The following is a 144,179-nucleotide window of genomic DNA, read 5'->3' on the forward strand; positions in this document are numbered from 1 at the left end:
TTGTAAATTTGCTTTACTTAGTTTTTTTAAATTAGTTTACTTAGTTACCCTGTGTCCATGGCTAATTTGTTTTACTTTCATTTATCTTTGTATTGTACAACCACAGCTTTATGTAGCTAGCAGTAGTAGTAAGTTATTCTAAGCAGAATGTGATATTTATGCCTGTAACATAATGATGAAATATAGAGAAATATTTGCCTCATAAGATAGTGGAACAATAATATATTTATTAAGGGCAATACATAAAAGACACAAGAGGCAGCAAATGTTGATGTAACACTTGAGCCGTAGACAAATTAAGAAAGACAAAGGTGTAAAAATGTGTTAGCAAACAGAAATGACCCCAAGTAGTTCCTAGAAGGAGGAAAACAAAATTATCAATGTGAACATCATATTCCTCCTGGCAAAGGACATCAGGTGCTGACAACTCATCGTAGCACCCAGCATATCCACCAGGATAAAACCACAGACAGCAGGACCCAGAGGAGCAGGGAATGGGTATGTAAAACAGGATATGAAAAAGAACAGCAATCACCACACCTCAGGAATGCTCCAGACAGGTATAGCAGGTTCATACAAAAAAAAATATAATCTCAAAGAGAAAGCCACAGTCAGCCTCTGAAGCTTTTTCCATGTTTAAATGAAACAAATAGACAAGAAATATGGGGAATATTCCTAATTAGCTAAGCTGACTCCTATGTTTTATGGTTTGGGACACATTTGCAAGAGTGGCTGTAGAAGTAAAAAGGCTCTGTAAGGTGTCAGTCTGGAGAGCAGCAAACACTCCTACTAAGAGACAAAATGGTTATAAGATAATTAAACTTTAGTTTCTTATTCCTACTATGGATAAAGTAGCTATAGGTTTAAAGACAAATTATATAAATAAATATTTGAACTGTTAAGTAGGTGCGAACAGAGATATTTACATCCATTGAAATTCCCTGGCAGAGAAATTGAAATACCAAAGCATAGGAAACTGCTTTCTTCAGTTCACTCTGCACAGACCTGTTTTAACAGGAAAGTTTTCCTCACTTCCCTTCACCTGCTGAGGGTATAAGATGTGATGAAGGAAGGGCTTCCCCTCCAAATATTATGAGCTTGATGTGAAGAAGAAAAAATTTATACCTATTTTTATCACAAGCAAAATGAAGGGGTCTTTTTAGGAAGAAAAACACTCTCTTGTTTATGCAATTCCCTATATATTCAATGCAGTTATCTCATAAAGTCAACCAAATTGGACAGAAATATCAGGTCATAGAATAACACAGACTGGGAGGGACTTCAGACTCTGAAGGTCATCTTATACAAGCTCTTATCAACACAGGATCAGCCAAACAATCCCCAAGGTATTCTCCAACCTGGTCTTTAGAACAGAAACAGGAACAGTACAGACAGACTGGAATGGATTAGTTCTGCTGCTCATAAAACAACCTGCTTCTATAGGGTTTGTTTTCTTCAGATACAAAATTAATTCAAACTCATTATGTAAGGTTTCTATTTGCTGTTACCCTTTGAGGATCTTGCTTCTGCATAAATGTTATATTTAATCACTGTTCACCTCTCTACTGTTAAAATGGAGCAGAGATCAGCTTGAACAATTTTACTCTCTGTTGTTCAACTCAAATAATCAGTATGTGACTTTCTCAGAATTATGATTGTTTTCCAGCTTTTGAGAATAAAAGTACCTTCTGCAAACTGAAAAGAGTTTATAAGAAAATGAAAACAGCTCCAGTTGTTTCCAGTGAAAGAATACACAGTAGTTATTTCTGGTAAATTACAATCCTGTGTATGGACATTTTACTTTCTGAGATTCCCTGAGGTGAGCTATATTTTTTTTAAAGAATATCATATCAAATAGAGAACAACTTAATTAGCAGCAGGATTTATATTCTAAGGAAACACAGAATGTACCTAAGGCAACAAAGGAGACAAATTTAATCAAATTGTTCTCTGCTTCCATATCTTGGTATCTGTCACACAAGAAAAACTGCACTTCAAGATGGAAGGATGGGATGCAAGACCCATGAATAGGTCTAAAAGGCTGCATTTTTTAGGGGAGTTTCCTAAGAAAACAAAGCTTATGCATTTCCATTTTGTAGTTGTCCCATCTACACATCTTCTATTAGAAGATTTGATTCTGTTGGCCAACTCCAGACAGGCTCAATAGGGGTGAATATCAAGAAGATGATCATGTTACTCAAATTCACAGGAGTGTGAGCGGCCACACCTGATCACAGCAGCCTACTTGGGAAGGGAAAGTGCAGAATTCAGCTTCCACACACCCCATTTGTCAACCCCTGACAAGATGCTAACGTTTAAATACATCATCCTCCTATCACCCTTTCAGATTTTTATAAGGACTTACTAATTATTTCAGTATTTTCTACTTCTCATGACATTTTACAGACATTATATCCTGCATTCAAATTTTTGAGAGCCCTTTCTTAACTGCTGCAAATCAGCTAATCTAGCTGCTGTAAATCACCTGTAAATCAGCCAATCGGTGGCATTCTGACATGCACCAACAGAGGAAAAAATCCCACAAAAAATAAACACTGCAGCTAAGGAGAAAATAATTACCTGATGCATTAAATAGTCTATCTGATATAGACAGACTATCTATCTTCTTTCTATATGGGGGCATACTAAATGTTTTTCTGATGAAGAAATAGGTCATCTAGATTTCATCCCTGAAAGTCCAGGTATAGACAGAGTACTTAGGGAATAAAAATGGAGTCATTTGCTGCATGTGAAATCATTGGAAGGAAACTGGTTTAGTGTCAGTCATTGTTAAGCACAAGGATTAAGAGTATTGCTGCATATCTCTAGTAAGCATTGTGTGGTATTGACTAAATACATAGAAACAGGGGGACATATTTAGTCTTAAAATCAAAAAACTCTTCAAAAGCATGACCAAGGGATTACCACAGAGGTTTCAGCAGCTTGTCAGGCTGCCCAAACCTGTGCCCAATCAAAACAGGCAACTGCCTAAGCCAGAGGGCAGACCCAGTAGACGCTCCAAAACTTGATGCAATTAAAATAATCAGTGGCATATTGAAAGAATAGGGCACAGACTCATACTAAAGAGACTTCTACACACTACAGAGAGCTTGTTTTCACATACATAAGTGCATTAGCCTTACTAATATTCACCCCAGGCTGCTGGTGTGAATCCCACACAGGTCAGCTCCTGTGGCCAGGAGCAGAGCTAATAAAAGCCTTGGCCACCCAGCAGAGTGGTGGCAACAGAGACAAATCAGAGAACAGAGGGATGGCAGAGGAAACAGTGGCTGGAGGCTGTAGAACCACACAGCATTTCTTGCTAGGTGGGCAGCTGGGGCACAGTGGACAAACAAAGCATTAAAGCCCCATAAACAGCTGCCAATGTTCTCTCTTTTTATTCTTCCACTTTTTTCTCACAAGTTCCACTTATCTCCTCCCTCCCTCCACTTCCCCTCTCCAGCACCTCTGTGCAATTAGCTTATTCTTAATTCTCCTTTCTCTTCTCTCTAGAGACTTTTACTGCTCTCCACTCTCCTGTACAGTCAGTATCACCAGACTCTTTTAATGCAATTTAATTTAATCTTATTTATGCCTTTTCCTGGATCCTTTTCATTGTAAAAACTCCTCCTCTTCTGTGCCTTTCCTTCTCCACACAAACCACTTTCAGTTTATCTGGAGACAGTTTACCTCAACCTGAAGCCAGCCAAAGCTCTGGAAGCAGTTGCCTGCCTCTGAAGGGGGATGAAAAGAGATGCTTCTATCTGCACCACACAGCTCCTTTTCCAAAGCAACTCCTTTGCAGCTCTGGTTGCTGCATCCAGAGGCGTTATCTCACATTTAATAGTCCTGAATGGATTTCTTTTCTTGGGATTTGTCGAACTGATCTTCAAGCTCAAGATTTCACATATAAAAATTCTTCAGGAAAAAATTCTACAACTAAACCAGGAGCTACAAATATTGTTCCCTTTGCTCTCTTTCAACCTGGACCTACATGACTTATTAGATGATGTTCAACTGCTGTCAGAAGAGACTGGCAACTATTACCTCACCTGATAGTTTAAACCTTTGTCAAATCCATCTTCATTTCTCTATTGTCATAGGTGAAAAGTCCTATCTGTGTATCCTACATAGTTTTATGTGGAAACAATACAGTTTACATAGAAACTAAACAGGGTATTACTTTTGCTGTGTCCAAATCTGGCCATATTTGAATAGATGGCTTAGATTCTTAAATTCATCTGAATTGAAGCATGCATGTACTGATTGGGAACTATGTAAAATTCTGTGGTAAAAAAAAAAGACATCTGCTCGAGGCTGTTCTGCTGAAAGCTTTTTTTAAAATGTGTGTTGAATTCAAATTAAGATAAACAGCAACCAAACTAGAAGTCTAAAATATTTTATGAACATTCAGCATACAAAAGTTTGGTAAAACACAGAAGGTTTGATACACAGGACTGACAAGCCATAATTTTTTCTAAAGGACTACTCATTATACAGCATATAAAGTAGCTGGAGAAAGAAACAGGCTTTAGGAAAGATTAAGTCCTTCTGCTGTGGCAAAACAAATGCTTTCTTCTGACAGTGAAAGCCAAGCTCTGCAAACGCCCCTCCCCTTACTCAGTGTTAATATAAACACAAGAAAATGAAAGTCTTAGATGCTCATTCTGAATGTGAGTCTAAATGGAGGCAACACCCCAGCAAATGGTACAGCAGAGAAACAGAAATCAGTACTCTAATCTCTAGTTACTTCCAGGGAGAAGTAGGGTGGAAATTTGTGGGGTGGGGAACCCCAAACATAAAACCAACACCCAAACCTTGATTGAAATAATTCTGCAAGAATTACCTATCTAATCTGCAAGAATGACCTAACCTTGTGAACAAACACAGTTGTGTTTAGAAGTTCTTCAACTAAATGTAAGAGCCTATTTAAATACAATGCCTACCGATGGAGCCTGTTTCACTTGCAATTTCAATTTTTCTTTAAAAGCACAAATTTCACTCTGAAACCAATGGTAACACAGACTCCCTGCATTCAGCCTGAACTGCACTGAAGAACTGAATAAAGTTCTGGGTTGCACATTGTCATAGGGCACAATGCCAGTGCCCCCATGAGAATACTCTCTCTTTGGTTTCTGCTGTGAGATGTGACCAGGAATAAGCAAAGCAGGCTCCCACTTAGAAATAAAGAAGAATTTATTAACTAAACTACAAGGGAAAGGAAAAAAAAAAAAAAAAAAGAAACACACAAGGAAAATGAAAACTTCACAAATACATCTCTTCTTCTTCTCCACCAAATTTCTAATACATCTATCTCTCAGATCACCAACTCTCAGTCCATCACCACTTTTTAGATAATCAATTCTCAGTTCATCAAGGAGTGAGGAGTCTCTCTTGTGCTATAAGCTTCTTCAGGAAACACAGTGGAGACTTCTTGTGTTTCCTGTCACAGGTGGCACCGCCTGGAGGTCATTTGCCATTGTGACATCTTCCTTCTGTGCTCAATGCTCTCACCACTGCTCATGGACTAGAGCTGCTTCTAGGGTTTTCCTTTTAAGGGTGCTTTGTCCAGTTCTAAAAGGAGCACAGTCCCTCACTTTCAGGACACCTGTCCCCCCCATATTTCACTTCCTGAGGGGCTGAGGGGTTTTAAGAACAAAGATCATCTCTTCTACGGAAGATCGAGGGCACCAACCACCCTCTTCACTTGTTGTCTCTGTTCATGCACTCCTATAGCATCACTGCACTCTCTTGGCTCTAAGCTATTGCCTCCCCCTAAATGCAGTCTCTGTGTTACAGGAAAAAAATGGTTCTGTCCATGGCTATACAAGAAAAGTCCAGCTAAAGGCCACTCGTGGCCCATTCTTCTCTTGTGGCCCATTTCCTCTTATCTCATCTCTATCTCTCTTCTCATTCAGCTCTAGGAGGATCAGCATTTGTAAGGTTTCCATTATCTAAGAAAAGGGTTAAAAATCTTAGTCTCTGCCTGTCCAGAACCCAGAACTCCCACACTGACCTGCTAGGCACCTTCTCGCTGCGTCTCCCCCCCCGGCCCTTCTTCTCAGCTGGCCTGCTATCAAATTTCAAGGTGGCATAGACACAGACAGTGTCTCTCTCTCTCTCTCTCCTGGCTGCTCGATGTCTCTTGGCGCTCCTCCACCCTTCCATCTTCAGGGCCCGGCCTACCTCACCCTGCCGCATGGCTGCCCCTGGGCCTACCTCACCCGGCCCCATGGCTGCCCCTGCCCCGCCCAGCCCGCAGCCGGGCAGGGGAGCTCTGAACCCTTCACTGACCAGAACCCAAGAGAGCCTCCCACGGGAGAGCCCTGCTTTAACCCCATGTGCTCAGAGGCAGATCCAATGTCCCAATGGCCACATTAAGAGCCAATATTAAAATCTGAGCACCCATTAGCCTGACCACAGCATCTCAAAAAACATATTTCCTGTCAAGCCACCACACACATCTTTGCTCTGTGTTACAAGTCTTACTCCTACTTATTCTTTCCCATGCACAGTTAGTGAATACAAACGTGTTTGCCAGGGTGATTGCTGATATTATGTTACTGAATAAAGATTTTGCTCTACTAATTCTAGTCTTAGAAGATTTCTTAATGGCAAATTAACCATTGAACTAAAGCTGGGTAACACAAGGAACTGTATTAGCTGAACACAAGTACCGGTTTTCACAAATTAAAGAATCCCCAAACTGGATGATGCCTGAAGCTATTTTCAAGAGTGTCTTTTATATCCATGCTGAGTATATTCTATTTTTAGCTGAAATTTTAAAGTTGAAGGGAGAGGGGGAAAAAAAAAAAAATCAACCTGAAACAGCCATTTCAGGCTAGCCAGAGAAAACCTGTCAGCGTCCCAGTTCCATTTCTAGGAGCACTTAGGAAAAAAGAGCCTCCCTCCTCTGCATGCTAAAACAATTAGGAGCTCATGCACCTGAGCTGGCTGTGTGTAATTAAGGGACTGAGAGAACCATAAGAAGGAAACAACAATTTAACCTCTGGAAGGGTTAAACATTTTTCTATTGGTACAGCTGCACAGCACAAATCAAGCATGGCCTTCCCAAGTACAGTTTTGATAGACAGAAAAACAACTACCTTGCTCAGACATCCATTACTGTTTAGAAGTAAAGTGTTCTGAGCCTTATCCGTATGAAGCAAAACAAAATTACCTTTAAAGCTACCCTGTGCCTCAGGAAAGGTTTTCCCATCATGACAGCACCACCTCCAAACCAGAGACTGTCGAGCTGCTGCTTTTGCGGTGGGAAATAAGAGTGATGCAAGAGCGCACCCTCCCTGTCACTGGAGCAAATTGAATTTAGCAAATCGCATTTTCCTGATTACCAGCAGCAAAATCTTGTAATACTCTGTAAGAAGATCAATTTTTTTAAAAAATCCTATGCTTGAGTCAATTTAAAGTCTTATTGCTAGATGAGCAACATTCAGTTCCCCAACTCCACAGGGACTTTTACTTAAACATAAGATAATAATAATAATAAAAAACAAACTCTGCAAAATGCACAGGAAAAGAAGCATTTTTCCCTCCAGATTCAATATTCACTTAGAAAGACACAAGGACAAACTAATTGTGAAGTATCTACTGACAGCAATCTGCTCAAACATTGTTGGAAAATTAATTTATGTTCACTACAATCCTTTTCATAAAACATCTTTGGAAAGATCCTGCTGAGCTTCTTTTTACCTCCTGTATCAAAAGGGTCTCTGAAATTTAAATGCATAATGAATGAATAGTGCATTTTGCCTTGGTAATTTAAATAGGATTCATGCTTGGAGTATTACAGTCCTCACAATCAGATGCCTCCCCACCTCTCCTCCCCCATGGTCCTCTTTCCTCTCAGGAGTTCACCAGAGCCAGAAACCACAGGTTTTTAGTTCCTGCAGAATATAAAGGCTTGCAGGGAAAAGTAGAAGGAAGCTGTGAGGCAGATGAACAGGTGGGTCATTTTGAGAAGTGTTTATAAACCTTTTCTGTCTTTAAAGTTTGGCTGCCATGACTTCTTACAGCCTCAGATACTCCAGACAGCATCCTGACTCTTGGGGTCTGCCCAGGCATTTCCAAGTCTTCCAACAAAATAGCTATCTCAGCACTGTCCTGCAGAATGCTGCTGTACACTTGGATGTTTCAGCATTTCCACAATGTTTGATGAAGACACACATAGACAACCCATCTGGCTGTTTTCAGCCCACTGGAGGTAGAGACATTGGTGGTAAGAACTGCCAGAAATTCTGCTTCAAAAAGCTGTAAGACCATGCTATAATCTAAGGGCACACTGATGACAGATTTTTCTTTTAAGCATCAAATTTAGAACTGCAGGGAATGTACAGAAGGGAAAAAAAGCCCTCAACCATATCCTGCATAAATCTGAGAATGTGGAACATTAAGGACAAGTCAGCCTAACAGAGTCATTGTCCCCTTTGGGACAATATAGACTATATTAGGACTACAGATTCCAAGTAAAAACAAATAGACTAAAACAGTGGAGAGGAAAATTCTCTCATGTCACTAAGACCAGACTGTACAAGTAGATGGGAGTGGCAGCAACATTTATTCTATTTAGACACAGCAGTCCTGGGGTAGACCTCTTCCTCCCCGAGGGAGGACCCTTCTCACTGATGAAGAATTAGCCATTTCCAAGCCATTGCAGACAGCCAGGTGCCACACAATGAGAATTTAAATACTTTTCATGCCTACAAGATTACATTCCTCAAAATGTCAGATGCACCCCACCCCTCCTCTCCTTTATTTTTGAGTTTGGGCCTATCTGTGCCAGTAGGCCAATGATCAGGAATGGGAAGCAAGGTCCATAAGGGACCAAACTAGAATGCCAAACAAGGTCAAATTGTGTCATGAAATTAACACCTAATTTTATCCACTAAAGTGATCAGGGTAATTGGAGCAGTCTGAAATGTTGCATTCCTTTGTATTCCAGATACCACAAAAGCATCTAACAGGAAACGCAGAATAAAACCACACGTATTTCTCCAACAAAATTGAGAAAGGAAGGCTGACTACCTCAGTCATACCATAGTCCCTAGACAGATTACATCCAGTCTGATCTTCTACTTGTCACCCGGAGATCTGAAGTGACAGCCAGCTAGCACGTTCAGCCATCCCCAGGAGGGAAGGCACTCCTACACCAAAGCCAAAGATCAAAAGTTTGTCAATACAAGACCAGTGCAAATGGGTGCAAAAAGCTGGGTGATGGTATCTGTCATCTCCAGTACTTCACAGCATTTTGACATGGCATCATAAAAGCTAGCTTGTGCTTTGATGAATCTCCAGCTGAAGTAGATTCTCAGGTGTCAGAAAATTCTTTAAACCTGTGTCTGTGGCAGCTACCATAAAGAAATATGAATAAAGAAAACAAGAGGATTATGATTATTTTCTTTTTTGTCTATTTCTTTTTTTCCCCCCTGAAATGAGGAAAGCCACAGGTAATTTAACCAGTAAAACTCTGGACTTGCAATAAAAGGAAATCATTAACGCTAATGGAAACATTGCATCTGTTTGGCTCAACACTTATCAACTCTGTGAGACAAGCTGGTGAATTTAATCATACTGTTAACTAATATGCCCAGGTGTCTCTCCTCTTCATAATTTCTAACCCATCAGCTTTCACTGTTTGGAAGTAGCTATAAATTCTCATTTTCCAGCCCTGTTCTTTATATTTCATCTCATATCTATTTACTCAGTACTACAAAACTCCGACTCTGTGTACAGGCCACGTGTCCCATATTTGTCACATTAGGACACACAGCCCATGCATGGCAGTTCTTGTGTCACAATCATTAGTAAACACAGATAAAATAATCTGTTTCTGAAGTTAATCTTCAACTAACTGCACCACTTTGGCCCAAAAATTTGCACTCAGCGCCATCTATTGATGCTATTGGGGTTCTAGCACTGAACCACACCATGGGCTTTACTAAACAATTTAAACATATAGATATTAATAGCAGCAATACTGGGTTAGGCATTAAAAACATTTGATAAATCAGTGTTACAATTTGCCTCTGTTTCTAATTAGCCCTAGTCTGTTACGTGACAGAAATAAAAAATACTGATACGAGTTTTCCAGATAAGGACTTTTGGCATGTCTTGCCCTTATTAGTAACTTATGCATCCTGGAGCTGTGCTTCATACATCATACTTCTAGTAGCAGCACTAACAGTAGTAGAGGGTGATTAAGTTCTTATTAATAGATCTGCATCTTGGCATGTCACAATTCCCATTCTGCTGAAATGTTTATTTTATATTTCAAGTAAAGATCATTAAGGTCTCAGATTCTGCTTCCTTTTTCTTGGTGGAAATTTTCTTTTCTACATATTCACTCTTAAAAAACATTGTTCAGTCTCAGACTTCTATGGTGCATTGTAAAGAACAACTCCCATCTAGTCAGATACAACCTTTTGTTATTTAGGTAAAACTTAGGCTAATAGCAGCTTCCAATCTTAAAAAAAGCCTTTTCATGATGCTTTCAGCTCCATCAGTACTGTTTTACAATTTTTCAGGGAGTGCAAGTAATCTACATACTCCTGAATTGCAGAATAAAGACAAACAAAAAAATTTTAATTTTCAGAAGTTTCCATGATGAATCCATGCAATTCCCTGGAAAAAAAGGTGGAGGACTTGGCAATTTGGAGTATTTTGCTGATATCCTACACAAACTACTACTCCTACACACCTGCATTATGTTACCATTGCAAATGCAAGTTGACTGAACTCAGAAAAGAAAAAATTGTTAACAGTAGTAATCATCATCATACAGAGAAGATAAAAAAAAATCATATTTCTTGGTCAGTAACTTATGACAGGGGACTATTCATTTCCAGGGATTATCAGCTTCAGAAACCACTAGGTTTTTACCTGTTTCAGTGTATTGGTCCTAGAATTCGCAGATATATTTTCACAAGTGCAGGACAAAGCAAAAAACCAAACAATACCGACCTATGTCCCCAATAAAAAAACTTCATAAGCCCAGCAGAGAGAAAGTAAAATTAAAAAAAAAAAATTGATTTTTTTAAAGCTCTACAGAGGTAAAGTGGTGCAGCAGGACTGACTGAAATTAGAATGGTTTACCTGGGCCTCATCCAGCCAGGTTTTTACAACTTCAAAGGACTGAAATCTTACTACCAGACTAGAGCACTTGTATCCCAGTGCCTAGCCACTCATAATTCCTAAAGCTCACACCCACACAGCACATTTCCCATAACCTTCCATTCCCTGACAATTCCTTTGTAACAGAGGAAAACAGCAAATAATTTTTCAACTGCTGTATAAGGAACAGATCAGAAAACTCTTGCACAGACCTGCTCTGTTACCCCCTAATCTGAGGGGCAAACACATCTGCTGGGCTGCCTTGCTTCCCCTCCAGGGCCCTTGTGAGGACAGAACAAATCCTGCACTTGCAGCTGGGAACCTCAACAGTGCTCTGCTCATCTACAGAAGACTGCATCCACGCGTATGAATGACTGATTAAATTATCTTGTTTTCTGTTCTTAAGTCTCCTAAGAAATCTCCCCAAGAGAACAGAGATGATTTGTTGATCTCACCCACAATTATACAGTAAGGGGTACCCAAGTGACTTTTACAACCTGGACATGCAAATCTTAACAAGGGTGAGATTGCATCTACTCATTTTGGCTCCTGAAATTAGCCAGATGTGTCCAATGGCAATCCTGAAGGAGTGGATGTAGCCCATCCGAAGATTCAGCTTTTCTCTTCTGGACAGGAAGAGCAGGAAGCAAGGAATTTTCTTACAAAGATTTTCTCAACAGAACATCCATCGAGGATCAGTGCCAAATTTTTCACTAATAAAAAGTGGCAACTCTAGCACAGAGGTTATGGACTTCCAGTTTAAATATCACTTTCATTCTGTCACATACAAAATCCTGTAATAGGAGCTCCTAAATCCTGTTTGGTTTAGGTCTGAATATGAATGAGTGAAGCATTTATCTGGAAGCCATGTTTTAGTAAATCCATAAATCTACCTACTGTTCAACTCTCCTAAATTACTGAAGCAGGAAGCAGCTTGCTGCTTCCTAAGAATTCACATCAGAAGAACATGTCACATTTTGGTGGATAAGGGTAAAAATAGTTGGTGTTGGATGAGATGCCCTTTGTCTTTCCTGACCTCACACACACAGATATGCATATCATCAGTATGTGCTGCACATGGGCCAGTCATAATTTCTTTTTATATTCAGGCAACAATCTGTCAATAGAAAATATTATAAATAAAGCAAATACTTTTTTGAGAATCCATAACTGATTTGAAACCAAAAAGGCTACTGTGCCATAGGCAGCTCTAAGCCAAAACTTTTGCAGTAGCACAACACTGAGAATTGTGAGCAGAGCTTTAGACAGGCACTATCAGTTAAGGTTCTGCGGCATCCTCTGATATTTTTCTTCACACGTTTTTTTGTTATCCAAGATACTTCTTTTCAGGCTTCTAAGGCTACTTCCAAAATCCTCCTTTTTTGGTACATCTGCTTTCCACAACACTTCAAGCCCCAATTGAAATAGTCTAAGTGCATAAGAGCAGCCACCCAATCAATAGCTCTGACATGTCTTTTAATTGAAGAATTAAAAGGTCATAACTTTGCTTTAGTCCAGGTATTACTAAATTTATAGCCAAACTGTACTGGCAGCAGTCAGCAAGTAGGCAGCTTCCTGTCTTTGAGAGCACAGAAGCTGACAGATTTACTTCCCCACTGTATACACCAAGTGATCAGTTCCCTGTTAGCTCGCAATTCAGGCTTTTCTTTTTACCCACAAAGGAGGAAGAGCTCACATTGCCTCAAGGCATGCTGTTTTCTAGTGCTGCTCTAACTATTGCTATGCCCATTCTCAAGAGGCTGCTCTCATGGAAAGAAACAGTGCTGAACCAGGAGCATGGTACCAGCTGTCACATTTCTGTCTTCTTACCCTGCCTCAGCACACAGGGATGGAGTTAGAGGGAAAAACCAACACAACACCAGCACTGATATCTCGTGTAAATAGGAGTAGATCACAAGTGAGCTCTTTCTGTGATGGACTCTGTGGGTCCCATCCCTCTATTCAATTTGCAGCCTCTTCCTTCCACTTTTCAAGCCCATGACTAGTTTTGCCTATGAACACTGTACAAAATAGTCACTAGGTGACTGGGATCAAGGGGATTTCTCATTTTTAATCACAGAACAGGGGTTCAAGGGAGAACCCTAATGCAGACTACTAACAAGGATAGACAGTTGAGCAGAATCCATAGGAGGAATAAAGCAAAATCATCATCTGGGACAGAAGGAAGAAAAAGGTGGAGTCTAGGAATTTACAAAACCAATGTTGCTGCACTTAATCTTTGTGTCTGCAGAGATTATATATCCCTCTGTCAGCCATGTCCCACTGGTTAACTGACTGACAGAAAAAATAATCGTTATTATCCAAGCTACAACTGAGTAGTTATTATTTTCCCTTCCCACTACTTCTCTGCTTCTCTCCAGCAGATACTCATTAAGATTGACCAAGTATCCTCCCTGATTGCCAATCCCTAGCCCTGCATTGCTGTCTATTAAAAACACTTCAGTTCCCTTTCTCAGTATTCACAGATATATATAAACATCCAGTCTCTGAGGAGGCTGAAACCTAGATTAAGAATTTGAAAGGAATTTAGAAACTACAGTAATTTAAAAACTACTAGGAAAAAAAAGTTAATTAAAAGTTATGGCATCCCAAAGAACTAGTCAGTTGATCTCCTCTTGAGAATACTGCAGGCACTGCCTCCAGCTCCTCTGCTTTCTCATTATCGAAGGATCAAATCCATAAGTACAAAAGAAACATGCATGCTCATTACTCCCTTCATAAAAACATCACCATCACTTGAGGGCACCCATCCACCTTCCAAGTTCATTCTGAAGGTGCTCAGCATGAGCAATTTAAAGCAGATGTTCAAAGTGTACATCAAAGAATGGGACAAGGTCGAGTGTCACTTCATCCATTAAGTATCCCATAAAAAAAAGCACAGAAGAGTGACTGGTCTCCAAAGTTTATTAAAAATCAAAGAATAGAAAACTTTACATAAAAATATGTCAATTTTAGCTTCCACATAGTTGTCCACACAAAAAATTTAAACATTTTTTAAACCTGTAGCACATAACCACAGTGATAGCCAGGCCAATTCATTTGGTTCACCATGACTGAAGTGTTACATGATACCACTTTTCAAATGAGTTTTGCTTTAAAATGGACACTAGTATAAGACACCAATTAAAGCCTCTGAAGGCTCTTTAATGTAGTTATGCTCAATATTGCTAGTGTGTGAAGACTAAGCAGTACAGGCTCATGTAACAGCCCTTAGATATTATTTATGAATCAGCTCACAATTTTTAGAACTTTGTTATTGTGATGAGTCTGGAGCATTAAGACAAACTTTCTGCAAACAGATATGCACTACTCTAGTTTGGAATGTTGCCCTCTCTCCCCTCAAGGACCTGTTGTGTTTGACAGATTCAGTAATAACATGAACTACTTCTGCTTCAAAGGCATACAGCATATTAAAAAGCTTCATGCTTGACACCTCATTTCAATATTCAGATACCAGTTTTAAAACCTTCTATATCTGTACACAGTATAGATGTCCTGTTAACAGGATTCTTCAGCTTTCTCTGCTAGTGGACTTATATAACTCACCGGTAGTTTTCTGTATAGCTTAAGAACTCTCACTTAAAAAAAGGGAAGTCAGAGGGCATGAGATGTGACCTACTCCCAGGACAACTGTGGTGCTTTAAAAACTCAGGGTTAGGCAGGATGTACATTTTTCAAAAAGTTAAAGACAGTGTTTGTCATGGCAATACACACTTGCATAGTATACCTGTATGCATCTGTAAATTAAGTGCCAGCCACTCATACTGTGTACAACACTGGGCTGTGCACTCCTGCAACACATTAAAAGATACTTCTTGTAATGCTTAGAGCAGCTGAAGTACTTTATATATTTGCTCTTAACAGAACTAATGCATACTACTATACAGATTCCTCAATGGAATCAACATATTTCCTTTCTCCACATTCCTTAAGCCGGGTACCTCTGTTTAATAGTGTTCTTTCAACCCAAACGTTAACAGGTTACATTACTAAAATGCATCAAAGCATGTAGTTCACAGCTTTTTAATTTCATATCAGGACTTGAACCAACCTTTTTCCATTCCTCTCAAAAGTTTTACTTCTGGTACTACAAACGTTCAATTTGTTGTCTAGTTAAAGAAAATTAAAACTCATTGGTCAGAGCAAGACGATTGATAGAGGCCAGACAATGAGCTAAAAAACACAGGGTCAAAATGCTTTGGAGCTTAGTAAATTCTTAAAACTGTAAGCCAAATCGCACTTTCATTGTGAATCAAGAAGCCTCAAATATTACCAAATGTCATGTTTATAACACTGTTCAGACAACCTGCCAAAACTATGACCCCAACTTAGATAATGCAACCTGGGAAAGGATCTGTAAATTAAAAAACCTCTTCCCCTTAAATATAACTTATGTGATAATATGAAATTAAATTAAAAATTCCAAGTTATTGCACAAATCATACTTCCAATATTTACAGAGAAAAAAAATTGAGCTTTGAAAAAAAAAAAAAAACCAGGAGAGCAGCAAATTCACTTTTATGATTTCCCAACTTGACTTGCTGCAAAGAAGAAAAAAAAAAAATTCCAAGGGGCTGAAGTTTCCTTCACTTCTAAAATAAAAGAAAAGGAACAGATATAGCCACAGCAAAAAAGCTACAGCATTTGTAAATGTCCTTGCAGTTCTATTGTCAGAGCTGCTTCGGCACTGAATGAACCATTGTGGGAAGGCAGAAAACAAACTTCCACATTGAATAAGGCTTCACAGATAAGCACAACTACTTCTTGAAGATGGACTGAACCACCACACAAAGAAACATGCAAAGAAGTCAGCTGCAGATATTTGGCAACACCAACAAAACGATGTGCTGGACGCTGGTCTCCATCCCTCAAGTGGAGTGGCACTCACTCAGTCTGTCTGAACAGGGAAGGTCATTTTGGCATTTGCCATTATCTGCTCAGACTAATAGGCAAGCTGTCTCTGTGTTTTTTCCTTCTCCATATGTTACGATTGTACTGGTGGTGTCCACGGTTACCAACCGGTTGCCTCATGCCTCCACTGCTCACAGGGCTGTAGCTGTTGCCTTGGCTATGAGTTCCTTTCATGGAAAACTTCATTCCACTGTGCTGCTAAAAAAAATAAAATAAGCATTTATTTAGGCATGAAAACAGCAAACAAAACATATATCACCAGTTGTATTTCCTCAACATATAAGTCACTTCCACAAAACACTGCTTGAAGCAACGGGTCTTTTCATGCTTGTTTATTTGTAGCTGTGCAAGTCCCAAGGCACTAACAGCTTACTAAGTGTTTTCTGAAGAAAATGTACTGCAAATGAAATGGTGTAGATTTCAAAGCATCCTTAACACCCTTGGAATCTCAGTATGAAATATACTCACTGTACAACTCCCTTATAAAACCATAAGAGAACTTCCACATTAAATACTAACTGTGACAGATGGGTATATTTTGGAGTATCTCAGCAAGAGCATGACCAGATGAGATACTTCATTTCTTCAGAAACATCATGAAGAAATGTCAGGGCATGATCACACAAGCTGATGCATGGGGAGTACAAGTCAGCTTTCCCCATAACCTCAAGTCAGTGACAGGCAAACTAAACTAAGTATTGTTTGTGAGAAGCTTGTGAATCCTACTGGTCTGATCATCAGCTTACACACCAAGGCAAAACAATTATGTGATCAGAAATATAGCAGAACACTTTTTGGGGGGGATCTCCTATAAATTGAAACAAAAACTGCCCAGAAGGTTTAGTAGCAGCCTGAGTAAACCTACCCCACCATAAGGTACTACAAAGGCATCTCTATCACTTAATGGTATACAGTAAGTAAGTTGGCTTAATGTGTACGTACTTAAATTAGGTACAAGAGTTTCAGAAGATGAAACTGAAAGATTTCCTAAATACTGGTAACACCAATGCAAGCAACCTTTCCTGAGTTTTTATTGTTATTGTCTGACAGCAATAACTCAACAGACAACTGACTGCCTGTAACAAGAGCTAATTCTAATCTTAAGGGGTTGCACAGGAACACAGAGCTAACATTTGGGACAATTGCTTAGAACACTGAAGTAGCAGCAGGTATTTCATATTCTGTATTTCCCAACGAGTGTGAAGTCAAAAGAAACAAGAACACCAAGCCACAATTGTGTGCACAATACAAAAAGAGTTATTGAAAGCATAGTTCCATAAGCAACATTTTACTGTCAAACTGTTACTACAGGAGACACTGAGCATCCAGAAAGACAAACTGGTGAAGACCAGTGTTGAGAACAATGACAGTTAACTGCAGGGTGGCAAAATAACCTTAAAATGATTTTTGATTTATACAATGTCCTACAGCAACCTGATCAACCTTCACCATGCAACTTCTAAACACCGAGTGTTGTTCTCAGACTACCAGTGGCAAAATAAGTCAAGGACAAACAGAAAAACAAAACTCAAGCGGAGAATTTTCCATATTTAAGAGATACTACTTCCCAAACATAACTTATTGATACATGTTTCATAAATAGCTTCTAGTAGATATTTTAGCAAGTAAACAACATGAGACTATAAAAAATTAGAATGCTTTCTATTTTGGGCAAGTCGTCCTTCAAGCAAACACACCATGTCACATCCTTGTGCAAAGTTCTCTAGTTCAGTAAGTATAGCTCTGACTCAATTATATACAAACATTTACTTGAAATGACATCAAAACACTAAAAATTACCCTGTAATAGTAAAGTACTAAGAGTAGCCAGTCATCACAGTGACCCTCAACTATGTGCTGAAGAAATACAGAGGAAAACTTTAGTATTGCTACTGAACAAGCAGAACAAAACTGATCAAGGATCATACAAACTTCCAGGAAGCCAATCTATTCCCTTCAGCTGAAAATGTGAAAAATCTGCGAATTTCTTCCTCCGTATCAGTAAAGATTCACCAAAAAAACCTTGGTGAATCCTCACTGATATTGAGGAAGATATACTCACTGATATACTCCTACTGGGAGCAGGATGGCAGGTGACCCCAAGATCAGACAAGCAGCACAGCAAGCATGACAAGTGCATCCACCTGTATCCTAAAAGATGTCATTCCCCTTGTTTGCTCAAAAGGTAAACAAACCTTCAAAGAATGATTAATAACCTAGGCCAGAACGTGAACTCGAGCTTGTGATGACGCATTCTGCATTGTTTTTAGGCCATCAAGATAAACACTGTCAATCTACTGGAGCAGGATCTGAATCCATCAGTCTTAGGACTCATCAGCTGAGAGAGGTGCTTAAGGAAGTTGACTCAGGGACCACTTCAGTAAGAGATGATACCTTTATCTTTACCAGTTCTCAACTACGTTTTGTTCACTTTTTTTTTAAAACCATCAGCTTTTAGCATCCTGCATCCTGTGCTATGGCATTTCACAGCTTAAATGAGCGTCACATTTAATTTGGCCTACTATGGGATGATCTGTCAGTTCTTGGAGGAAGAAATTTCTTGTCATTCTGTTCTCTAACTTTTTCATATACAGCTGATGACCACACAGACCTAGATCATATACCTCATCTTGTTGAGGTTAAACAATCATTCTTTCTTCACACAGAAGCAATTTCATGTGTTTGATCACTATTGATATCTTTCCCTATTCTCCTTCCATTTGTGTTTTGACTTCCCTCTGATGAGGAAAGATATGGCAAAATCATACTCACTGCTGGTGCTCTGCAAGATGGCATCTTTACAAGAAACTGTCTGCTCAGGGCCTACAACTCTCTACAAAGTTTAAATTATTTCTCTCCCTCCTGATGCATCACCTTGAAAGGTCCTTCTGCATCATTTCTCAAGTAGCCCTTAAGGTGCTTCACACCATCAGCAAACTTCACCAGGCTTCATCCACTTTTAGATATTAGGCAGCACAAACTTCTGCAAGGCTTTCCTGGTAAACTTTATCTTTTAGAAAAATTGTTCCTCATTTTCCAATTAGTTAATTGTTTAAAATGGGACACATATCATTCACTTAGCTTCCTTCAGGACTTTTGATAAAAGAACTTTACTTCATGTTTTTGGAAATCTCAAAAGGCTGCATCAAACGCCTTTCTCCTGTGCACAAACTTCTGGATGTTCCCATGCTCAGGACTCACACAATCACTGAGAGATGATATCTGCAGCAGATGATGTCTAGAGAGATCAAATAATCCAAAAAGAAAGCCCTTCCTCTGTGATATGACAGAAATCTTCTATTTAGAAATTTCAACTTCTTTGGATCTATTTCTCTAGATAGAACAAGCTCTCCCATCTTAAGGCTATTGATTCAACAAATAGAACAGATAGTATGGATTTGGTTTTTAGCTGCGTTGAATAATCTGCTACACCTGGAGGGTAAACTAATGAATTCACATTTAAGCCAGAGCTGGGGGTGGGGGTAAGATGGAATTCTTCATCACACCAGGTTAAAAAAGCTTCTAGAAGGAAAAAAAAAAAACCAACAAATAACAAACAAACAACCCCCCCCAGAATCTAACAAAAATGAAACAAAACAAGAACCAACAAACAAAAATAACTACAGAGGAAAATTTTAAAAAAATTAAAAGCCCCAGAAAAAAACTCAAGAAAACAAATCTGGTTGCAATAGAGATTCCAACTAATTATTTGCTAAGGAAACCAAATTTCTATTCTTAAATACTGGCAAATTTACTGTACAAAACTGCTGACATTTAAAGACTGCCATTATTCAAAAAGAAAATGTTTAGCCAAAAATCAATCCCCTACAATTTGAAATAACACAAGTAATATAACAGAGCTGAAGTCTAAACATAAAGAGGCTTCTGAATTGTTTTGGTCTTTTGCTAGGTATCTTTTTTTGCCTGATAGAATTTCTAAAGTAAGGAGAAAAGAAAGACAGAAAAATTATGGTAATAAAGTATCTGTGCTCAACTTAAAAATAGATTATACAGCGCTACAGTGCTCCAAAATGATTGGTATGTACTTACAGAGGTAAAGGAAAAGCTTAGAAAAGGCATAAGACATTTTGAAAGATCATTTATTTAATATTTTGTTGTTAACAGGATTAAATGCCATGACTGAATCTAGTCTGCAGCTGATCAGACTTGTAATCAAACTCACACACCTCAAAATCATTTAATGTGAAATACCAGAGAAGTATTCAGTGCTACCTTAATGCACCATTAACACTTTAAGTAAACCTTAAATAACATATTATGCATTCTCAAAATATTTCACAAAGTTTGCAAGCTATTTCCAAATTCTCTATTTTAGGCTTGTAGCACTCACTTACTGACTTTCTGATCATATAATCTGTAAATACACTATAAAATTTAACTTCTTCTTTATGAAATAATCTATTTCATAAATAGTATGAAATAATCTATTGTTTTGCAGAGAAATAATGGACAATGACCTAACCAACATTTTAGACACAACTACATAAGCAATAAGTCAATTATTAGGCAACCTAGCCTCATTATTTTAGATTAGTTAATAGGATTCTGCAAGATATTTGCATGTGCTACCTGGGGGTACTCTTAACCTGGTAAGATTTGTATGTGGTTTAGAATTCTAAGCTGAAGTAGAGACAAACCAAAGTAAGTTATTCCAAAAGTTGTTCAGTACTGGCAATCTAGGGAAATAAGGCTCAAAGCACACCAAACAAAGACACTTCTCTGTTTGGGACCTACAGGTCACTTTCAGCTACAACCGCTAAATCTTAAGTCCTGAATAGATTTTATAAAATGAGCCCAAATTCTTTTCTGCTGTTACTAAAAGGGGAAATTTATGGACCCAACCATAAGAACAGCAAAGAAAAGGAAAATCAAGATGGGAAAAAAGAGCTCAAAAGCAAGAAAGATTTTATATGTTTCTCACCTTCCAGCACAAAAGAACTAGGAAAAATAAAAGCTTCAAGAGAGCAATTATTTCAATATTTTATATCTTATTTCACTTCATTATAGATTATTGGCAGAGCTACCGCACAAAGTTCAAGGTTCTCTTCACCTTTCACAACTGATTAGGCAATATGAGTATGAGCAGCTCCAAGATAAATTAGTTTTCAAGAGAGCAGAGGGCCTAGTCCCCAAAATGAAGGACTGACAGCAGGTAGCACCATCAGCATCGCCACAAATACTGAACTATGTTATGGTAAAAAGAGCAGGATGACACACGAAATAAATACCCTTTTTGATCTTGTCAGTACTCAAGTTTCAAAACTGAGGGGCAAGAGTCAAAACAATGCTACCAGAAGAGAGAACTCATACTGCAACTTTGCTGCTGTTGTGACATGGGCCATGAAGTGTATCTGCATACTTGTCACTACAGAGAACAAGAGATAATAGCTTTTTTAGCACAAAGCTGACAGTTTCAGACCTTAAAGAGAAATCTTACCTCACTGAGAATTCTCACTTTTGATTTGGAACAGAAAAACTATTACTACAGTAAGAAAAACCCTTTCCAAATGATGAGGTGATACCAATACATGTGAAAAAGTCTGCAGAGGAAATACATATGTGATTATTCAAATCAATCTCAGTTTGTGAGCAAAAAGCTGACTACAATGACACTAGAAAATAAAGCAGTACTATGTTAACAAAAGGAAGGTATGACTTCTGCATTTCCATAAGTCTTTTATTTATGGTGGGTTTTTTTATGTTTCTAAGAAACTACTAGGTAGACTTCCCTGCAACTCAGGAAGCAACCAAAAATGTGGCCAGAGGATTTCATACAGTCCTTTAAACATCTAGACTAGATGTTTATAAGGAGCCCTCTGGAGACCACTTAATCCAACATTCTGTTGTAAGCAGCCACATTAGGTTAGCCAGGGTCTGGTCAGGCTAAGTCAGATTCCATACATGGAAGGATAACACCACATAAAGACTGTCTGTGTAAATACAGGGCAACCTAGACGAAAAATTCATCTAGGTTGCCCTGTATTTACACAGACAGTCTTTCATGTTTTCAGCTGAACAACCTCTGAAACTCAGATTCAGTTTTTCCTTCTCTTCTTTCCTTAGAAAAGGAAATTAAATATCATCTTCCCCTAAGTTCTGCATGTGTTAAAAACCAAACAATGCTCTGTCACACACAGAAGATGGGAGTCTGTCATTTAGAATCAAAACTGTTTCCAAAGTAGACAACCATAGCCTACTTCCTATGATGTTTCCAAAGTAGACAACCATAGCCTACGTCCTATGAAAACACATGGACAGTAAAAAAATTACTCCACCCTAAATGAGAGCATTCTCAATTAAAAAAAAAAAACCAAAAATGTCGTCTGGTTGAATGAAGAAGCCTTCAGTACCTAAACAGCTTAAAAATGCCATTGAACAAATCAGGTCATTTCTAAATTGAATTTGACATACTGAGAACAAGGAAGTATCTCAATATACAAAGGGAATTCAGCATACTTCTGCATTGACATGAACTAAAATGTCTTCACAAACTTATCCTTCATCCAAGTTGAGCTACGCTTTACTGTTTGTACTCATCTAAAAGAAATTAAGAAATTTTGACTCAAGTCCCTGACCAATTTCGTTTGCAATGCTGCTAACCTTCCAGCAATCATCTCAGAGATAGAAGCAGTATCAGCAGTACTAGTGACACAAAGCAACACCATTAACAACTGCTCTGGATAAAAGCAAACTCTGAAACAAAGTATGCTAACCACAGAAGTGCCTATAATACAATAAAAAAAAAAAAAAAAAGCAGTTTCTAAGTTTAAATGTTCTACCTTATTTGGCCAAACTCAAAAGAATCTGAAAAAAAAATCTACTCCTGCAAGTCCCTTTACAGGTTTTGACTGTGGTATTTCAGCACTGACATTAAGGTTTCACTTCCTAGTTGTCTCTATAGCAACAAACATATTCCCAATCAGACACCACTCATCTTTACTGGAGACTTCCTCAGACACACTAGAAGCCAGCCAGTGCAGCAGAGGGACTGGTGCTTGCTGGTTTTAGATACTTTGGAATCAAAACATAACCCTTTGGGGGGACAAAGAAAGCATCTTAAAAGTTAAATGAAAGAGTTCTTCTGACCCAAGAAAAAGGAAACTTCTTCTCTCTTCATTTTGGTAACCTAGTGAACAGTAATCCAGCATGAATTAAACTTATCCCAAAGCAGCAACAGGGAATGTAGTCCCTTCCTCTCCTTGGGAAGTTACCAAGCAATTTCTGCCCCCTCTACTCATCTGGACATGTGTCTCAGCATCTGTTTCTCTGCTTATTTCTAATGGGTAGCACTGCTTCGTAAACTTCCAAGTAAAATTTCAAACTGCTGTCAGCAGAGTAAAAGAATTATTACCTTGGAAAAATCATGGGTGATAATGATCCTGAAAAGCACACAGACCTGTGCCAGGAGCTTAATCAGTCCCTGAACTACCTGGAAATTCTCCAATTAATTTTGCAGTACATAAACAGAATTGGCAATCACACCAAACATATTTCAAAAATAAAAATACTAGGAAGCTTTAACAGCAGCAAACTTGCCTAGAAGGCAGTAATTTGTTCAAAATACAGTTAAATGCTCTTGGCACCTCCTGCTTTTGAGAGTTGTATTCAACACCCAGGTACAGCTTTCCAAGCTGAACTAAGGTGGAAAAAGCTGAAGACACCATGCAGACAAATGAGTTCCTTTCAAAAATTTTTAATAGGAAAGAAGATTTGCTTTTAAGAAAGCATTAAGAAATCATGTGCAAATCTATCAGGGCAGGAGTCCTCTAAGAGGGTAGAGTGCACCTATTAAGAGTTATAAGCTAGCTGAGTCTCATCAACTCAAAGAAAAGCCACCAGCCTAATCTAGCACAGTCATGCTCCAGAAAGTTGGAAGTGGAAAGGAGATATTTACAGTATTCTGGGTAAAATGATTTCATTTCCCCCTTCTGATTCAATCATGAACTTTATCAAAAAAACCCACTTCTACTTCACAAAATATAAGCTTTTGGTAAATTCAATGCAAATAGCCTATTATCCCATTTCTAAACTACAGGTAGCAAGAAATTCTTCTGATTTAATGTGCTTCTCAAAGGCATTAACATCTTTGTTAAGCAAAGCCACAAAAAAAATTCCTGCTTTTAAACATTTAAGTACTATAAAATTCTAACAGAACAGTTAACAATCACTTGAAAGGACAGCCAAGGAACAGAAAGCCAGAAAAAGTGCTACAAAGCAGCTGTTTTCCAGGATTCCAAATTCTAGCAGACATCCAAAATTCACACAACACATTCTCTTCACAACTGTGGGAAACACTCTGAATGCCAACTTGTTTTGTACTAACAACTGCATGCCTCCTAACTAGCTCCAGGGTACTTCAGAAAAGCAGAGTTGTAAAGGAAAGAATAACCTACACTAAGTTTGCATTTTAGATGAAGTTTAACTTAAAATAACTCTCCAGTTTTATTCTAAAAAACCTTCTGTAGTTTCAGACTGGACTGTACTCGCTAGCCAGTGAATACTCAACTGCAGACATTATAATAGAAATATATTATTCTATTAGCTTCTCACTAATACATTTCCTGTGCAGGTAAGCTGGTATTGCCTAGGTGGGACTGAGCAGTAGGGAAAGAAAGGAGGGGAAGAACCTCTGTAATCAGTTAGAAGCTTAAAACCAAAGGCAAGTCAAGGGAAGTGATTATTTCCCCTCTACTCAGCATAGGTGATGTCACATATGAAGTGCTGGGCCTAGGTCTGGGCTCCCCAGGAACAGAGATATGGACAAATAGGAGACTGTCCAGTGAAGATCCATGAAGTGCGTGCTGAATCAAATAAAAAAAAAAAGGCATTAAGTTGAAAATCTCCTGGCCCTTGATTCCCAAGAACTCTGATAGAAGGACTTGGAGAAGTAGGAAGAGAACCTGACCAAAACTAAGTTTCAAAGAAACCAGCTCACTGTTTTGTTACCACAGGCAACCTACAACCCACAATTTGCATTAAGCCTCATGTGAGGTATGTTTGACTAATAGCTGTAATTATCAAGACTGAGGGAGTGTTTTCCTGCAGGAAGAGGCACTGAGGTTGTACCAGAATGGATACATTAGCCAAAATACATTCAGGTCCCACAATTATGCACATATTTTATTTTTTGGTAAAAAACTTTGTGCATATGTCCATAATTAATCTTCTGGTTTCTACCTTTAAAATGTATTACAGAATATTACAAGTGTAACCAAATCTAATAATTCAAAAGCAAGACAACAAAATAAGCCTAGAAAGGTCAGTACTATTCCTTAAAATTAAAAAAAAAACTCTTACAGCTCCTCCACCTATATGGTGGTGGAAATTAAAGAGCCTAAAAATCTACAAATATCCCACCAGCTGGGCACCAGGATTCTCAACTACAACTCAAGGAGTCAGATACCTGACACTCCTCCTTTGACTTACTCCTTGGTGTCTGTGCTGCAGAGGGGCCTCCTTCTCCAAACCCTTTCCCACCCTTTGCTCTCCCCACAGCTGTGACACAGCAGGTAAGTACTTTGATGACCACATGAAGCTCAGCACATGCTCTATGAAGGCTATCCTCAGCCTGACAGCACAGATGAGCTGCAGCTGCAGTGTGACAGAGTTGCTGGCTCATACCTGATTACTGGCGGCCACTATCAGGGCTCTCGGAGGCGCAGATTGGGGTTTACCACTTGGCAGGGGCAATGCGGGTGCTAAACTGGCCATAAGCTGAGTCGGTGCTTGAAGACTGAACTGGTAAACATTAGGAGCTGTGCAAGGTGGTGTATCTGATTCCTTTTGGCAGAGAAAAAGGGGAAAAGAAAAGCAACTTTACAGAAAGTACAGTATATACAGGCTATGCACGTGAAAATGCACCCAAATATCAACTCAAGTGAATACTGTAAAACATAACGATTTTTGTTCAATAGTAAAAAAAAAAACGTAAAATAAAAGCCAGCACTACTTTTATTTTATACATCTAGCAAAAGTTTAACTGAACATCCATAACGAAGACAATGTCAACAGGTCTACGGCAATCACAGGTCAGTTCCAGTCAGCACAAATCTAAAGCCAAAGTTATGTCTCTAGCAAATTCAAACTAGAAGATAAGAACTAAAGCTGGGAAAAAACAGAACAAGAACAGTAACACTCTGGGTGATAGAAGAGCAAGAATTTTAGTTGTCATGACAGATTCTGTCCTCAGAACAGTGTTCTGGAGTATACTGATTTATATGGCAAAGTTACTCACTGTAATTGTCACAATCTTCTCCCACTCCACCCAGCAACAGCAAAGTTAGGGCTCCACCTCCCAAGAAACAAGTTGATGCTCTGCCCCTCAGGACCAGTATATACACACCAGTCACACATACCACTGCTCTTGGGGAGTTCTGCTCCCCTCGCTTTCCATCTGAAATCTGAGGGACAGTTCTTCAGGGAAAGCAAGATGAATGCAGGATAACAGAAAAGATGGAACTGATATCACTGATTACTATTCTTCCTCCTTCCAGCCTGGTCACCTGCAATCTCAGATGCATCCTAAGCAAACATATTGGTGATGCTAAAGTACTGTGTGTCTGGAGCACCTAACAGCAAGGAGGCAAGCACAGATCCAGGGCTTTGCAGGAAATTCTGAAGTCTGAAAATATCCAACTACCTGAGTTCTTAAATGATCAATTATTTTCTGAGTTGAGAAAGGTGGAAAGCAAGCTACAGCCTTTTAAAACAACTTTGAACACAAAAACTCTTTTAAAACTAATTTTTAAGCCATAACATAATGGCAGAAGTAGCTTTCCCTATGTTTCACTGCCGGTTTTTACCACATTCTGAACTCCAAAGCATTCTGAACTTAAAAAACAATGGAAAGACCTATTCTTTACCCCAAACCACTAGCATTTTTTCCACTGCCAGCTGTTAGGTTCAAAATATAGCAAGAGATGGGGGTTGGCCAATTAGTAGTTTAGAAGTTACCACATTAAAAGGCATTATTGGCTCAGGTCATCACGGATCTTTACTGTTCAAGTAATTACTGAAGCGTTCTATTGCTCTGTCTCTAAAGATTAATCGCCTGGAAGCAAAGACTCTTCACTTAAATCACATAAACTTTAAATAGATCTGCAGCACTACTACTTGCCCTCAAATGGCCTTGTTTTCTAAATTAGATTCTTCAGTTAGAGAATAGGCTGCTCAAGAACAGAAACAAGAGAATGTTTAAAAGCTTTTCTTGGGGAAGAAGATTACAGAAGTGAGACTGACAACTGTGAATACTGAGCAGCCTAAGCAATGAGCTACTACAAAGCAAAACTTGCATCTCAGCTGAATTGAATACTCATGGTAGAAAGAGTCCTCAATAAAACCAATTTGTTAGAACAACCAGTCTTTTATTGGTCTGTATTAAGTTGTGCTTACTAAAAAATAAGATCTAGAAAGAAAGGAGCTGCTCTCCTATTAGTTCAACTAGTGATAAAAGTTACAGTATGCCTCTGTGAAGCAGATAACCTCATCATGAATTCACTAGAGACACATCATACTTGTAAAAACAATCTGTGCAGAAAGTTCCTTATTTATGAGATCAGATATTTATTCTTTAATAAATATGCCCATCATAGAGGGAAACTACATGCTGTAGCATTGACGAAAAATTAAGCTTAGTTGATGCCTGGAATAGGTGGCATTTTTCTCCTTAGTCCAATCCTACACTATCAACACTGTGGGAACAGGCTAAGGTCTCCACAAAGATGAGTTCCCTTGGACACTTTTGGTCATGGAATTTATTTAAAAAGCTGATGAGAAGAGAGGGAAATGAAGAGACAAGTTCTAAGCATGCTCACAAGTACCAATAACCTAGCAAGTGGGATGGAGAAAGGAATCTTATTGTCTAACCAAATCAATGTGCAAATCTGCAATGCAACCTTCACAAACCTGACCAAAGAACAATTTTAGTGTCTCCATTCAAAGGATCTCTTTTCTCTTCTGCTTAGATACAATTAGATCCCTGAAGGTTCACATACCTAACTCAGATGGGACACTTCTCATTAACGAGATTTCTAAGGGGCTTTAAAGCAACAAAAAGTTGCTCAAAAGAAAAAGAGTAGCAGATGGAAGAGAGCATCACAACATTTCATTGAGATTAGAATTCACCACAAACTAAGCTTGTGTTGCTTTATTTTAATTTTTAAAAAGGTATGTTTTTCTGCCTCAAGCGTTATTTACTGAAACACATCTCATACAGGCAGATTGTATCCTTTTTCTAAGGCAATCCTGGATTGCCAGTAGCATTACTGTATGGAGTTGATATTGACTGACTTATATTACTGATATTTTGATGCTCTTGATTTAAGAGCATCAAAACACTTCCATAAAGAGCAGTATTACCCTTTTTAAACTGAAAGATTAAAATTCGATCAGAAAATTGAGCCCAATGTGAACAAATCTGATTTTCCATAAGCACAGCCTACACTGAAGGATTAAATGTTTCTTGGCCTTCTGGACCACATTCTTAAGTGTAACATGCAAACTTCAGACGTTACAGAAGTTCAGGTGACCTACAAGTAAATACATGGAGGTAACACTTTTAACACATTAGGTACACATCTGGAAGACAAGAGCTCTGACCACTCCTAGGGTGTGGGCTACAGAGGTCAAATTAAAAAAGATAAATGTTGACTAAAGGGGTATGATCCCTCAATTGAGTTTAGCATATAATATGGGGATAAAGCTACAAGACTGCACCTCATAGCAGTACCTCATCCTGCAAGGAAAATATCTTCTAAAGATATCCTTTTGGAAACCAAGAAAGACTAACAGATGCAGGTATATCCTCCTGGGAGGTTTCCATTTTAAAACATGCTCTTTAACCAGTTTCAACTTCCTGATTAACAACTTGGTATGTGGAAGGAAGAGTTCTACTGCTCACAGCCCTGATTACTGTAGACTGTAGTTTACTTTAATGCTGGAGGAAGGTATGGAAGATACCTAGAAACACTGATGAACTTCTGCCTAAACAGAAACAGTGAAACACTGCAGTCATATGAAAGATTAAGAACTTAAATCCAGGCTTCTCTTCTTGACACAGGATGAAAACAAAGCAAAATAATTTACTTTTCTGTAAAATGCATCTCCCATTATAAGAAGACTAAGGACCCTATGACCAAGAGAATATTTACTTGCCAAAACCTCATTACTGACTCGGTCTGTCCATAAGAGCTTATTTCAATTCCAATTAGTAACTCAAGGCTTAAGATACCTGGTAACTTCTCAGTTAACAACAGCTACCATTTTAGAGCTTTCCATTTTCAAGACAGTATGCTTTCCTAAGAGCTGAAGTCACCTAAGATTAATTCATGACCCCAGTGTGTTTAAGTTTGGCTCAATGCTAAAGGAGTCTAACTATCCTAAAGTCAGTACTCAGAAATAAAAACATAAAACAATAGAATGCAAGTTTCTTGATAGTGTGATGAGTTTGGGTTTTCACCCTCATCTCTAAGAATGAACTACAAAAGTCTTGGCAAAAAGATCCTTATTGTTTCCACCCTCAAAATTTCTTCCACTAATTAAACAATTTTTTTTCTCTTTCCCACAAAATTCAGGAGCTGGAAGCTGTGAGAGAACAATGACTATTTAAGTAAAAACTCTGTTCCATCTTTGAAAGCAAAGAACTGAAAAGTCTTGTTTATAGTTAACACTTTACACTGTACATTTTCAAGTGTTCCTCTCCTTGCTTACAATTACAGTGATTTAACAGATGAGTGCTGCCAGTCTTACTCCTTCTGCCTCTTTTCCCATTCCAGACTTTCTCCATTACACCTGTCTTAGCATCTGACATTATTATGTGCTAATTCACAGAGGTGAACCACAGAAACAGTAATCACCTTCTTACTAGTTTCACTTTCTGAATCAGCTCACCACAGGAGTAAGTGAACACCAGTGCAGAAAAGCAGGAGTAGCTAATGAAAGAAAATTTGGCTAGCAAATACATCATATTACTGAATTAGCTTAGTAATGTGCAAAACCACATTCCTTTGAACATAAAGCAACACCAGAGGACTTCAGACATTTCCTAGTTTGAAGCCATGCACAGCAGAACTTCAATGCATGCTCTCACTCGAATAGCTTAAGCTCCAGCCTACTGAACTGTGCTTGATAAACCACTGTGCTTGATAAACCACCATGCTTCCAAAGGTGACTGTATGATCACCCCCTGCCCTCATCCCATTTCTTCCACAGTGCGTCATTTCCTTTCTTGGTAGGTGGAGCCATAACTTCAACTATGGTGTAAATAAGTAGAATGGAGACAAACAAAATTTCTACTTTTATGGAAGGTCACAAGATAATTTGCATCAATATAGTTGCTCCACTTCCACTGGCCAGCCTATAAATAATGTAAGTCTTGAATTAAGGTGAAATTGGTTGATTTTTCTGCCTTTCATTGCAAAAAGAAAAGATCTTGGTCATTGTGATTACAGAAGGGGAGAAATGAAAGAATATAGGATACACAAGCAAACTGAAAAATATGCATACTCCAAAAGCATTAGTGTTTGCTTTACAGAAAGACAACTGAAAACATTATCTAATTAGCATGTACCAGATTAAACACAAGCCCTTCAACCATACCTCATTATACCCTGAGAGGCCTGACTGCAAGCTTATTCCATGTTCTGTCAATACTCACTGTATTTCAGATAAGCCATCTTAAATAAAAAAGGTCCCAAAAGTGCATAATTTAAAACTTCCTTTGTTGCCCCAATACTTTTATTTCACAGGCTTTCAACTGGTCTGTACTGCTAACAATATAAAAATATTTCCACTTCAATTTTCAAGTTATGCACTGAATTGCAGGACTCCTTATGCAAGGTGAACATGCACCATACTAGACTATAAATACTGAATTTAGGTTTTCTTCCATCCTAAAATGGCTTAGGTACCTCTGTGGGTTTTTTTTTTCCATGGGAGGGAATGTTTAGATATGCAAGATTACAGCTTAGACTTCAGCATCAGAAACTAGGCTGAAGTCGACTCTTAAAAAATTACATGCTCCTCTCCTTACTTCACTGACCTCACAGCAGTAAAATCCCACTTTACTTGCTGAATTACAGATTCTCTCTGCATCCTCTGCTGCTTAGAATAACTTATTAAATAAAATTACTTTACAATTTTGTATTCAAAACTGTGCCTCCTGCAGCTTTGCAGAAATTTACTCTTACTCCAAGTGGATATGGAGAAGAGACTGCTCAAGGAACTGATACAGAGGAACTGAAGAAAAGCATGAGACAGTCTAAAACTCCACACTGTCAGAGATACAGGTTAAAAACTTCAAAACCAAACATGGGGCCATACAGTGAAAGAGTAAAATAGCCAAAAGCAACACTGGAAAAATCTGTTCCCCTCTAATCCACAGGAAGTGTTCATAATCTGCATAGCAAGTATAAGAAAAAATATTATCCACTTCTAAGGATTTGGGGCCTAAACTCTTAAATGCCCCAAATCAAATGTCAATTAAATGCTTTTCCCCAGTTAACCCCAGGTTGTCTGCATCTCTGCACTCAGTGTTGCCCACTGCTTTATTTGAAGACAAGCTGTCTGCAAGTCAGCACTTACATCTCTCTGAAGGCTAAACATTAAGAGAGGCTTTTTAAAGAACTTGCCTCTATTTGTTCAGGAAGGGGAGAAGCCTAAGACAAAACCTGCATTATTCTACACAAAGATGATCAACTATTCATACATATTTGAACAGTTACTTTGGTTAGGACACAAGAATATACAGGCACGTAAAAAGAAGAGAGAAAAATCTGTGTAGCTCCTGCTCTCAAGGCTGAGAATTTTATTAGGCAACCTCCTTTTGTCCCCACTCCTTATACACACAATTTTAACTGCAACTCTATAAATTGATCTGTCATTACAGTGGATTTAACAAGACTTCAAGAAGAGCTGTTATATATTCTGAAGTGTCTGTCCCTCTGGTGAAGATAATCATGCCTCATGCCTGCAAATTTAACCACTTTTAAGAAGCACAACATTTATCCAGACAAGATATGTCATACACTCTATCACCTCTCTGTGAATATGGAAGCACAACAGCTCCTGCTAATAAGCTGACATTCAGTCTGGCTAATAGGAAGGAGGGTGCGATGGCTGATAATTTCATCAGGCATGTTGAGTTCAACTACTAAACCACCTGTAAAGCAAGTAACAGTTCCAAAAATCAGTGTGCATCTTGTATGCATTCAGCAGAACTGAAAGAACAATGAGTCTTATTCTTATCAGACACATTTTTATATTAGTCTCAGAATGTAACATCCAATCAAGGTACTGAACACAAAATACTTCAATACAGTGAAAAGACAGATTCACAGAACACTGAAGGTTCTGCTCAGCAGCATATTCTCGAGCTGATGGGGCTGAACCATGGGCAGATCAAGCACTGACATTCTGATGAAAGGGTTATAGTTAATTTCAAGAACCATCTGAAAGAAGCTATTGTAAATGTTAAAAAGCAAAAAGAGGGGAGGATTGTGTACTCTCCAAAGCTAGACTACAGGGGTACCTTGTTCACTGAAATTTTAACTACATTGGCATGACTGCAGAATTCAGAGGTCTTCATGAAATTATCTCATCACAGAAGCCCACACAACATGATCACCAGAAACACTGAGATAAGGTGTATGAAGTTTGGTAGAAACAAACTTCTAAGACAACTTGGAGTTTCTGTGATGGACTGGATATGACATTATAGATCCATAAGGTAACAGAAAAGGGCTTTAAGAATTTCCTATGAGCCATTTTATCTGCTACTGATATGCAGACACCACTGTCACAAAATCTTAAGCTTTATTTGGCATAACATTATCAGAACTGCAGAACATACTTAGCACCAGAAATCAAATCAGACCAAAATGAGACTGCAAAAACATACCTAGGATTATTTCTTACTTGGCAGAGACTGTTGATCAGGCAATAGATATTCTCTAGCACTACTCTAGGACTTCCTGAGCTAATGAAAAGCATTTTTCCACAATGCTTAGGCAACAAGAAATCCTGGTCACCAGTTACAGAGTGCAAGTCCAAAATGAAAAAAAATGCACACAGAAAAAAAACCCCAACCAACATAGCATTTTCAAGAGGAATTTGGTCACTGCTTGATTGTGAGACTGACATCTGTAACTACCCAAAACAAGTAGAGAGCTGGGGCTGAACATAGCTCATTTCATCTAGTTTCAGATTCTCATAGCAATCATTTAACTCAGTACCAAGGTGAGATTTTTTTAATGCCAGAGGCTTCTTTTCTGTTGTTAAACAGTTTCACTCTGGCTTCCATAAAGTAAAAAAAGGACACTTTGCACTGTCCTTGATGGCAAAGACATTTATAAAACATCTTCCATTATTCACTTCAACATTTGTTGGATCATGTAGGAATGCATCATACTGTACAACTTACCTGTTTGCAGGAGTGAAGAATATACCTGCTTTTTTCAGGGCAGCAGAGGGCATTTGAAATCAGAAGAAAGCTTCATTGAGAGAGACTTACTACATAGATCAGTTTGATAATTAACATAATTGAAAAAATATATGAATGGTCTGATATTTCTGATAACCAGATTCCTTGTATCCATAAGGTTTTTCAATACATGTTCTTTAGTTTGCTCCTGATCACTAATATTTACATTCTTCACAGAACCAAGGTAACATGGCAGAAATTTTAGTACTCAGTATTTTGCACAGAACTGTATTAGAACTGAGTCAGAGCTCTGTATTGACATGTACAGTAGGACAATCCCATAAACTGAACAGCTCTCCCACTAACAGTTACAGTGATACCCAAAGACAGACTTCTCTTCCACAACATCTTTGATCCAAAATTTACTGGCCCTTTGAAGAGCTGTCCTTTGTGATTAAGATTTTACAGTTGGCTAGAACACCTACTAAACATAGCATGACTAGAATTTCATTGGCCAGAGAGGGCTAGACTAGGGCATTTTGTAAATAGCTTTGCTACTTTGGGAAATTCATAAAAGAATACCTTTTGTTAAAATTATGATCTGGTCTCATTAGATCCAGTTTTTCATTTTGGGCTGTGTAGACACACAATGGCCTAGAAGCATGTTCTCCTGCAAGCTAGTCCTAGATGTGCAAAGATGAAAGTAAACATCCTCCTGAGTTTCAGATAGTATGCTGAGAAAAAGCACATGAATTTAAATTATATAGGGAAAGAGGAGACTGTCCTTTGAGAAGACAGTTCTCTTGTTCCTCAATGGTACTTAAGTTCTCATCTTTAAAAAGTTGCCACCAGTATGGAGAACTCAGGGTAGTAACTATAAGCTCTTTTCTTCCATTTTTCTGAGCATATACAGACATTGAGAGGCAGACTTCTAAATGTTAGATCTGGTTTATGACAATCCAGTCTTGAGAAAAACTTATTGTTCTGTTTTCCTGCTGCCTGAATAAATCTATAACCATTGCTTTAGCTGACAGACCTGTAAGTCCAAGACACCAGAAACAATTATCCATTCAGCTGCTGAGTCATATTTACAGATTATTAATGCAAAACCTGTAATGCTGTCAGAACTCCAAAGGAGCAAATCTTTAAAAACCAAACAGCATGCTGCATTGCAACCAACTATTAAACTATAGGGTTTAATAAAAATTCTAGGATCCCTATGAGCAGTACTGCACTGCTCTGATAATGCCTACACACTCAATATATACTGCTAATATTGCTTCCAGGACATGTTGACAAATATATGCAAGGCCTCCAGACTTATCACCAGCGAACAGTGATGCAATGACTTCAAAATACAACTACTTCAGTGGATGGCTGGAGAGGGGCAATGTGAGAAAGTAATGTCACAAGTTTTCAAGCCTATTTCCTCTTCCTCAACACAAGTAAGCTGACTTCTATTATACTGGTAGGTAGAACTCAGAAAGGACCACTTCATCACTATTACCCGTGCAACTTTAGCAGTAAATAGAAAAACAAATACGCTATCTAGTGTCTATGATTTAACAGATAGGATCCTGCATCTCACAAACAGCAAAAGATATTCTGCAGTCATGAAAAACACACCTCCTGAAACAATGTCTTATGGTAGAGTTTGTGCTTAAGGTTAACAGTGACATAGGAAATAATATCCTGCTATTAAAATAAAACCTTAATTATTGGGAAGAGTTCAGCAAGCTGTAACTCTGGGGTCTCCTCGGCTCCTGCACTTTCTTTATAACCAATACCTTGCTTTCACAGTCCTCCAGTACTGGAAAATTTCAGATTATTTAACTTTAAATAATTACAGAATCCTTCCTGAGGAACAATCCTTCCACAAGATCAGAGGTCACACTGCACGTAACTCTAAAGTGATGAGATGCACCATATTCATAATTACCTTCTTCTGAAGTTGAGAGAAAAGCTCATCACATCATGCCTATTAATAATGCATCAGAAGTTCTGGCACAAATACCAAATTGTCACACATGCCAGATGCTCCTCTGCTGCAACCTGGGCACAGCACTATGCCAGATCATGGCACAGATCACCTGAGTATGGCAGAATAGGCTTCTCTTCCTGAATCAGGTGCAGCTCAGGACTGCTCAGCCAGAACCTTCTCTTCTTCACAAGCCCAAGTAAGAGCAGGATGAACTCATCAGTCATTTTTTAGAAACTTGCCATTCCATTCCAAATTAAGTTAACATTCTATCAGTCTGCTAAGGACATGATGCCAATATATGACCTGGCCTTTCTCACAAGGACATGGACATGGTTTTTTATTTTGTTAGAAAACGTAGCATTTCATTTTACTTTGTGAATGCCCAAGTAGATTTCAGTTCTATCTTGTTGAGATCCTTTTCACTTTTCATTAATTTCTCTGGCATCGGGCAATGAAGTTTCACCTTCAACATCAAGCTAAACTGGACTAAGGGGAGTTCATAACAACTCACCACCCAATACTGTGCACTCCCAATGTAATAAGCAAATATTTGCATTTTTCATAAAATTTATTACAGCAAAATCTTTTCCACTGATATACTTAAACCAGGAGCATGGCTAATAGTATCACTGGCAAGTATCATGCTGTTCTTGGCTCATTAGCCAGATGGTACCAACTAAAACATTTGTCCTGTTTACTGAAGGTGGCATAAAAAGACAATTCAACACCAGAAGAACTGTAGCATGAAGTAATTACAGAAAGTAACCAGAACATATATAGGCAGTGCTTGTCCCTCAAAAATTATTATATGTTTATTGAATAAAATTCCCAATTTTTAATTCCATATTTGATTAGTTATTGAAAGCAGTCAAGAAACAGGTATTTGGACCTCCCTTAGTATTATCCAGTTATTCACTTCATAGTTGACTGCATATTACATCTCCTTCCATCAATGCCTTTACCTAAGACAGAATGCTTCAGAAGATTCACAATGAGCAGCTCATGCCTTACAGTGCTGTGCTCTAATCTGCACTGCCCAATTCTCCACTGATTTAACTTTACACCAAAACAAAACCACCTGGCAGAACCTTAAAAGAGTCTGGGAACATACTTCAAGAGACTGCAGACTCCTCTTCCAGGAACTTATAATAAAGCCCCGCAACTACTTAAAATAAGGAAGCTGACAAGAGTTTATGCAAATGCCCTGTTACCACCAAAACATGAACTGACTGCTTGGCTGAAAATAATGAGTATTATTCACCTTCACAACACAATATAATGTTCATGTTCAATTTCAGGTATGGGGAACAAGAATCAGAATTTGACAATGGAAGACTTGGCTTAATGGAAGGATATATGAAGACATTTCTCCTCTTCTACTTAATTAGCTACTGTTAAATTGGGTTGTTATATTTCATTACATCTAACTACTACCACAAAGGGTACCAAAGATTTAGGATGGAAATAAGACCCATTTAATTCAAAAACAAAAAAAATTGATTTCAGTAATGTTTCTGAGCAGAGGACATTACAGTTGCTGTAGCAGTTTAGGGACAGTATCCCATTAACTGTTATATATACTGCTGTATCAATTGAGGCTTTGAAGATAATCTCTGCTACTTACTAGATCAACCCATTAAAAGAAAAAGCTTACAATGTCACTGCTGGAGAGAGATGATACAGAAGAGGCAGATGAACCAGAGGATAACTGCTGTGTGCTGGCCAATGACAATGCCAAGTGCTGATTGTAAGATGGTTCAGAGTCTCTGTTCTGCTGCTGTTCTCCATTGCAGAGAGCTATTGGGTCTCTTATTTTCAACCTATTATCTGTTAACAGAAAACATAAGTATCATTTAAGAGCACAGAATACAAACACATGGGCCTTGAAGTCTAAGAAGAGCTGCAGTTTAACAAGCTAACTGAAAAACAGGCTCAGAAAAACTAATTTGGGTTAGAAAGTTACAGGTTCCTTTTATTTTTTTCCTGTATATCTGAATGATTAATTTCAAGGCAAGGGTATTTTGAATTACATCAAAGTCAAGAAAAAAATTTAAGTTGGTTTCCTGCTATACCTACCAAGTTCAGGTGATAAATTAATTTTGCTCCCCCACTTCTTTTTAATCCAGGCCCTGTAGTCAATCACTTCTTGGGTCACTTTGATGATTCTACCTAATGTGCTAAAAAAATTTTTCAATTAAGTATTAAACAAAGACTGTTGGTTACATATTTGCAAGCATTTTAACAAGCTACCAAATTACACTAAAAGTCAGTTTTAGATATCCCTAACCAAAAAATCTTTTTGAACCTTCTTTTTTTTAGCACACCATTTCATCCACTGAAGCACCACTTATATTCATATTATTTTTCTTTTACCATACTAACATGCAAGCAGTGACACACAGGTAAGATTTTTACTCTATATTTCTAAATGGTATGCATATTAACTATAAAGAATGCACATGCTGATAACAGTATATTTGATAAAAGCAATTTATGGTTCTTGCATTTCTCCATACAGAAAATTTTTCCACAGAATCTGGATTATAAATGGGATGTACAGAAGACAAAAAGCATCCCACTACCACAACTGGCTGTGTGGAGACAGAGACCTTCACTAATCCTTGCTTCTGGATTGACAAGACAAAAGGTGATAAGACCCCCACAATTATAAAGGAAGTACCATGGATCGTGAGGTAGAGGAACAAGAAACAGACTGGCTCCAAAATGAGGTAGGATTTCAATAAATTCATAACAGTGAGAGGCTCAGAGAAAAAGCTTACCTGGTCCTGCTGAACAGTGACCAGTTATCAACAAAGTAGTGTTTTCCCAACACTCAGCTATTTGAATCGTACTTCTTGAGTCTTCTTGTTTGAGAGATAAATTTTCAAGCTTTGTTTTCATTAGAGACTAGTCATTGAAACACTAACTATAAACTCCACACTCAAGATACATGAAGAAATTACTATTGTACAAAAATGGGCTGTACAAAGTTACCACTGTGGAGCAGATAATGTTATTTTTATTCATCTTCAATGATTACATTAAAGTTTATTTTGTATTTCACATCAGAAAAGTACCTTGTACCAGTATGGGATTTTGTTTTAGTTTAGGTGTACAATGGGAAGGCAGGACATACAAAACCCTAATATATTTAGACTACCTTACTAGTTTTTATAGTAACACTTTAGGTAGCAATAATTCTCCTACTATCCCAGCAATTACTATCTCATGCAAGACCAAATATCACATGTTCCATGTTAGTCTTCCAACTTTAAAGACATGTTACTGTTAGGATTGAAAAAGTCAGTCCAGCAAACATTGAATCAAATAATATCATCTAAATTACAAGTCCAAGTGCAGCTGCAGATGGGCCACCAGGACAGAATGCATGTCATCCACCATCCCACTTATGTAATGTGGATAAAATGATGCATGCTGGAAAATAAAATCTTGAATTTTACACGCAGAATTACAGGTGTGCTTGTCAGCACTCAGAAATTAAAGATCTGGGTTATAATTAAAGATCAACTTTGGGAACCACAGTTCAATAGCTAAGCAGAGCACACTAAGAAAAGAACAAATAAATCAGAGGATGACATTTTGTTAATGTATACTCCCATGACATAACAGCATTTTAAATACTCAATGCAGTTCTGGTTTCTCAGTCCCAAAGATTAAGCTGAGCAAGAGGAGACAGAATGAAGATGGGGATGACCAAAATTGCAGAGATTCAGCCGTGGCCCTAAAGCTGCAGTTACCAAAAGAGCAACACCACTATGGGACTCAAACATGCACCAGCTGGGTCTCATCAGCACCAGGACAGGGAAGGAAATCTTGCAGTTAACAAGTTTCATCTGAGAAGGCCTTCAGAAAGAGTAGAGCTTCTACTCTAGGATTACACATAAATTTCATGACTACCACCAGCTGTGGTCTTACAACCAGAAAGTGAACATGGGCTGAGTAACAAGCTTATTACATATAAGGAGTTTGTCAAACATGATGCTTCTTCAGAGTATTGTCCTGGAAGTGAAGTGAGAGTCATGATTTCACATAGCAGAAGCAAAATGAACAATAGAGGTTGGTATTTTTATCAGACTGGGTGACTGATATACTGAAGAACAGGCAAAATGGGTGAAGCGACTGCTACACCAACAATTGTGGCAGAGTTGCACACACAGAATGGGGGAATATGTTCTCTCACCAGAACCAGAATGGGGGAATATGCCCTCTCAAAGGGCACAGAGATCCCTCTTTTTTGGTATAAAGGTAGAAAAAGGAAATTCACTAAGTTATACGGTCAGGAGTCCAGAGGCAGATCCATGCTACATTGCTTGTGCAGCAAAATTAAAGACGTTCATTATGAGACATCAGAAGCTGAAAGGTGATTAAGGTTATACTGACATACACTTAAATAAAGTAGCAAAGAAAGAGGAAGCAAGTGTGATCAAACCAGGTACTGATCTCAAAAGAACATCATTTCCTATGTATGGGACTCAAGCACATCCATGGGTTCAAAGACCAATTTTTTAAAATAAGCATTTGAAAATTGTTCCTAAATTTATTTTCAACACTGAAAATGCTTAGGAACAAAAAAAGCCCCTATTAATCTATCCTGCCTTTATTGTGAAAAATGTCATGCTTTTGGGGCTTTTATTTCAACTGAGGCCAGAATTTCTACAGATGTCAGAGACAAACAGTTCTTCAAATATGCTTGTTTGGAAGACATAAAAAATACTGTTAACTGGTCAGTAAAATAAGACACATCTCCTGAGAAAGATGCCCCTTTAAGTTTTTTCCCTTAATATGATCATATAGTAAGACCATGAATAAACTATTTACCAAACTAGTTTATTTTATATATTTTATACATATATATTTCTATATTTATTTATATATTTATATATATTATTTATATATTTTATATAATATTTTATATATTTATAGTATATTTTATATAAGGAAGACACCCAACAACTTTCCAAGCACAGAGATGGAAAGATCACTTTCTACCTGGCTATGGTTGTTTTGAAGACTATCACCTGTAAATGACAACTCCAGACATGCAGTAGGACACTGACTAGGCTTTCTCAAACTCTGGCCTGTTGGCATGACAGGTCTTTCCCTTATCCAGCTGCACCACATCCGGCACAATACAGAGTCTAATTTATACTGAAGGGCATGCGACAGCAAACCAAGTCTTTCATTTCTCATTGCTTATGACCTCCTCAGCTTCCCAAATGTGGCTACAGAACTGTTTAGAGATGCAGTCTGAGCACACATTCCTAGCCAAACTATGTGACAGACCAGTGTGTGAGCCAATATCCCAATCTGCAAAACATAAATATTAACCTAAGGATGGATTTTTGTCACATCCAGAGCAGCAAAACTTAGGGCTGTGAAACGATACAGTACCACTCTCGACCTCTTGCCCCACACGTGAACTTCTGATGCTTCTGATCAACCCCGTCATCAGCTACAAGCTGGATCAACTTCTTGACATGACAGAAGTGTTGCGATACTTGTTTTCAGTCAGACCAAAAAGTCCATCTGACTCACCTTCTGACTGCAGGACTGCTAGATCTCATGCAAGGCAAGATTCAGACTGAGAGGGAAGGAACAGCACAGCTGACAGAAGACAGTACACAGGTACTTAGCCTGGGCAAGGTACAATATGAAATTACACCTTAATATAAAGGCCATGGACAGGGTGGTAACAGATAATCCACTATTTAAATGAACACTATTTAAATGAACAATAAGCAGAGCTTATTGAGAGCTTGCTGTCAAATATCTGCTAAGGTTTCCTGTGGTTCATCAAGAAACAGAACTGGAAAAATGGTCTCAAAACCAAGTCCAAAGAAGGGCAATGAAGCTGGTGAAGGGTCTGAGAAGATCAGGTTGCTTATCCTGGGAAAAAAAGAAGCTCAGGGTTGACTTTATCATTCTCTACACTACCTGAAAGGAGGCTGTACCAGGTGGGCATTGGTCTCTTCTCACCAATGATAAGTTAAAGCATAAGAGGCAATGACCTCAGGCTGCACTACAGAAGATTCAGATTAGATATTATAAAGAATTTCAACAACAAACAGGTTGTCAAGCACTGGAACAGGGTGTCCAGGGAAGCAACGAAGTTACTGTCCCTAGATGTACTTAAAAGCCACGTAACTGTGGCACTGAGGGACATGATTTAGTGGTGAACACAGTAGTGGCTGGGTTAATAGCTGAACCCAATGATCTTAGGGGTCTTTTCCAACCTAAATGATTCTGTGAAAATATCATTCCTCACAGACTGAAGAAATGAGCTCACTTGAGATGGCACACTCTCTTTCCCAGAGACAGGCTAGGGGAAAAGATCATATGAAAGCTGTTCAAAGCACATACCAACACCAGTCCTTAAGCAGGAGATATCCTGCCCATAACTGTATTTCACAGCTAGACTCATGTCTCTGTGGCCCTAAATATTAAGACATCAATCACAATTTTCAGTCACCTTGTCTGAAGACAACACCAAACTTTACCTTGTATACAAGCTGTACAAGTTCAAAATGGATCAGTCTCTTATTTTTCTAAGAGGAAACTGCTTTTTCCAAGATGACAGGAAGCTGCTTGCTCTAATAAAATCAACCAAACTGTCAATCAAGCTCTCCTAAGCCATTCTCAGGAGGGGATAGGTAAGATTGACTGAGGACAAAATAGCGTTAAGGTTATTTCTGTAGCTGTAAGAATTACCTTCAGGATTCAGCTGATTAGTGTTTCCGCTGAGAAGAAAGCTTTTCCACGATAGGAGATACCTTTTAATTCCCACTACATCTCAGATGTTCTATTTGGAAGCCTGAATGACAATGGTGGTAAGAGTGATGTGAATCTATCCCTTATTATTCTGTGAGACTTGCTACCACAGAAAATGATGAAGAAAAAGGCCTATGCTGCTGAAGGACTACTATCTGACTTTTTTTTTCCCCATTGAGACTATCAGAAGTAGCAACTCTTTAGAAAGCCCTCAATTAATGTAGACATATTTTTGTGTTGGACTGACGCTGAAAAAGAACTACAACAATCACCAAGAAAGATGTGAAATCTACTGAGTGTCATCTACAAGATAGAACTCTGTACACAGAAACCTTCCCTGGGAAGAGGAAATATGCATTCAAACCCATCAGATAATTCAAGAACCATCCCACTTAGGAAAAGCTAGCCCAAATTAGGATAAAACTGAATAAACTCAGCCTGGAGAGTTCAGCCTCCTGCAACTTCCTATCCTTTCAAGTAATCTTCATTTAGCCTTGATCCCTCTAGTAGAACATAATGTTCTACTAGAAGCCAGTCCCTGGTCTTAAATGGAGCCCATTGTTTATAGGTACAGTTATGTTATAGTTTAACCTACCTACTAACAAGTCTAGAAAAGGCAAAAAAATGGATCAGGAGAAAGGACCCCCAGATAGCCAGGCTTTAGGTCAGGCCACCAGAAAGGTCTTTATACAGAGCTTGGACCACTCTGCCTTACAGCAGGAAGAGGGATCCACAAACATACCTGGATCACCCAAGCACATCAGGCTTAACTGAGACCACACATGGACTGCTGACTTGGCAACAAATTTGTTACCAAACAGTTCATCATCCACTTACAAGTCCTTTGGCACTGACAAGACTGGTGCTAGGGGAACTATTTGTATACAGAAATTTGTTGAATGCTGTTCCCCTTGCAAGCCAGTGGCATGATGGGTTCTGAGATTCAGATGTCACTGGCACAGACAGCCCAGAACTCAGACAGGTCAGACATGACACCTGAACACTGCTGCTGGGACTGCTCCACAGGTTTGCAGTTGTGAACAAAATTCAAACATTTCCCAGCTACAGTAACAAGTGCAAGTCCATGCAAAGTGCACATACTGATGACACCTCAGGCTCCCATTAGATGCTATACAAATATACTTTTTGATGCCTGTAGTAAATACATACACCTCATAATGACTATATTCTTCAGAGAAAAACAGAGAAGTTAATGGAGACCAGGACCCAAGACAAGCAGAACTTCAGGAATCCCTAGGTTACTCTACCTGTACTTAGGTAAGACCAAAGTTTCATTCAGTACCAAGAACTGTCAGCCAATACACATTTAACAGTGACCTTTAGTATCTTAAGACAGCAGTCTCAAATGTCAGTGTGCAATACTCCATAGCCCCCTTCTGTGCCTCCATCACAGTGCAGTCTCAACCTTTGTAAATTTAATACCACTGAAAACCTAAAGAATTTACAGGCACTCCTAAAGTACTGTCAGTTTTAAACTCACAAGTGAAAGACTGCGTCCACTTTGATGTAAACTTATTAGAGGAAACTATTTCACATTCCAATGACATTGATGCTGAAAGTTTACATCATGACTAGAGTTTGCAGTTGTACTGAAATGGTTTATGTGACAACTTACAGCCATCCTTCCCTGTGATTAGCTGGGGAGCTCAAAGCCATTGAGATTTTAGGGAAGTCTCAGGGAAGAAACATCTTCTGATCTAGCCCAAATTCACACTAATGGTTAGAACAAAAGGTGCTAGAGCAGATACATGAATGGAAATACCACGCCTGGAATACCAGGCATGGCAGCCATGCCTTCATTATCTTTCTCCTCTCTCTTTCAAAAAACAGAAATTGCAAAGGTGAGAGCTCAAAGTACTGGTTGTGTCTCTATGAAAGACACTAAGAACTGCATTTAAAATGGCATGTCTAAAAGCATGCTATTTTTAATGGCAGTTCTGGCAATACAATCAAACTGGACCGATTCTATTAGGTTTTTTTTAATATAGTATTTTAAGTCTTTAATTCTTAAATACATATCAAGTCTTTTAAAACAGTTTATGGGGGCATTTATTAAAGAACCAGGTAAATTCTTAGCCTTGTGGTCTAGTTTTCTAACAGCCTAAACAAGTAATTTGATCACACACATTTCTTTCTGCCACAATACATACATGCATCATACTAAACATTAAACCAGCAAACCCTCCTTTGAAATACTTCAAGCAGGATGTTGGACTCATCCTGGATTTTATCATACTCTCTTCATTTAAGTGCTGCACATTGAGGCATTATACTCTCATATTCCTGGGCGGGTTAAATTTCTGTGCAGATTTCAATACGACCACAGTTAAACAATAATAACATTCCTTTTATGAATCTAGAACCAAACATTCCTAACTGATTACACAGACAAATGGATATTGAAAAAGTGAACTAATTACCTCTCAGAATCTCTATTTGGATATGATCTTGCAAGTGGTGATACTGCATGGCTAAGAACAATGTAGGCATAATCAAAAACTTGTTTCACTTGCATGGCACCGTAAGAACTTCTGCCAACGTCGTTTCCTGAAATAATGTGACAGTCATCAGATCATCTTTTTTTAATATCAGTTACCAAAACATTAGTCATACTTAAAGCTCAGAAGCCTCAACAATACAAGCTTAATTCTGTTTAAACCAGTTATCCCATCCTAGCCACATCAGGAACACCTAAGTGTGCCTATTTCAGCAAAAGAAGTTGACCTTATGAATGACACTTAACATTATGCACTCAGTTTACCACTTCTAAAATACTCGCATATAGTGCTTCAAAGAAACAGAGCACAGAGATCAGATTAAAGCTCTTAGAGCTGTCTTCCAGAGGGAACGTACCAAGCTTAAAGAACCATGTCTCACTTACCAGTAGAGTTCCTGCAGGCCAAATTCAGTTTAAAATTTCATTTGTGTAACCTTCATTATGTCAGACAGACTCACGGAAAACCCTATTTAACCTTATCAAAACTACAGATTAATAAACCATCACATACAGATATTTATCTCCACAGGACAAGCCAGTTTTTCAAAAATCTATCACAGAAGATTCCAGAAGCTTTTATAGTACTGTTTTTTGATCAAGTTTGTAGCACTCTCAACTGCCCTACTTTAGGAATGAGTGACATTTTAACTGGAACTCTTTCCAAATCTATTGCAATGTGAACTGCAGAAGTTAAGAATGTTGTATACCTTCTGTATCAGTGACATAGTACAAGAATAGATCACCCATCTGATACCTAGAACAATCTTGCTGTTACTAGCAGAAGGCATTTGGGAGCTTCATGTGGATGTATTTGGCACCAGACAACAAAATTGACTGTCAGCATTCAATTTAAGAAGCACAAATGGAACTCCTTTCAAATTGCATAAAATATGGACTAGGTCTTGAGTGGGTAGAAAACTGCTTACAGTGCAAGGTTCCCTCCTTCAGAATGATGGGTGAAATGCTGTGAGAACACTAGAAAGGTATGAACCACCAAATATGAAAATCAGATCAGAGCCCATGAATAAATGAAATTAATGAAAAATCTAAATTAATGAAAAATCTGCTTTGAAAAATTGATGGGTAAAGGACAGAATCCATCCTTTGGAGGACAGAATCCAACAAGGCTGAGATTGATTTTAGAGGAACGCTTCACTCCCCTGAGTGTTTTGTCCAGCTACTATAGACAAACCTGCTGAGCTTTGCCATCCAGGGGAAGAAAACAGATTCCTTTCAAAATTCTCCAACCATAATGCCATTCTAGCAGGAAAGTATAATCAGTGAAAGCTAACTGAAAACATAAATGCATTTTGGGAAAACAATTTTTCCAGTAATTCACATGGTCAAATGAAAACCGATCAAGAAACACCTCCTGCTCACTGACATAACTGAGTATTTTGCTCTGAGGGCATCACTGTGGTATACAGCAGCCACTAATTACAGAAGCCTCTCCAAATGGTTTATTTGCTATTGGACTCTATCCTGAAGTAAAAAAGAAATCAGTGTGGGCCTAGGACAGTGAATCTAGGAGGAAACACATGGTAATGTTCTTCACAGAGGATTTCACAAAGGACTTACTACAAAGGTGGCTGAAAAGTGACCAAAATATTTTAGTAGTCATAAAATCAGAAGACAATGTTAATTATACTAAAAAGTAATGATTAATTCAGTAAGGGCTTTTCAGAGCCCTTACTGTGTGTCCAGCCACATAATGATATTCTAAACCTAGATATGTAAGATAATTAAATTCAGAAGCAAAACAGAAATGGAATACATACTAAAAACACATAATCACACCTACCACTAAATTAAAGTCCATCTGTGGCTGGAGTTGAGGTTAGGGCTCTTTTCCAACCTAAATGAGCCAATAAATTCACATAACACTAATTAAGAATACACACTCAACGTGCACTCAAAGAATCTTTATTAGTTTTGTCTAACCCAATGCTAGGCAGGTACATTTGGCATGTATCCTGCCAAAGTTGTACCAAAATGAAGACAGGGTTGCCACAAAATATTGGCTACTTCTTTCATCAGTTGTCACTACCTCCTCTGTTGTGCCAGCAAAAGAAATCATAAACCTTCCCTAAACCAATTAGAGTAAACTTGGGCAATTTAGTTTTAATCAATGAAGTTGTGTTTGAGTCTTGATTGAAGCAGATTTGATGGAGAGGCAGAATAGCTAATGCCATACCTTGCTTGGGTTCCTGGATTGCCTCATTCTGCACCTGTAACTCATTCATAAAACTGTCTGAATTAACGGGTCTTAATCAATTATCCAGTCTGCAGAGCTTTTACTTGGGCTGCAGCTGGAGCTACTGTGAACTGATCTGTCAAGTCTGTATAAAGATGACCCTAGCCAATCCACAAAACAACATATTAAAAGAAGCCAGAAGATCACACATTTGCATTTGCTGCCCTGAATAGATTTTCTTTTGAGAGATCACTCTCATTAGAGAAGCATGTCTTACATAACTGAGCATCCTTCTTTGGTCACAATCTAGACTGATCAGTTAAAGCACACAACCCAAATGCTGTCACTCTTTAAAAAAATCATACATACTTCAATCCTCAGATGTACATTAGCAGATTACAATGGTGTGTGATTTCATGTATAATTCAATTCTTATTCTTTCTTACAAAGCCTTCATCCCTAAAGGAGCATGTCCAAAATTTCCATCACTTGCTATCAGTATTACCACTCCATCAGGTAGCCTTCCTTTACCTGAAGCGGTTATAAGAACACGGCCTGAAAAGGTAAAGGTAAGACCATGAGCTAGAACTGCAGCAGACCCATTCATGTTAAGCTATTAGCTAGTAAACAGCTTTTTGCAACATTCAGCATTAAAGAGGTTCTTTCAAATGCTAACTTCAATGAACCTGGGTATTTTTATAAGCACTTATGTTTTATACACACACACAAACATATATATTTGCAGGTTCTAATGATAAATAGCTGATACTGAAAAGCTGCAATGAATCATTCTGGGCAGCCACTAAGGCTAGAAGAGATAATCTCATAGATGTTGCCAATCTCAAATCTATTTACTTCCCATACTGGTGACCTATCAAGATGCAGAAGCAAGCAACATGAAGCATAATAAACCCTGCAAGTTAAATATTCTCTTTTCCAAGGAAACACATTTAAGGTTTAGAACTTTCATTACTGCCCACAGCAATTAAGAATGAGGAACAAACTTCTCACAAATGGAGCTGCACAGGTGGGACTCCAAGTTTTAAACTTGGTGTTAAAGAGTAGCAATTTAGCTACTCTAGCTACTGCCAGCCTGAAACTAGACCAAAAATTATTCCTGTTCTGAGCATCAGAAATGACTGGAAAACCTTGATAACCACCTGATTCACAAAGGTATAAAATAACAAGCTCCCCTCAACAGTCTACTGGGTAAGTGCCAAGCTTGTTTTACAACCACAGATTAAAAGATTTGTCAACTGCCAACAGTTATGTCTTGCAAGACGGGATACTGCTAAACCAACTCCAGACAAACCTCTTCCAAGATGACATCATCTACCTGGCTCCAATATATTCCTGTGAACAAACTTCTGAGTGCCTGGCTTTGCAGTTCTCCTTAATAAATGCTTTTACTTTATATATATTTTACAAAAAAGACAAGTGCTTTGAGAAACTGAAATGGTGCAGCTACAAGATGCTTATGGAAATTCCCTCCTTTAGACAATGCTAAGGGAATGATTTTCATTTCTTTACTCTGTCCTAGGACACTAATCCAAGATGAAAGATCTTTGACTATGTACAAAGACCAAGTATAAATGATTACTTCAAAATTGAAGTAATTTTCATCACCACTATATTAGTCTGATAACTCAAATCCGCACCTCAACAAGCTCCGCACTTGAAGTGTTGACTCCTGACACCTTTATTGGAATCCTGGTTCTTAAATCACACAAATTATCATCTTCTGGCACACAATGATCAATCTCTGAGAATCTCTGAGGAAACCCTGTAGTACCTAAGAGAATTTAAGAAAACCCACTACTACCAAAACAACACCACAATATGGAACCTGGATGCCGGTTCCTCCCAAATCCAGGAACTAACAGAAGGTAATGAGCAGATTAGAATGATGTATCATGTCCTCCTGATGACACCTTTCATCTCTTAGCCAGACATCACCCACCATTTCACACTGAATAAAAAGCAGTTCCTCCAACTTAAAGAAACTAATCCCACGAAACACACTCCTGTTCCCTGCAAGACCACTTTAAAGCTATTCTTTTGGGTTATACCCTTCAGTATCGCATTGCTGACCTACTGCATACACTCACATGAGCGACTTGTACACTACTTTGATAACCCTTAAGAAATTGAAAGGGAGAGGGTTTTTTTATCTCTGTACTTTTTGTCTCATTTTGGGATTAAGAAGCCATCTTTTCAAGTACTCTTCCAAGGCTTAACAGGAACCTTATAAACAGTTGTGATCAGGCTAAAAAAAAAAAAGGATTGAAAAACAAAGTTAAAAACCTGAGCATACAGTGCAAACACAGGTTTGCAGGGGTAAAACTCACCAGCACCTTATGCTAATTTAAGTTGAGACATCTGTGTCCACTCTTTATGAAAATAATTTATTCCCATCTCCTTCACAGTACTGCCACCAACCCTCAGTCAGACATTGAGTGGATCTGAACAAATCTCATCAGAGATGACTTGTAAACTGGGCAAGGACTTGAACCCTTGGGAAAGATTTTTGTACTGGGACAGAAGGAATAACAGAACTAAACTAATTAACAGAATTCTAGATGTTACTAACATACACTTGACAGGCAATTTTAGATACTGTAGGAATATGTGATTAAGTCTGAATCTGAATCTAAGGAGGCTGTACTCATCAGATTTGATTCAAAGAGCCATCCTATATGTGCTACATAATTTTCTTCGTAGCTTCATCTGGCAAGTTCTGAAGGTCTATGGTAGCTGCTAAAGAATATCCCTATGAGACACAGTGGTCAGATAACTTAAAAATATTGTCAGTTTTCATTTCCATTGCCAAAACACTATCCCCTATAAGAATTATATTATCTCACACCATACAAACTCTTTATTTAATTTAATTTCATTCTTATCAACTCTTTGACAGCATATAGGTATTCTTTCTTCTAAACTACAGTTCTTCGTTTCTGCAAGATTAATGCCAGGAGGAACAGTTCAGAGCCCCTATTAGATCTTTTTTTTCCTTCTCCATAGTACTATTGGCAGTGATTAAAACACTCAGTTGCACATGCAATTTGTTCTTCTTCAGTCCCCAGCAGATAGAAAGGAACAGAACTGAAGGGCAGGAAGGATTTTTGACTCTAAACAATTGTGGCTCATGCTGCTATTCAAATGGGACTTCAGGCAAGTAAGTACACAGCTCCTAAAGGAAATCTCAATGACAATGACAGTTCTGCACAATCACACCCTAACCTATGCCTGGCCCAGTACAAGAGTAATGATGGACACAGAGTTACAAACGTATCAGAGACATAGTTAGACAAATGAGTATCACAGCCTGCAACCTGTTCTAGGGAAGTATGAACATTCAGCATATTGAGGATTTAGAAAGGTGCCAGCTTTCAGCTCCTGATCCATGGTATTTGCTTTAGAAGTGCTGTAAAAGTGCTATAAAACGTCTACACACAAAATGTGACAGTATGGACTTGGACTGCCAATTACATTCTAGAAATATTTGTGCTGAAGTCCAAATTAACTGAAAATTGACTTTGTTAAAAAGCTGGTTTGGAATTTCAGCTACTTGTGATGGTCTAAATAGAACACAAACTGAGTACTATAAAGTTGGAAATTTTCCTGAGGCACTTAGCCAAAATTAAGCTCAATTATTTTGAGGGTTACTGAATTAAAACCAAATCTAAAAAAAAAAAAAAAACTATGTTAAGTACTATCCAAAGAAGATGCAACTCTAAAATGCTAAATGGCATTCCCTAAAGATCCCTGTGCAGCACAGAAGCCAGTTATGCAAAGTGCTCTCCACACCACCACCACCACAGCTGTTTTTTACAGATACCCACCCCTGCTCCTGTGCAGTCCCTGTGGTATCAGGACGGGTTCTGCACCTGGGGCATTTCTTTCCCATATAGTGTGATTTATCTGAAGTATGGCACCACAGACTGTGGCAGTAAAAGCAACACCTTCCAATCTCATTCTCACAGCAAATAATGGAGAACTGTTCTGCTAACAACCCTCCTTCCAGGATTTCCTGGAATTCTTTCTTTCACTACCTCTCAATGCTGTCAGAGAATCTCCTTATGTCCTAAACACAGTTCTGGATCTCCAAAGCATTATGCAACTACACTGTTTGCATGTAATTCAATTTACTCAAGCTAAGAATCTTGTGAGACCTCAGGCCCATATCCCTCAGCCCTCCTACCTGACTGTACCTCTACAGCAGCAATAGCCTCTTCCCAGTGCAGCTTCTTAACTCATCTGACGGACTAACGCAAGCTGAGAGCACAAGCTGTGCCAGAGCTCTGGAATACTGCAACAAGTGTACAGTCTTACCAGGCAGAAGAGGATCTTCAATACATAGCATGGATGGTCTGTATCCATTAGTCATGACTTTCATGATTTCTTCTTTGGCAATATAGGCACCTCCATTTTTTATTCTAATACCAGTTTTCAAGTAGTTAAAATTCCTTCCATAGAGTTCAAAAAATTCTATTAGAAGCATTCCAAGGTTTTCATCAGCTCTTCTGGCATCAATTCTTGGATGTAGCTGTAACACAAACCAGTTTTTGCATATTAAAAACTACTAGTTTTCAGACCATAACACAGGGCAACAAAAAGGTCTCATTTAACAGCTGAGTATTTCTTCACAGAAGTCTCGACTGAATAATTCACTCTTCATGTACTTAAACCACTCTCACACAACCTAGAGGAGGCAGCACTTCAGTAGTATCTGAAAGCCAAATTCTTTCATCTTTCCTCATGTAGCTTTTCGAGGATTAGGGAATTCTTTTCCCTAAGTCTCAAACAAGATATAAGTACTGCATACTAAATTATAGCCTAGTTAGTAACAAAGTAGTACCCGACTTTCTACAACAAATTCATCCCTCAAAGCTTTCAGAAAGTGGGGGGCAATATAGTTTCCCCAACTGAAATACAGTTTGTCTCTCTCTCTCTCTCTACTTATTATATTTGGTACATAAAATCTATAGTAATATTGCAGTCAACACCACCAGCAGCAGAATATGTAAGTTTTCCATTACCACAGCTGCTGAGAGATGTTAACCCTATATCTCATCATACCTGTAGGAGGCTCACTGTCACAAAACTGTATTAAGAGAAGTTGTAACTTGTTACTATTTCATCACTCAATTACAGCATCTGCCAGTCTTAAGCATGTCAAAACCTAACCAATATTTAAGAAAAAAGAACCAAACTTGACTGTTGGATTTCATCATTTTAATAAACACTGAAATCAACTACTCTTCACATTCAGTACCAGTAGTCTGGGAAGCAAAAGACAAAAATGCATCCTGCAGATTTATGAAGCACTGTTAAGATGATTCAGGTAGAGGCCCTGGTGTAGAGAGCAATGCACAGCCGCTATGCCTTTCACAAGGCTCCTGCTGCTGTTCCAGCTCACACAGGATAGACCCTGGGTGTTTGAGAGGTAGTCCACAGGATCTTCCAAGAGTCAAACACTCAGAACCATAACAGTAATGCTGCACTGTGCAAGGGGCATCTGAAGAAACAGTACAATAAAAGGGCACAAATACAGAACCCAAAATATTTTATTTAAGAACAGAGAAACAAATAAGGAAGACACTTACCTGCAGGAAACTAATTGCCATTAAAATTAGGCTGTAAGAGCTAATTCCACCAGTAAAAACTTCATTCAAATCCCTCTGAAGGAGGAACTGTTTTAATACTAAAATCAAGTACGGTAGCAAAGAATATTTCTGCAAAGCAAAGCAAGTTTTATCAATGACAATGTCAACATTCCAAAACAAACAAAGAAGTACACAATCTCAGTAAAGATTCATCTAATACAAAAATATTTCCAGTGGTGTGCTATACAGTGTTTCCACAGGAAGAACTGAAACACTTCCTTTTTTTTATTCTAGAAACAGATGAATAGCCTACAACTCTTATTTGATCAAAGACCTTATGTATTAAATTTATTTCCCACCTAAACAGTAAGATTTTTATATCCTTCTTTGAATGGCAATATCACTGACTATAGCCAAAGGTTTCACTCTAAATAGTACTTTTACTACAGAGCATAAAAGGAAACTTTTAAGTGTGTAGCTACACAAGAATTGGTTTTTGACAGTTTAGCAGGACAGTATTCATAATGCAGCATCACTTAAATTCAAGGTAAGCAAAACTTGAAAAGAGACTTGCTTCAGAAGCAAAGTTTAGTGCCTATCTGTACATCTAGGCATGACCATAGAAGGTCTTTCACAGTGTACAGGTTTATTCAAACACCTAGCACTCTAAGTGAACACTGAATGGACACCAATAGATAATAAATTCAAATATCCATGTTTAATTAGTATTAATGAAAATAGTCTTCAGCAATAAACTGTCAAGCCATACCAAAAAAGGTTAGCTAAGCATCTAGCACATCCTTGGTAAGTAGCATAACATTCAATACATGGCTGATACCTTCATGTATTCCTTGATAAATCGAGCTGCCTTCACACCAGTTTCTACATTAAAACTGATGTCAACTTTCACTTCTGTCTCCTGGTCAGTGAGTTTTATTATTGGTACCTGAAAAGATTAAGACAAGAATGTGAATCCCCAGGAATACAACACTGGTGCTGTTCCTTAGCTTACTCAAGACACGTGGATATTAGCAGTCCAAATGATTGCAACTATCAAGGCTGTCTAAGAGGAGGAAACAATCCTGACCTGACTGACCAATGAATGCTTTCTAGGGAGCTGATTAATGTACAATCACCTTAACCTATCACTCTAGTACTCTACCACAGCCATTAGCTATCTGCCTTCATAGCTGCAATAGCAGTGTTTCATATGACAACTTCATTTACTTAATGACTCATTCCAATTAATAGGAGATCTTGTAATCTCATAACCTGTGGGAACTGCATTCCTCTGACCCAGTATTGCACCATTCACTTGCTGAACTGACAGGAAACCAGCCTAGCAGAAAGTAATGCCTGTTGGTTTATCAAGATGAACTGGTTCAATGCAGAGTCAAATGAAAGCCAGAAGAAATAAAGCAAAGCCATCATAGTAATATGGCAGGAATAAATGAATATAAAATGACTGAATATGTAGTTTAGCTTCGCACCACCACTGGAAGGCAGTGCCCTACAAAATCATCTTAAAATCATAACCTAAACTTCAGCTGAAAAGATTTATTTTAAATTAAACTCTTCATATTTTTAATCTGAAATGAAAAATAAAAAAGAGCAGAAGTATAGCATTTTATACCAATATCAGAAGAAAAAAATAAGAAGGAATAGTACAATTGTAAGCGATTTTCCTAGTGCCATTTTCCATCATTAACTGGTAATACAGATTCTGAAAATCCCAATTGTTCTCAGGTAAACCAAAGACTACCAACGCTACTATTATGTACTGCTACTCTAATGAAAGCCACAGGAATATTATGAACCTAAAAGAGGAAGACTGTTTTAGAGACCACAAAACAGAAGCTTGCTAACAGAAGTTTGAAATACTCATCTTGGTCCCCTGAAGAAAACATCACTTGCCCAGTAACATAAAATTCTCATGCATTAAGTTTTTAACTTATTCAACATGATTCAGGCTTACAAGAAAGATGCAAGAGATAACACACATCAGTCTTACAAATGACATAAAGCTCTCAAATAGTATATTTTGGACAGGAAAACCCAATGTTAAGTTTGGAACACTTCACTATGCCATCAGAAACAAGACAACCTGAAAACCATGTTGAAAGCTAGACAGCTCTAGTTACTGGCTTAACAAATTCCCCTCAAAGGTCAGTGGAAAAACATTATGCAAATCGTTAACTTATTTCACTGGATATTCTGCAAATACTAACTTTCAGATCTTTATTGACAACCTAAGTATAAAGTATGGCCTTCAGTAAGCACAGTACATAGAATTACCAACGGCCATACAAAAGACTCCGTGCTATTGCTAAGCATATACAGATTCTACTGAAATCTTGCAGAGAGTTTAAGACAATATAATTTGCTCCAGGAATTAAGAATACTATTTATCACCAACATCTGAAGGGGTCTGAAACTTTTTCAGTTCAGTATTCCACAGCTATGACTTACCGTAGCTTTGTCAAGTACTTTAATGGAATATGGCTCAGCCACATTGTGTTTTCTCAGTGCTTGCTCCAACAGCTGTAAAGGGGGTCGCTCCCATTTCCCAAAAACAACTAGGTCAATATCACTAGACAAAAAGAACACAGTATGAAACCCAGTAAATCTAAAGCACAATATATTGCCAAAAAGTATGGTAAGATTGGCATTCTACATATTACAAGTACCATGATGATTACAAGTACCAAATGACTACACATGGTGATCATTTTGCAATTTGCAATATAGGTTACCAATAAGCTTCTTCTAGGAGCATTAAGCAAGACAGTCCATGGTATTTTAGGACCCAAAGCAGTATTCTAGTTTTTTGCTTCCATTACTCTAATGAGTTTTTCTCCGAGTTCCTTTCCCTTTTACCTTTCATGCTCCCTCCCCTCTGACTTAAACAGACCAATTTCATCCATCATCTGTCAACTCATGTTGACAGGCATTTGAATAATCCAAAGAATTTTATCAGTGATTGGTATTCACAGAAACAAAATTTCCAGTGCTTTCCTTCTGAAAATTTAATTTATATAAAGACAACCTTATCTTCAAGGCAGAGCTACACAGGTTTCCACATCAAACTGAACCATTAAGTGATAGAAAATACCAAATTAAGTAAGACATTTTGCTCTCCAAAAAGATGGGAATGCAGCACTGTGATGGTTCTTTTGACTATACACAGTAACTCTGTGGTAAGTGACATATTCTTAGTAATTTATCTTATTTAACAAAACAGTCTTTACAAGGGAAATGCCAAACATTCAGTTGCACTGTCTGTTTAAAAAAAAAGCCAAAGACTAACCCCAGACACAAGAAAGAAAAGGTAATTCACCAAAGGGTCAACAAGCAGAGCAGTAAAATAATACATCAAATACAAATCTTGAAGTTCAAAAGCTCTTCCCTGTGTCACATGAAATTCAAAAGTTTTACTGAAAGTTTGACACACTTGCACATTCCATTCTAAACTCCTCTTTGAAATCTACCATTTCTCTAAAAGAAGACAAGAGTAAACTATTACTTACCTAGTTGGAAGATAAAGCCCTGTACTAAAGCTGCCAAATATCTGGACCTGAAAGAACACAGCAAGAAAACATCTTGCAATTATGAATGCTCAATTCCTTTTACTTTCACAAAACTTCATACTTTTCTCCAGTTCTTAAGGACATAGTAAGTAAAAAAATTACTTTACTATATACTCTCTGTACAAGCACACTTTTTCTTAGAGATGCTACTTTAGAGGAAATTTGGCTTCTTTACCATGAAATAACTACCAATCCAGCTTGCAGGGAATAAATTTAGGCAAGTTCTTTGCATTACTTATTTCCAGTTTGACAGACATACAAGCTTTTATTTGTTTCCTTCCCTTCTGCTCCTTCCTTTTCTTACAGGACAGCTTTACTGAAACAGTTTAAGGGAATTTTTTTCCAAATGTTTATGTTTAAAAACCAGCAAGTACATCTAAACATATCATTCAGATAAATATGAATACTACAGATTTTACTGTCAAGAACAACTATGAAGTAGCAGCAGGTGTTTTTGTGTGGAAAAGCAGGCACAATGAAGATACATCCACAGACCACATCAAATACTTTCAGTGAGCTTCCCATCTTAAGAATTGAGATGTCCTTCCCTCTCTGACACAGAAGAGCCCAATGCACAAGCACTTAGTTTTTGGCCAGGCAACACAGGCCCTTTTCAGTGTTTATATCAATTTCCACAAGGTACAAAAATCTCACTATGAAGGAAAAACATGGGTGAGGATGAAGCAGATCAGCTTTACAGTATTTTTAGCTCAGTGCTGTAGCCTGAGCCCTTCACTGTCTGCCATGGAAGGCTACGAAATCACTGTGGTCTGAAACATTTTTCTGGTGTCTAATGACAATGCTACAATCTGGCAATCACATAGGTGATGCTAGAATAGAGTGCAATCTTTTTGAATAAGCAGACTTATTCATTGGGTAACAAAGTGGTTGAAATTACACCAGTTTAGATGGCAATGTATCTCAAGGAGTGCAATTTTCCCACTACAGTGGGGCTAAAGCAATTCCTTGAATGTCAAATTCATGAAGAGTACAAAAAAATCTGCATTTAATTGCTCTTTCATAAAATATTTTGATTTTAAAATATCCACACATTCAGGACTCCTTGCAGAAATGGATATATAGGTAGTCAGTCTCACTTTATTATTCAAAATTAAATTATACAGAGACAATCAATTTAATAAGCTTTTTTTTAAGAAAGGCACTACTAAAAGAATCACATTCCCAGCTCTCAAAATGAAAAAAACATTCAGTAGAATTCATTAACCCAAAATCTAGGTTTAAAATTTCCCCTGTTTTTAAAATAAATTTCAAATAAATTTCCAAATATTGCAAGAACTGTGATATTAGGTCAATTGCCTTAAACTTGAAAAGTTACCTGTTCATTCCTAAAAGAAAGAAAGATAATAGCAAGATTAAGTGAACCAAGCTCTCCAATTTACTAGAGAAGCAAGTCACAACTGAAGCTACACTCACATCAGCGGTAGGCCAGAGATCTTTGATGACTGTTTCTATCCTTTTTACCACTTCTCTTCTCATAGCTGCTTCTTCAGGACGAGGGGACATGAAGTCATAGAAGTCAATGATTTCTTCATGTAGTCTAATGGAGAAAACAAGATCAGTTAAAGTGACAAATGAACTACTTAACTATTACCATAAATTTTACAAGAAACAGACCATAGGCTTTATTTAATATCATCCTTTAACCAGAGAGCTCAGAACACTAACTCTAGTAGACATTCACTAATTTCTTACTGGCTCAGCAGTGAAGGCCAAATTCAGCTCCTGATCCTTAATGATTCTTTTCTTTAGAAAACAAAGCTGAGCCTTAAAAACTACATTATGATGGAAATGTGAAGCAGCACAAGATTAACAAAAGTCTTCAAGCAGGTTTATTCTTCCAGTAGTTCTTACTTCTGTGCATGTAGCAGTTTACACAGACTGCAAACAGGCTACTGGCAATGGTGAGATTTTGCAGAGGACAATAAAAAGGACATTTGAGAATTTCTTGATGTAAAAACATACACTTTGACACTCAGGCCCTTCATTAGCCATTCATTCATATAGAAAGCAACCTTCCAACTGAACTCAAAGTAAGAAATGTTAAATATATTCTCAAGTGTAAAGTATTTTTATACCAATGTTACATGAGGAGTCCTGACACTGGAACCTTATACACCTATTAAGCCCTTTTGTTTTACATCTACCAGCACTATAGAACTCCTGCTGCCAAATTTGAGTATTCAGGTGAATGTCATGTTTGCCTTCAATGGAAAAGCATCAAGCCATGCCAAACACAAATGCAAATAACTACCACTGTGACATTTTTCCAAAACATCTTTTTTGATGTTGACATATTTCTAAGAGTTCTGTCTAACTCACAAAATGTATCTAGTCAACATTGTAGTGAAATCCAGATGCTGTCCTAAACCCAAAAATTAATCTCTAGTTTATATACTTAACCTTCCAAAAGCAAAATTTAATACCTCTCTAGTAGAACTCAACTCTTCATCTGAGACTTTTGCAATTCATTTTACTCAGTAACTCTCCTGCTAGCAGGTAACTTCCAAGAGACCACATGCCTAATTTTTAAGTGTCAGTATTCCTTCCCATACACAAAGAGATTTTTGCAGCAAAGCTCAAAGATACTTCCAAAAAGCATAAATATTTTGAATTACTGTTTGCCCTTTCTCTTTTCTTAAACTGAGCTTGGACCCACAACTGAACATTTAACTACACAGCAGATGTAAATAACATTTCAATTTGCTGATGAATCCACTTGATTCCAAAATTTTAGAGCAAGACAGAAAATACAAATTAACATGCTCTTATTTTGTTTATAGAAAGTATGCTTTTTTCCCACCTTTCAAAGACAAAAAGACCAATGAACAAAATACTTGAATACACCTAACAGCAATGGGGACAGCCTTAAGATTTCCTATTCTTCTGCCTATAATAATCTGCAGTAGGCAGATAGAGGGTGAAAGCAAGAAAAGGCAAGAAAAAGAAAGGGGCAGCCATCCTTCCAAGCCTCCAGTAATTTCATCCAGCATATGTTCAGGGTGAATCCCAACCTGATACCTATTAGCTCAAAGAACTTCATTCCATAGATTTTTCCAGGTCTTTTAGTCCATTTCTGCTTTGTTATTTGTGGCATTCAATGAGAATTTAAGTATGCATCAGAATCAAGAGTGCTTTATTTTAAACTGCTGCCTGGTAATGATTTTATCTGATGTTTTTTCCTGGGGCAAAAAAAAAAAAAGTTTTTACTGGCAGTTCACCTCAAAACACAAGACTTCTCAGGCTCTCAATCCATTTATCTCTATCCACCAGTAGTTTTCCAAGCGACTAATCCTCACAGGTTTTGTCTCCTTTGACAAGAGGAAGCCCAGAGTTTGATCACTGCTAACCTCCTTAGGCATGTTTTCCATTGGCACCACGTTTTCTGACAGGTGGGCAGAAAGACACACAGAGTCCACACGTCATTCTGCCATTCACTCCAGAACACACCTGTGTTCATTTTGTTGTCCCTACACTTGGGAATATTGCTGCTTGAGGGTACCTGAGCACATAGCTGCTCTTTAAAAGAAACCATAATGAAGAAGCTTCAAAGTATTTTCTGAACAAAATTATCAACATAGAGCCCACTCACTGTGTGCATTCAGCCCGAATTATTTTTCTTCAGTCATGATTCTATATTTACTAGAATTTAATTTTACCAGCAATTTTATAATCTAATGAACAATGAACTCCCACGGTGTCTGTCTGCAGTCAGCTCTAGCTTTCTATTATCCTTTCTATCCTTTTCTCACTCGTTTCTTCCCTCCAGGTATTTATGAACATATCGAGCAACAGTCTTGACTACTTCTATTTGTAACTTTCCCTTATTATAAAGCAAATAATTTATTCTTTCCTTTGGTTATTTCTAAGAGCTAACCCAGCAAACCTGTAAATGTTTGGTTTTTACAGTCTTCAAAAAGAATCTTAAACATTCTTCTGAAAAAAAAAAATCCACAAGTTATGTTATCAACGGAACACAGGAATATGGATTAACAATAAATCCTTCAAGAAAATGAGACCTGTGAGACACAACTACCTTAATCAAAACATGTACTAGATCCTTTCTTTATGTTTGGTCATGCAAGAAGTTCTGGGGTTTTATGCTATCAGCACTACCCAACCACTTCAGGAGATCTAGACATTTCTGGGGAAAAAATGCATTTACAGTAGCCATCCACTATTAGGGAAAAGAATAAAAGGGGAACCATCTCCATCACAACCTCTACCACACACAGCACAGCCTTTCAAAAGCAGCCCCAGTGCATCAGTGAGCTCAGGAAAACAGCCAACCCACAAGTACTCTCAACTTTGATGCCCCACTGAGCCTCTCTTCCAATGATTAACACAGTCACAATTGTTAACCACATTATGAAAGACTTAGAAGAGTATCACTCATCACTAGTCTACATGTCCTTCCCTCATCTGCTCTTTAGTATGAAGTCAGGTTCATATTTTCTACTTCACACTGGCAAGGCAGTACTTGGTTTAATGCTTCAATTTGCACAGGACAACAGCAGAAGTCTAGATATCAAAGCTCATTTAGAGTTCAAGCCACACTCATGGCTAATTCCCCTGAACTTCTTTGGCACATAGCACAAGACATGGGTGTACAAGCATGTATTATTCTGCTGACTCGATTTAAACTCTTACTGAAATTTAAAACTGCAGTTGCCTGGAGTCAAAGCTTTCTTAAGTCTCTGAAGTCCTTCTCTGACAGAAAGCAATTAGTTCACTTAGTTCTTACTACATGGTCTGTGTTCCCCCTGGTGCCCTTTCACGTCTCTCTCTGAGCCCTACTGACTCTGTCAAGTTTCTTGCTTTTGATGTGCACGACTTTCAGGCCTTAATGCATGTGGCAAACCAGTTCTTAACCCTCTGACTTAAAAGACTTCTGTTTTGCTTGCTCTTTCCAGTTTTCCTTAATTCAATTTCTAAAAGATCATCTTCTTGGTCTATGTCCTACTGGATAAGAATCAATGCTATACTCACAGTCAGCATAAGGTAGTACAACCACTGTGGCATTTTATCTTCTGGTTTACACCTGAAGAAGCTTCTCAAAACAGAGATGCTTTTTTAAAACTTAATGTTACAGGAGTTTGCATTTTGTAAACAACTTAGCTCAGATAAAGTTATAGGAACACTGTCACAAAAAAAACTCCAGCTCTCATGTATATAAAACAAGATCCTGTATGCTGTTCAGGACTAAGCCCAATATAACTTCTCACTAAGCTGAAAGAATAATGCATTGTCTGAAAAAAACAGATAACCATGGAACAGTCAGCCAGCCAATACAGGGATAGTTTTTACTTATTTTGTCCACGTACCCTCTATGGTTTTCATAAGCACTTTTTAAGTCAGGGCTGTGACATTATTTTAACCATTAGGGACAAAATTTCCATCTGCAGCACATAATGTACATGCAGATACAAGTAACATCCTAACTCCTCTTTTTTTCATAGAACTTCCCTTAACATATATACAAGTCAGTCTTCTCAATTTCCTTCAGGCTTCTTAAAGAATTTGGATTCCCAACAGCATCACAGCACCTAGCAATCTCCTGTAACATTTTAAGATGCCCATTGTATTACCTCACTAGCAAATGTAGGCCTTTTAATCAACTTTTTCACAAGACAGCTTTACTGTATTTATAGAAATACTGGGAAAGAAACTTGTTGGTAAGCTATAACTGTACTCTTACTTAATATAAGATGGGAAAGATTAGAACACAGGAATGAAAGAGAGAGGCTACTTGTACTTGCTAGATTATTCAGGTTGCTAATTTTAACAGCCTGGAGGAACCTACCATTTACTGATGTTATTACTGCTAAGCACAGCAAGCATCTGCTGCTTACAGGCTGAACTACTGCAACAAAATAAACATCTTCTGTTTATCAAAAAATTATCCCTTCTACTCTTTAAGGAAAGGCAGCCACTCTTCTAGCCTCTAACACTAAAATAACACTCAGGTGACATTCTCAGACTTTTGCAATGGTTTTCCTTAAAGGCACGTTTCTAAGAAAGGAGATCATCCATTTTACTCATTTACTGCAAACATATTATACATAAGATTGACTTATTACTTCAAGGACTAGCTTCAATGCAGTGAAACAAAATTCTCAAACATCATAAAGAAACTAGAAGGTAAATTAAAATCTACAGAGACTTTGTTCCCTCAAGTAAGCATCTGGTTCAACATGATTACACTACTAAGCACATTAATTTATTCTAAAGGAACAGTACAACATGATTGCATCTTTTATGTGGAACAATTAACATTTTCTAAAAACAATCTTTACTGAGTATTTTTCTAGCTGAAGGCTAACACATCATCCAAGTATCCTTATTAAAGGAAATAACAGATGCCACAGTTAAAGCATGGGGGTCTAATACTAGGGATGTGTAGAAAATGGAGGTAAGGAAATGGGGAGGTTTACACAGCATCTCAAAAGAATCTCTGTTGAAATAAAGGTTACAAGTGATAGTATATATTCCTTCAATGAAGCAGGAATTCCAAAACATGCATGACTTCACTGTCTCAAGACTAAATGATAAAATGCACGTCAGTCACCACACATATTTTGGAAATCTGTTGAACTGTACCTTCACCTATGACTAGGGCAAAGCACAATTGCATTATCATGGAAATGCCGGTGAAATCTCACACTACCACAATCAAATGCATTCAATAGTTGAAATCAGTCAATCAGTCTTACAGTCTAAAACTACAGAACACGGTTCAGTGAAATAAAGGAGGAGATACATATCGAGATTATATATAAATATATATATATATACATACACACACAGAGAGAGAGAGTGTGAAAGAAAGGATGCATTCTGAGACAGATTTCTCCCAGTATGATCTAAGATTAAGACATCTGCAGAAGGAGCTAAAATACATTTATGACCAAGAAGAGATGAACCACAATCCTTCCCGTTCCCACTCACAACACCCATCAGATGCCTTTACCTTTGTATACTAGACCTCCTCAACACCAGTAAGGCTCAGGCAGCACTACTACTGCTCCTCTATGCAATGTTCTAAGCTTACAGATGAGAGAAACTATGAAAACACAGTGCTACATTCACAGACCATACTGCTGCACCAAATCAGTCTCATACTACTACATTATTCAGACAGCAATTACCTTTGTCACTGTAATTGTATGGAAGGCAGCAAACTAAAATGACTGGCAGAATAAAAAAAAATTCCAACTATGTAGTACTTACAAATCTCAGCTCTGAAATGTTTTACAGACAGGTAAATACCAAAGTCAAGAATTGAGCTTGCTTTGCATGTTAGCTACAAAGGAGAGATAGGAAGAAAAAAGTAACCACAGAACAAATACACTGTACATTTTCCACAAGAGATCATGTTGTTCTTTTTTCCTCTCTAAGCTTTCTCTTTGCCCCAGAGTCATGCAAGTCAGAGCCCATCCTAACTTCAGACCAGGTTTCTTGGCAATTTGATTTTACGTCTTAAAAACACCTTGACAGTTGATGCATCCAAGAAACTAAGTTTGTTGGATTGATTTATACTGCAAATGTCCAGACCTAAGTAACAATTTGTCTGCATTTTGAAGAAAATCAGAAACTAAAATATTTTTGCAAACTATATCAATCCAGTAAAACTCAACCAATTACCTTATTAATGGCTGGATGGGCTCTGAAAAATCTGCATCATAAAAAAAATTACAAATAAGCAGATGTACATCTCCAATTCAATACATGGCAATGCAGATCTGCTACGTAAGCTTTTGACTTGGACTCATGATCAGCTAATAATAAGCTTCTGACTTGGACTGATGATGGACTAATGTCAGCATTACTCCTGACTTGGACTGATGAACCTCCCTACACCACCAAGAACACATCACAATCATTTTGTTGCAACAGTGAAGGAGAATGCCATATATTAAACCTTGGGACTGAATCAGCAAGCTTGCTATGCCAATAAATAGAACCACTAAACCCTGAAATTCCTGTCTTAATACCATTCTTCTCCAAATGCTCAAAGATAGCAAGCGATTAACATCCCAGACAAGTCAGACTGCAACAGCAGAAACATATTAGTGATGAGAGACTAATTTAGCCCATGTAGATCAGGTATTCATTACATCAGGTTAGCCACTGAAACATTAAAGAGAAGCAACTCTTGACGTAATTCTGAGCAGCAGACTCTTAATTCAAAATGCACCCATCAAAGCACTACTGGCAACAAACCCTTCACATTCAAAGTCAGCATCTCTGCAAGGCAAAAAAAGCTAGAAAAATCCTTTCTGGATTTAAGTACTGCTGCAGTTTGCCATATAACAGAGGAAGCTCCTTCAAAATCATAACCAAAAGAACAATGTGTTTCAGTCTTCTAAAGATATCACACTGGTTGTTTAGTGTGCATCACTAATCAGATTTTAGGGGAAAAGAAGAGCTTTTACTACTTTGTCATAGGATTCCATCAGAAGATGTCTTCAGAAATCCTGAAGTCATGTATAAAGCAGGAAAAGAGGATTGGAAGATTAAGGATATCAACAACGATTATGAGGAACAACTTAACAAGATGCAAAGCTATGACTAAGAAAGGCTAAACTAGTTCAAGAGCCCAAAAACCTGCTTCTGTTAAGTGAATTAAGTTATCAGTACAGAGAAATTTAAGTGATCCAAATGCATGATATGCAGAGAAGTCAGTGGTTAATTTTTTTTAATTCCTCAGAGACTTCCCTCATCCACAACTATGAAGGAAGAACTTGTCCCAAACTTTTTAATAGAAAATACTTCACAGCAAAACCTATTCCTGATAATTCAGCATTCACCAAAAGTCATACACACTCAATACTGCATTTGTACCAGAACAATAAGTAATCTGTCTTTTTTAATTTAAAAGGATTAGCTTTGACATTCAAAATAGTCAAAGTAGCCTAAAGCAGAATCAATGCAATAACTAAATAGCTATGACTATATCAAGATGCTAATGTAACTATCATGAATGGAAGCAGTGTCTTTAAAAAAAAAAAAAAAAAAAAACTTGGAACTACTTGGAAGAATCAGAGAACCACACAGGAAAATCTATCAATTTTTTTGGATTTCCAAATGGCATTTGGACTTTGACAATGGTCCCATGTACCCTTATGCAGGCTTATGAAGAAATTAAGCTGACATGGGATGAGGGGAAAGACCCTCCATATAGATAAAGAAATGTTTTAACCAGGAAACAAGCAACTGGAACTCTTAGCTTCCATATTAAAAGATCACAGGTGAAGCCTCCAAGCACAAAAACATCAGACAAGTCCCATGTTAGTAATAAGGAGACAGAGTACAAGACAGAACAAGATAGCCCAAGATGCAGGAAAACTGTGACACTATCACACAAAGGTATGGTTCATATGAGTCCCAAAGATAAAGCAGGGATGAAAAGCATACAGCAGAGATAAACATCTAGAGGCAGGAAACAGTTTCAATACAAGAAATAATTTAACAGACTAGAAAACAAACAACTGTCAGGTGACTCAACCTCCCCCCCTCCTCCTTTTTCAAGTCACCTGCAAAAAGCACTCATGGTCTGCCTCTGTGATGCACAGACCTGCAACTGCCAGGCACTACAACCCTAGTGACAGCCTCAGGATAAAAAAAAATAAAAATAAAAAATCATTACATAATGCATAGCTTTACTGAGGAACATCTTCCCACAGGTCATTGCTAATGCCAGATCATAAAAGATCAAGGCAAGACACATTCATTCATAAAATCTACAATAAGCATAACAATGCACTGCCTATAACCCAGGTAGTCCAAGAACCACTAATAATCTAAAGCTGGGAGATGCTTCAAGAAAATATCACCACAAGCTCATGTATACATATTCCTTCCCCGATATTTGGCATTGGCCTCTAAGGGTCTCACCCAGTACAGCTGTTGGTGTTCTTAGTGCCAGCTGTCTCTACTGCCAAAGCCTAACAACTGGCAAAAACACCATGAAGCTGATGCCAGGATTAAACTGCTCCAAACATGCCCCATTCTCCTTTACACACAGATGTGAGCACCTGTCATACAAGGCCTTCTCATGTTTTACTACTGTAGCTCAGCCTTTCTGACCTCTAGTACCTCTGGTGACTCTGGAGCCTACTACTGCCAAAACATTCCTTTCATTCCACTCCCCACAGCAGCAGTCTCTAACTCTACACTAGGTACCCACTTTGCATGGAAATTTTGTGCTTTACCAAGGCAACTTACTTGACCACAGGAAAAAAGAGATGTTCTGTTCTGGACAATTCATCCAGCAGCTACCCTGGAACTTCCCTTCATACCAAGCTTCAGGCATGAAAACAATCTATTTAACTACATCCTGATGCTCTCTCCAGAAATTTACTATGACTAACAGGCAACTACTTCCACTTCTTGCATACACTCCAGCATATACTGCCTACTTCTACCCTGACCCTACAGTAAAGCAAAACAAGAACTGAGTGTAACATGCCAGTGTGACCTGCCTCCTCCATCAACACTTCCACTACAGGTGTCCATCTAGCACCACAGACAGCAGACACTAAGGACTGGACAGCAGTGTGGGTGAAGCACAGCCCACTGTGTTGATTCTTTACTAGAAGGTGTTGGAGCAAGACAGCACTGTTAAGCAAGGGAGAAGTTAAGAATAATCACCCTTGGGAGGCCCCCAAAAGCCTACAAGTGCTGGACATCTCACTGCAGACAGTAAAGGCTTCAGAGCATTTCCAAAGTCTACATTTTTTCAGCTCAAAATACAAGAAAACAAAATTTGCAGAAGGGGCTGACAGTGTGGCATGCCCACACATTAATTTGTATCTGACAGCTCTGACAGCAGGATGATAAGAAGAAAAGGTTGACAAACATGCAACCACAGCTATGCACAGCCCTGAATGCAATGGATTTTTAACAGTGCACTGCACTAAACGGTAATTAAATTTATCTTAGTTAAAGTTCTGAAATATATCAAAAAATGAAAAAAAACTCTGTAAGACTGGAATTAGAAACACTGCATACCGGTGAAGAAATAAAGATGATCTAATATAAGCTTAGCACAGAGGCACACCACTGTATCTCTAGACATCACTTTTTGTGCACAGTATCGCTCAGCTGCAAACTGGTGAACACTGAAACAAGTCTTCTGTAGCAGCACTGCCATAAGCTCACCTTGCTTATGAGAACTCTCCCCAAGTACCTGCTGTAGTCATTAGGGAATACTGCCCTGAATCCTCCTTCAGCATAAGGAAATGTGGAGGTCTTGGTGCTCTTGTACTCTACGGCAGAACTTGTTTGTCATTATTGAGAGAGAGTTCAAGACAACAGCTATACAGGGGGAAAAATGAATGCAGGAAGTCATCAGACACTAATTAGCCCAGGCAGAGCACCATTCCAATGTATCATAACAGTTCTGGTACCCAAACTAATCCTCAACAAGCCAGTTCTGCTGCTTCTGCACAGCACTGTAATGTGCCAAGCAGATACACCAGGTATTTCAGCGCTAACCTCATTCAACATCTACAATTAGACTGAACACTTAGTTGAAAGTATTAAGCAGTACAGACTCATATCGTTAAAACTGCTTTAATTTTTTACTTACTTTGTTAAATTCATATTAAGAAATAATTAAATCTGATGTAATTTTATACTATTCACAAGCTATTAGCTGCATCTTCAGAGAAAGCACTCCATTAGCTGTGCATCCAAAAAAAAAGCAGTAGAAGCCTTAGCAAAAAGTTTAGAATAGCTTGATGCCCTCTTTTGAAGTAATATCTGAGCACTTCTCAACTCTCTGGATGCTTAAATAACTCAGATATATTTAAGATACTGACTTTACAGAAACAGAAGGTATTTGCTGAGCAAAGAATGCACACCCTAAGAGGCTAGATGTAGTTTTACACACGAGGATACTTTACAGTACCAAGAAACAACATGCACTTCTGAACATCGGTCACAACAGCTTGAATTAACCTCAGAATATTAAAGGATACTTCTCTGCCTTGCATCTGAAACCAATCATTTTGTCATCTAAACTAAACTCAGGCACATAGGAATTTACACTGCTGCTATATTAATCACTCTCTTGAAGCACTGGAATAAATATGGCTTCAATCTCCTCACTCCTTACCTTCCAAAATTCTGTTAAAAGCATGACACGGGACAATCTACGGCATCCAAAAGAACAGCTATAGGATGAAATCTAATCAAACATAGCTTTTCACACTTGTGTTTTAAGGGAAAAATTTCCTTTACAAAGACTGTCATGCTGCTATCAAAGTGGTGAAAGCATGAGGCCACTGGAAAAAAATGAGTTTTGTACATAAAACAGAGGAAAACACAGCGTTTAAACAGTATTCCTAAACATCACACTTACCATCACAAAGCCACCGACTACAAGCAGTGTGAATAAAACAATGACTTGCAGTGCCACAGACCATCCTCAACTCTGAATGAGAAAGCAGGAGAGCACAGTACTGACTGCTTCTGACAATTCATCAGAAGTAGGTCTGCAGCCTGGGAGAGGGCTAACAGAGATTGCCCTGCTTACTCTGTTACCAGAAGACAATACAGTAACACTGTGAGCCACTGCGTATCACTTGGAAATTTCAGCATGCTGTAGAAAAGCACTGTTTTAGGAACAGGATTCACAGCAGAGTAAGCTCCACCATTCACATACAGGGTAAGCATAAGAGCACCTATGATCAAGTCCTTCCTCCTCTAATCAATGCCCAAACCAGACTGCAGCTGAAGAGGTTCAGGACCACATTTTTCAACAGTTGCATATAGCAGGATGGCAACACTGAAGATGCTCTGTCAACAGATGATGAGTTATCAAAGAGATACTTCAGGACCCAGCTGACTGTTCCAGGGAACAGCAGGCAACTGAAGGAACATAAGGGATCCACAAGAAACTCCTGTAGGGATCTGTCCCCATCCCAGCCTTTTCAGTGCGTTTTCATTTGAATTGCCAAATAACACACAAGCCAGGCTTCAGAATAAAGTTAAGCTCACCACTAAACAGGAATTACTGCAGAAGATAGATACCTAAATCCATCAGCAAAAATATTCTTATTTCAATCATGCAAGCACTTCAAAAAAATTAATAACACTAACGAGAAAATTGTTTAAGAATATTCACTTGTTCAAGATTCACCTTAGGCAGCAGTCCTCAAATTTTAAGGCAGAAACTGCTTGTCATATTTAGGTCTATGGTTTCAAGATTCATGCTCTCCTTCAGCACTAGTTAGTTCCCCACTACTTTAAGGAATGCTCTGGAACTACAGGATTGCACATGCTGCAGTTACTGGTATCCCACTGCCAGAATCAGGTCCCACTTTTGTAACAGAGATCCTTGACAGAAGATCAGGAAACACAGCTCCACTTTCAGAGATATTTAGCAAAAAACTTCTCATTAACACCAAAAGAACTACCTACATTACAGAACTGAACAGCACAACTGAATCTCAGCTAAACAATTTCCTTGCGGATGGATTCTCTAGAAACTCATAAAGAGTAACATGGCCACTATTACATGAAAGCTGAAAGAAAACAGAAGAACAGATAATGAAAAAGTTATGTGAATGGCATAGGTGGTGCTGCCTAACAACTATAAAGGACAGAACTTGCAACACTTGGATTTGATTCACAGGTTTGCCATTTGCCATAGACCTGCTGGATGAACTCAGGCTGCTCCTTCCTCCACCTGCCTGGAGATCTGCCTCACTTACACTGAGACGACTTAAATTAAAAAGCTAACTCAGCGCTCTACCACATCGCTACGAAAACAAAAAAAATAAAACTTCACACTATTTTAAAGATACTATTGGAACTTGAGACACACAAACTCCTTAGTATAGGACTCAAAGCTCCTAGTGCAAAACACCTCTTGAAGATTCAAATTCTAGCTTCCTACAAGGAATTTGAAGTTTTAGTGTCAGTCTGGAATTAAAAAGCAGTAGTCACAAGACTTGTCCTCACCCTCTTGAGGTTATGGTTTGCAAAAACATTACTTTAAAAATGTATTTAAATACTTCTTCATAACTTTTAACACACTCAGCACCTGACAGTACTACATGAAAGAGAAAAGGAAGCCACTGTCTTTAAGTTAAACTTAAAAACCCCCAGCTCATACCCTGTTATCTTTAGCTATTTTCCCTCTACAAATATGCAATGCCTTTATTCCACAGGCATCCAAGGGTCTTGATGTTAGGATGTTCCAAGAAACTATTTTTGAAGCAACATCAGAAATCTGCTACAGTCAGTCAATGCAGCTAGCACTTTTCCCAAGAATAAAATAACCTTAACTTTAGAAAGTAACATTTCCCCTTGACTGAATGAAATTTGACAAGTAAAATACAGCAATCTCAGAGCATCCCAGACACACTTTGTTCAATTTTAGTCCCTTCTCCATGCCAATCAGATCAAACTGAATACTCGGCCTTACTAACTACCCATTCATACAAGAAAGGTATGGCTTACCAGATAGGGGTAAGCTTCATAAAAACATTCTCTTCAAAAAGACAAGATTTCTGCACAGCTATCGGCGGGCTCAATTTATCCTAGAGCTAAAACACACTTGAGAGAAATGTTCCAAGTCTACACTGACTTTCATGTCTATCTCAGACAGAACTCGGAACCTCCCTTTCATGTGATGTTGCTAACACTCCCCAAGCTAACCAGCTTGCTGTAGCCTAAGCAGAGGCATTTAAAAATTAACACAAAGGTTTTGAGTCCCTCTGAACGGAAGCCTTCCACTTCCCCCTTACAATCTGAATTGAGACCTGGTAGCTCTGACAAGCATCCTGCACACATCCTTGCATTAATTATTGTAGGTGACCTCTGATAATGGCCTGACCACTTCACCTCTCAATCTATTACAAAGTAAGGCCTAACCCCTTGCATATACGGGGTCCCGCACTGCATGAATCGCTGCTTCGGCCAAGAACCACCCAGCCAGCACAGACCAAGGTGATTTACAAAAGGGCACGGGTTTGCGCCCCGCCGTCCCCTGCCATCGGCCTCCCTGCCGCGGCCGGCTCCAGAGGAGTTCGTGTGATCCCACCCCACCGCCCCCCTTCCCGGAGGGGCCGCAGGAAGGAGGCGGCCGAGGCCCTCCTTCCCTCTGGGGCCGCAGCAGCCCCGGGGGCCCGGCTGCTCACCCCTGCACGCCCGGGCTGTATTTCCTGGTCTTCCAGGGGGTGCCGGGGCTCTGCAGCGCTGGCTGAGGCGGCTGCCGCTGCTGGTGGGGGGAGTTGTTGACGGCGACGCCGCGGCTGCCGGAGAGCAGGTAATTCATGCCATAGGTGCTGGCTTTATTCTCCCGTTTCCTGCGGCCCGGGTGGTACTGGTGCTGCTGGGGAGACGCCGGGGGCGGGTGCGGGCTGCGCGCCGGGTGCGGCGGCTGGTGGTGCCCATTCACAGCGTTCACTTTGTTCTCGTGGAAGTTAAAAAACTCCCCGGGTCCAGCCCCGCTGCCCAGCAGCCCGGGAGGAGCCACCGCCACCGCCCGGGGGCCGCCGGAGGAAGAGGAGGAGCCGCCACCTCCGCCACCGCTGCACGATCCCGAGGAGGAGAAGCCGGGGCTCTCGGTGCCGGACTCCACCGACGAGCAGGAGGACGAGGAAGACACGGAAGGCGACTTCTGCAGCCGCCGCCCTCCCTCGCCGCCGCCGTTCACCGCCGCGGGGCCGCCGGGGACAGCGGGCACCAGTCCGGTCAGCAGGGCCGGCGGAGAAGGCGAAGGCGACGGCGGCGAGGAAGAGGAGCAGCAGGCGCCGGGCGCCCCAAGCCGCACGCAGCCGTGCCCGCGGGGCGGAGAGGCGGCAGAGTCCAGCGCCGGGGAGTTGAGGCAGAGGTAGTGCGGGAAGCTGGCGCCGCCCCGGCCCCCCACGCCCTGCGAGGTCTCCCAGATCTGCATCCACAGCGCATTCGCGGGTCCTTTCTGCTCGGGCTGGATCCAGGCCACGCGGGGATCCATCCACGCCCGCCCGCCGCCGCCGCCGTCCCTCACTGCCCGGCCAGAGCTCCGCGCCGCCGCCCGCTCACCGCCCGCTCCCTCGCTCGCTCGCTCGGCCCGGCAGCGGCGCTAGGAGCGGCCCGGCAGCAGCGGCATGTGTCGCGGGGAGGAGGGAGCGAGCGAGGGCGGCAGGGCGGCCGGAGGCAGAGCCGGGCGAGGCGAGCGCGGCTTGGGAGGAAGCGAAGGCGGCGCAAACTGTACCCGGCGCTGCCCGGAGCGCTCCGCTCGCCGTTCCAATGTGGCGTGTCCCCCTCGCCAGGGCCAGAACCAGCACTGCGCATGTCCCGCAGATTTTAAACCTTCACCGGAGACGGCCGCCCTGGCAACCGCACATGCGCGGGAAGCGGGAGGGAGACGGGAGCTGGGAATGCTCCCCCGCCCCGCGCGCCCCCGCCCGCCCGCGCCGGCGCGGAGCGCGCGGCCGTGCCTCAGCCCCGGCGGGCGGGGGAAGCCGCGGCGCGGTGCCCGCAGCTCCGAAACCCCCAGAGTCACGGGATGGGTCCGGCTGGAAGGGACCACAGTGCTCCAGCCTCCCTGCTCAAGCAAACGCGTCCCAGAGCACGTGGCACGCGGTTGCGTCCGGACGGTTCTTGAAAATCCCCAGTGAGGGAGACTCGAAAACCTCTCTGGGCAATCTGTTCCAGTGTGTGGTCACTCACACAGGAAAGAGGTTCTTTCTCATGTTTAGGTAGAACTTCTTTTGCATCAGTTGCTGCCCTTTGCTTCTTGTCTTATGGCTCGGCACCGCCAAGAAGAGCCTGGCTCCATCCTCTTGACAACTTTCCTTCAGATACTTACAGACATTCATGAGGTTCCCTCTCACTTGTGTTCCCTTCATCTCTGTGAGCGGCTGGCACAGCTGCAGCCCTGCCTCCGTGTTGGTTTCTCACAAATGCTGCATTGTCTGACCCCTCCATGACACTGCTCATCCCTGTGGAGAAGGGTAGCCCGCAAAAATAAAAGGGTGGATTTTGAGGAGGAATTCAGGGGAGAAGCAAGTGCAGGCTGACCTCCATTGGGGAGGCTGAGGAGCAGAGGATGTGAGGCTGGGCAGGGCCACTCTGCTCCCTGGGCGAAAGGGGAGGCCTGGGTAATGTGTCCAGGCAGGGCCGTGCAGTTAATTACCAAGCGAAGGCTTTCCTTGGGTTGGTGGCACCAAGAAAGCACCGCAAAGCACCACATTTCCACTGGGTACTTCAGTTGTTATTGGGCTTGAGTCCAGGACTGTGGACAGGACAGGGAGACAGTGCCAGTTGCAAGGGGTGCCTCTAAGGGATGGGTTTTGCGTGCAGTGAATGGACTGCTATTGGAACGGGATCAGACACAGACGTGCTGTGATCTGAAGATTGGCTTTAAGAGCCAGTGTCCCAGAATGTCCGTAACAGTTCTCTTTCTGATCCAATCTAATTCTTTTTTATTTCCATGAGCAGCTTCAGCGTGCATATGGGTTAAGTGTTCTCTCCTCAGGTACCTCCAGAAACTCTAGTAGTCTAGGACTCCCCAGACCATTCAATAGAGCCCTTAATGTGGCTGCAGAACAGCACAGAGAAGAGTGACCGTGCATAAAGCCAAATACTATCAGGCAATTGTAGTTAGAACAGCCCTCCAATGCAGCTGCACAGTACTTCTTGAATGAACTAGCTGCTGCAGAAGGTGAGAAAAGGAGAGGTCCTGCTCTCTATAATCCTGCTAATTCCTTTCCCTGCTGCTTTGCACAATCCCTGATATTGATCAGTCAGCCAATTTAACTTTTTAATTCAGAAAAGACCGCACTTGGAAGAAAAGTAATAGTTTTCAGTAGTTCATTTTGAATTAGCTTATTTTGTGGTCAGAGCTGGCACTAAGGAGGGGGTGGAGAGAGGATGGGAGAACAAGACTGTCATTTGTTAGCAAAAGATAGTTGTGCATGATGCAGTTGTATTCTCGAACTATGCCCTTAGACTTCAGAGCAAGGGAAACTGATATGAAAACTGATATGAGGGTGACAGCCTAATATTTATTACTGGAAGTCATTCAGAAAAAGCAGGTCATTAATTTATTTTTATAAAGGAATAGGACTGTTTTCAGGACTAACTGCCAAAGTACACATAAAAGTACACAATAAACTACCCAAGCCCAAACCACATGAAAGAGCTATTAATTATTTCTCATGTAGGAGTATGTTCACCACAATTTCTTGCATGGTCAATGAAGTGTTCAGATCTTAAGCAGAGATTTCAACTTGAGTTACTGACAGCAGTCCTTCATTTTATGGTTCATCTTGCAAAGGATTTTGGATTGTTTTGGTTTAGTTTTAATTGAACTTGAAACAAGACAAATAAACAGGCCCCTTGACTCTCTTCTTTTTATATAGATGCTGTAAGAAATAAACCAGAGAATTACACTGTCTCTTCTTTCAGCCCTGAATACTTTGCATTCTTGCCTCTGTGATGGCCTGGGTACAGCAAGGAGAGGTGAGGATGGACAGTATTTCTGCAAGCATAGCTGCTGTGGTATGCTAATGGTTGGAGGAGTTACTTTGTAGATCAGCTGTGAAATATTGAGAAGGCTGAGGCAGCTACAGAGCCAACATCTCAGTCTTTTTATTTCTGTGTTTTGACTTTTCATACATCCAGTATGGGTCACATCTTCAACCTTCTGAGTTAAAACTCTTGAAATAAAGGAATACTGATCAGTGTTTTCATAGAATTGTAGAATCACAGAGTGGTTTGCATTGGAAGGAACCTTAAAGATCACCTAGTTCCAACCCTCCCGCCATAGGCAGGGACACCTTCCACCAGACCAGGTTGCTCAAAGAGGTGGAGAGGGAAACCAAAAAGACACAATGGCCAGTCTTATGGAGACCTTTCCAAGCTCAACAGTTTCATGACCTGTTTTCTTTGTTTGCTTCCCTGCCCTGCTGCTTTCTTTTAAAAGTTAGCACTTTCAAGAGGGCCTGATTTCCCTCTTTGCTAAAATTATCTTCATTTTCAGGTCTAGGTGGTAGAGACCACTGCTTTGTAAGAGGCAGTAACTCAGAAACAGCTTTTGAATGAGGAGAGACTCTCACCAATCCAAACACTCTCTTGGAAGAGGCTAGGCTGTTTCCTGAAGTAGCCACAAAGAGAGTTGTCCCTCACCGGCTTATGTTGTGTTAGACAGAATTTCTGAAGCTACAATAATGCTTTGTCAGTTCTTTGTATGGGTTGAAGGCAGCAGATACTATGTAAGTGTAATAAAGAACAAGGGATGGATGGATGGATGGTTGGATGGATGGATGGATGGATGGATGGATGGATGGGTGGATGGATGGGCACAATGTGTTTGAAGGTCCACATTTAAAGTACTTGTGGAAGAAGGAAATCTCTGAGAAATCTATAAGCAATGATTTGATAATACACCAATTCCTTTATCTCATGATGATTTGCCAAAGCTTGTAGCACATCACTGAAATATCTCTGCAAACAAGGAGGTATTACATGTTACTACATAAATGTGTACAATATGGAGAAATAATACCCGGTGGTCTGTTGTGGCACGACGACAAGAAAGATTATCGTCTTCTAACACCAGCTTTTTCTCTCCTCTGTTTCTAGCCTCTCCAGTGAGAATCTAAATAAAGCATGTTTCTAATCTTGTCTCCTTAAAGTGAGAATTTCCCTCTAAAAGTAGCGAGAACTTCCTTTGCAAGGATTAAGTTTTTTTAAAGTCTTGTTGATTTTAATTCAGCTGTTCTTCACTGAGTGAAACTCTACACTGAAGATTAAATTCTCAGAATGTTTGGAAGTCAAGTACAGCTTGGATCAAAAATATCCTTTCTTTTCAGTAAAGCTTCGTTCCCACTGTTGAATTTGTGAGGATGTAGGTAATTAAAAGTCTCCCCCTATACTTGGAACTGGTGAGGCTGCACCTTGAATCCTGTGTCCCTTCAAAGTTCCGAGCCCCTCAAATCAGGAAGGAGGACATTGAGGTGCTGGAGCAAGTCCAGAAGAGGGCAGCAAAACTGATGAAGCGTCTGGAGTACGAGTTCCATGAGGAATGGCTGAGGGGGCTGAGGTTGTTTAGCCTGCAGACAAGGAGGCTCAGGGGTGACCTTTTCACTCCCTACAACTGCCTGAAAGGAGGCTGTAGGCAGGTGGGGCTTGGTCTCTTCTCCCAGCCAGCCACTGACAGCACAAGAGGATACAGCCTCAAGCTGTGCCAAGGGAGGTTTAGGATGGACATTAGGAGGAATTACTTCACAGAAGGGGTGATTAGACATTGGAATGGGCTGCTCAGGGAGGTACTGGAGTCACCATCCCTAGAGATGTATAAGGAAAGACTGGACATGAAATTTGGATTTTGGCCCATATGATCTTGGTTCTGGCCACCCACAATCACACTGCAAGCCTCTGATGCATCACCCCCTTTATGCTCACCAGCTCTGATCTCTTTTGTAGCATTTGTGGCCCATAGCCATTCACTTAAGAGCTGGACTCAATGATCCACGAGGGTCCCTTCCAACTCAGAATATTCTGTGGTTCTGTGGTGGGATGGATGGAGAAGGCACAGAGGCTAGGGCTCAGCAATATATCGACCACACTCGTACCTGATGAAGGTGAGGAGAGGAAAGAACTGAACAAATCAAGGTTTCTAGATGAGGGTGTGAGAGAAAGACTGTCTTGCTGAAGGAGGTGCATCTCTAACAAGTGACCTTCAGAGTGTGCTAGTCACCAGGACATAATGTTGGGGAGGAGGTGAGAGTGAGACAGTTTCCTTAGCTGCATTATCATCACTTTTTTTTTCCTCAGTAAATACATTCCTGAATGAGAGAGTGGAAATACAATTTTCATGTGTCATATGTAGCTGATCACAATAGGGAGACAAGTAGAAATCCAGAACATAAGTTTTTGGTTCCAACAAGATATGATTTGGGGTATTCTTTTAATCTGTTGTCTGGAAATGCTGGCTTTTACCTTCTTCAAAATGGCTTATGTCTCCCATTAAAGAAGGCCTAGCATGAGTAACCCTGAACAGGCTTAAATAATGTTTTATTTTCTCCCTTAAAACTTCTACTTGGCTCAGTCCTTCCTCTCTTCAAGGCTCCATGTCCTCTTCTGATGAACAGTAAGCATCAGCCAAATTTAAGTTGTTGAGGTATATTCAGAGCCAATTAAAGTACAGAGCCTAAAACAGCTGTCAACCACCAGCCATCTCCTCTTCCCACCCTGTCTTCTTTGCTCTTACAAGGGCTGCCAGCCCTGTGTCAGAGAAGCTGAACACATGATAAATCAGCAGCTGAACAGCTGCAGCTTCCAGCCAGGCATGTTCATGCACATGAAAATCCTTCCCTAGCTGCCCACATAGAATAGCTGTGTGGTAAATGGAGAACGCGTGGGAGGTGGTTCACAAGCCACTCTGTTCCCTTTGCATGCAGGGTGGGATCGGAGTGGGAGAGGGTGCACGGACAGCCGGGTGTGATCCTTGCCTCACGCTGCTGGATGTGTGTCAACACTTCTGGAGGGAACTCTGCCTCGGAGACCTTTCATCACTCTGTGCATGGTAGGGATGTGCAATACTACCAGCAGGAGCAAGGTAAAGGTGCCGCCTTGACATTCCCACAGTTTATTTCCATTGCTATATTTGGGACTCTGATAGGGATTACTTTCAAAAGTCTGCTTTATTATGAATATTTATCTTAGCTTGTTACACAGTACTTAAATACCTAACACAGCATATTTTTACAGTACTTGGTGACATATTAAATTCCTCTGTATCAAGGATGTTCTATGAAAGTACTAAAGTTGTCCTTGTGTTATGTTTTGTTTCTTTTAATCATTTAGAGAAGGTTTGGGAGCATACAGGTTTTGGAAAGTTTTTTTTTTTAACTCAGGGATTGGGAATTCTGCCTTTGAGACTTGTGACTTTTCCTAACAGAGGATGTTCTGCTGCCAGAAGTAACACTTAATTGTAGACAAATCTCACAGACTTTATTTCTTCAAAGCTTTATATAGATGTGAAATTAAATTGTGATAACAAGCACAAAGAGGGTTTTAAGGATAATTTCAGCTGTAGAAAATAATCTATGAGAGAGATCATAAACAAATGAAGTTTATGCTAAATGTCTATAAAGCTTTTGAAAGCATTTTTCTAAGTGGGATCTGTGGAGTTGTATGAAATCAGATGCTCTGTCTTCCTGTCCTGGTTAGCACAGAGCCCTGCAAAGAATCACTTTTGTCTGAAGCATTGCTTGCCTTTGAATGACAGATTGAGAGAATATATTAAGGCCACTCTCATGGAAGTTCATAGTAATAAACTGTTAGAATTCCTCCCTTACTTGTGTTTCCAATGTAGGTGGTCCCAGGATCATCTTTAGCTGTCACTCTCCAGGCTGCTGCAGAGGACAGCTGAGGGCATGCAGAACATGTTGTGTGAATCCTGACCGAGGGGAGGGATCCCAACTCACAGTGTGGTTGCATGTGCACTAATATGGAAGGAAAAAGGAGATCTGGCTAGACTGTCTTCTAGGAGAAGAATCTATCAGTAATGCATTGTTCCTCCTAGGAACAATATTAGAATAAAAACTCTTCTATCATGTCTGCTGGGTGTAAGCTTTCTGCTGGGGAGAACACGAGGGGACAAGCTGTGAGAAAGCTGATGTAAAAGTCACTTAGTGAGGATGTGCTCTGGAACCCTGATCTGCCAGGTTAACATGGCAATCAGACAGGGCACCAGCTGCTTCTGTACTAAACCTGGAAGGATCATTTATGCATAGCAGAACGACCGTGGTTAGAATTAAGGTTACATCAGGTGTCAGCAAAAACTATCATTGTGAAAGATGTAGCCCACTTTTATTAGATCTCATGCTAGATCAAAGCCATATTTGATCTTGTGCAGATTTTGAGAAGATAATTTATCTTGTGTGGTCAGCTGCCTAAGTATTTATCATTGGTTCATCCTGCCCACTGGTCCTCAGCTATAGGCAGCACAGGCACATACCTACACGAATTCACTCTTTAAATAGAAACTGCTCCATTGCAATGCACCTCCCTCTCCTTAAATATATCTATGTCCTGCCTCTCCACCTTCAAAGCTATTATTTTTAACTGTTCTTAGGCCACAATTAAATTACTTGGACGTCTCAGGAAAGAGATTTCCATGAGAGAAACAGCTTTTTGCCAATATAAAAGTGCTGACCTGAGCTGTATTTGCATTGGGGCCATGGATAAGTTAGCAGAGAAGTACAGAAGATCAAAAGAGAGCAAGATGTTTTGGCAGGTGTACAGCAGCTGTTGGGTAGATTAGATAGGGACTGATAAGAAAGAATAATATGGTTTAGCTGGTCCTTTAGAATGAGGATAGGAACAAAGATAGGAAAAGCATGCATCAGTAAGAGAACATGGCTGGCAATTTTATTTGATGTAGAGAAATATCTGGACTAGGAGTAAGAGGAGCAAAACAGGTGGAGTGGTCAGAATGCAGATGTTGGCTAGGGGCTTCACTATCAGAGTGAAGGCTCATCAGTCAGCACACACATGTCCATTTGCTCTTTGAAAGACCTGAAATCAAGGCCAGGAACCAGAAGAGTATTCAGTCACCTCTCCCCCAGACTTCCTACCAGCACTCCAAATTTCTTGCACCAAATCCTCCTTATGGGTCCTATCCTGTGGTTTAATACTGGAATCGTATAGCACTGTACAACTTTCTCTGCCTTCCTTGAGAGATAAAAACCAGCCTGACCATCACCTTTTTCCAGTGCATAGACAGACTGTGTACAGACAACAGCTGGGACTTCTCCAGCACTTCTTCAGCTTGTCAGTACCACTTCACCTAGGGACCTTACACACATGCAGTCCAACAGATATGCCTTTGGGATCCTGAAGGCTGTAGATGAACAGAACATACCTGGGCGTTCCAAACTTGTGATGGCAGTGCCAGTACCTCCTCTCTGTGGGTATCAGCAGTGAATCACACAGAATATTTTAGATTGGAAAAGACCTGGTCCTCAAGTCCAACCTTTAACCCAGTACTGCCAGTTCCACCACTAAACTGTGCCACATCTACACATCTTTTAAATACTTCCAGGATCCCTTCAGAGAGTCAACCCTTGGTGACTCCACCAGTTCCCAGGCAATCTGTGCCAATGCTTGACAACCCTTTCAGTGAAGGTTTTTTTCTTAATAGCCAATCTAAACCTCCCCTGGTGCAGATCGAGGCCTCGATGTTCTGTAACTTATTACCTGGGAGGAGAGACCGACTCCCAGCTGGCTACACCCTCCTTTCAGGCAGTTCTAGAGAGTGATAAGGTCATCCCTGAGCCTCCCTTTCTCCAGGCTAAATAATTCCAGCTCCCTCAAATGCTTCTCATTGAAATTGTGCTCCAGACCCTTCCCCAGTCCACTGCCCTTCTCTGGACTTGCTTCAGCACCTAAATGTCTTTCTTGTAGTGAGGACCCCAGAACTGAGCACAGGATTTGAGTACTCAGCAGCACCAAGCAGAGGGGGAGGATCACTGCACTGCTCCTGCTGGCCACACTATTGCTCATACAGGCCAGGAAGCCACTGGCCTTCTTGGCCACCTGGGCACACCTGGACACACAGCTCATGTTCAGCTGACTGTTAACCAGCACCCCCATGGCCTTTTCCAATGTTCAGCTTTCCAGACTCTGGTGTTGCACGGGGTTGTTGTGATCCAAGGGCAGAACCCAGCATAGTGAACGTGATTGTTACCTGCAATAGCAGATTCCATTCCACAGCCATGCAAACTGGGTTAAGGAGTCTGTTCATAATATTAGTCTCTAATCTCAGCAAACATGGGCTTCACAGTAAGTCTATGACTCTGGGCTCCTGGGCTCATAAGCTCTATGGACATGCAGGTAACATTGAAGAAACAACATTCATTTGTTGTGGTGAGAGCAGAAAAGGCAAGAGGAAGGGTGAAATACCAGCATTTAAGCAGATTAGGATTTCAGATAGCCTAAGGTTGCTGTGCTTACTTTAAGAGAGCAGAATATCTGTTGCTCCCTCCAGGCAGGTCATGGGCCAGAGCAAGGAGAGGCTGCCATTCCTGCTGCTGTGTGCCAAGCTGAAGCTCTCATGTAGCTTTGTGATGGGGCAGCTTTGCTTTTACCCATGCCTCAAATTCACCACTGGCTCAAAGCATCCAGAAGCCTGGAAACAGCTCCAGGTTCCAGCAGAGAGGCTTCACAGGCTGGTGATCCACTCCATTGAGTCCAGGCAGTTCATTGATGATTCTAGTGCTTCTCAGCTGAGTGAGAGGTCTGACAGCCCTTCAGCCAGGAGCCTGCCTTGGGGGAATCTGACCTCCATGCAGTAGCAGTACTACAACTCAAATTGAAGATCTTTGCCATCATTGCTGACAGATGACACTTGCAATGGGACAGGCTTTACTTGCAGAGTCTCCTGCAGAGCTCATGGTGTGGTATTGACTGACACCATCAAGCAGATAGGTATTCATTCTGTGCACAGAAACATAAAAGTTCAGCTTTTTTTTTCATTATGGTAGCAAGGATGCATGGACCTCTTTCTCCTGGGAAACAAGTTAATTTGGACACAAGACAGATGTACTGTGGCTCCACACTCTGCCTGGTGGGACACAGAAGGACTCTTTTCATCACCAGGCCGTAGCTGTTTTCTCATTCAGCGTTGTCTGGTGATAGCTGTGAAGTTTATCCCAGCTGGTTCCTCATGAGGCAGTGACAGACATATCCATGAGACTTATTTTTGTTGGATGGAAATAATCAGTGTAGACTGATCAGTCCCTTTGCCCTCTCTTGAGCCTTCTCTTCCATAACTTACCATGGGGACCTGTACACAGTATCAGTCTGTACCCCACAACACCCAGTGAGATGCTTCAGGAGTTCCATCACATAAATCTGTGGCTGACTCTTGGCTGTGAAGTGCAGACCCCTTCAGAGTCTTCCCTTGAACTGGATCTGTTACGGATAGACAGGGGAACATACAAGGATCTGTCCTGAAGATGTGGAAGCTGCCTTTTTCACCTTTTGCCCTGTACTTCTTCCTGCTGTTTTCTGCTTTCAGAATCCTTGTGACAAGTGAAATCTTTCCAATACCTGCCCTGAGTGTGGTATGTTTCTTGTTGAGGACATGTTACGGTTAACCATACACTACTTGGCTTGCAATATGATTGTCTTGCATGGTGCTGGCCTGGAAACCATCTGTTCCTACAAGCAATGGCTCTGGCATAGGGCTAGGAGACAGGGTGGAAATGGTTTCACCTTGATTATACCATATAGGATAGACAGCTCTGCCTCAGCTTTCTACACAGCTACAAAGAACAATTTCTTGACATTTTTACTGCATGGCATAATTCTTAGCTGGGACTGATTCAAACTCTCTCATTCAGTTTGAACTCTCTCATTTGGGCCACATGGAAGCCAGCAAGAATCACAGACAAAATGTTTTGACCTCACAGGAATTACATCTACAGTTACCCACAAGGAAGAAAAAATGGTCTGTGATGTCTCAGGGCAGATCTCATCTATCATCCTGGAAAGTTTCAAATTGGATCTGCTCGAACAAAATATTTACAGTATACATTAGGAAAGATAAAACCTTTTCTAGATCAAGTAGAGCTCTGGCTGAATGCCCAGCCTTGCTGCCAAACAGCTGGCCTTGCTGTTGTACAAAGAGTAGAAAGAGGCAGTATGTTTCTCTGGAAGAATCTGTACAGAGGCTAACAAAGATAAGGGGCCTTGTCTGTGGAAATGAAAATTACCTGTAGTCTTCACAAGTATCCATTCCAAATCCTTACTGGAGAGCCTTTCAGAAAACTGATTTACTTAAAATGAAAGCCCATTCAAAGGCTGTTGTTTAAAATGCCTTTGGAGACGTGTGTTCCTACGCTGAAAAATACGGTGTTATGGAAAGCAGTCTCTATAAACAATAGAGCTGTGCTTTGTATTTTGCATTTTCCCCTACATCTTATGCTACAGTCACCTACTTTAGAACATATTTAAGTTGAAACAGCTAATAAATGTAGAACTCAAATTTTCTGGTCAGTACCAGCATTTCCCTTTCTGCTCCTTCTGTAAACAGTGCTTTGCAAAAATTCACCAGCACAAACACAAACAATTCTATGATAAAGAGTTTTGATATTATTAAAAGAAAAACCAAAAAATCCAGACCAAAGCCCAACCAAACAAAAAAACCCAAAACATAAAAAAAACCCCACCCCAAAATAAAACTTTGCTCTGAGTAGGCAATCTTTTCTCCACAGGAAACTCTCCAGGAACCCCTCTGATTATCAGTTCATGAGATAGTCCATAAATTCACTGTGTATGAAACAATGTTACATGAATAAATAATTTAATGGACTTTTTTCCCCCTGGTGTTTTTTATTGTTTGTTTGTTTTAACTGAAGGTGTTTAGTGAAAATCTGAGGCAAGAACAGACTAAATATACCAGAAGCCAGGATGGAGCTGGTATATTTAGAATTTTGCTCTCAGAATTTTGCATTTTCAAGTGGTGTCAGCTGTGAAGGTTGAGGACCCAGGGCCTCTTGCTGGATGCCCTCCATGTCTGAGCACAGTCAAGGGTGGATTCAAACTGTGTCCCCATGCATGCATGGGCTGGTGCCTCCAAGTGCCAGTGACTGAGATCCAGGGGCAGCTACTGGGCAGGCTGGGTGCCTGAGCCCAGCTGCTGGACTTTGTACATTTGTATTGACATATTTCCCAGAAAGAGACAAAAAACTTCCAAGCCCAAACAAAAGTTGTAAGCCTCTGAAAGGCTGAATTAAAAAATTCTGTGGATGGGTTTCCATCCTTCTTGGCTTGCTTGGCTGAGTGCTGTGACACCAAAGGAGGGTCTATGCACTAAGTTCTTGCAAGGTTTAGCTATCAGTAACTCTGTAGAGGATGGTGCCTCTTACTGAGGGCTGCCATGCTGGGGGCTGGAGGGGAAAGAGGATCATGAGGAGGAAGTCTAGCACTCCTTGTTGTTCTACATGTTGTGCAAAACAGACCCAGATGGCTGGTGCAGACCTCCGCTGGTAATTTATTCATGCTTGTTTGGGGGTGCGTTCTTGTCTGCTTCCAGGGTCCCTGAGGTGGGGGAGAGGACTATCTTTGAATTTGCTGCTGTGAGTAACAATTTCTGCTCTAGGCAGTGCTTAGAGGGGACTGGAAACTATGATGCAATAGGTACCCAGTAAGCCCACATCTGTGCAGCACCACAATAAGACAATAGAGAACAGTGTTAGACTGGTTTTATATGTTAGAAAATGTTAGATAATCATTTCATGTTTCTAATTAGCCTAGTGTTAATGAAGACACAAAGTGGCAGAAGATGACAGTATTACTCGATGAAAAATAAGGCACGGTTTGTCATCAGCAGTGTTACTAGCAATTTATGTTTTTGATCTGATGCAGAAACAAGAACATTCAAGAAGATCTCTGAGGTTTAGCCACAGTAGCAGATGGGGTTACATCTGCAAAGGAGATTGTTTTGTCTGCTTTGAATTGAAATTAAAAGCTGTTGCAATGACAATTCATCTAGTATGAAGAATTAGGAAACAAAGTACAATTGCTTTGGGTTTTTTTACTTTTAATAATAACCATTTAAAGAGTAGTAATTACAGCATATTATTCATTGAAGTCTGGAATGTCTACATTGCATGGCAATTTCAGTTTAGGAAAACCACTTAAAGCTATTGACAAAAGACTTTTCCTACAAGTGCCATGTTAGTGTTTTATTTTGAACTTTTATAAATTCAAATGTTTTATTTGGCTTGCACGACAAGGTTTTGCTAATAGGGGGGCTACAGGGGTGGCTTTTGTGAGAAGCTGCCAGAAGCTCCTCCAATGTCCAGCGGAACCAATGCCAGCCAGCTCCAATACTGACCTATTGCTGGCCAAGGCTGAACCCAGCAGTGATGGTGCTGGCATTGCTGGGATAACAGCTGAAAAGGGGCAAAAAAACCTGCAAGTGGAGAGAGGAGTGAGAATTTGTGAGAGGAGCAGCTATGCAGACACCAAGGTGCTCGAGGAAGGAGGGGCAAGGAGGTGCTCCAGGTGCCAGAGCTGAGATTCCCTTGCAGCCATGGGGAGGCAGCTGTGCCCCTGCAGCCCATGGAGGTCCATAATGGAGCAGAGATCCACCTGCAGCCCAAGGAAGACTCCACACTAGAGCAGTGTTCCCTTTTTGCTTATGAAAATAGCACATTTCTTCCTGGTCATTTAGCTTTCTATTCATAACATTATACGGCTGTATGCTGTCTGCATAACTACTCATATTTTCTAAACTACTCTTCCTAGTATTACTTTATTCTATCAGTAATTATCATATACTGCACTGTTTCAGACTAAATATTATGTTTAATCTCATACTCTATTTCTGAGGCCTAGTAAAATCTGCAAGGATTATTTGAAGTGTGAAAAGGACTATTTTCCTCTCTGGTTACTGACTTCAGTATATCCTGATGACTGTCCTTTAACACTTGAGCACTTTCACAGTACTATTTGGGATTTCAAATTCAGTTCTTCTTTTCCATCCTGATGGTGATACCATCACCATTTTTCAAAGAGACAGGCAGAGAATGAAAGAGGAAACATACTTGCCTTTGAAAAACATTAAAATCCTACAAATACACTATTGCACTGGGCTGCTTTGTCACAGGGCTTTCTTGCACATTAGCAGGACCCTGGCTCTGCACAGCATGTGCCTCTTGGTCTTCTGAAGCAAAAACAACATGTGGAATGGGGACATAAGTGGAAGCCTCTTGGACTGTTCACCAACAGACTAATATGGATTAAAAAGGTTAGATTCCAGCCCCATGAAGCAGCCAGCAGAACACAAATATAGCAGGTACCTGAAGTAGGTTTTTCTTACTTACGTTGGACTGTTCTTTAGTCTGGACAGTGCAGCTCAATGTCTGAGCCCCCATTCCCAGATGACACAGCTGTTTCTTTTCTGGCAGAAGTTTATAACTAAATTTGCTGTGGTTTTCCCTTTCAATAGCCCAAGAGAAATGGAGTGCTCCCTCCCAGAGCAGCTGGTACATGTGGCTTTGCTAGTGCTAGCTCTTTGGATCCAGCCACCCATGTCCTCTCAGAAACTGGACAGATATTTCCAAAACAAGAGGGAGCAGGGACAAACAACACCATTGAGACACTCCTAGCACATTGGTAAGGCATCATCTCCAGGGCAGCATTACACCAAAGGATACCAATTGTTAGTTTTTCTTTCATCTCTGTGAACAAATAACCTATTGCTTCCACTACCCCCTTGTACACAACAATGCATCATGTATTAGCTTTGATTTTTAAGCAGACGTGGTAAATCAAGCAAGAGATGTAAAAAACATGCTGTTTTAAGATGTTCAAGAGCAAGCTTCAGTTGTGCAATTCTTTCAGATGCAAACCTTGGTTAAGGCTTTGCCCTTCAGTTGTCCTGCAACATAAATTTAATTGCTTGCTTACACATATTTTTCTGTGGGCACATGAGCACATAGATGGTGATAAATACGTTGCATCACTGTAAAAAGTGGTGCAATTTTAACTTGAGATCTGCTTTCCTTACAAAATGGATGAAAGGCTGCCCTGACAACTGCAACTGTTATTGGTAAAACTGAGAAGCATAGAACAGACTGGGACAGTCTCATACTAAAGCTATTAATATATTTCAATCACAAAAAGGATTTAAAAACTGTGTTAGGCACTCAGGATTTCCTGTCTGCTGGAAGAATTCAAGTTTCTACAAGTCATTTGTATACTATCTTCAGTCCCCGAAAAGATAATATCATGCTGAATCTTAATTAAAACAGTTGAAACAGCAGCTGCTACAGTTCTTTCAAGTGAAAAAAGCAGCAGGAGAGGAACCCAAGTGAGCAGCCTCTGCTTCTGTTAATCTTTGCTCTAACTGCAAGTGTAGAACATCTCAGTTACATACTTTGTTTTACGTAACTAAGAATGTATCACTAGACAAATTTACCTTGTGACTCTTAATAACTGCTCTGAGTGCATCTCATCAAGTTCACACATGCATCTAGGTCATACTAATCCAATCTTGTTTTTACACTCCCCAAGATCTCAGCTGGGATAATGAAATTGTTGATACAAAAGCCTTGGTCAATCTCCACAAATTAGAGCGGGGATTACTAACAGAAAAAAAAAGTATTCAAGCAAGACACCACAAATCATGTTTTATTAGTGAGGGATTTGGGGGAAAGATGTATCAATCTGACTAGAAGCATCTCTATTAAAAATAGCTACAGATATACCCAATAGCAAGTATGCATGTTTTCTCCCTCTGGAATGTGCAGAGCAGAGTTCATTCTCACATTACATATTCTTGAGAAAAATGTTTCAGTATTAGATATTTTCCAACAGAAAAATCTGTCAGAGCTGCTGAAAAGGAAAGGGATTGCAAGTGATGGCAAATGAGTGGGATATTGTTTAAACAAAAGACAATTCTAGCATTTGACCAAGTTGATCATATGCTTTCACCAATGTACCTGGGTCTTGAAATGTGGGAATCACAGTCATTCCTTTAAGTTGGAAAAGACCTCAGAGTTAATTAAGGCCAACCTTTAAGCCAGCACTCCCAAGTCCACCACTAAACCATCTCCCTCAGTGCCACAACTACATGCATACCTCCAAGGATTGTGACTCCATCACTTCCCCAGGCAGCTTGTTCCAGGGCTTGACGACCCTTTCAGTGAAGAAATTTTTCATAATAGCCAATCTAAACCTCCCCTGGCACAACATAAAGCCATTTCCTCTCATGCTATCACTGGTTACCTGGGAAAAGAGATGAACTCCCACCTGGCTACAACCTCCTTTCAGGCAGTTGTAGAGAGTAGTAAGATTCCCCCTGGGCCCCCTTTCCTCCAGGCTGAATAGTCCCAGCTCTTTCAGCTGCTCCTCATAAGACCTGCCCTCTAAGAACTGCCTCAAATAAAATCTGTACTTTACTTAGGGAAGGCTTTAGAAGTATGAGAATATAAAATATAATCACAGGAGAACAAAACCGTCTGGCTCGGGTTTGGGATTTTTCTTATTAATCCAATTAACTAACATTTCTAAACATGCTGACATTCACAGCCCACAGACCTTAGCTTTTCCTTTTCTGTAACAAGAGAGAGAACAGGGATAAGCTATCAGACTATCACACTTCAGATCCTATCCCACTGTAGGCAAACCATAAATTAACATAATGTGGGCAAACCAACTGAACTTTTAGGCAAGATAAATATTTATTAGCATAGTAGCAGAGCAAAATCAAGACATCTGTTCAAATTTTCTGGAAGCTATGTTAGAAGACTACTGACTAGAGAGCTACAGCTCCTGAATATGGAGATGTAATAAACACTGACCTTTCTTTCACTGTTTAGTATTTAAAAGAACATTTGCCTTTTCAAAAAAGGCAAAAAAAAAAGAAGTGTTAGATTAGAGTCTGAACTGCTGCAGAAAGGTGATTTTTTACTGGTAGGTTGACCCATTAGTGATTTTTAAACAAATATCCCTGAAGATATAAGATATTTTGGTGGGTCGACCCTGGCCAAGTGCCAGGTGTCTACCAAAGCCACTCTGTCACTCCTCTCCACAAATGGACAGGGAGAAGAAACCAAAGCCTAAGCTTCATGGGGTGAGATAATGACCAGAGAGATCACTCATCAAATATTGACACAGAAAAAAGAGACTCAAATTGGTGATATTAACTGAATTTATTACTAACAAAACCAGAGCAGGATAATCAAAAGTAAAATACATGTTAAAAACACCTTCCCTCCACCCTTCTCTTCTTCCCAAGCTCTACCTCCTCCCCCAGGGAGGCTCAGGGAGACAGGGAATGGGGGCTATGGTCAGTTCATCACCTGTGATATCTCCTGCTCTTCAAGGAGAGGAAGCCTTCCCCTGCTCCAGCATGGGGTCCCTCCCATGGGAGACAGTTCTCCATGAACTCCAATCTGAGTCCATCCCGTGGGCAACAGCTCTCCATGAACTGCTCCAACATGGATTGCTCTCCCACAGAGTGCAGCGGTTCAGGCACAACTTGCTCAGTATGAGTTCTCCACAGGGTCACAAGTCATGGAAGCTGCCCTAGCATGGGCTCCTCTCTCCAAACATCCCTGTCACAACCCTGCTCCAGGACAGGGTTCCCATGGCTTCACAGCCTCATCTCAGGCAGCCACTTGCTCCAGCATGAGGATCCTCCACAGGCTGCAGGTGGGTCTCTGCATCCCCATGGTCCTCCATGGCCTGCAGGGCCACAGCTCCAGCAGGGGAATCTCAGCTCCAACACCTGAAGCAACTCCTCCCACTCTTCCTCTTGGTGTCTGCATAAATGTTGCTCTGCCCAAGAACATATTTTTTCCTTTCTTAAATATGTTATTACAAAGACATTACTATCCTTCATGATGGGCTTGGCCTTGGTCAGGAGCAGGCTGGCCCTGGGCCAAGCTGGCATTGACTCTGCCAGACATGGGGGAAGCTTCTAGGAGCTTCTTACAGAAGTCACCCCTGGGGCCCCCATCACCAAAATCTGGCCACACAAACCCAAAAAAGATACTAAGTCACCATAAACTACATAAGTGTTTAAAGACCTTGGGGAGAGAGTGGCTTTTTGAATCCTATATTTTTTCCACTAAGAGATTTTTATAGGTGGATGATTTAGACAAGAAGATTTTTTAAAATGTTGCAGAGATAACAGGATTTATAAACATCCTGATATGTAAGACTCAGATTCTAAAATTATCTTCAGAATATGCTTTAAGTGAACTATTGAACTTTCATTGTCAAATAACTCCATTTTAGCATTGAGGAGTAAATCAAACTCTTCACCATCTTCCCTCTCCAGCAAGCATCATGACTGCTCATCAAAACAAATCTTCCTGGAAAACTTAGCATCTGGCAAAATTATGTTACTAATTTGTTTTGAAGAATATAACCCAACATAGAAGTGCAAAACAGAGCAGATGACACTTGGCAAAAGTTTGAATTCAATTTATTTTCAAATTATATTAGCAGCAGAGTTTTGGGGTTTTGTGGAAAGATTTTTCAGTTAGTGTTCATTTGTTTGTTTTTTTAATTTTTTAAATTATTAGAATTTGTTCACTTGGGGGGTTTGTTGGATTGCCTTTTTTTTTTTTAGTTTTCCTTTGAGTTGTTTTGGGTTTGTTTTTAAAATTGCTGACACCAAAAAAAAAGACTCTTTATTATTACAATCATGCAAAAGACACAGAACTTGAAAATCTGTATGCTTGGGATCCCATCATGTTCTTGAAACCATCTGGAGTCCTTTGTGAGCAAAAGGTTGGGGTATGAGAACGGACACAGGGCTCCAGAATTTTAGAATATAAGATAATCTAGAATGTTAGCAACAGAAGAAGGAAGACACTTGATTTTTTTAAAACAGCATAGTAAGAAAATTTTTTTAAATATCAAGGGTTTTTTATAAATTAAGTTAGAAAACATTACACAATTGTTAACAATGCCAAATTGGCCTAAGTATCCTAAGTAGACTTCCAAAACCAGTTTAGAGTGAGAAGACACATATTGCATATTGAGATAGTTATCAATTTTAAGAGGTAGATGACAATATTAATCTATTAGCAGTACAACTTTTATGTAAATATCATTAGATATTGTCTGTACAGTGCCCCTATATTTGTAAGAGTGCAAAGAGAAGGAAAAACACTGCCTCTCATCTAAAAGCAACTGTATTCATCTAATTCCTTGGTCTACATCACCAGCTCCTCTGGAAATGGAGGTGGGGGGGAATTTAAAGGATTACTAAGGCAAGGAAAAAAAATAAAATCAACCCTGTTTGTGTATGTAGGCAGAACACACCATCCAGACTGCAGTGAGAGTAGCTGAGCTCACAGCACAATCCTCAGGACAGCTTGCCTACATTGAGTGGAAACAGCAGAAGCCCTCACAGGCAGAAAAAGAAGCATCAGAAGTCATGCACAGTACTTCCCACGATGCCAATTCAGACTCATTGCCTAATGTATTTATGAAGGTGCTTCACTGCTGGAAAACCATTTCTGTTCCTATTCACCCTGTCCATCAGATTTCTGGGTTACTATTAAGAGGAAAAAGCAGTAAGTAATAGCAGCACTGATGGAAAGGCTTTGCCACAGTGATGATCCAAGTGTGTTGCTAACCTGCCAGCATCTGTAAAATGTTGGCTGTTACTAAAAGCATCCATCTCAAAGTGTTAAAAGCACGGCTCAGTACAAAAATGGGATGACAATTTTTCTGTCCTTTGGATAGTCTTCAAATTTCTCAAGGTACCATCTGAAAAATAAAAAAAAAATCTGATGAGTATTGAGTCTTCAAAACACTGCTGAGGAAATGAAGAATTGTACAATGTGTTTAATTTAATCCATACATGTTTTTGTCTACAAAAAAAAAGTCCAAACAAACAACAAACAAACAAACAAACAAAAACAAAAAAACCCCAACACCTTTATAACCTACTCTGGATAGAAAAATGGCATTTACTGCACTCATCCTAATGACATCTAATCACCAAATACAACAAAACTAAGTTACACCTGCCAGCAATGGGAAATCAAACTAACAGACATGGTGAGATATGTCAGGGAAGGAATAACCCATTCTTTCAAAATGTATGGTGTTATACATACTGAGTATTTACGTATTTTAAAATTAGAGGGGGAAAAAATAAAATCAAAAACCTGTCATTGCATAATGACTTCATGTGGAAGCAAGGGATACTTCACACACTGGAAGGAGAATCCCATTCTGCATAGAAGCATCTTTGGCTGCAGTTAGAATCTGGGTAACCAAACGGAACATGATGAACATTGCACTTGCCTTATTGCTAACACCCCTCAAAGACCATCACTATTTTCAAATCCAGACAATTAAAAATTGCAGAGAGCTATCATATATTATTTGTGTTTTCACCTTTCATAACAAGCATGTTTACTCCTATTTTTGAATATTGATTCTGCTTCTCTGAAATAAAAGAACTAAGTTCACCTGGGCTCCTTGAAAGTGCAGATATTCATAATATCAATAGCTAACCAACTGCAAGATCAAAGCTGGAATAAACAGAACAAAACATGCAATGCATGATAGGTGCAACCTGCATCTAGGGAATACAATTATTACCCTATTTACCCATTTCAGTAATTTATTCTAAGTTTTTTAAATAAACCAACTAAACTAACATGTTTCTTCACTTACATGGATTAGCTATTTTTTCCTGTACCCTGTTCCATTTTCATGCATTTTTCCTTTAGTGTAAAAAACTTCCTTTAACAACATTTAGCTTTTCTTGATGTTCTGAAAGAGTGCCATCAAGGCTTAAGATTGATGGAAACCAACCATGCAATTTGAACCTGAAGAAGGTAATACACAGGGAGAGGCAGGAGAACCTGTCCTTGCTTCATCTGCCAAGGAGGAGACACTCAGAAGTCAATTGGATGAGCCCTGGGCAACTGGGCAGAGCTTTGTGGCTTGCCACACACCAGTTGACTGGACAACCTTCAAATGCTCCTCCCAACTCAAGATACTCTGCAACTCTGCTCACTAATAGCAGGTGATAAAACAGGGAGATGATCAAAGGCAACAGGTTTGGAAGGCCCAGGTTGGATAGTGGAAGAAACTTGTTCACTGGAAGGGTACTTCAGACCCAAACATCCTACAAACAAGGAACAACCTCCTTCTGGAGGTTTTTAGCACTCCATTAGACATAGACATGGCTGCCCTCACAGATGGTCAATATTTTTTTCCAACCCATTTCCTCCTTAAATTCATGTTTATTTCCTTTTATGCCACTAAGTTTCAACATGAGAACCAAAGCAGGAAGCTGAAAATATCCAAAATAAAATTAACATGTTCAAATTCATTAAAGCATGCTATTCCTTAATGAGAATCCTTTCAGGAAACAAGTCTCCCCAAACTATGGTCCTTCTTGTTAGCAGGAAAGCCACACTCTAAATACAGTACATGAACAGTCAGAATGTTTAGAGCAGATAGTTCATTAAATGTCATCTATCAGAACTGTTTTCATAATGTCCATACAATTGATTATAGACAATATGATACAGACATGACTATAAAGTGTGCCTGTTAAAGACAGCTTGGGTGATTTTCAAAAATTTATATATTAGAGAAACAAGTTTGAGAAGGGAAAGTATAGTATTTGATTAATTAAGACAATATTGCTAAACTTGCCTATAATTTTTACAGATCCAGGATGAACTATCTTCATTTAAACCTTATTTTGACCACCTTGTTGTACTGTGTTTATGTTCTGTACTATTCTGCTGAAATTCTGCAATACTTAGTTTTCTCAGAGTATTCTTTATCATATTCTGCCCTACAGCAACATTCTCTTTCACAAGACTTGCTCTGCAACATCCCTGTAGGATGAGGCATAATTTGTGAAATGGAAATGCAGTGTGGCATAGAGACAACAGAACTGACAAGGCAGGAACCCTTACTTGTGGTGTTGTCTTGCCCTTGAACTCAGGATGAAGAGAGTGCACAATGCAAATGCAAAGCTTTCAATGGTGCAGCAGGCAAGGGCAAACCCAAACCATTCCAGGATCTCTCCAAAAAAGTTGGCTCCGCTGACATACTCAAACATTCCTCCTGAAAGCAGGACAGAGTTAGGTAACATTGAACATCTTGACTAAGGCATTTTGAACTTTTCTGTACACCAAGTAGGAGCTATATCACCAATGTCTCTATTTGATTTTTAAAGGCAGAGGAGACAGCATTTTTCAGTTTAAGCTGCACTATGAAGGAACACTTCAGACCTCATTCTAAGACAGACCTTTTGTAGCCCCACTTTTTCTCTTTAAATAAAGAAAGAAAAGCAGATTTACTAGGATCAGAAGCAAGTACATAAGTACATGCCTTTGTGAATAATTACTTAATGACATGTTCTTTGATCATACCCTAAAACTTTTTTAAAATATGTAGAAATAGAAGACATACTCCCCTTGAGTCCCAGAAAATACTCATAGGGTTACTTAGCCTATAATTTCATTTCTTTAAGTACTTTAGAAAATAAGTTAATTATGAACAGTACTATTATTATGAAGTAAAGTTCCAAATTTGTTTTCTAGCTTATGAAGTTATTGCACTTTTGTTCCCATTCTTCATCAGATTTGCTGTTTCAGCCTCTACACTCAGTGAAAATTTGGCAGCCTGTGTTAAATCGATTGTATAGACAATTGTGCATAAACAATTGGTACTCAGCTGCTAGGAATTTTATAAATCAAGAATTTCACCCTAATTCTAAAGTTGGTGTACAAATGGATAACATCTCAGTATGTGCTTTACCAGTAGGACTAAACAAACAAGTATTTGGCAAATGTAATAAAGGACATGTTTTGACCTTGCTCTAATTACACTACCTTTGTGACAAAAGAAAAGTAAAATTCTAGCACTTAAACAGGATAAGCAGTATGAAAAAGATCAGCTACTCCTGATCTCACAGCAAATAACATATTTCCTTCAGAAATTTCCTTCAGAACCTTTTTGAACACTGAACACAATATAGTATGTTCATATTAATTTTTCACATGAGCACTTCCATTTACATCTATTAAAACGGCAATTATTTTGAAAAAATAACAGTTGACTTTATATATCTTAGTTCTTACAGTTTTATTTAAAAAAAATTAACAACCAAGAAAAAGCAACAACTAAGAAAAAAAATGTAGTGAGATAACAGAATTCAGAGGTATTATCTTTCTGCTCTCAGTGAGTGTAATGTACCCAGAAGAGTGCCTGTTTCCAAAAGTCATAATAAACCTTAACACTTCAATATAGTCCCCATAAGAAAGCCTTTCATATTCTCCATTTTCCCATGAAGGCCAGAATTTACAATCCAAATTCATTTGGATTTCTGTCCTCCTTTCCCTGAGTCTCCCTTTTCAAAATTGTTGCTGTTCTCCAATTACTTCAGGTACCTCCCTCTTATATCGGACATGAGATGGATCACACACAGAGTACTTTCTTCATTCCCCTGCTGCCCCCACACTGAGTGAATAATTTAGGTCTTTCTTCTCCACCCACCTGCTGATTCTCTGAAAAGCTGGGCAATGCTGTTACATTTTTACCCTTTTTTAAAAATATAGCCAATGTTGGTCAAGAAACCCAAACATTTGCACAAGCCAAGTGATATAATGAAACAGATTCCTTCCAATATTTGGCTTCAGGGGGAAAAAAAAATGTTTCCCAAACTACAAAATCACTTCCCGTGGTGGAAACCAAAATTTCTACCACTTCCCGTGGTAGAAAACAAAATGCTATTTCCAGTTGCCTCTTATATCATAAATTACTATCTCCTCTAAAATACACTAAGCTTTAGAAGGCCATTTTCACAGAGAATCATTTTAGATTGGAAGGGATCTCTTGAGATAACCTTGTTAAACCAGCACAGTTGAAACAGGATCAGCTGGAACAGGTTGTCCAGGACTATGCCCAGTGTGGTTCCGAGTCTCCCTCCAATCTCTCTGAGCAACCTGCTCCATACCTGTATGTATGACCATCCTCCCAGCCAAAAAAAACCCCAAAAACTCAGATATAATTTTATGTGCTTGAATTTTGTGTCCACTTCCTCTGGTCCTGTCACTAGGCACCACTAAGGAGAGCCTGGTTCTCTCTTCTTCATAATATATAAACTTTGGTAAGACCTCCCTGAGCCTTCTCTTCTCCAGTCTGAAGAGTCCAAGTTCTCTCCACCTCTTCTTATATGAGAGATAGTTCTTTTTGTTGTATTAATTTCTGTACCATTTTACTTACCTCTTGGTATCTTGTAACCAGTTTCCCCTGGTTTTCTCAGATTTCTGAGAATATGATCAGAATGAATATTGATGGCCATGCCAATCAACCATCCTAAAAAACCTGAAGAGAAATATTGAAAATACAATATTTAGTGCACTGTGTTTGTTCAGAAAACAAACTACAGTCCAATAGCACATTAGGCATATTGTCTCAAAGCAGTAGTAATGTAAGCAGCATAAACAGCTCTGGTGACATCCTGCACAGTCCCAGTCCCACACTGTGCTCTTCAATCAGCAGAGCTCACAGTATCAACAGCTCCCTAGATGGGAAATAGCACTTTAAAAAATGAAGTTTATTCCTATGTTGCTAGACTTTTATAAATGTATGTACGTGCATATATGCAGATGTAACGTGTATGTTTCCCTGACTTTGACATAGAAAAATATGCTAAGATTTTACACACTGAAAGAAACAGCCATTTTTAATCTTCCCAGAGGGACACATCTTAGCCTCACTCTCCTTTGACTATGTTACTGATAGCACATCAGAATTTCCCCAACAGATTTCTGTGCAATAAAAGGAATACAACTGTGAAGGAATTAACATGTCATTTACTCATTCAGCAAAATGGTTTAGCCATTTATTACAGCCTTTCGCAGAAACTGAGATTGCTGTCACATTCTGCATCCTTATGTTGCTATGTTGCCATGAAGGTGGGATAAATCAAAAGGAATTTAGGATTGAAATTAATTTTTTTTTATCCCTAACATGTTACCCATGTTATCTTCCCTTGAAAGCAGCATTCCCTGCTGATAAGGAACAGATAAGATCTGTGTTTTGAAGTTAACTAGTGCCTCATCTCAGATTCTGTGATAAGTTTTTCCAACAAGACACAATCACCTGAAGCATCTAGGTACCTATCATTATTAGGAGAGACACCGGTAACCCACATCCCTTTCCTGCAAGATTATACACAGATTTGGACAATGCATACATGCTCTTCAGGTTTGATGTGCAAAGAGAGCAGAGGTGACACGTGTGCTTAGCTGCCTGGTGGCCAGATAAGAAGCTTCATTAAAAAAAACCAAAACAAAAGCAACAGTTGAGGAGCTGATGTTCTGTAACCTGCACCTTGTAAGTTACGGGTGCTGTTCTGTTTTGCAGACGTCCTGCTAAAGAAGTGTTTTGATGCACACAAGAGTTAGCCATGAACATTAAAAGGAGGTAGTTGAATAGGGACTTAAAGAAGTAAGAAAAGACATGGCATACTGCAAAGGGTTTGAAGAAGCTAAAGCAAGCAAAGGAAGAAAGGAGTTTCCAGCTACAAGTGCAGACAGATTAGGAAAGGACACAAGGGTGAGGCACAGAGGTGTTGGTGTCCTGTTTATAGCAGTCACTGCTTCAGGGTATCACCAGCTCTCTTGGTAAATTCACAAGCTCTTTATTGGCATACAGGTGTAAGGTTCATGCTGAAAGATTATGACGTTCTTGGTTTGCAAGCTTATCGTTCTGCATTTGAAGCAGAACATTCCTGTTTCTCTGAAAACACACAAGTTCACTGCTCTGAAATAAACCAACACACAGTCCAGAGAAATCATGAGGAAATCACATCAAAACCATATTCCTGCTCCAAATCAATTACTGCTGTAGATATAAGTTATTGTGTTCCCCAAAAGAGACAAACTTTATAAAAGGGTTCCACAGTGAGAGGAAGCCCACTACTCCGCTTTTGACTGATGAGGCAAAACATTCTGGTTTATCTTCAGATGAAAATGATCTTTCTGTAAAGATTTCATTACGAAATGATACTACCATTTTGACAGTAGGCAAGTGTCTAGGAAGATGTCTAGGAACAAAAAAAATGAGTAAATAAAATATTTTGTCACTAAATACCTTAGTCTTTTAATCATATCCCTGGCTTCAAGTATAATTGTAACCTCCCTTCCCAATTGGGAGTGAATGATCAACCCCTCCACCCCTTCCTTGCGTGGCCAGTTTTGTCATTTGACAAAGCCACCCCCCGATTACAAGGGCAGCTGGATTGGTGCCTGTGTGTGTATCCAGTGTAGATATCCTGACACCAAGGACTTGCAGCATTTGCCATGGCATGTCAGTAGTTCGCAGCTACCCTTGCTAGGTTTTTTACTCCATTAATTTGTTACTTTAGTTTAATCTACATGTTAGACAGAAAAGCTTTGCTTCTTCTAAACCTGCATGCTGCTGGTTCCATGTAGGGCTTCAAGCTTCTACATGAAAAAAAATAATACATGACCTGGATTTACTTGGCTGTTATAGAGTAAATACAACAATCAGATTATCTAGCACTGCAGAAAGAAGTGTCAGTTCACAGGCTAAAAAAAGGTTAAGAGGCCTCCAGCTACACCGATGAGAAAACTATAAGAAGACTTATAAAATGGCATTAAAGATACTATAAAATCACAATTAAGAGCTATGAAGACAGAGGAAACTGACACCTGATGTTCTCATAACACGATTTAACACACCTGTAATGAAGCGTGAGCCGCCCAGCCAGCCTGGAGGGTAAGTTGCATAGGTGGTTAAGCTTCGGCCCTGCAAGTACCCGTTGAAAGCACAGAACAGAAGCGCTAACACAAAAGTGAAAAACGGTGTTGGTTTTCCTTCACGGATCAGAAGGGGAAAGATGAGTGCCCTATAGCAAACAAAGAAAAGAAAATTTATTGTATTAACCACAAAAATGATAGCTTTGAAGTCCAAACATTGCCCACACTACCCTACTTTACAAATTCTCAGCACCAGCCCTTGGTGTCTGAAAGGATAGCTGCACTTGCTTTAATATCTAAAACATTCTTTTTTTTTTTTTGCCTAGTTGGAATTACAAAACCAGTCCTCTCTACTGTATGGCAGAAATTTTGAACTTTGCATCCAAGGCAATTACTTTGGTGAGAGGAATAAAGACAACTGATATTAAGCACAGTCCATTTTTGTCCCTAAACCCTCAGTTGTATCATCAAGCTTTCTGAGATGAGCTAGGAAACAAGACCCCTCCACTAAATTCCCCCAGCATCTCCAGGGGAAAAGTCAATCCCCTTCAAATTAACCTAATTGACCTCAGTTTCCTCCCTACCCTGTAAGCCAAAACATTAATTGCTTCACCTTGACAGTTTTGGTCTACTCTATGACACCTCTAAAGACAGGACAAACCCTCAATTGCCATCCCATTTGGGAAAGGAATCTTGATTGCTTTTCCTGGGGGATTATGCAAGTAAACAAACTAGCTCCAAACAAGAAGAGCAGGTGAATACTCTTGTGCTCTTTCTTGTGGAACTAGCCAACTCCCAATTGTCTATTAATTTAATTATTATCTATAATGATACAGAAACAGGATCACTGAAGCCTGAGCATTCTTCATGTGTCTTCCACCTACCCAAGGACAACTGCTTCAAAATAACCTTTCCAAAAGAAGTCCAACCCTAACAGCTTTCAAGAAAGAGTAATAAATTCACTACAGGATTATTTAAAGCATGCAATGCCACAAGAAACAGAACAAGATAACAGAGGTCTCTTCCAGTCTACATTCACCCACACAAGAGTCCCTTGGGTTTGGCAACAGCAACAAGCAAGTGGAAAAAAAGAAACTGCAGCACAGCTCACCTTTTTGTACAAATCATTGCCTCACATTCCTAGTTATTTCCAGACATCAAGGATGAGTTAAGATCCCATGTAAAAACTAATGTCTTTACACTTAAGAATAGAAAAAGGGGGAGCAAAGACACAATTGCAGGTTTTCAAAGGCAGCCTCCAGGCCGACCATATGTCATATACCTCCCCACTACAAGACTGTGGAATACACGAAGTCAAAAGCAAGAACTTTTCTCAATAAGTATCAGAAAATACCATTTCAGCCACACGAGGGACTTAAAATAAACCTGACAAATTGAACTCTCCTGTCCTGGTGGCAAATTTACTCGTGGAGTAAGACAAGCAGCTACTGTCCATAACTTGAAGGGAACAGCAAGATCGCACCTGGGTTCCAACTAAGCTGCCTTCTCCAAGTATTTTTACAAAATGCCTGAATACTGTTGACTACCTGGCAACACTCAGCCTCAGCTTTGCCAGTATTTTAATGAATCATTGAATATACTGAGCTAGAGGAAACACACAAGGCTCATCCAGTCCAACTCCTGCAACAAACGCTGTGTTGAAAGACAATGCTGAACAATATAATTAGAAAATAGCTATTGTTTAGTAACATCAAGATTATATCAGTACACGGTGCTGAACTTTCCTTGTTGTAACACAGTGACCTTAAGACAGCCTGCTCAATCCACTGCTGAAGCGGGAGGCACAGCAGCAGCAGCAGCACAAGGATGGAGCGGGGCGCTTAGGGAGCGCCAAGAGCATCGCCGGAGCATCGCAGTGCGCAGCGCGCACAAGGCAGCCGGCACCGCATGGCCACGGCTATTCGCCTGGCTGCCGTAATAACACGGGACATATCACAGTGTAGCGAAGCAGAAGAGACGTCAGTAACCATTACATTAAGTAACAAACGCTAATTAACAGAACCTCAGCCCCTTCGGTCGGGAAGTAGCAACCAGGTATCTCTATGAAGACCGACCCCTTCTCCCGCCCCCAGCACGGCAGGGAGCCCCCGCCAGCCGCCCCATCCCCGCCGGTGCCCGCGGGCAGCGCCGCCCGCCCGCCCGCCGCCGCACCTGTGCGCGTAGTGCAGGAGGAAGCAGCCCAGCAGGACACGGTTGGGCCGGGCGGCCGCGACCGCCCCGCCACAGGCGGCGAGCCCGAGCGGGACGAGGAGCGAGGGCAGCTCCTGCAGCACCCAGGCGGGGCGGGCGGGCAGCAGCCAGCCGAAGCGCCGCGAGGAGTACCGGCCATAGGGCATGGGGATGAAGCGGAGCAGCAGGGCGGAGACGGCGCCCAGCGCCATCAGCCCGTAGGAGAAGAGCTCCATCAGCCGCCGCTCCTCGGGGCCCTCAGCCCGGCGCCACAGCGCGCACACGCCGCCATCGCCGGCAGAGCCCATCGCGCTCCGCCGCCTCGGTTCATCTGGCACCGCCAGTGGCCGCCGGGGGCGTGCCCGCCGCCGCCGCCCCGCCCCCGCCCGCCCGTTGTGGGTGGGGCCGCGCCGGGCCGGGCGCTCGGGAAGTTCCGCCGGGAAGCGGCGCCGGGGGAAGGCGGGCCCGCGCGTGCGTGCCGGGAGCACGCGGCAGCCGTGCGGTCTCTTTGGCCGGCCGGGAGCGGGACGGGAGCGGGGCGAGAGCGGCCGCTCTTCCTCACGGCGGGGCTGGTGGCGCGGCTCGGCCGCCGCCTGGCTGCCATGGGCCGCAGGGCGCGGGACCGCCGGCGGCAGCAGCAGCAGCGGCAGGAGCGGGGCGGCGGCGGCGGCGGCAGTGGGGACCAGGCGGTGAGAGCCGGGCCGGGGGAGGTGAAGCGGGGCGGGGAGCGCCGGGGCCTCCGGGCTGACGGCGGCGGCGCTTTTCTTCAGGGCTGGGCCGGCGGCTACCCCGAGATCGTGAAGGAAAACGAGCTATTCGAGCGGTACTACCGGGAGCTGGGCATCGTGCCCGCCGGAGAGTGGGACGCGTTCATGGCGGCGCTGCGGGAGCCGCTGCCCGCCACGCTGCGCATCACCGGCTACCGCAGGTATGGCTGGGGGGTCCCGCACCGCGGCTGCCAGAGCCGCTGGCACACGGGGAGGTGTCCCAGCCACGGCAGGGGGGTGGAGCTGCGCCATCCTTAGGGCTCCTTCCAACCCGGACCATGCTGTGATTCCGTGATTCTCCATCCGGTGTCCCTCCGGGTGTCTCTCCATGCAGCCACGCCAGAGAGATTCTCCACTGCTTGAAGGAAAAGTACTTCCGAGAGCTGCAGGACCTGGAGGTGGATGGCCAAAAAGTCGAGATGCCGCAGTCGCTGAGCTGGTGAGTGATCTGGTGGCGAGATCAGGCATTCTACATGGTTCCCTTCAACCAGCCTGGCTCATCCGTATATTTCTTCTGCCTCTATTCTTTTCCCGTCTCTTTTCCACCAGGTATCCTGAAGAATTAGCCTGGCACACTAACTTGAGTAGAAAAATCTTACGCAAGTCCCCACAACTGGAAAAGTTTCATCAGTTTCTGGTTAGCGAGACAGAATGTGTAAGTTTTGAATAGATCTTTATTTTTTTCTGGCATATCCTGAGCAATGTTTTATTGAAATACATCATGAAAGATGGAGACTCTACTTTTTCTTTCAGAATTTGAATAGCTCAGAAGAATCTGGATTTTGTGGTGCTGTTGGTAGTGGTGCATCTAATGATTCTGGTGCATAACTGCAGCTACAAATATTTGCCTAAACTAATTGCATTTTTTTGTTGTTGGTGAGGATGTTAAAATGAGTCCCTGGAAAATGATCAGTTGCTGTTAGAAACCAAATGTTTAGACCTGATAAAAAGTGCATGCATGGGCATGACAGCATTTAAGTGATGGATGTTTGTCACTTGATTCAAGTGATTTCTCCTCTCTTTTGAGTGGAAACTGCAGAATTAATACAATTGGAGTAAATACACAATTACTAGAAATTACAATTGGGTGAGATACTGTGATTTTTTTTTATTAAATTCTAGCAGAATTTAATCCTAAGTTTATAGCAGTGTGTTTCTGACTGCTTTCTTATTTTATTACCTAGCAATTTAAGAGTTTAATTGCAAAAGAAATGCATTCTTTCATGGAATGAAAACAGATTTAGTTTCTTTTTTCCTCTCAAGGGAAACATCAGTCGTCAGGAGGCTGTTAGTATGATCCCACCTCTGCTGCTTAATGTTAGCCCTCATCATAAGGTAAGTCTAGAATATAATGTGTGCTAAAGTTTGTTCCCTGAAATTAGCTTAATTGAGCTACAAATCATAAGAGCAGTATCATGGCTGATACTTGCTTCTGTTTTGTGTTGGTACATTTTATGCTTTCTGCACATCAACAGCAATGCTCAACTAATGTTCAGATCACAAAAACTTTATGAGAGGAACATCTCCTTTTTCAGCTGTGTGTAATACCCAGCAAAAAACACTTTGATTTTAGGCAATTGGATAGTCTTATTTCCAAAGTGTAAGTGTGTTTAGCTGCATCTGAGTTATGTATTCTTGTTGCAACCTGCTTATAAAGTAACTGTTTTTAACTTCCTCTCTCCATCACACTGTGAACAGATGTAGTTTTCAAGATGCAAGTGATAATATTCCCTACCTCATAGATTTCACTCCTCTATGCCCTTTGAAGGAGCTGAAAAATTCTACTCTATAAATAATCTGTTAGATGAAATATTTTGGGTGAGCTGAAACATGCTCTTGGTAGTGGCTAAACACTATAGGGTGCTAACTTTAACTGAAGTGTGTAAGGAATGCCCATGGTATTTTCTTAGGGCATGCCATAGGAATGAGGATATCTGGTAGCAAACTTTCTACTCTAACTTTGTGATGTTTTCATACTCTGTACTTGTTTGCAGACCGAATCTGTAAGGTGGCCTTACTCTCTTAATCTGTTAAATTAATGAGCTAGTTGCCTTTTTATCTCAAGCAGCCACATTGTGTTCTTCTTTCTTAAATTTTCATGCTGTATCTTAACTTTATCACTAACATGTGTTTTAAAGACTAGTTTGTACACAATTGTTTCTATATTAGCAGTTCTTAGCGTCTATGACTTTTCCCCTTTTTTTCTCCTACTTTTCACCCCAACCCAGTGTATTTTTATTTCTGTCTGGAGTTGAACACAGGGCGAACACATTCATCTTAATGTAAAACACAAATTGTGGGGATATTTTTGCACACACCTTACATTGTATATGATAAGCTAGCAGTATATAGGCTTTACATTGAACGTATAATTTGGGTGAGTATTGCAGCAGTTTCCAGAAATGTGTGTAAGATTTCATAAATCGGGCTAAGAATAGGTTCTTTATCGTCTCTTGTGCCAAAACAGCAAATGCTTAATGATGTAATGGTGCCCTGACTTGTCATTTAGGGCCTTTCATGGTCCTTAGTGCCTTAGTTTAGGAGCTGCTTGTTAGGACCAGAATTGCAGGTTATTTTGCTTAACCAGCATGTTCTGTATGTCACGTCTTCCACAAGGATAAAATTAATGATTGTCAAGCATTTCCATTTCATTTTTAATCTATTTTTCCCATTTAATTTTCCCCCACCATCAGTTTACTGGACAGTTTTAGAGTATGTTTAGAGTTTTGGAGTATATTTAGCCTTGTATATTTTTCATCATTTTTTGTACTTTGTTTTTTTCAAATTGGTGTTTAGAACAATCATAATTCTACATATTCAAAAATACTTAATTTAAACACGAACATAGTAAATTTCTCAAGCACTGAAAAAGTACAAAGCAGGAATTTTAAAAATTTTCTTATGTTTGTAGATTCTAGATATGTGTGCTGCTCCTGGATCTAAGACTGCCCAACTCATTGAAATGTTGCACGCAGACATGAATGTTCCTTTTCCTAGTAAGTCTGGAAAACTAAAAACTTGTGACTTGGAATTTCTGCTTTTTCTTGTAGTAGATTGTTTTAATGTCATGGATGAGTAACTGCATTTAACTACATACTGAATTCCCCAAGGGGTTGTTATGAGATTAAAGGCACCCATTTGAAACTTCAGGGACTTCCTTTGCTTGAAAAACAGACATGAATTATATGTATCTTTTCAGTTCAAATTACAGTACGTGTGATTAGAGCTTTATTTCTGTATATAAATCAGGTTTACTTAGTAGATGGCAGCTCATGAGCCTCTCTGCTTTCATGGTATCCTGCAAACACTGGATTAAGCTGCTTTAGACTTAAAGAAATTGTGATATTTATTGTTTTTGCAAGCTTCAGAATCTTGTTGTTTTTGTTTAGATGCTCACAGAAGATACTGCCCCTTGACACTGTAAAGTTGCAGAGAATGTGTGGATTCTTTCTGCATTGTATTGAAACTTTGCTGATGTAGAGATTGTCTTTGGTGACAGTGGAGGTTTTTTCTATTTTAGAGATTTTTCTTTAAGAAGTTGAAGGGGCCTTGGCTGTGTCTTACTGCCACAGGATGGGAGCTAAAACTGTTGAGACTGACACATCAGTTAACCTTCAATATGCTTTAAGTTATGCTCAGTAAGGGCTCCCCTGTTCATGGGCAGTCTTTTAAGTAAAAATCTTAAGGTGAAAGATTTACAGAAGTCTCAGAGATAAGGTAATAAACTATGTAAAATTATTTATCTGTTGAATAATAAAGCATTTTCCCCCTATTTTATGCTCCCAGGTGGTTTTGTAATTGCCAATGATGTTGACAACAAGCGCTGCTATTTGCTGGTTCATCAGGCTAAGAGATTAAACAGTCCGTGCATCATGGTGGTAAATCATGATGCCTCCAGCATTCCTAACCTTCAAATAGATGTTGATGGAAGAAAAGAGATCCTCTTCTATGACAGGATTTTATGTGATGTCCCCTGCAGGTACCTTGCATGTAAACTTGAATACATGGATTTTACTGTTTTAAGTGCAGTGCTAAATTTTTTATGTTACTGAGTTGTGCCTTTTGAGGAGGTTAGTGAATTAGGATTTATAGTTTGGAATGCCTTTTAAGTGTGGGGATACGGAATTGAGGTGAATTTTTTCATTCCAAGTGGTCCTTAAATTTGATCAGTTAAAGGGCTTCAAATTTTGACCTTATGTTCAGGTCACTGAAATACAAAGGCAGTGAGAAACAGAACAGTGTAGGAGAACTAGTTACAAGGGAGAGGGATTGCTATTATTGTGCTGCTGTAAATGACTTTGATATGGAAAGAGTCTTACACACAAATAATACAAATCTCTTTGACCTCTGTTGCAGTGGAGATGGAACCATGAGGAAAAACATTGATGTATGGAAGAAGTGGACAACACAAAACAGTTTGCAGCTCCATGGGTAAAAATGCTTATTGCACATCTGCACTTCTTTCATTTTTCTCTCCTTTTTCTATATCTTTAACATCTGCATGCATTCACATGTTAATATATGACAAAGTAGAGACTAGGAAGAGTCATTTTTCTCTCAAATCAAGAGCTTTGTACTTTTGAGAGGAAGTGTAGGGTTTCAGATGTGAGGAGGAAAGCATGTGATTCTAAATTGCTTGTATTGTTATGAATAGCTGTCATGGAAATATTAATTTAATTGATTTAGACAGGATAGCTAATAAAATGGAACAAATCACTTGGTTGGGATTCTTAGCATTTAGGGCAGGTAAAATACTGCTGGAAAATACAGAAAGTCATAAAATTTATTAGTGATATTTCAGAGTCTTTAGGATCCTAGAGATCATACACAAATTCAGTTACCTGAGATGGATTTATGTAAACTGATGGTGAATGAGTATTTAGCCTAGTTCAGGCACACGGTAAAATGTAGTGATTGAAAAGATAACAAAACTCAGAACATTTTACTGTGTATTTTTAACAAGCTGGGGATACTACTGGTTAGTGTGACTCAGCTGACCTATGACTTCTTGGCAACTCATTAATTATTGCAGGTCTCATTTTGGTTGGAAGTATGCAGGTAGGGTCTAAATCATGGTTCAGCTCAGCGATACCTTTCTCAGAAGGCCACTGCTATGTTATCCATAATATTGTAATATTATTGTAAGCTATGTTGTCCATAATACTTGTAATAGTCAGATTACTCCTCATTTTAACTGGATTTCTGAGAAGTCATATTTTTGGTGTTATTTTTCTAGAGTTCTCCATAATAAAACCAATTGGGCACTAGAAAGAAAAAAATATGTTCAAAGTTATGCTGTGTTAGTGTTAATATTGCTAATTGTTGCTTTAATGTAATAGGTGTCATTGTGAGTGTGTCTGCAGTATAGAGTGCACTAAGCTTAGTTCAGCACTGACTATAATTTGTGTACTTCTGGCAGCTGTAGACCTCCCCAAGTGCTGGCTTAGTCCATGGAGAGTTGTGTGTCTGCAGTAAAGCTGTTTGTGTGTTTCTGAATGATAGCTGGCTAGACCAAGGGTGTTCTGTTAGTTTGCAGTTGAGAATTGCAACCCGTGGCGTTGAGCAGCTGGCAGAAGGCGGGAGAATGGTGTATTCCACGTGTTCCTTGAATCCCATAGAAAATGAAGCTGTGATCGCATCTCTGCTGGAAAAGAGTCAAGGTGAGAATGTAAGCTTGAACAGAGTGGGAAACTTCTTTTTTATTTTTTTTCTCCTCAGCCCAAAAAAGGCTATGCATATGATGGTTCTAGTGATAATCTTAGTGTGGGTAATATGCTGCTACTTTGCACAACTGTGGAAATCTTTTTGTACCAATAGTATTTCTATGAACGGTCTTCTTAAATGGGAGTGAATCAGCTGCAAATACAATACCTGAAGAGTTGTGTTAATGATACAGAAGGCTCTTAGATCAGTGGTATTCTGTCTTTGTTATCTGGCTCCCACTAACTGCTTTCACTGGTTGGAATCCATGTCTGACATCTGTAATTCCTTTGGAAAACCCAGTGTGGAACATTGCTGCTGTGCACTACAGGAGTAAAAAGCCTGGGGTGTAGTTAAGCAGTTAGAGCGAAGTAATTGTACACCAGTAGGTGGGAGTCACTGATACCTTTAGCATCCTTTGCCCCACATTGTGACATGCTTGGATTTTTAATGTGTTTAAACTCACAGGGGTTTTTTGCATTTTTGGCTTGAATGTGAAGGCTGAGGTTACAAGAGGTGGAAAAACTGAGACAAACTGGGAAGCTGCACTGCATCACTTTGTGATAGCAGGGTTCAGTAGCCCATTTAGTAGCTGGTGTATACTGTTTTTTTCTGAATCAATAACCTGAAATTTGGAAACATCTAATTGATTTGGCATGGAAAGTTCCGCAGACTTTTTAAAGTTGAGTCTTTTACAGAGCAGAAGCAGCTCTATTGCTCCTGGAGCTGCACTTACTCTGGAAGTTGGTAGCTTGTTTTGTGTAATGTTTGCTTTGTGCCAGTAGCTATTCTGGCCCCAAATTATGCATGAAATTTCATTGTCTTAGAAACAGCACTTTAGCTAAAGTGCTTGCAGGTTAATTAGGAATTGTCTATGTAATTTCTACTCCCACTCTTCTGTGCACTGGGGCAGCTTCATCTTATGTCCTGTGTGCAGCTTTGATCACTTTGACATAAGAAAATTATTAAACTATTAGAAAGCATGCAAAGGAGGGCAGCAAAGATGATAAAGGGTCTACAGGAAAAGCCTGATGACGAGTGGCTGGAGGAGACTGAGGGGAGACCTCATTGCAGTCTGAAACTTCCTTGTGAAGGGAAGAGGAAGGGTAGGTGACCAGTGACAGGACCCATGGGAATGGCCTGAAGCACTGTCAGGGGAGGCTTAGATTGGATTACAGGCAAAGTTTTCTCACCCAGAGGGTGGTTGGGCACTGGAACGGGCTCCCCAGGGGAGTTGTCACAGCTCAACAGAGTTCCAGAAGTGTTTGGACAATGCTCTCAGGCACAGGGTGTGACTCTTGGGGTGTCCTGCAGAGGGCCTGAGTTGAACTGAATGATCTTGGTGGGTCCATTTCAACTCAGCTTATTCTGTGAAAGGACATTTTTATTTAGAAGTAGTTTCTTTGGTAATCAAAGACACGTTTCCAGGATATTACAGTATGCTTGGCTTATTGAAGGTCATAGTAAGCAAGCATTAATTTTAACAGTGACAAGATTGGAAAGCATTAAGATCTAGTTGGGATAAGAACTCAAAAGCAGTAGGATGTGGAGGCCAGCAATTGCAGCACCTGGGGGAAATTCAGTGCTTTGAAGGAAGGACGGGCTATGATGTTCAGATCTAGACTCTGCCCAGTGTAGGTATTTTGAGGCATACTTGGAGGCAGTGATGTGTCCCAGCAAGTGAATGTTATCCTTGGAACTTGAACACAGGTGTAGCTTAAGAAGGCAGTAGTAAAGAGGCAGTGCAGTGGTCTGCAAGGGGCATTGTACCTCAAGAATTAGTTCAGGTCAGTCCAGAAGGTTTGTTGGTAGTTCTAGCAGTGTTACCTTGCTGAAGCAGATGGGTGAAGGAGGTGAGAGATTGCTCTTCCCTTAGGCATGAGGGAGTAGGGAGAAGGCCTTTTTGTACCATGTAGCAACTATTGGAAACTGTAACGCTTCTGACAGACTCTTCAGTGCCTGATAAGTCTGATGGAGTCTCCAGACATCAACTGAAGTCGTGCTGTAGGGAGGCAGGAGTATTCAAAGGATGGATACAAAACATCAAGTGTAATCACATTTGAGATGTCATTTTTGAATTTTTCTATGAATTCATCTATCTCCTTTTCATTTATTTAAAAGACTTACTTAAGCTGTCACTGTAAGAGTAAATGGTTATAGTCATGTAGGACAGGTTGCTAAATTGTGTACAACATGAGGAAAAACATACCTGACTGTTAAATATCTTAAGTATTTAGAATCACAGAGAAGCAATGTTAAAAGTTATTATTTTCTAGGGAGATCACCTATTTAAGCAGTAAATTTTTATATAATTCCTTCTGGACTTTGGGCAGCTTGAAGATTTTATTCAGTAAATTAAGCTGTTGATGTTTCTTGTAGTAATTTTATATATTTTAGGCACATAGTCTTTTGTCATGTTAGTGTTAAACAGTTTGGAATTTTCCATTCCGTTTTAAAAATAACATTCTCTTTCCGCTCTCATTGGAATATATTGGAATTGTAAGTCCTTGAAGTTAGAATATTGTAGGCATTTCAGAAGGCTTAGTTATACTAAAAGTTATTCCCTGAAAAATACTTAATCAGTGTAGTAAATCCAAATGCTGAGTAAATGAGAATAAGAACTTCAATGATTCCTTTGCTTAGAACACTGATGTTTAATGATACAGGTTGTAGAGTATTTCTCTGCAACTGCTACAAAAATATCTAACCATTATATTTTGGGTAATTTATGGTTACATCTTATGTAGTTATTATTAACAGTTCTTCTCACCTTCTTTGTTAATGTAAGTGGTATAGCATTTTATTTCTTGAAAGTTTTAAAAGGTACTATTCGTAAAATGGCTTAAAACTTTAGGGAGACCTATTTTTATAAAAGTCAATTGGCAACATAACTCTTAAATTCTGTTTTCAAAACGTTTATGTTCTTGGGATTTTAGGTGCCTTAGAACTCGCTGATGTCTCTTCTGAGTTACCAGGTTTGAAGAGGATGCCAGGAATTACAAAATGGAAGGTACTTAACCTGATATTTTTGTTAAGTTCTTGGTAGTAGAGTGTTAAATTAGGGAAATTCTGAAGTGTAACATGTCACAAAATTAGGTTGAGCTGCATTAATGGCAGAGATTTGATGTTTAGGGGAGAGAGCTAAGCTGAAAGTCTTTGCAAGGGTAGGTTCTTTTCTCCTCATCTGCTCTCCCCTTATCTCTAGGTTTCTTTCCTCTGTCTCCTATATTTTCTTGCTACAATTCCCTACTGTGTTGTGTGTGTGTGGCCTGTAGATGGCAACATAATTTCAGCCACTTTTAATGTTAGCCATCCCTCTCTGTCTTCAGGGTCCGTGAATGTTAGATTCTGCAGTGCTTCAGCTGATCCATTTCTTTCATTTGGAGTAAAAGCTGTGAAACTGTTTCTGCAAATAAGCTGTAAAACCTGCAGTGATGGAACTAATTCTAGAATAGTAAGAGCATCCTGTATTTTGTTCCAGGCCTTAAATTATTTCAGTTTTGGAAACAAACTAATAGGGAGGGGCAAAAAACCCAAAGCTGCTTTAGCTTCCTGTCAAGAGTATAGTCAAGAAAAGTAGAAGCCATCCTGGTAGTGGGGAAAGATACTGATTAAATTTTAGTTATGAGTGTGTGCCTTTGCAATACCATTGGGTCTTCTGTCTTACCATCTCACTAGTCTCTTGCAATGCCAGGTAGGTTAATGCCTGTGTACAGGCTAATGAACAAGATCCAGGAAATAAAGATTTGTATATGTTCTGCAGCTGCACTGGAAATGCAGCTTAGAAACTAGCTGATTTCTTTCTTCTTACAGTTTCTAAAGTTTACCCTGTATACTTGTACTTGAAGAATAAATGTAATGCATAACTGTGGCTCTGTGATCTTAATTTTACCTTTTTTTGGTACTCCATAAAGGCACTATATATATATTTATATAATGATCACTAAGGGTATTTTCTATTCCCTGTAGCATCTATTCTCTGTTTGCAGTTGAAATATAAATCTCCGTAATAGGTTTTAAAAACTAGTCTGATAAAATGTGTTGAAAGTTTGCCAGACTTTCTTCAGACCTGATTTGCTGCTACTGTATATTTTCATGCCTCACTGGCAAGGATGTCACTATGGATGTATTTACTTAATTTGGTGCTCTTTTTACTTGGTGTAGTCTTTTGTTCCCTGGTGCAGCATTTTTTTTCTAGGAGCTCTGTGATTGATTGCATTGAGTATTCCTGAACATCAGTTGACTGTAAATCTCTGGAAACAGCAAAATCAGAAATAAGGTTTTGTTCAAGGGACACTTGGGTGCTTGGAAATACCATTCAGTGCTCCCTCCTTAAGCCAGACGATGAATGAACTCCAGTGAATTATTTTGGGCTTGAAGGAAGACACCTTTTTAACTGTGGATTTGGTCATCTGTTCCTGCAACACTTTTACTCTTCCTTCTGCTCTAATAGGTGATCAGTAAAATATGCAATAGAGAAGAGTTCAGAGTGTTCTTTGGTGCTTTGTCATTCTACCAGTCACACCAACTTACTAGTTAGGCTGGCAAACCAAAACTGAACAGCACAGGACTGATATGCAGTTTTTCCGGTAAAACCAGAATAGTTTTTTTTTAGACTTTGGTTATTTATCGGTCCTGTTGTTGGTTTTTCTCAATCTTGAGTTGTGACTTCCAAAGAAGAGCAAGTCAGAAGTACAGTCTGTCTTGTCTCCTTCTAGCACTATGAAATGTAGCATATTTTGACTTGAAAAACTAATTCTGAAAGTACAGTAATTTCTATTTCAGGAAATGTAGAAAGGCACAAGGTGTGATCTGATCAGTGTCTGAGAAGTGCCAGACTTCATGATGCTGAAATCTGCATTCCAAAGTTCTTAGTGAAATTGTAGTCTAGATAAATGTTTCATTTCAGTTTCCACTAGAGCACTTGATTAAACTTTCAAGACAATCACAGTGAGATGCATGAAACTGCTTCACCATATGTGCCAGTCCTGAAGTTGCCATCACTGCAACTGCTTTACTTTGTTGCCTTCACAACAAAAATGTGATTAATTTATTTCAGTGATTAATTTTATGCATTTGTCTTGTGCATCCCCATTTGGGACCCTTCTTACAGCTTTAGCATCCAGTACAAAAACAGGCATCTAGAGCTCTGAAGTCAAATTTTCCCTGGCTTATTTTTTCACTTTGGTATCCTTGCTTGAAGAACATTCAGAATGCCTTCCTGTAAGAGTTGTGGCTCTAACCTTCTGCTTGTATCTTAAGAGTCCATCAAAAGCTTTGATCCTTAGCCAGGCTGAGGTGATGTTATGTCTACACAGTGTCTTAGAGCAGATCTGTGGATAAGTTTTGAGTTCTAAGTAAAGGTACAGGTGCTAGAAAATTCATGGGGATGTTTCTTCAGCAGCTCTCCACTAAAACATCTTTGCCAGTGACTTGTATATGCCTGTGTCATGCAGCTTTCTACCTACCAAACTGTTGTGTTGCACTCCTGTATATTTATTACGTAATGAAATTGGGATTCTTCAGATTTGATCTTTACTAGACTGCAGTAGCTCTTTTCCCTTGTATACTGCTTGGAAGCTGCCTATAACACAATGCTTCACAGCCAGTCTCATGGGAAAAAAGGAACAGTGTGTCTTAAATCTCATGGCTCACTGATCTTACATATTTCACCACTGTCCTTCCACTGGATGTTGGTGGTTCACATGTTTTAGCAGGTTAACAGAGATCTTTGTAGTTGATTCAGCATCAATCTGCACTTTGACTGTAGGCTTTTTTTTTTTTGAAGCATATGAAGTGGAGCAAAGAGCTGCAGCTGGCAAGAATCTCCTACTCTGAAGCACACACGTACAATGCACAAAGAAACAATACACTTTAAAGAACTTAATTTTCTGTACCAGAGAATAACTTCTTTATTTGGTGTCAGAACCTTGGTTTGCAAGTATTTTAATTAAAACTTGTAAAATGGTGACCTATATTCTTCACTGAATTTATATTTATCCCTTTGAAGGTGATGCTGAAAGATGGACAGTGGTTTGAGGAGTGGAAAGATGTGCCTTCAAATAGACAAACACAAATACGTCCTACTATGTTTCCAGTGAAAGATGAAGAGAAGCTAAAGGCAATGAATCTGGAGCGCTGGTAAGTTTCCCCAGAGTAAATCTTAGGAAGATTTGATGTAACATTTACAGTTGTGAGTAAATTATAATTAGGTCAGATTAAGAATGTGTAGGTTTGAGTATATTTTGATGGCTTCATATGTAATGGCAGTGCACAATATTGTAACTCAGGAGAAATTACTGCAAGCTGCGTAAGAGAAATAAGTGCTCGCATGAAAAGGTCAAATTCTTTGCATCCAATAGAGATAAACAGTCAAAATTACTGAAAAAGTATGCAAAACTTTAACATATTGACAGTGTGACTTACTTGCTTTTAAAGACCTTCCACAGCTATTCTAAAAATATTGTTTAGAAATGAGTCATTAAAGCTCAAGTGTGAACAGTGAATGAATGTGTTGCGTTGATGCAAGTAATTTTGCCACAATGCTCTATTTAGATCCTGTTTCTAGTTTGGTAAATTAAATCTGCACAATCCTACTAGGAATACTTACCTTATCCTGAAAGTAAGTATAAATGTGAGCCTTCTAGTGTTTTGCGATTATGAATGCAGTGATGAATGTGCTGCAACATTTTTTTTATTTTCTCTCTAGTCTTAGGATATTGCCACATCACCAGAACACAGGTGGCTTCTTTGTGGCTGTCTTAATAAAAAAGTCTCCAATGCCATGGAATAAACGTCAGCCTAAGGTAACTTCCTTTAAATTATCTAAAATGTAAATTGCTAATAATGTTTCAGGCTTTGTTTTTGAGTTTGCACATAATAGAAGACAAACTACAACTGTTCTCTATCTGCCCTTCAGTTATAGTTCAGTGTGTCAATTTAAAATAAATTCCTAAATCCATGAAGTACTGAAGAAGTACTTATGAAAAAACCATGAAAACTTTTAAAATAGAAAAAAAAAAAGAAAAGAAAGGGGATTTTGAAATAGTAGTTAAATAACAAGCTAAATCTTGACCCTAAAATTAAGGCTTTGGAAGAATTATAGAAGAAGATTATATCGGATAGCTAAAGCTGTCACTTCCTTCAGCTGTGTGTGGTCCCCTGCTAAAAGGCTTTTTTCTGCTGTGTTGTAAGCTAATTCTGATGTCAGTTTATCTCACTCTGTGGCTGGTTGCTCACGAGTGATTCACTAGCAGATTAGCAGATCAGCAGCACAGGGAATGGATGTAAAACTGTTTGGAGCAGCAGCTTCAGCCATCTGACTTTAATCCATTTGTAGTCAATTGTCTTTAAAACCCTGTCAACAGGGTTTTAAGTTGATGTGATTTATTTGATCTCTTAGATTGTCATGTCTGTGAGAACTTATGTTGTGAATCCCTTTTAGGTGTTTATTTGATTTGCTTCATTAGAACAACTTATGAGTAAAATGTATGTGGCAATAGGGAAGCAGCATTTATTCAGAAGTAAGCACCCTCCAAATAGTTTTATGATGTTCTAAGTTAAAACATCGTAGCACTCTAACAGAAGGTGTGCAGCAGCTGGATGCATGTGTCATTTTGAGTGTTGGGAGGAAAACAGCAGATCCTGTTTTAAAAATCTGAGGGCTTGAACGTGATTTTGTAGATGGTACAGAAATAGCTTTCTTGGACAATTGGTGTGAAACTGTCCAGATCAGTAGTGGAGGTAAATGCAATTTATAGTGGTATCTTGATCTAGTAATCAGATTAACTCCCTGAATGGATCTGTTTAAGCACTTGCATACAAATTGACAGGAATTAAGCACATACAAAGAGAACATAGGTGCCTTCTGTTACAAGCTGGATACTACTTTTGCTTTTTTGAAAATACTGTAATTTGAAATAGGTTCATCAGAAATTACCACAAAGAACAGGAGATACTGAAGTGACAGCAGCTAATTCAGGTAATGGTTCTGACTGTATTATTGAAGAACCAACACTTGCTGAAAATGAAGAGTCTAAGAAAATGCAAGAATTGCAGAATTTGGACACGGAGCAGAGTAAAAAGGAAGGAGTATGCGGGTAAGGACCATGTCTAAGTATTTGCCCTGTGACAGGTCTGCAATTCCTGAGTATTCTGTAGTTCTTTTGTAATTTAGAAGTTAATAAAAAAAATTAATGAATTCATTCAGTTGTCTTGCATTTCCAAGTTTTCTGTCTTGTCTGTGATCCATTCAGCAAGTTTGGAAAATAACCAGTTTTCTTATTAGCATTTGATAAGTCTGTTAATACTTTCTTCTCTGTTAAGGGAAAAAATACTTTCAGAAGTTGGAAGATCTGTATTGCCTTCACAATCATTCCATCAGAAATCTCTGTTTACTTGTTTTTGTGAACTCTGTTTCCAAGCACTGCTTGACTTCCTTATTTTAACAAGTTAAACTGTGTGTAGTGTTAGTCAAGCACAAGAAAATGCCAATATTCTCTTTGGCATACTGTTTTTACAATAAGCCAAGCGTTGACTAAATGAACTGAATATACTGATTTTAAAGCAAGTGAAATTTTAGTGAAATTTACAATGCAATGTTATTTCCTTTTTAGACCTCCACCATCTAAAAAAATGAAGTTGTTTGGTTTTAAAGAAGACCCCTTTGTGTTTCTCCCTGAAGATGATCCATTGTTCATTCCTATCCAGTAAGAAAAAAGATGTGTCTGTTTTGGCAGTATGATTCCCATTAGTTCAGGGATGTTAGTAGTTCAAGTTTGGCTCATTACAAAGGATGAGTCTTGTTGGTCTTGCATAACAGCTTTTGCCTGACTTTGCACCAGGGCCCCCTCTCCTCAACACTTAAATACTTATATGAAAATAGCCAACTAGAGTTTGCACTGGAAATTTTCCAGTGTGTCTCAGTGTCTATAACAGCTTGTCTTTTCTGATGTCATGCAGCTTAGAAAATCTAATCTTTGTGTTCTGAAGCCAAAGTGCTAAGTGCTTGCAGAGATAGCTGGAGGAAATGGGCTAAACCATGCATTTTGAGGATGTGATTTTATTGCTCAGTTAATCAAAACAAGTATTATGGCCACAGGAAGTTTTATGCATTGGACCCATCATTTCCCAAGATGAATTTACTGACTCGGACTCAAGAAGGAAAAAAGAGGCAGCTGTACATGGTTTCTAAGGAGCTAAGGAATGTGCTTCTGAACAATAGTGAGAAGATGAAGGTATGGTTCACAAGCATCAGTGTATATCTCCTTGGACTTGCCAAGTGTACTGTTTACATAAAGGATTAGCCCTCTGACAGGCTGTATTTTTTTTTAAGTCTAGATTAATGTTTCCTCTCTGTCCCTCCTGTGGTAGAGATGAAAAGTTGACTCTGAGAGGAAAATAACATTCTCTGAGATGAAAATCAGTACATATTGGGTGGATGAAAGAGAACTTAAAAGTAGAGAGAGGGAATATATAAGTTGTGTGTGTGCCAACATTTCTATGTAATCTTCAGGTAACTTTACATGTTTACATGGACAATGTTGTATTTATCACCCCCTTAATTATGAAGGTATTAAGAGCTTTGAAAGCCAACCAAAAAGATAAGTTCAGCTGAGTTATGTACTGGCTGTATTACACAGGGATATTGTTTCAAAGTAATTTTAACAATTAAACATTTTGAAAGTTCATTAAGCTGAGTGAAAATGGGATAATAAGTAGTTTTTGTGAATAGAGGGAGGTTTTTTTTATGATTCCCTGTGGAAAATGTCTTGCAAATCCTAAAGATTTGTCTCAAAAGTCATTGTGTAATTTAGGTTGGAATGAGGTTATGTAGTCCAGCTTCCTTCCTACATCAAACAGAGCTGACTTCAAAGCTAGATCAGATACATTCTGGGGACTCATCCAGTCAAGTCTTGAAAATTTTTGAGGATATTCAGTACATCTTTGCAACAGATTTTTGAGATGGGTAAACAATTATTCTTTTATCCCTATGCAGGAAATGGCTACATAACTGACAAAATTTTAAGAAACTCTTGCATTATATTAGGTAGTGAGGCTTTGAGTACCACAAAGGATGGATAGTGTCCAAATAGTGTCCAGCTTGTGTATTTTTTAAATCCTGTCCTTGACTGACTTTCCCAGAATCACACAGAAAATTCTTACTCAAACTAAAATTAAAATTAGATATTAGTAGTTTGTTGCCCTCTTTTTAAAACGGCCACTTCCTCACACTGTTCAGTTTTCAATATAGAAAGGAGTAAAAGGCATTTTATGTTGAGGGAGTGCCACATTTTTGTAGCAGGAGTTCCTTTTTCCCTTGAATAAGTTTTCACATTAATTCAGTATTCAGTGCAAATGAACTTTTAGTTGAAGAGTTGAGGAACAAACAAGTTCAGAGTGGTAATTTAGAATTTATGCTCCCTACTGATGTTTATTGGCTTTGCTGTTTGCAGGTTATCAACACAGGGATAAAAGTCTGGTCTCGCAACAGTGATGGTGAACAGTTTGGATGTGCATTCAGATTAGCACAAGAGGTAATTGCATAGCACTGTGTTCTCAAAGGAGATACTTTGGTTTCCTCGAGAGCCTCATAAGACAGCTGGCATTAACTTTGTCAGATTAATGGTAATTGACATTTTCAGTATGGTTTAAAATTTTTTTTCTGGTATTAGGTAAAGTGCATACTGTTTTTGACATTTTTCATTGAGAAATCAGTGGTTAAATTTTGAAACAATTGTCTTTATTTATTAAACAGGGAATTTATACTCTGTACCCATTCATTCATGCAAGGATTGTAAATGTCTGCATAGAAGATGTCAAAATTCTTCTAACCCAGGAAAATCCATTCTTAAGTAAATTTAGCAGTGAAACACAGAAGAAAGTCAAAGATATGGGTAAGCCTGCTAATTTTGCTGTCACAAAATGACAAAATTATTATTCTTCTTTGCACAGAAGGCTATAAAATCCTGTAGCATAAACTGTGTTTGCTAAAAATTTGGACTAAATTTATCTTAAAGGTACTTGTTAGGTGAGTAAGCATTACTGAAAGCCAGTGTGCTGCTAGAAATTGTAGTCCTTTCTGATTGCAGCCTCTAAGGTTTTTGAGCTTTAGATTACAGAAGAGTTGCCAAACCTATGACTTCTGCAAAGTAGTGCTGTGGGACAGCATTTAAAATATCTGATGAACAAAGATTTTATATGTGCTTCTGGTTTTCGTGCTTGTTAATGCTTCAGTTGAAACTGTTTGTCATCTGCAATTGGTTGTCATGACCTTATGTATCAAATACAGTTACTCAGATTTGATTTTCTTATATATGGGGAGCGATGTCTACTCATATTAAACTTTTAATTTCCTCTACACTGAATGCTTAAAGATATGAAATTTGGTTTTCAGCCTTTTGTTATTGTTTTATTTCCAATTCATTGCTGATCCTTGTAGTTCCACGTTTGATGAGACAAAATGGGAAGAAAAAATGTTCTGAAGTTTGGTCTGGCATACTCTTATGTTCATTTTAATTAATTAAAAGTTTTTTGCTAGATTCACTGAGCAACTTAATCCGCTGTGTGGATTTTGTATTTTAATTTGTTTGTTTGAGATTTTGGAGGAGCCAGTGTTGGCAATTGCATCTGTGACTATGTAAATACTTTGGTTTGAAAAAAAAGGGAATAAAATCTGGTATTGTCTATAGTTCAGTGTACTGATGTGGATAACTGCTAACCATGTCATGCTGTGTTTGTCTAAAAACTTGTTTTCTTGAATATTTCCAGATTACAATCACTGTATCATTGTAGCAAGTAACACATCTGTTTTGTTTTGTTCCCTGTAGCAATGGGAAGTATAGTTCTGAAGTACGACCCAGACCCTGAGTAAGTAGATGTGTTGCTTTCCATTATGCACTCCTAAGACCTGGACAACAATTTATTTTCACTCAGCAAAAACAGAAGTAGAGGCATAGAGATGCAGTGAGGGAAACAGTAAAGCCATAGAGGATACAGAGAATAAGACAGGAAAAGAAGCTGTCTTGTCTGTGAATTCTTAAAAAAAAGCATAGAATTTGGCTTCATAAAGAAGAGCTGGTAGTTGTGCCAGTGATCAACAGATCTGCAGAATCTGCATGTGATTTCTTTGTTTGTTTCCCTGTAAAGTCCAGCATTTGGAATGGAAAAAGTTACTTCTTATTGTTCCTTTTTGTGGACAAAACTCTCAAGAATTTTCTAAATGTAAACTTTCATTTTGCTGTTCCTTGTAATAGTTTTCAACCCTGAGCCACAAAATTATTTTGCTTGCTGCAAAAACTTAATAGCATTGAGTTTCTGGGTTTTTGGCTTGCCTGCTTGCTTGTAGACAAGCAGGTGTCTGTGTAGGTGTTGAAGTTAAGAACAATGTACTTTCATCTTCTGTGAATAGTTACAAAATGCATTCAGTGTTAGGACTGAATTGGTGTATGGCTATAAAATGAAGTTTTGAAGATGAACTTTCTCATAATTGACTGAATTAACTGCTTGTTTGTAGAAAACCTCATGATCTTCAGTGTCCAATAGTGCTGTGTGGTTGGCAAGGGAAGACGTCACTGCGTGCCTTTGTGCCCAAGAATGAGAGACTTCATTACCTGAGGATGATGGGAGTTGAAGTGTTTAAAGCAAAGAGGAAAGAGGAGGACTTGGAAGACAAAACTGAGGAAGGAGTTCAACACAGACTGCTGCATACAGAGGAAACAATGGATGTGGAAGATAAAGAACATGATTTAGTACCAAAAATGGAAGCAGAAACAGGTGAAAAGTCTTCCCAGAGTCCTGTCAAAAGCAGTGCTATGGAAATAGAAAATAAAATTGAGGATTTAGATCAATCTAGTAAAAATGCCAACACTCATGTAAGCCAGGAAGGCAAAGACACGGATGCGAGTAATGTGAAAGATTAGGTTTCTTTCTGTATTACTTGGCAGCTTCCATGAGGCTCACATCCAGACTTTTGCTTTTAGCATGAAACTGTATTTTAAAATTTGGTCAGAATGGGATGTTCTTCTTTTAAAGTTGCACCTATTTTATATTTTAAATGAAAGCTATAAAGAAATTTCTCTTCAAGTGTGTCTTCTTTTCACCATTTAAAATTCCTTTTTATTGGTGGGTTTGTGTGTCTGTTGCTGGCAACAGACCAGGCACCAGTAAGATCTCAAGCCCGTATTTTTAGTGGAACAGTGGTATGCACAAATGCACTGCACATGTGTGTAACTGGTCAAAAAGTCCTTCAGAAGAAAAACCTGGGGTTCCATTCAAAGCACATAGATTCCAAAAACATTTTGTCTCCTACGATTGCTTATCCCACCTACCACCCAATATGGTTACTGTTGATAACTGCAGGTTCTTTAAAGGGTAAGAGAATCAGTGTATCCATACAAGGGCACATACAGGATATCTGACTGACAACCTGGTGCATGGTTATTCAGAAGAAAACCACATCCAGCATCCTGGGAAAAAAAAAGCAGAATGCACTTTATCAGAGACTGATGTCTGAGGTTCTTCTTCAGAGTGATTAATATTGCTTGAGAGACCCAGGCAGTAAATATTGTTAGCTAGACCTTCAGGTGTGCTGAGTGTGCCTGGGAAGAGTCTGTGACCATCACTGAAATCTGCTGTGGTCATCTGTTCCTCCGTCAGTTCTTCAAGTGGCAGTCATCTCTAATTTTTGTAAGATAATTTGTTTATAGCTGAAATAATAGTTTAAAAGAAAAAGCATAGTGGTATATATGTTTTTGTATAGATGTTTAAAAGGTTATTTAGGTCTAGAAGGGTAATTTATTTAATCTGACTTTAAAAAAAGTTGGCTACCTCAGAGACTTGGAATATAAATTCTGTCCTTTGTGGCTTAGTTTCAGCAGTACTCTGTACTTCTGTCAAGTTGGTCTGAAAGGAAAATGACCAGCAGTATGAGGTATTGTCCTCTAGGACCATAGTGATGCAGATACTTGTTAGGCTTGTCAAGCAGAATTTTACCATGTCTGTTTTTATTGATGAAGTCTTATGCGGCTTGGATCATTTGCTGTACCTTGCTACAACAGACTTTTTGATGTCTGCCCTTGAACTACTTCATCAAAGGGAGAATTCTTGAGGGACAGACATAAAAGTGAAATAATGCCATGTCCTCTGATGAGATATTAGTCTCATGCAGTGAGGAACCATTGACAGGACTCATTTTCCTCTTGAGAGTCCATAAAATAGGTTAATAAAAAATCAGTTCTTGCCCTTGTATTTTGCCAAGGTTTGAGTTTGTTATTTGAGTAGAGAGCTGTGATGGGACAGCTTCTGTTCTGGCAGCTCCTTAGGCTGATGAGCAGCATAGCAGAATTTTCTTTTGAGCAGAGATGTGTGCAAAGTATATTTTTAATCCTTAAAGTATATGAGGAAAAAGATTTTGCAACTTGAAACTTCAAGCATATTTTCATATCTTTGCATTTATTCTGGCATATTGGGCATTTGAAATGGAAGAAGGGTGGAAAGGCCAGTGTCACTGACAAGTCATCATTGTATTCTGCAGTTCTCAGCCCTGAGGATGATTTGAACCCATCCAATCTTTATGTTCTGATGAGCTCCATAAATTATATAAAGGTCAAGTGTTAAAACCTATGTGAAGAAACGAAAATTTGTTTTGAATTATGCCTGCTGTTACTGTATCTACTGATGTTCTTGAGCAGCAGCTTCAGCTTCTTTCAGTCAGTGGCTCTGCTAAGCATACAAGTTTGACAGGTTAAGCTGAGAAGAATACTTGTTGATATAGACAATCCAGCAGAAAGCAAACTATAGAAAATGAACTGTCCTGGTTAGGATTTTTTGACTGAGCTTATGACTGGCAGACTAAAATGAGAGTAGGAAGCTTTTATCTGGGAGCTAAGGAAAAGCACGTTCTTGTATCATAAACTGACTGAAATTGGGTATAACTTCTTAGACTTGTAATAGAGTAAGAGTCCATGAATTTAAATGGTCCCAGTAGTCCCATTTTTCTGTGTTATTTATGAATTTTTTTTTTTTTCGCTTTGCCCTTGGTTTTCTTTGGAGGTGTATTTTTTTGCTGTCAAGTGCAAGTGGGAGAAAACAAAGAAACTAGGGGTTGGTCTTGTGCTATTCTGCGGTTTCTGTATCTCCAAGCAAATCCAGAGATTGCAGATTTATTGTATTTTTTTTTTAATACTGTGATTTTCCTTACACCAATTGCTCTGTCCCAGTTGATCTTGCCTTGATAGCCAGAAAGGAAAATGCACAAAATTGTGTAGGTAGTGGCTGAAAGCAGTGTCCCAGTTTCCCAGGCTGGGAGCCCAATGCAATGGGTGTGTTCTGTTTGCCAGGGTGGTTGCTGCAATTTGAAAGGAAGACAAAAGAAAAGTGATAAGTAATCACATTGAGCTTGAACACAAGTTATGAAGTCTGTCCTAGTAAGTAGTCCCTATTAAACTTTGTGAGATTTCTCTAGTTAGCATTGCTGGTTTTTAGAAACACAGGAGTGTAGATGCCTGCACTGATGGCATGGGGTTTTATATGTGATAGAGGGGAAAAACAAAAAATTTCATGCATCTAAATGAATAGTCTGATGATGTGCTGCTCAGAGAAGTCCTCAGTAATAACTGCTGGATCCTTAAGAAAATCTGCTGACTGAAAAGTCTAGAAAGCTAGGGAGAGAACAAAGGGAACTCACCATATGGGATGCTTTTCTTCAACATTTACCTGATAGTAATTTGTTACTTTTGGACATTTTATTAGAATTTTCTTATTTTAGTTTGCCAAAAAATTAATATACCATGGTCTAGTGCTACTGAGGTGATTTATTCTTTTTCCTTAAAGGTCTGAATCCTATCAAAAGTCAATGAGGCTTCTCAAAGTATACAGACCCCTTCAAAAAATCCGGCCCATGAATTTCAAATTTAGATTAAACAGCAAAAGAAAGCAATTTAGCTTGCATAACAGCCCCTTTTTGAAGCAGCGGCGAAGGAAAATCAGCGCATTTCTTCCTTCGAGTGGGAAAACTCCGTGCCGGAGAACAATCGGCGGCGTGCTCACGCTGCACCGCTGCCCGAGCTGAGCTCGGCTCGCTGGCTGTGCCCAGGACAAGCCTTGTAAACAACCCCCAGCCAAGCGAGGCGGGCACAACAGCGGCTCTGTTATTCCCAGCTCGTGTCCCGACCCAGCCGCCCGGGGTGCCCGCACGCCTTGGCCGGGCCGTGCAGCTGCGGCCGCCGAGGGCGCTCCGCACCTGCAGGGACCGCGGGGAGCGCAGGGACCGCAGCACCCAACACGCACCGGGCTGCAGACCCTGCCCGCAGCACCCAACACGCACCGGGCTGCGCACCCTGCCCGCAGCACCCAACACGCACCGGGATGCGCACCCCGCCCGCAGCACCCAACACGCACCGGGCTGCGCACCCCGCCCGCAGCACCCAACACGCACCGGGCTGCAGACCCTGCCCGCAGCATCCAACACGCACCGGGCTGTGCACCCTGCCCGCAGCACCCAACACGCACCGGGATGCGCACCCCGCCCGCAGCACCCAACACGCACCGGGCTGCGCACCCCGCCCGCAGCACCCAACACGCACCGGGCTGCAGACCCTGCCCGCAGCATCCAACACGCACCGGGCTGTGCACCCTGCCCGCAGCACCCAACACGCAGCGGGATGCGCACCCCGCCCGCAGCACCCAACACACACCGGGATGCAGACCCTGCCCGCAGCACCCAACACGCACCGGGATGTGCACCCCGCCCGCAGCACCCAACACGCACCGGGCTGCGCACCCTGCCCACAGCACCCAACACGCACCGGGATGCGCACCCTGCCCGCAGCACCCAACACGCACCGGGATGCAGACCCTGCCCACAGCTTTCTTGTCACACCTGTGACTCACCCTTGTGCCACACACGTGGTTGTATTTAGTTGTCATTTCATTTGTTTCTCCATGTTTCTTAAACACTCCTGAGTGTTGTTTTTTGACTAAAATCTGGTTTTCGCTAGGGTGGGGCTGCTTTTGTGACAGATTTAAGTTTCTTCGGCACTCGGTATTTCTATTTACTTAGCATTTAAGCAAGCTGTTGGCTACATGGGTGCTTGCCCAGGTAGCCAAATGTTTTCTTTAAATGATTTATCCATGCATGGTTTTGGCAGGATGGGTAATTCCAAACCGTCACTTGAGAACATGCCTGTACACTCCTGCCTCACCTGAATACCTCCTTGTATTTCTGATGTTTTGCCTCTCTCTTCCCATTTTCTGCTTGTCATCCCTGAAATCACAGACTTCTCCCTAACTGGTTTTTTTTGGTGTCACTCAAATGTTTTCAGGTGTTTTTAAAAACAGACTTTTGCCTGTTCTCAAAGGGAAAACCAATATGACTGGTGGCCAAAACAATTCTTACAATTTATGTAAGAAAGAGGTAAATATACAATGATCCTTGCCCGGAATATTCTTCCAGACTTCAAGAGTTTCTTGGACCAGAGATCATGTCTTTGGATTTAATGGTCCTTTATATATTTATCCTCCATAAATTTTCTCCCTGAGACCATGTGGACTTTTAGCTCTCATGACATCCTGTAGCAGGGAGCCCCAAAATCCTACCTCTTGTTGTGTGAAGAATTATTTTAGCATCTAATAGTTTTGTTCAATGATCCCTGCTTCTTGCCCTGAAAGCCACAACAAGCAACTGATTGCTGAGTCGTTTTTTCAGGACGCTTGCAATTTTATTGTCTTCTGTCATATCCCTTATCAGTCCTCTTTTTTTCCAAGCTGAAGGGTCCTAGCTGACTTGTTTATTCCCTCTATGGAGACTACTCCAGATCTTTTGTCATCTTTATCAAATGTTTCTGAACTTTTCTCAATTTTTATGTCCTTTTTCAGAGGGGAATAACTGCACGTGGTGCTTAGGATGTGGTGTTTGCGGAAGCATGTGCTCACTCTTCTGTCCTCCCGTACACTGCTTGGTGATTCTTCATGCTACTAAATATCAGGCTGAGTTTTCACTGGAATTGCTTGTCATAGCCTCATTATTATGTTCTGAGTGAGAACCTGGGTTTTTTTAGATGTGCTGATAGCATTATTTTCCCCACATAAATCACTTTTGTCTGCATTGAGATTTGTTTGCTATTTCATCACTCAGTTGCCTTGGTCTTGTAAGGTCCTTCTGCAGTTCTTTGAAGCTGGAGCTAAACCAGTAGTTGCTGACTAAATTGTGTCCCACCCAGAATAGCTTTCTGGAGTCTGCAGGTCCTTAGTTGCTCTGAAGGGATCCTAAGCTGGTTGTTTCTTTATAGCTAGGTCACAGGAAAGGAATTCTTCAAAAGGCTGATGAGCTGGATGACCAAGCCCAAAGAGACTATAGTGTTTTCTTTCTAATATTTCAGTAATTAAATATACATCCACAAAATACTGTCATAGAATGTCTGTTGTCTGGAAAATAGTAAATTACTGGAGGGAAAAAAGGGTCCTTAGGAGCACAGCAAAACTTCTGACAGTTCCCCCAAATCTTTTCCAGGGCTAATCAACCTAGAAAACTGCCAAGGAGGGTCTTGAGAACCACCCCTCAAATCCTCTATGGCTTCTCAGGCTTCAGATTGACCAACTAACTTGTTGTGCAGCAAGGTGATATTCTGTACATTGTGTTACCAGGGTTTCTTGCCCTTGTAGGTCTGGATGTCTCCCTGGCCAGCTGTTTGTCTGGTACACTGTCCAACTGTGTGTGTCCATATTTTCAGCTGATAATTCAGGGCAGTGAAGAAGGACTTTGAAACAGCCTGAAATACTAAAGTCATCTGTGTCATTTGTCCCAAGTGACTTTTAAAGCCATTTTACCCTATAGAAAACTTTGCATTTTCTCTATCTTAAAATTTTCTAACTTTGAATCTGAATATCGAGAGACGAGTGCACTCAGCTGATCTGAAATGGTCTTCACCTTAGAACTATTTCTCTTTTACAACTTAGTAATATATTTTTATGGTGTTGTTTAAATTCATTGCTGCAAAATCAGATTAGGTTATCTGGATTTATATTTTTTATTGGTGAAAATACTGTAGAGCTTGTGAAAGGTGGCAGATTGACAGCCTTGAAGTTAAGCTGATTGTTCCATTATTTCCCAGCCTCTCTTAGCCTTCTAAAGACATCTGTTCTTTTCTAATCTCCCAGTCTCAGTTTTTCAGATGACTGCTAAGTCTTCTGAGTCAGTGAAAGCCACTTCTCTAGGTATCCTTTGATGAGGTTTATCAGTCTTGTCTAGTTTGTGAAGCTGTCTAATTTGGTTTGGTGTAACTTAGTTCATTACTCTCTATCTTGTCCTTCCTCTGGTCCCTAAGAGGAAGAATATTCATTGATCTTATGTGCATAAGCAGCCTTGTTAAGGGCTAGGTCACCATTTTAGATACACTAATTACTATATAAAGAATGCAGGTCCAAAAGAGATCATAGGTAACTCAGTTTGAAATCATCTGCTCATCCTTTTTTCTTGAATATATTTATCAGCATTTTCCTTGGGCCATTCATCAAGGTAAGAACAAACTGCAGAGAATGATGTCTTGTTATCCTGAATTTCTCTTGCTAAGTGGAATCTCATTTTGCAAAGGAACTTCTCAGGGCAAAGTGATGTGACTCACAGCAAAGGATACAAAGATGCAGCAAGGGAGGCTTCAGTGGGACATGAGGAAAAAATTATTCCCTAGAAAAGGAACAGAGTGCTGAGGCATGTGGCCCAGAGAGATATGGATCTCCATCCTTGGAGATCTTCAAAACTTGTCTGAGTGAGGCCCTGAACAAGCTGACCTAGCCAGGCAGCCAGCTCTGCTTTGAGAAGGGGGTTGGAGCTCTCCTCCAGAGCTGATTCCAGCCTCAGTCTTTTTCTGATCCTAGGATCATTCCCAGGTGAGTGCCTTCAGCCAAGCACAGGCAGCCACAGCCCCCTAAGGCTTTTTGCTGAGTACACCCTCACCCACCCTCTGGCTCTTCAGATGTGGAAATGTTGCATTTAGTGACTGGGAAAGCACCTGCACCTGTCTAACTTGAGTTAACCCAGCCTGCAATGGTCTAATAATGCATTTATGGATCCCCTTCTGACTACCTGCAGTAGGTTGGTATTGCCAGTGCTTTTCATTTTCTGTAATTCAGGCTGATTCAGTGGAATCTGTCAAAATGCAGGAGGAATAACTTCATGGTTCTTTCAACTATATCATGAATCAGAGGATAAAAGAGTTGAAACTGCTGATGAAATTGTTAATGTTAGATTGCTGTGGTAGAAATGAATCTCCAGGGTGGCATTTTGTACCCCTACCACTGTTTTGTTACTTCAGGAACACTGCAGAAGTACAAGGCTGGGGAATTGTGTCCTGTGTTCCAAAATGCTGCATTGCTGGCTGAGGAGAGCTGCAGCAGATGAATAATGGGAGGCATCTACAGATCTGAATTGTTCCTGTTTTCATTAAGTCGTATGTTCAGCTGTAAATGTTACGTTGTCTCTAGAGGCAGAGGATGAGTTGTACATAATGACTGTGAATTTCAGATAGAAAGGGCAGATCTGAGCAGTTTTAGAACTATTTTATTCTCTCAAAAAAAAAAAAAAAAAAAAAAAAGAAAAAGTGAGCATGGTTATTTGGTTACTAGACAGCACAGGAGAACCCATGCCCCCTTTAATTTTGGTCAAGAGATGGCCACTCAGTCCAGCAAGCAGCAGCCCAGGCCTGAGCTCTGACCAGGGGCGATGTTCACACTGCTCAGTGGTGTGTGGTAAAATGAGATGGTGCAGGAAATTCAGTTTGTTCATGATCTCAAAAAGGAAGTGACGGTACTAAAGGAATGGCAGCTGTGAGTCACTTGTCCTGGTGGGACTACAGGATGTTCCAAGGAAGTTGGAAAGTGCCTCTCTAGGGAAGAAATACCAGTGGAAGGTGTTAATAGCAGGCAGGTGGTTTGACTGTCTTAAAAAGAATTGTTTTGTGGAGAGAAGTAACATATGTGTGTGCTGATGGTCTCCTGTAGGTCATACAGGATGTCAGCCAGTCCATGGAGATATTTCTGGTGCTCTGGAACATCTTTAAAGGCGGTCAGAGGCAACATAAAGGCAACTGAGAAACTGAGCCTTACTTCCCTGTGGGTGGAACTTCAGGGACTTTTAACTGAATTGCTTCTGATACTAGCCAATCTGGGGTTTTTTCTGATAAAAAAGTTCTTTTGTGGGGTGGTTTTTGGTTGGTCTTTGGGCTTTTTGTTTTGCATTGTTTTGTTTTCTCATCAAAGCATTCTCAAGCAACACTGGCAAAAAAGGGGAGAGAAAGAGAAACCTAGAAAATGTGTGGCAAATAACAAAAGCAGTCATCACAACTGATGAACAATTTCTTTGATTTCTATGGAGAATCCAGTTATTCTGCTTTTCACATCCAAACAGGATTTGAATTGACATCCAATGTTTGAAAAATTCGCATAATACCTTACTCAAAAGCCTCAAAAAAGAACTAATTCTTTAATGTGTTCCTTCCTGTGACAAATTGCAACAGGTCATGGATGTGACACACTTTGTTAAGGACTGATATCATACAAGAGGGTTTACAGGGTTAAAATAATATGAAATTGCTGATCATGCTATTACAGAGACTGTGCTGTTTCCTTGGAGAAGAAATAGGGGGGATAATGTGATACAAATGGTGTGTCTGAACAGAGGGAATAGCATTTAACATTTTGTACCCCAGGCTGCCTTGGTACAGGGCTGTGATAACAGGGTGATGCTGTTGACCTCCATGAACTACATTGAAAGGAAAGTCGAACCAGCCTGATTCTTTCCAGAAGTTTATAGAAAAGCACATTAAATCAGATTTAATCTGAAAAAGTAAACATCACGGAACAGGGTATTTCCCTGCTATATTCTTTGTAGCATGCCAGCCATCTCCAAGAACCTGATGTCATTTTCCGTCTCTCTAGATTAATTTCCGGGCTCTGTTCTTGAAGCGAACAAGATTGTGTTTCAAATCAACTCTGTCCCCTAAACTGAGCATGCAGGACTGTGCAAACAGGAGAACAGGCTGGCTTGTAAGGGACCTGGGCAGGAGGTGCACTGAGCCTCCTGCACCACTAAGGACCAACTTCCCTGGTTGTTCAGGGTCCAGGTGAGCCTTGTGTATGTCCCGGGGGGACTGCCTTGCTGGGCAGCTGCTTCAGTGCTTTCCTGCTCCTGTGTGGAGGCCATGAAGCAAAATACAGCCAAAAAAACCCCAGGCACTTGACCCTGTCATAGAAGCATGGAATAATTCAGGTTGGAAAAGATCTCTGTGATCCTGAGTCCAGCTGTCAACTCAGCACCACCGTGTTCACTACTGAACCAAGTCCCAAAGTGCCACATCCACATACCTTTCCAACACTTCTATGGACAGTGACCCCACCACTACTTCTCAGGGCTGTCCATTCCAATGCTTGGCAACTCCTTTAGTGAAGACATTTTTTCTAATATCCACTCTAGACCTTCCTTAGGCCATTTCTTCTCGTCCTATCACTTGCTACTTTGGGAGAAGGGGCTGACCCTCACCTCACTATAATCTTCTTTCAGGTAGCTGGAGAGAGTACAGAGGTCTCCCCAAGCCTCCTTTTCTCCAGGCTAAACACCCCCAGTTCCCTCAGCCACACCTCATAGGACTTGTGCTCCAGACCCTTCCCCAGCTTCCTTGCCTGTTTCTGGACATGCTCCAGCTCCTTGTTGTAGTGAGAGCCCCAGAACTGGATGCAGCACTCGAGGTGTGGCCTCACCAGCACTGAAGACAGGGTGACAATCACTGCCCTGGTCCTGCTGGCCACAGTGGTTCTGACACAAGCCACCTGGGCACATGCTGGCTCACATTGAGCTGGCTGTGAACCAGCACCCCCAGGTTCTTTCCAGACACTCTGCCCCAGTCCTGGAGAGCTCTGTGGAATAATACTTTATACAGCTGTACTGAAATACTGTGTTTTCCTGAAATACTGTAGATGTGTTTTAACACACACTCAAAAAAGCACAGTACACAGGATGACAGAGAGGTCTCTGTGGGAGATGACTGATTACCAACAAATTACCATTGATTTAGAGAGGGAATATACAGATGATAACTTTTGTCAGGCTCACTGCTGAAACTGCCAATAGAAGAACCCTACTGTGAAAGAATGAACAGTAGATGCTAGTCATAAGATTAATATAAAAATCTGAAACAGCTGGTAAGGACAGCACTTGTGTTTATGGCTGGCTGCACCAGCACAAATGCCAACTACTGTTTCTAAACAAGATCTGAGAACAAGAATCTGGCAAATGCACTGTGATTACTGGAAATCACCGTGTTTGCCTCCAGACCCCTGACTGGGATTGAAGGTCTCTGACAGCAAGACTGGCTTTGGCTCTAGAGCTGCTCACCCCCTTCTGCCTGGAAGATGATTGCTAATAGCACCAAACTGCTCTCATGTATGGCACAGGTCAGGGATGCCCAGAAACAGCCTCCCAGAAGAAGCCAAAGCAAAGGCAGCCTCTGAGAGCAGCTTCACAAGCTCTCGTTGTGTTCTATGTTCTTCAGAGGGGCGTGAACTTGTTCTAGAAACTGCTCCAAACCTCTGGCTCCCCGCCTCCCTGGAGGATGTGGGATGTGCCTGGAGGAGCCCAGGGTGCTGAAGAAGCTCTGAGTAGATCGGTGTGCCTGAGCACTGCTGCCTCAGAGCTAGGCGAGCTCTGAACCATTGCAAATGCCGAGTTAAAGCTCCTCGTTTCCATGAGCACTGCGCCCCCGCAGGGCTTTCCTGGCACAGGGGAAAAGCTTGTGTGGCCTGGCTGTGGCTCTGCTCCTAAATGCTGTGTGCCTGCTTCTTCCCAGAAGGATGCATCGATTCACAAAGGGCTTCCCAGCAGCGGGGCGACACAGGCAGCCAGCCCCCAGGGAGGCTGTGAGGCAGGGGCCTCCCTTCAGGGAAAAGGGATGAACAGGAAGAGAAGTGGAAGGGCGGAGGATAAGCACTAGGATAAACTTGGGAAGGTGGGAAAGATTGCTGGGAGCCAGAGGAATCCTGCAACATTAGGAATAACGAGCAATTTAAAGTATTGCAGCTGGCTGTGGGTGAGAAGGAATGTGGAAGGATTCTGAACGTCAAACATCTGATGTTAAAAGGAAAAGATGCCTCTGGGGAATTGTGTGTACAGCACTGGAACTGCTGCTTTCCAGGACTGAGCAAGGTGATGAAGCACTGATGCACTTACTGGCTCCAGCTCCTGAGGGAAATGTGCCCCAGCAAGAGCTGCTCTCTCTGGTGCTTGAAGGGAGCGATTGAGGCCATTGCGCGGCAAGCAACGCGGCTTCCCAACAGCAACCGCCTCTGCAGGCAGCATGCCAGGAGAGATCCCGGTTCTGGGCTCGGGAATTATGGTAAAGTCTTCTGAGGATGGGAAGTACCAGCACAAACTGGTGAGCAAAATAGGAGGCACCAAACCAATATAGCACACAAAAGAGTAGCCTGTTCCAACAGGCCCAGTTGACTTGGATTCCAGAGTTTGGAAGGGGCAGAAACTGGACACTGAAGGGACACTGAATCACTGGACACATGAAATTATGTCATAGTACATAACACATGGTAAACCTCAATGCAGACCCTATATTCAATGTTTATTAAATGTGTATATATTCAGATTACCTTAGTTGATTTACTTTGTGTTAAATGTTTATATTTATTTATACCTTAAATCTATTATTTTAAATTTTTACTGATTACTGATAAACTATATGTATTTTATATCATAAACTATCTTACATACACTGTATATTCCATATGTATGTTGTTATAGGTTTATTTAACAGAGGGTGTATAATATATGCACATGTTAGTATAATTGTACAATACACTGCATGCTATTAGATTACACAATAACATGCCATATATTATTTCACAGAATTATGGAATGGCCTGGTTTGGAAGGGACCCCTTCAATCTCGTTCCAAAGCCCCTGCTGTGTGCTGGGACAGTTTTCAGTAGACCAGATTCCTCAGAGCTCCATCCAACCCTGACTTTGAGCACTTCCAGGGATGGGACATCCACAGCTTCTCCAGGCAATCTGTTCCAGAGCCTCATCACCCTCACAGTAAAGAGTTTCTTCCTAATATGTAATCTAAATCTACTCTCTTTCAGTCTGAAGCCATCTTGCCCTGTCCTGCTCTTGTAAATAGTTCCTCTCCATCTTCCTTGTAGCCTCCCTTCAGGTTCTGGAAGCCTGCAATTAGGCCATCCTGAAGCCTTTTTGATTTATTATGATTTATTACATAACACAATGTAAGCAGTTCTATTTACATTATAGAATGCATAAAATATATGTATAGTGTTGCATTATAAATTCTGTGTATATTAATAATATTACATAACATATAAAATAGTATCTATTACATATTAGACATTATTTTCTCACTGAATCCTGGTTTTATGCTAGAAGGTTAAGGACACACAAAATGCTGAGTGTCTGTCTGTTCTGTTGGGGTTTTTTTTATTTTCCAGATAAAAACCAAGATTTCTGGGTGATCCTCTGAATCAAGAGCCAGTAAAATGTATGCCTGCAGCTGGCAAATAAGTTTAACTGATCATTTGAAACAAAAAAAGAAAACCAAAACCCAACCAACCAAAATAATAACAAAAACATATATGAAGGACGACATAATGCAATCAATCATTTAAAAACCTTTCAGGAAGTCCTTTCTCAGTAGCTATAAAAATGCAGAATTTTCTTATGGCTACAAATCTGGCCATGATACAACAAGCAGAGCAGAACAGACAAATCAATTTTCAGGGTGGCAGAAGATTAGAAACATCAAAACATTTAAAAACATTACGCTTCAACAAGTGATCTACATAACATTAAATACGTGGACATTTGGAAAGGGGATGTGAACAGTGAGTCAGCAAAATTTGTGGAGACTTCAAGGCTATTTGTTTTGGTTAAAGCCTGAGACTATTACAAGGCAAGTTGAATGAAGAAGAACCTAATGAGAGACATGACAAATGGCCCTCCATAGTCAACACAAAGGAAAGAGAAGTGGAAGGAGAAGATAAGCCTCTTCAAACACTTGAATTTTAGAGGGAGAATACCAACATGGTGGTGACATTTGGGCACTGCTGTAGGTATCTCATGGAGACCTCTGCTTGGTGGGAGATTCCATGAGGATAAAACACTGAAATGTCACCCTGAGACACAAACTGGGCAAATGTAGCCATTCTTCTCTTTCTTTTGAGCTGGTTTTATTCACTTCTCAGCAATGCAGGCCTCTCTCAGAGGCTGCCATAAAGATAAGAGCCAGCAGCTGTGCTACTAACTGGACATAAGGAAAAGGGGAAACTCCCAGAGGGTAACTAAGCACTGGAACTGGCTGTCCAGAGGGATGGGGAAGTGTCTACCTTTTGAGATATTTGGAATTCAGGAGGAAAATCCTCTGAGGAATCTGATCTAATGTCCCAGATGATCTTTTTTGGAGCAAAGGGTTGAATGAGATCATCTCCATTCCAACCTGAATCATTCTGATCCCCAGGACAAGATTCTGATTCTACCCTGTGAGCCATCAGGACACAGAATTAGATGACTTTCTCATCCAGCTAGACAATTAATTTGTGCCAATCTCAACACTTCTATATTACACCAAAAATACAAGCCAGATGCCTCTTTCAAATCTTGCCTAGCACAACATAAAGCAGCTGTTTATATTGCACATCATGCACACAGGCTCGAATTTGCAAGTAATATTGAAAGATTTTAAGATACAATATATAAATATCATTAGGCATTCTTTAGGAAAAGCCTGTGCGTTTGTAGAGCATGTTCTGAGCCTTCAAATATCCTGGCAATAAAGTTGCCAAAGAGCCAAAGCTGCCCAGCATGTAACCATGTGAAAACTGAGATTCCTTTTTGATCAGCTTTGAGCAGAAGGATCAGGTACAATAATAGACAAAAATCAAAGCTCTAACTGCAAACTGAAAAGCTTTGATGAATGTAAAGATGGACATGACCTGGCAATGTGCACTCACAGCCCAGAAAGCCAAACTGCATCCAAAGTGTGTCCTGAGCTGCATCCAAAGCAGCGTGGCCAGGGAGGGGATTCTGTCCCTCTGCTCTGCTCTGCTCTGGTGAGACCCCACCTGCAGTGCTGCATCAGCTCTGGGGCCACAGCACAGGAAGGACAGGGAACCATTGGAGCGAGTCCAGAGGAGGGACACAAAGATGATCAAAGGAACGGAGAAGCTTTCCTGTGAGGAAAGGCTGAGAGGTTTGTGGTTCAGCCTGGAGAAGACTCCAGGGAGACCTTGTAGAAGCGTTCCAGTACCTGAAGTGGGTCAAAAAGAAAGCAGGAGAGGGATTTTTCACAAGAGCATGAAGTGATGGGACAAGGGGGAACAGCTTCCAACAGAGAGTCAATCCAGACATAAGGAAGACATTTTTTATGATGAGGATAGTGAAACACTGGCAGAGGCTGCCCAGAGAAAACACTGGCACAGGTTGCCTGTGGATGCCTCATCCCTGGAAAAGCTCAAGGTCAGGCTGGACTTTGACCAACCTGATCAAGTTGAAGATGACCCTGATCATTGCCAGGGGCTTGGACTAGCTGACCTTTAAAGGTCTCTTCCAAAGCTCCCCATTCTGTGATTCTGTGATTCTCATCCTTTTCAGTTGCTCCCTGAGGGCATGTACAGCTCTGAGGCAGTGTTGTGCCTCCTGGCAGCCTTCAGTGCCACAGCCAGTGCTGAGTCATTTGGAGCAATCTGGAGAAGCCATCTTCTCTTCAGAATGACACACGGATCACACTGAAGTTGACACCAACTCTTACTGATTTCCATAAGGTCACCTTCCACTTTCTGAAATAGTTGGGTCCCTTTAGACTCAGTTAAAAGTTATTTTGAGTAAAAAACATGCTTGTAACTAGTGCTGTTAAAATGGATAGGATTTTGTTGTCTTCTTTGGGGGTGGGGATGTTAACTATATTTGTCTCTGAAAAGGTGAAGCTTCCTTTTAAGTGATTTAAAGTGTTACGTGGCTCAGGAAGGAAGGAATGCATGCATGAAGGGAGGGCAAGGTATTTCCTGGCAACTGAGATTTAATTGTGTGAGTCCCTTTTATGTATGTTTGCCTTACTGATAGTGACAAAAAGAGAAAGTGCAGAAGGAATGACATGAGGGTGGTTGTCTGTCTCAGCTCAATTCATTCTCTTGTAGCTGATTCTCTGAATTTGCTCCCTTTGGCTAGATCACTAACATCTTTGCAGGTTGGTCTGTGTTAACTTTGCTTTCCTTTCTTCTCCCTTACCCTGCCCTACTCTTCTCCCTCCATTTCTACCCCAGCCCAGGGAATCTGATAGATTTATGCTCAGGCACCAGCAGATGATTCATTTAGAGAAGTAAAAAAAAAGGGGAAGGGAAAAAATGTATCTTTTCCCTAGGTAGCCTGTAGACAAAGAGATGTCTCTGTTCAAGGAGCTGTGAAATAAGAAGCAGTCTCCTATTGCATCTTTCCTTCTTAGATGGAGAAGCTAAGACTTCAAATTTTCTTACAAGAGGGTGGATTCCATCAAAGATACCTAAATGCTTCTCTTCCAGAGTAAAAAATTTAATCATGTTGAGATCATTTACTACAGAGTATTACATTTTGACTAGTTGTTTGAGTCACAGAGGTAATGCAGAGATAATCTCTTTGCATTACAGATGTTGACTAAACTTTGCCAGTGTTGTCATCTAGTGAGCAATGGTATTCCTGGTTTGGCAGGCTATGAGGGAATCAGGGGCAGGACACGTCTGTGGAGCTGGAAGCAATGCACAGTGGCAGGGGGGTCTATTTAAAAGAGATTTTTGTGCCCTTAGTGTAAAAAGGTAAGGACATTTCTAAGGATCCTTTGAAGACATTTTTTTATTGGAAACAGGAAGGTCCTATCCTTTTACTAGTTTCTCCCTATGTAGAGAAAAATCTGGTTAAATGTTTAAAAAACCTTCTGTGCTTTGCTCAGGTCAGTTTAAGCTGGATATGCCAGCTGTTTACTTTCATGAGTTAATGAGTATTCTTAAGCTTTCCTCATTTGTTTAAGAGCATCAGCATTAGAGGACAAAGGGATGTTGGTACTGGGAAATCAAAATGCTGCTTCAATTTCTCCATTACATTAGAGCTCTTGTTGCACGTCATGTGGCAAAATCTCAGATCACTTGACAAAGTGTCCTGAAGAGAGAATCTATTTCTTGAAATTAATTTCAGTGACAGAGATGAGATGACCTTGTTATAGACCAGGACTCTCAGATTCATACATCTAGTTCTAAGAGGAAATGGCTGCCAGAATTGCTTTGATCCAGCAAATCATAATTTGAAGCCACACAAAGGCTGCAGCATGTTTCTTTGTGGTCATTAAGCTAAACACACACTTCAATTTACTTTTTAAGGACAACTTTCCTCTCTCATTCCAGCTGGTACATTGCACAAAACTCCCCAAAGAACATATCAAATTAAGTATAGCTCTGCAGTTACAACCTCTGCTTGCTAGCTGAGGATGCAGGGAATACACTAACATTTCTGCGTGCTCTCCCTCCCACCAGCAATTTTACATTTAAAAGGAGTCTGGCCTTTGATGGTGTCACAGACAGGACCCCTTGAGTACAATCCACATGTATTTCTAATCACTTGGGAAAACACTGGGAAGGTGGAAAGGCATATTTAACAGAATAGCTGCTCAAGGCATTTTAAGTAATGTAGGACAAAGAGCTATAAAGAAGAATTTTCTGGTCATCTTTCAAATACCTAGGCAACACTTGATGTCTCATCTATCCCTCTTTGGCTTTGTTTACTGGCAGGAATGAATGTTCTTCTTTGTTAAAAGAAGATTTCAAGAGAAGCCAACAGCATAAACTGAAGCTTCTCCCTCAGGAGGCTGCAATAACTTCTGGTTCTTTTCCTTCCAAAGAACCTATAAGTTCTTCCAGGGACACAGTCAGTAGGTGTACTGCTGAAGGGTGTTCCTGCCTCCTCCTCTGCCAGCTTCACCGTGGTGGATCCTCACCACTCATACCCTGGTTTGTCTAGTTACATTTATGCTTCTTCCATAAAGAATTTACCATTGGTATTATGGGCAGCATCCGCCTGTGACTTTTTGAGGGCTGGTGCATGAATTGTAGATAGCTCCAACTAGCAATGGATGGATCACATCATCTGTCCATGAAAGTCATGTCACAAAATACTTGTACTCTTCAGGTCACTTCTAGTGGGCAGGAACCTTTAAATGTAATACTGCCAATATAGAAAGAAGAGCAGAAAAGGCCCTAGATAAAGTTATTATTCCTACCCCAAGTTCTGCAGAAGATGTCTTTGTAGTTACGCCCCAGGTGTGCAAACCTCATGGGCATCATGGTCAAAAAAATACCAGAGAAGCGTCTGTTTCATCTTTGGTCTTGATTTGGGTCCAGGGTTCACCTTTATATGTGTGTATGTGTATATATGTATACATATATGCATCCATCCATCTATCTATCTATCTATCTATCTATCTATCTATCTATCTATCTATCTAACCTATATATCTATATAATCTATATCTATATATCTATGTATATGTATATGCATATGTATAAAAGTAAATACCGAATAAAAATACATATAAAAAAATAAAAGTACACCAGGAATAACTGACTGCCCATAGAGTAACTGTTCAGAAAGTCAGGATGAGTGTCAGATTTTTTTCTGCTTGGTGATGGAGGAGAGGGGAGAAGCAGCTCAGCACAGGTGCACCTTGTTTGCAAGAGCCCTGTAAAGGGTGGGCACCACCTGTGATCACTGAGAGCAGCAAAACTACTCTTGCAGTGCCCAACATTCAGACTGATGGCACTTCCAGTGTGACTCCATTTTGCGAGATGCAGAGGATAAGGGAGCTGAATCACAGCACTATTCACTCTGGCAATGTTACCAGCTGTGCTCTAGGGCGACTCACTTGGAATACATGAGCCCTTTGTTCCATCCCTTTGTTTTTCCAAGTGCTCTGACTGTCCTTGTGAGGGAGGGGTACTTGACAACACAATTTTATTTCAGAAATGGGGTCAAAATAAGTGAAATCAGAGAAGGTTTTTGTATTCAGGTGCAGTGATGTAAAGCATACAAGGAGCAGGGAAGGAAATGTAAATCCAGGTCCTCATACTGCCTGTAGAGCCTTTGACCCTATGAGCTGGACAGGGGAAGTACATGTTTTGACCCAACTGGGATCTGTTATGCAGCAGAATGTGGACATCAAATGCAAAGCAGAAGAATTGTACTGTGACATGATCTAGATGCAGGACATGAGGAAATACTAAGAAAGTTTGCAATGACACTAAACTGAAACTCCCTCAAGGGCAGAGAGGCTCTGCAGAGAGACCTTGAAAAATTAGAGAGATGGGCAATCACCAACTGTATGAATTTTAGCAAGGTCAAGTGTTGGATTCTGCACCTGGGATGGAGCAATCCTGGATGGGTGGACAGACTGGGGAATGAGATGTTGGAAAGCAGTGCTACAGAAAGGTGCCTGGGGGTCCTGGCTGATGAAATGTTGAACATGAGTCAGCAGTGCCCTGGCAGCCAGGAGAGCCAACCCTGTCCTGGGGTGCATCAGGCACAGCCTCACCAACTGGGCAAGGGAGGGGATTGTCCTGCTCTGCTCTGCACTGGGGCGGCCCCACCTCGAGTGCTGGGGGCAGTTTTGAGTGCCACAATGTAAGAAAGACATTAAACTAGGAGCATCTAAAGGAGGGTAATAAAAATAGTGAAGGGCCTTGAGAGGAAGTCATATGAGGAGCAGCTCAGGGCACTTGGTCTGTTCAGCCTGGAGAAGACAGGGGAGATCTCATTGCAGTTACAGCTTCCTCGTGAGGGGAAGAGGAGGGGCAGGCACTGATCTCTTCTCTGTGGTGAGCAGCGACAGGACCTGAGGGAATGGCCCAAAGTTGTGTCAGGGGAGGTTTAGGTTGGATGTTAGAAAAATGTTCTTTACCAAGAGGGTGACCAGGCCCCAGAACAGGCTCCCCAGGGAAGTGGTCACAGCACCAGCCTGACTGAGTTCAAGCAGTCTTTGGACAACACTCTCAGGGTGTGACTCCTGGGGTGTCCTGTGCAGAGCCAAAAATTGATGATACTGGTGAGTCCACTCCAACTCAGCACATTCTATGCTTCTATGACATGACATGTTACAGGAGAAAGTCCCTGTCAGAAATGTTACCAAAATCCTTTTATCCTCAAATGTTAATTTGTGGAATGCTTAGAAGAGGTAAAACTAGAGCAATATTGAGAACAGAGGCTTTGGCTCTAAGAACTCAAGGATAGCTCACCTTAGCAATTGTGAAAGACTTGGACTGTGACACAACTTCAATTGGAGTAGCTTGCTTTCTGTAATTTAAATATCTTTCTTGCAGGAGATCCCTTCTGTAAGCTCCAGGCTTGCTTTCCATGACTTCTCCCAAGGGAAGTATTTTTCAATCTTGCATTGCAGGAAAACTTAATGACAAATGTATTAGCTTAGTTTTTCAGGGAAAGCTGAATTAAAAGTTGTCTCAAAACACCAATTTACATGGAAAATATTTGTAACAGTGGAGTTGTAGCCGGTGTAGGTAGGCAAGAGTTTTAGTGTGAATTACTGACACCTTCAGCAGGTGTTTGTACAACTTCATACTCCAACATCCATGCAGTGAAGCTGGAGCACAGGGTGCTTGGAAAGGGATACCTTATACTTTCTGGAGGTTAGCAGCTTTATGAATCAGGCATATTTTTGGCTATAAATTCTGTTTTCCCAATACCTCTGAAAAGCAGAATTTTATAATAAACATAACAGACTAATGAAAACATTTAGTTTGGAAAAGACCTATGGAGATCTCTAGTCAAAATGTCTCTGCTTCAAGCATGGATGAGGTTACTCAGCACATTATGCAGCTGAGTCCCAAAAATTTCCCCCAGTGGAGATTCCATTATTGCTGGCCAACCTACTCTAGTGCTTGCCTGCTTGCAGGGTTGGAAAATGTTCTTCCCTTCATCCAGCTGGGACCTTGCTTCCTGCAATTTGCATCTACTACCTCTTGCTCTTTGTTCACCTCAGAGAAGTGGCTTCTTGCATCTTCTCTGTAGTCCCTTTCTAGGTAGTGCAAGACTGCTGTCAGCCCCCTCTCAGCCTTCTCTTCCCAGTCTAAGCAGAAGCTGCTCTCTCAGTCTCTTCCTGCACATCACAGGCTCCAGACCCTGAATCCTCTTGGTGCCCCTTCATTTTGTCAAAATGTGCCATGTTCTGGGGGCCAAAACTGGACATAGTACTCTGGATGTCAACTCACAAGTGAGGGAAAGAATCACTCTCCTTGACCTGCTGGCACTGCCTTTGCCAGTGCAGCCCAGTGTGTGGCTGCTTTTCCTTGGGGCCTTGAGACAGGGATGCAGTGCTGATCCCTTGTAACTCCTGTCTTCCCAGGACTCCAGGCTCTTTCCTGCAGGGCTGCCAGACAGCCCCAGCCTGTCCTGGTCATTTGGGTGGCTCCATTTGAACAGAGGGTCTGTCAAACTTCATGAAGGTCCTGTTGGCCCATTCCTTCAGCTTCTCTGGGTCCCTCTGAATGTGAGCCCTGCCTTCCAGGATATCAATCACTCCTCCCAGTTTGCTGGGATTATCATAAATTCTATTAATACATTAGAAAAGCATGTTTATGTAATAATCAAATAATTAAAACCTCATCCAGTATAAGGCATTACCTGTGCTGTATTGTTACCATGCATTTTCAGAACTAAATGATCCTGGCATAAATGGTTTCTTGTAAGGATGGTCTGCTTTCATTCCTGAGACACACGCTAATCCATGTCAGCATGGATTTTGTGCTGGAACTGAAATCTTGGTTTTGTTGAGGAATATTTAGTAAAAGTCTGAAGATCTTGCTAATGCAAATGGCAAGTGAAGAATGTTTCTAAATCACCCAGGCAACTAGAATTGGTTCAGTTACATTTCACTAATTTGTGCCAAGAGGACCTGCAACATACTTCACATATTTCTGTTAGTGAACCACAAATAATTTAAAACACAGGAGGTCACGAATAAGAAAATACGAGAATATTTGACAGCAAAAGATAATGAATGCTATGTGTGGTGGCAAACACAGGGTATAAAATGCAAAGTTTTCAGAGTTCGAGGAGTTATCTCTGAATTCCCGTTTGGTGAAGCACAACTGCAATGAATATTTATTGCCACCTTATTTAGCAGCATGAACAAAAGGAGCTGTTATAAATAAACAAACGCTATGACAGTTCTACTGCTGTTGGCTTGACGTTCTCGTCTGCAGTCAGTCAAACCGAAAGACAAAGCAATCAGCGAAAAGACAAAGTCAAACATCCAAATTGCAGAGGTTCTATTTTTGTGTTAACTACCGTCATCGCTGATTTGTCCATGACTTGTGAGAGGAAGCTGCTGGTGAAATTTGACAGGCGTCAGCATGGCATTTGCGTGCTTCCAAATTCAAATGAAGGCTTTTCATGTAAATTTACATGACTTGCTTAATGTTTCCTTAGCACATGAGTAAAACTTTGAAGGGGCTAAAATTTACAAAGCAGAGCAAGGTACACTTAAGAGGATGCAATTAAGTAGTCAGTAATGTGGGACACACACACACGACAGAGGAAGGCTGTCTTTTTAACGTTGCAATGTTCTAGGGTGACTCTCCCTACAGTACCTCACCTCCACCCTTTGATGTAAGGACTAAACCACCTCTACAGTGCAACTGTTCTGATAATAGCAGGTGACTCACTTCCAACCTATTTGTGCTCAGACCTAGTTTGAAAGCCACTTTATTCTTCAGAGCCAGCATAGCAAACTCTAACTGTGTTGCTAACTTACACGAAAACCCACAGTGTGTATTTAGTAACCCATCTGCTCTGCAAGCAGGAACTTGGGTCAGAGGCATACTGAACCCTTCAATTCAATCCAAGTAAAATTCATGTTTGTGAAGTGCTTGCAAGGTCAGTACTTGACAACAAGACAGGATGCACACTGTCTAGGTAAGCTCAGAGACTTGCTGCCCCCCTCATCCCACAGCTGGCACTTTGTAGGGCAGTGCATGGTCTCAGTGTGTGTGCACAGCCCTCTCTGTCTCTCCTGTTCAGTTAGATCAAGGCTACATCTTCCCCTCAGGAATGCACTGGGAAGGCTGGAGGAGATAATATCCAGGAGTTTTACTTCAGCATTGCTATTAATTGTCATCCTCTGAAATGTGTTGTCTGTAGCAGACTGTTTGAGTTGGTGCTTGTCAGGGAGGGAAAACATAACTGGAAAATTATATTGTGCCAGCAGGTTGGTCTACTTAATTCTATTGCATAGATCATAGCACAGTTTCAGAGGAACTCCTCCACCAGAAGTTACTGCATGGAAGAGACAAACTTTTCACTCTGACTCTATGCAAATGCTTCCTCATGATTTCAGCTGAGTTTTGGGATGCCTCTGCATGCATCACATCTGCCTACGTAACACTGACAAGTAAATCCTCAGTGCGTCTGCCAAGCTCCACACCCAGGCATTCAGCTGGAAGTCAGTTATCCTCTAAAAACTTCTCCAACAAAAAGTGTGTTCATAATCAACCACCTCACTGGAGTCATGTACATTACCATGCTGATCATACTGCCAGTGTAAGATGAAGACACCTGTGGCTCCATGTGGGTGCCTGAAAATCTCGAAAAAAAATAAATTAAAAAGTAGAAAAGAAAAACCATTTACTTTAAATTAATTCTTTAAACCCCAAAGCCAGTGAATTCGACACTATTTTTCTCTGTACAGTCAGCCTATCAAGAAGCTATTTCTCTCTCCTGCAAGTTCCTGTGGAAAGGAAATCGCAAGCACATCAGAGCAATGGCCATCACAGCCATCACTGCTTGGCAGTTGTGACTCTCAGTGTCTTTCTAAATGAGTTTTCTAAAAGTATACATATATGTTACATTGTCATATCACCTGTATTTGTCATACTAGAAGGGCTTTGTTCCAACCCTGATGTTCACTAAAGAAGTTTCATTTTAGGATCTTATGCACTGCTTTCAACAAGGATAATGAAACAAGTCTCTTTTTTTAACATAATAAAATATCACAGCACCAAATAAACAGACCATACCTATGATCCTTCTCTGGGCTCAGGACTGAAGTTTGGGCTGGAATGAAGAAGACACACTCTGTTTGGGACAGAAAACCACATAAGTTCAAGAGGTCTTTGACTGCTAAGGTTTCGATTGTTGAATTTTTAGGACCAATTTCTAATGACACAGAAATACATTCCCATATATAAATCATCAGTTCTGTTCTTTGTGGAAATCTTTCAGCATTTAGGTATTTAGGTTTCTTCCCTTATCATAAGCTTGCTTTTTTCAGTGCCTGTATTCATTCAAATAGTTTCTCAGTCTCAAAGTAGATCCTCCAAAAGGATATATTCTAAAGAAGCCAGGAAGTAACTTCCCAATACAGCTTCACACCTCCCCAGATGATAGGTTCAAATTAATCATCTGTTCTGGGGATGGCAGATGGAAAATAATGTTCCTGATAAAATGGGTCTAATGAGAGCCGGAGGACCTGTGCTGACTGCTAATTTTACAAGAAATCCTAAGGAGACTTTTGATTGGATAAATGGGGAATATTGAGGTTTGCTGTCTGCAAAAGAAATCCTCCCACTTTGCTGATTTTGAGGAACTTTGACCAAGCAGATGACTGTCCAATCTGTTTTCGCTTTGGCCTCCTGGAATTTAGAATCTGGGAATGACACTTGAGTTTATTTCTCAGTCACAGAAGAGACATGACGGCCTGACTTGAGTTCCACAACACAGCTCCAAATCCTAACATCCTTCTTCTCAGCTGCCAGAAGGATAGAACATGGAAGAAGCTCTCACTTTCTGGGATACAAACAAAAAGGACATTATTGGATCTTAGGTACCTGGAGCAGCTCTGCAATGAGTTCCTGCAGTATGTCCTACCTAAAATGCTTTTTCTGATGCTGTGCTGCCTCCCTAATGGAAGGGTTTTTATACTCTTCCATTATCAGCCTTTTTTAATTGTCATGTACTTTACTTGCCCAGTTATATTTTCTCCAGACCATACTTT

The 144,179-nt window shown here is 40.2% G+C and overlaps 3 protein-coding genes across 6 annotated transcripts; 1 reads left to right on the forward strand and 2 right to left on the reverse strand.

Moving 5' to 3' along the window:
• Window positions 1-14,034: 14,034 nt before the first annotated feature.
• TENT4A (terminal nucleotidyltransferase 4A) lies at window positions 14,035-72,473 on the reverse strand. Of its 4 annotated transcripts, none has more exons than XM_077182487.1 (12): window positions 71,345-72,473; window positions 57,609-57,732; window positions 56,115-56,161; window positions 55,057-55,177; window positions 53,426-53,533; window positions 52,588-52,716; window positions 51,314-51,527; window positions 44,708-44,834; window positions 37,554-37,654; window positions 37,132-37,304; window positions 25,702-25,860; window positions 14,035-16,254 (listed from the first exon to the last, which is right to left on the reverse strand). In XM_077182487.1, exons 1-12 carry the CDS (start codon window positions 72,160-72,162, stop codon window positions 16,078-16,080), a joined length of 2,298 nt encoding a protein of 765 aa, XP_077038602.1. In that variant the 5' UTR covers window positions 72,163-72,473; the 3' UTR covers window positions 14,035-16,077. The 4 variants fall into 4 exon arrangements, with proteins under 4 accessions (XP_077038602.1, XP_054495727.2, XP_077038614.1 ...); XM_054639752.2 differs by having other exon boundaries at window positions 14,035-16,257; XM_077182499.1 differs by lacking the exon at window positions 25,702-25,860.
• Window positions 72,474-90,130: 17,657 nt separating this feature from the next.
• Window positions 90,131-101,011, reverse strand: SRD5A1 (steroid 5 alpha-reductase 1). Its single transcript, XM_054641622.2, has 5 exons — window positions 100,613-101,011; window positions 98,423-98,589; window positions 95,937-96,038; window positions 93,623-93,773; window positions 90,131-91,442 (listed from the first exon to the last, which is right to left on the reverse strand). Exons 1-5 carry the CDS (start codon window positions 100,936-100,938, stop codon window positions 91,376-91,378), a joined length of 813 nt encoding a protein of 270 aa, XP_054497597.1. The 5' UTR covers window positions 100,939-101,011; the 3' UTR covers window positions 90,131-91,375.
• An 83-nt stretch (window positions 101,012-101,094) lies between these two features.
• NSUN2 (NOP2/Sun RNA methyltransferase 2) lies at window positions 101,095-120,180 on the forward strand. The gene is made up of 19 exons (XM_054634469.2): window positions 101,095-101,319; window positions 101,401-101,558; window positions 101,732-101,836; window positions 101,947-102,052; window positions 102,661-102,732; window positions 104,309-104,393; window positions 105,184-105,376; window positions 105,754-105,828; window positions 106,927-107,057; window positions 110,034-110,107; window positions 113,108-113,238; window positions 113,807-113,903; window positions 115,021-115,196; window positions 115,713-115,805; window positions 116,198-116,333; window positions 117,552-117,632; window positions 117,854-117,992; window positions 118,926-118,965; window positions 119,612-120,180. Exons 1-19 carry the CDS (start codon window positions 101,233-101,235, stop codon window positions 120,015-120,017), a joined length of 2,385 nt encoding a protein of 794 aa, XP_054490444.2. The 5' UTR covers window positions 101,095-101,232; the 3' UTR covers window positions 120,018-120,180.
• The last annotated feature ends 23,999 nt before the right edge of the window (window positions 120,181-144,179 follow it).

Source organism: Agelaius phoeniceus, chromosome 1, assembly GCF_051311805.1.
Source record: "Agelaius phoeniceus isolate bAgePho1 chromosome 1, bAgePho1.hap1, whole genome shotgun sequence".
Taxonomy (NCBI): Eukaryota; Metazoa; Chordata; class Aves; order Passeriformes; family Icteridae; genus Agelaius; species Agelaius phoeniceus.

Excerpts from the sequence above, each read along its gene's own strand:
- TENT4A (XM_054639752.2), bottom strand. The coding sequence starts at position 72,162 with ATGGATCCCCGCGTGGCCTGGATCCAGCCCGAGCAGAAAGGACCCGCG. Across the intron at positions 57,733-71,344 it reads TACAGCCCGGGCGTGCAGGG|ACTACATGAAGAAATCATTG; the intron begins GTGAGCAGCCGG and ends TTTCTCCATTAG. Across the intron at positions 44,835-51,313 it reads TGAAGATCCTCTTCTGCCTG|GAAACGACGTTGGCAGAAGT; the intron begins GTAAGACTGTAC and ends ACATTATTTCAG.
- SRD5A1 (XM_054641622.2), bottom strand. The coding sequence starts at position 100,938 with ATGGGCTCTGCCGGCGATGGCGGCGTGTGCGCGCTGTGGCGCCGGGCT. Across the intron at positions 96,039-98,422 it reads CGGCTCACGCTTCATTACAG|GTTTTTTAGGATGGTTGATT; the intron begins GTGTGTTAAATC and ends ATTTCTCTTCAG. Across the intron at positions 91,443-93,622 it reads AGGGCAAGACAACACCACAA|ATGGTACCTTGAGAAATTTG; the intron begins GTAAGGGTTCCT and ends TTTATTTTTCAG.
- NSUN2 (XM_054634469.2), top strand. The coding sequence starts at position 101,233 with ATGGGCCGCAGGGCGCGGGACCGCCGGCGGCAGCAGCAGCAGCGGCAG. Across the intron at positions 105,829-106,926 it reads AACAGTTTGCAGCTCCATGG|TTTGCAGTTGAGAATTGCAA; the intron begins GTAAAAATGCTT and ends GTGTTCTGTTAG. Across the intron at positions 117,993-118,925 it reads GAAGAAAGTCAAAGATATGG|CAATGGGAAGTATAGTTCTG; the intron begins GTAAGCCTGCTA and ends TGTTCCCTGTAG.